Consider the following 104,955-nt stretch of genomic DNA (forward strand, 5'->3'; position numbering starts at 1 on the left):
AGCACACATTAACAACTATGATGGGGTCGGTTCTCACACACAGACTCACTTGCGCACTTATGGCAGTCTTTCCGTATAACGCATCCACCTTGCGTCTGGGCAGAGGCAACACTGACAGTGACCTGTTTCTGGACTGAACGCATCTACACATCTACTGCTACATCTGTTCTCTTTCTTTTCTTTTCCCGTTTACAACCGTTTTTTGTGCAATATATGCCAGGGACCCGCGCAATACATTTATATTTATATCTATATTTTATCTATATTTATATTCATATGTGTGATACGATTTTTCTGCGTACTGTTCTGTTCTAGTTTGTTCTTTGTGTGTCCGGACTGTGAGTAACTCTTTTAGTGCACCCCTCACTGTACTGATTGTATTGTATGTATTGTACTATTATTATTATTATTGTATCATTCGTTACACTGTGGTTGTGTTGTCTGTGTTAATCTGCTGTTGCACTGCAATTTCCCTCACGGGATCAATAAAGTATCTCTCTATCTAAGAAAACCCGCGGTGTTTCTGTAATGTAATCCTACAAAATAGCTCCTCCTTTACAGTGAAGCAGAAGCTATTTCTGCGGCAGACGTCCTAGAAACACGCAAGAGTCGCCAGGAATTGCTCCAGGAAAGAGTCTTGGTTTTCGAATTCCACAGGTTTTTGTATGAAATTGTAAAAAAAAATATGTGCTTTTTTTTAAAGCAGGAATCGCTCTGTGTGTATGAGAGAGGGCCTACTGTAGCACTCAGCTCGCCTGTGGGCATAAACTCGTTTTCGGCCGCCTCTGCCGGGAGGGAGAGGGCAAGGAGCGGGACTTTGGACCGCTGGCTGATGTTTAATAAACCTCCCCTTTCATCCCGTCCACCCCCCGACGTGTTTCTGAGAAACGTGCTGTTCTAGAGGACGGGACGTCCTCTCGTTTCCTCCTCCCCGGTCCGTTCTCTCGTTTTAATCTCGGCAAATGTAGTGTAGTGCGTCCAATGCTGGCGCAGCCCAGGCAGGGAAAGAGTATTTAAAATATATATGTAATTTTCGTTGTTAAAGGATGAACCATCCTAGGACCATAAACACTTCTCAAACCGAAAACAACTACAAGAATCGCATTCACATAGGCGAAAAAGGCAGACTTGAGAGATCCGTTTCAGGGCCCAGGTGAAAACATTGATGATCAGAGAGATTCCGCCCCCTGTCTCAGGTCCCTGTGCTTTTGATCTCCTTTTCTCGCCTCCTGCACTCATACTCGAGCCGTCTTGCACTTGTGCGCTCCTGAAGATGGGCCGCGACCGAAACGCGATGTGACCTGCTTTGTACTTGTACGTGTGAAAATCCCCTCGAGTGAGGCCTTTGAACTTCGTAGGATGAAGAAGCCCCTCTTTCAAATATCAGCGACTGACCTGTGTAAAGGATGTGTTAAAGCTGTTTAGAGAGGACACTGTTCAGCCAGCCTCTGTGATGCTCTAACAAGCAGGTAGTGTTTGAAGTGTATTTTTTCACTGAACCGTCGAGCCTTTGGCTTTTACATACCGCACTAAAGCTAAAGGCTCTGACACTAATTTATTGCTGCTACAATTGAATTTGGTGAAATGTTATAACCGAGAATGGGGCCAGAGAGCTGAGACGTTCTCCTCGTTTCTCCTGCAACCAGTCAGCGTTTGTACTTTCAATTCGAGTTCACAGCATGACCCAGGAATGCCGGGATGGGGTAACACTCGGCTTTGGGTTGTGTGATTTACACGAACGATGAGGGAAAACAGTTTCGGAACCTCACGTAGACTTCTGGAAGCTGATATAGCTGTGTGGTTGTGGTAAATTGGGTATTTCGCGCAGCTCCAGTGGCGCAATCGGTTAGCGCGCGGTACTTATATGGCAGTACTCTGCAGAGCGATGCCGAGGTTGTGAGTTCGAGCCTCACCTGGAGCAGTGTGTTTTGTTTGTGACGTCATTTTAGTGCGCACCAGATCACCTGTGCCCTGGCGCTCAAGAAGAAATTCCTCGCTTTTTGTCAATGCAGCCTCAGCAAAGCAGGTGATCATGGAGGCCTGTTTTTCAAAAGCCTTGACTTAAAAAAAAACGTATTTACCCCTGATTTTTCGTTCTGGTAAGATCATCGTCCGCACGCATGTACAGATGAATGCTTTTCATCTCTGCGTTCATCAAGACGTGCATATAATTGGGCAAGGTATTCAGTAAATACGATCCAAAATACATGAGCGCTTTCAGTCCAGTCCACTCACAAAATATAAGGCGAACAATTTCTGCACACACAATGAACAGTAACATTATTAAATCAATAAACCAGGTTTTACTGTAGTAAGAACCGTTTTTCTTGGGCGCCTTTACACATGGACACGAACAATACTCTTCGTGGAGATAAGTAGCTTTTGCGGGCGGTTTTCTTTTCGTAAGCGTGTTCAGCTGTTAACCAAAAGCACCCCTTCAGCCATACTTCTTTATTTATGCAATGTATTGTCCTGTCTCGATAAAAAACATGTCAAACCACAAGAAAACGTTTCACAGCCGTCATTCAAAGGCACCGCTGGGATTCGAACCCAGGATCTCCTGTTTACTAGACAGGCGCTTTAACCATCTAAGCCACGGCGCCGCTGAGGACTGCTTCGCCATGAAATTCTAATTTTTCGATATTTATCAAATTGATCGCGTAGTATTTTTTTTTTTAGACAAGTTCGCTTTAAAATTACATTTAAAACTTTCTTCTCAGCAACTTCTAGTCATTACCGAAAATCTTAAAAACCCATGGAGTTTGAAGGAGTCGGAAAAGTGTATTCTGACAGAGGTTAAGCGAGTCCACAATATTATGGGTGATTTTCTGCCTCTACCATAAACTAACTCATAAATACAGTGGCGATGCCTCATCTTATCTCTAGTCTCGGATTCTTCCTCAGGGTCTCGCCAGGACCTGCGGCTCAGTCCCACTTCAAAGCGACTAGATGTCTGGATTGGGCTGGATCGGATCGGTTATTGTAGATCCTCCCATTGTCCCTTTAACCTTCCACTGGGAGAATAGCTGTGTTCCCTCAATATCGCCTTGCGCCTAAAATGTATTGTTTTTAATCCTACATTAATTTTTGCATTTATTTATTTATTCTTAATGACAGCTTATATACAGTATGTATCCATTTGGAATCAAATTAAGTTGCACAAAGAGAGCTTTTGTCATTATTAATACATCATCATGATATAGTTTTTGATTAGGAACAAGTAATAGGTTTATTCCATGCTGAAAAAAAGAAGAAAGAGAACACAACGTTTCGGCCGTGGAGCCTTCTTCAGGTGTTTTTGATTATCCTGCTGGATATACACTAATTTCGGGGAAAAGAGAGCTTTGTGGCAGCGGTGGGATTCGAACCCACGCCCCCGAAGAGACTGGAGCCTTAATCCAGCGCCTTAGACCGCTCGGCCACGCTACCATGAAAGGTACTCTTAAGGGCTTCAGAAATCCCACGCGCTAGTTTCTTAAAGGACCCGTTGGAGATCATTTCCAATACTGGGAACTGAACTCGGGTTCGGTTTCAGCCCGTAGAGCATGAAATACTTTATAGTCACATCCGAGGAAGGCTTCACAGCCGATACGTTTCTCTCTTCTCTTTTCAGCATGGAATTAACCTATTACTTGTTCCTTTATAGTCTATGTTTGACATAGATATATTTTCATTAGTATACACAAGAACGCATTTTCTATCTCTTCATGGCCTTTCATGCGTTAGTTTATTTTAATTTGGACTAAATGCTATTTTTGATTCAGTATTGCTCTGTGGTCTAGAATGTAAATTGTATTTATATTATAATCTTACACTGAGCGAACGTAGGAAGATCATCGAGATACTTTATAGACAGGAAGGCGCTGGAGATCCAGTGGCACTTCAAAGGGTATGTTTTTTTTTTAATCTCAAACAAGCTAAAACACACAAGGGTTCGTCTGCTCCATCAAAGAAAACCTGGGTTCGAGTGATCCTGAGTCAAACATCACGGCTGTTAGCAGAATGCGACACCTGCCTTTATGTCATTATTTCAAAGGCATGGCGCACCCCACTTTCGCCTCGCCACTGTGCCCTCTGCATCAAAGCGCCCCCAAAACAATTGATCCCTCTAAACTGTGCCATGGTGTTAATGTGTCTATGCAGGGCACAGGGAAAGACGTGAGATGTCATTTTTTGCCCACGCAGCTTCAAAAACACACCCAGAACAAAAACTCCTAGCATTAATCGCGCGCTGGGCATCAAACGATAAGCAGTAACACCCCGTAAGAATCAAACGAAATAAAACCCGGCCTGTGTCATGCAAATGTTTAGAAGCGAATTTAAGGACAGTACGCTCCATCGAGAGGGGATCATTCGGGTTCTGGAGCTGAAAGAGAGACGAACCGGCAGCATGGCACTAGACCAAGAGACCGAGGAGCTCCTGAGCACCATTCTGTCCCTGGAGCAGGACTACTGCACGGGCCCAGTCCGGTTGCCGTCGTGGGCGCTTGATGACGGGTCTTTCCGCCTTAACGGTAAGTCTTGGCAGTCGTTTCGTTTCACGAAAAGGCCTTTTCTAATTGGAAAACGAAATGCTGTTAATTGAATCGAGCATCGCCTCTGAAACTAATGCATATGAGTAGTGATGTATAGGAGGAGTTAGTAGCATGAGCAGAAACACGTTCAATTTCTGCTCCCCACCAATCGTTGCTCGCTCTCCAAGAGCGCGCGCGTGCTACGACATAGTTCTAACGTTCTGGCAGGTGCAGTAGGTTTTTTTTTTTTATTTCGACTTCGCACCACGGCTCGGTCTGCCTCTGAGTACGCCACAGGGTTGACCATTAAGATTCTCTTCTGTCGCTCACTTGGTTTAGCTCTCCCGGGCCCGGACGGCGCTGCTGCCGAGACACGCCTCCGCCAGCGGGACGAGAAGAAGGAAAACGCGCCCCGGCCGCCGAGCGCAGCCCCGGCGCCGCAGGGTGGGCAGCCGGGAGCCGCCGGGAATTCCCCCGGGGGGCTGGCGAAGGGGAAGAGGAGAAAGACCCTCTTCACCAAAGAGCAGACGGACGTCCTGAAAAGAAGCTTCGAGGCCGATCCCTATCCCGACTACAAGAAGCGCACCCGGCTCTCCGAGCTCACCGGCATCCAGGAGTCCAGGATCCAGGTGAGTTGCGCTGCGGCGGAGAGCCGGTTCTGGTAAGAGCGGGAGGGGGGAGACGGGCACAGCGTTTGTGCGGAGCTGCAGAGAGGCAGCCGAGGAAAGGCGGAGATTTCACGACCGGCTGAAACGCCGCCAATGTTCTCTTTCCAGCCGCTTTGCAGTTTGAAAGCCGTGGTTTGTGCGTTTGCAATTGAAGGTAAAAAGGAGCACAGAAGTAAAATATTGCCAAACCAGCTTATAGGATGTGGGTGGGTTGTGTTGTTGGCGGACGGTAGGGGTCGGTTATCATCATCACCAAGAGTGGGAAATAAGTCAGCAAAGGGATCTGACATCCAGGCCGGTTATTTACTGACTAATGTCATGAAAATTCACGGATCTACTCATAGACCCCTATCTGAGGCAGGCGATAACTTCATTGCTAATGCAACGGCAGCTTAACATTTTTTTGTTGTTGTTCAGAAATGTTTTGTTATTCAGTTTGTGACTTAACAAAATCAAACGCGAAACGTTTCGGGACCATGCTGAGTCTGTTCTACGTTCAATTATACCTTTAATTGTACGAGCTCATCAAAAGGTCAAATTTCATGCAACTAGTTGTCATGGCAGTTGTTCCTGCAGACAGCAGCGGCGACTCCACCAGCACAACAGTTTCGGCGTTTGCTTTGCTCATAGCGCAACTGTAGATACTATGTCGGCTAACTCGGTCCTGTGCAAAAGCACATTTTGTTTTTGCAAATAACTCAATGTCATTGTTTAGGATTAATCCTGAGTGTTTTCTTCTAGGTGTGGTTCCAGAACCGCAGGGCTCGTCATTTACCTCGTATCAGACAGAGAAACTGGCCGTATTGGATCCCGGGCCGAACCATTCCCGTCCCCTTCGCCCACATCCAGAACTTCTATCCCCAGCCTGCTGCAGGATGTTCAGCCGCGACACAGTGCCCCCTACCGGGCGGGGGCGCAGCGTGGCAGCCCTAATCTCCGCCCCAGCTACCTGAAAGACTGACACGCGTCACCCGTGGGGCTTCACAGAGACTTCGGGAGCCTCATAGAGAAAGATGGACGCGGAGTAGACTGATTTTCTCGCTACATTTCTATCCAAATTTCAAACAAAGCAGCAAAATACCTCCAAAAACAAATACGGATTATTTACTTGGAACTGGGCATTCCTCAATTGACACGACGTCATGGTTATTTTAAATGAACAGAGTTGATTGACTTTTAATTTATGAACCTTAATTACTGCCCAGCACAGCCTGCTTGAATTTAAGCTCTGATTTGTACAAGAATACGGATGTGTTTTCAGTTCCTAAAATAACAGACACCACAGCCCGCGCAGACAGACGGACCCTGTGACATTGTATTTGAAATAATGGACTTCTTCCGAAGGAGAATCGAAACACGGAACACAGGACGCGCATGGATACTACAGGGGAGCGTTTTTTTACACAGAGAGTTGTGGGAGTCTGGAACAAGCTACACGACGGCATTGCCCGACACCCTTCTTTCTAGAACTCGTGAAAGAGATTTTCGGAATAATTAGCCGCTCGCAACCCAAAAAAACATAGAAGGGGAAAATAGTCTTAAATAAATGTATTTATTATATATGATTTTATTTATATGATATTTATTTTTTATAGATCTCGGGTGATCTAAGTTCCAGGTTAAATAATACAGGAGAGGACAAGTTATCGGATCTCCAGACGTTACGGGCTTTGAAAGGGTGTGTAAAAATGCGCTGGAATATACAGCCCAGCCAGTCCGTTTGCTAGGACTGTAAAATCTGTAATATGATAGAGTTTCAATCTTTATTTTTTTCCGTTTGAGGCGTCTAGTGGTTAATCGACACTTCTTGGATGTTTATTTCTTTGCTTACATCGACTTTGTGATATAGGCTTCACACACTGTGCGTTTCCTTTTCGATTGATAAACTTGATAAACCACCCTAGTGAAATAATAACGAAACAGCAAGACGAAATATTTTCTGCCGGCGGTTTCCACAGAATAATTTTGAAAAAAGCGATTTTTTTGACACTGGACATTGTAAACATTGTAAAATTTTGTAAAACATTATGTAATCTCTTACACAAATATCAATAAATTACTGTGGTAATTTTTTACTTGCGTGAAACTTTTGTTGTTACTGTTTTCGATGTCACTTTGGGTTGAATGTTTTCATAATGGGTATGTAGCATCCGGGGACAGATGTCTCACCAAGTTTTATTTAAGGATTTCTCCAAGATGCTGCATGTACACACCGACGCTTACATTCAAAGAACACAAACTCAATAGTCAGGATATGTGCACTTAATCATTTTATTGGGCTGCAGGAAACAAAATCAGTTACAGGCTGACCTAAAAGATAAAGAGTACAGATTTATTTAAAAAAAACTCGACTGTTGAATCGGTTGAACGATATGTTTTTTGTCACAGCATAGGCTGAAAGCTCCAGATTTGTGATAAGCAATGAACCTAAAACGGTCGTAAACTCTAAGTCAGCAAGGTCTGTCAAATCACAATGTCCCCATTCACTAAAGGAAAAACAATTACCGGATATTTTCTTTCCTGAGCTTGCGGTATGTACACAAGCTAAAACACACAAGGGTTCGTCTGCTCTATCAAAGAAAACCTGGGTTCGAGTGATCCTGAGTCAAACATCACGGCTGTTAGCAGAATGCGACACCTGCCTTTATGTCATTATTTCAAAGGCATGGCGCACCCCACTTTCGCCTCGCCACTGTGCCCTCTGCATCAAAGCGCCCCCAAAACAATTGATCCCTCTAAACTGTGCCATGGTGTTAATGTGTCTATGCAGGGCACAGGGAAAGACGTGAGATGTCATTTTTTGCCCACGCAGCTTCAAAAACACACCCAGAACAAAAACTCCTAGCATTAATCGCGCGCTGGGCATCAAACGATAAGCAGTAACACCCCGTAAGAATCAAACGAAATAAAACCCGGCCTGTGTCATGCAAATGTTTAGAAGCGAATTTAAGGACAGTACGCTCCATCGAGAGGGGATCATTCGGGTTCTGGAGCTGAAAGAGAGACGAACCGGCAGCATGGCACTAGACCAAGAGACCGAGGAGCTCCTGAGCACCATTCTGTCCCTGGAGCAGGACTACTGCACGGGCCCAGTCCGGTTGCCGTCGTGGGCGCTTGATGACGGGTCTTTCCGCCTTAACGGTAAGTCTTGGCAGTCGTTTCGTTTCACGAAAAGGCCTTTTCTAATTGGAAAACGAAATGCTGTTAATTGAATCGAGCATCGCCTCTGAAACTAATGCATATGAGTAGTGATGTATAGGAGGAGTTAGTAGCATGAGCAGAAACACGTTCAATTTCTGCTCCCCACCAATCGTTGCTCGCTCTCCAAGAGCGCGCGCGTGCTACGACATAGTTCTAACGTTCTGGCAGGTGCAGTAGGTTTTTTTTTTTTATTTCGACTTCGCACCACGGCTCGGTCTGCCTCTGAGTACGCCACAGGGTTGACCATTAAGATTCTCTTCTGTCGCTCACTTGGTTTAGCTCTCCCGGGCCCGGACGGCGCTGCTGCCGAGACACGCCTCCGCCAGCGGGACGAGAAGAAGGAAAACGCGCCCCGGCCGCCGAGCGCAGCCCCGGCGCCGCAGGGTGGGCAGCCGGGAGCCGCCGGGAATTCCCCCGGGGGGCTGGCGAAGGGGAAGAGGAGAAAGACCCTCTTCACCAAAGAGCAGACGGACGTCCTGAAAAGAAGCTTCGAGGCCGATCCCTATCCCGACTACAAGAAGCGCACCCGGCTCTCCGAGCTCACCGGCATCCAGGAGTCCAGGATCCAGGTGAGTTGCGCTGCGGCGGAGAGCCGGTTCTGGTAAGAGCGGGAGGGGGGAGACGGGCACAGCGTTTGTGCGGAGCTGCAGAGAGGCAGCCGAGGAAAGGCGGAGATTTCACGACCGGCTGAAACGCCGCCAATGTTCTCTTTCCAGCCGCTTTGCAGTTTGAAAGTCGTGGTTTGTGCGTTTGCAATTGAAGGTAAAAAGGAGCACAGAAGTAAAATATTGCCAAACCAGCTTATAGGATGTGGGTGGGTTGTGTTGTTGGCGGACGGTAGGGGTCGGTTATCATCATCACCAAGAGTGGGAAATAAGTCAGCAAAGGGATCTGACATCCAGGCCGGTTATTTACTGACTAATGTCATGAAAATTCACGGATCTACTCATAGACCCCTATCTGAGGCAGGCGATAACTTCATTGCTAATGCAACGGCAGCTTAACATTTTTTTGTTGTTGTTCAGAAATGTTTTGTTATTCAGTTTGTGACTTAACAAAATCAAACGCGAAACGTTTCGGGACCATGCTGAGTCTGTTCTACGTTCAATTATACCTTTAATTGTACGAGCTCATCAAAAGGTCAAATTTCATGCAACTAGTTGTCATGGCAGTTGTTCCTGCAGACAGCAGCGGCGACTCCACCAGCACAACAGTTTCGGCGTTTGCTTTGCTCATAGCGCAACTGTAGATACTATGTCGGCTAACTCGGTCCTGTGCAAAAGCACATTTTGTTTTTGCAAATAACTCAATGTCATTGTTTAGGATTAATCCTGAGTGTTTTCTTCTAGGTGTGGTTCCAGAACCGCAGGGCTCGTCATTTACCTCGTATCAGACAGAGAAACTGGCCGTATTGGATCCCGGGCCGAACCATTCCCGTCCCCTTCGCCCACATCCAGAACTTCTATCCCCAGCCTGCTGCAGGATGTTCAGCCGCGACACAGTGCCCCCTACCGGGCGGGGGCGCAGCGTGGCAGCCCTAATCTCCGCCCCAGCTACCTGAAAGACTGACACGCGTCACCCGTGGGGCTTCACAGAGACTTCGGGAGCCTCATAGAGAAAGATGGACGCGGAGTAGACTGATTTTCTCGCTACATTTCTATCCAAATTTCAAACAAAGCAGCAAAATACCTCCAAAAACAAATACGGATTATTTACTTGGAACTGGGCATTCCTCAATTGACACGACGTCATGGTTATTTTAAATGAACAGAGTTGATTGACTTTTAATTTATGAACCTTAATTACTGCCCAGCACAGCCTGCTTGAATTTAAGCTCTGATTTGTACAAGAATACGGATGTGTTTTCAGTTCCTAAAATAACAGACACCACAGCCCGCGCAGACAGACGGACCCTGTGACATTGTATTTGAAATAATGGACTTCTTCCGAAGGAGAATCGAAACACGGAACACAGGACGCGCATGGATACTACAGGGGAGCGTTTTTTTACACAGAGAGTTGTGGGAGTCTGGAACAAGCTACACGACGGCATTGCCCGACACCCTTCTTTCTAGAACTCGTGAAAGAGATTTTCGGAATAATTAGCCGCTCGCAACCCAAAAAAACATAGAAGGGGAAAATAGTCTTAAATAAATGTATTTATTATATATGATTTTATTTATATGATATTTATTTTTTATAGATCTCGGGTGATCTAAGTTCCAGGTTAAATAATACAGGAGAGGACAAGTTATCGGATCTCCAGACGTTACGGGCTTTGAAAGGGTGTGTAAAAATGCGCTGGAATATACAGCCCAGCCAGTCCGTTTGCTAGGACTGTAAAATCTGTAATATGATAGAGTTTCAATCTTTATTTTTTTCCGTTTGAGGCGTCTAGTGGTTAATCGACACTTCTTGGATGTTTATTTCTTTGCTTACATCGACTTTGTGATATAGGCTTCACACACTGTGCGTTTCCTTTTCGATTGATAAACTTGATAAACCACCCTAGTGAAATAATAACGAAACAGCAAGACGAAATATTTTCTGCCGGCGGTTTCCACAGAATAATTTTGAAAAAAGCGATTTTTTTGACACTGGACATTGTAAACATTGTAAAATTTTGTAAAACATTATGTAATCTCTTACACAAATATCAATAAATTACTGTGGTAATTTTTTACTTGCGTGAAACTTTTGTTGTTACTGTTTTCGATGTCACTTTGGGTTGAATGTTTTCATAATGGGTATGTAGCATCCGGGGACAGATGTCTCACCAAGTTTTATTTAAGGATTTCTCCAAGATGCTGCATGTACACACCGACGCTTACATTCAAAGAACACAAACTCAATAGTCAGGATATGTGCACTTAATCATTTTATTGGGCTGCAGGAAACAAAATCAGTTACAGGCTGACCTAAAAGATAAAGAGTACAGATTTATTTAAAAAAAACTCGACTGTTGAATCGGTTGAACGATATGTTTTTTGTCACAGCATAGGCTGAAAGCTCCAGATTTGTGATAAGCAATGAACCTAAAACGGTCGTAAACTCTAAGTCAGCAAGGTCTGTCAAATCACAATGTCCCCATTCACTAAAGGAAAAACAATTACCGGATATTTTCTTTCCTGAGCTTGCGGTATGTACAGCAGGTGACAGCGGGCGTGTGCGTGAGAGAGACTGATCCTTGTGCGGCTCAGGCTGTATGTATCCGCGTGTGGGGGCCTGAGGTTGTCCCACAGGCGACAAGCCCTCGCCAAAACGAAACGCGGTCAAACTGAATTTTCCTCCACGGCCTTTAAGTCCCCAGAGGTCCACCGCTGCCTTTCTTCGTAGCAGGAGCTCAAACTGGGCTCCAGGTTCTGGTCTTCCTTGAGAATCACGAAGCCGAACGAGGCGAAACGCAACGCCCGCCAGTTCAACACGTTTCCCCGGCACGAAGGAGGACCCGTCCTTGACGGCCGCGATCTCGCACGGAAACAGCACGTAGTCTCACATCTGCACGTCCGCGATCTGGCCGACGAAGGATGGAGAAACCGCCCCCCGCAGGCGTCCTGATCCTGACCCAACACGATGCTGGGTCGAGCCTCAGTGGTCAGGCCGCGGTGTACCCCTTTACCCGTTGGCCCACACCTGCGTGACGCCGCTGCTCGTCTCCCAGGTCACACACAGGTGATTCCACTCGGACAGGGGCTTGTCCCCGGCCACCGCCGTGAAATTCACAAGGCCGTGGCCGACAACACGCCCAGCCCGTCTTCTGTGATCATGAAAGAGTTGTGTGAGGTGGCTGTGGCTAAGGAGAATATCGTGCGGCGAGGGAGGTCAGACAAGAACCGCAGGCAGACGGTACAGGCGTACAGACTGCCTTCCTCCTCCGGAAACAGCTTCACATACGCCGTGTTTGAGTGCTCGGGGAAAATGAAAACTTTTCCCGACAGATCTGCAGGAGAGCCGATATACAGATATGGTTACAGATATGCAATATTCCACCTTTTCGCCTCTAAACAGCATCGATTCCCTTTTTGAAAAATAAAAACGATTGTCAGAATCGTTTTCCCTAAACACCTCGAAGAGTTAAAAGCCCTATTAATCCATTTAGATCTTTGTTTTTCTAAACTGATCTTAATAAAAAGGTTCAGGTGGGGAGCTGCGTCAGCATGCGTAGGCTGCAAAGGAACACGTAATAGGTTTATTCCAGGCTGAAAAAGAGAAGAAAGAAAACACAACGTTTCTTCAGCTTCTTCTGCTCACACCTGAAGAAGGCTCCACGGCCGAAACGTTGTGTTCTCTTTCTTCTTTTTTTCAGCAGGGAATAAACCTATTACATGTTCCTTAACAAAAAAGTGCCCGGTCAAATGCTAGGCTCCCTGCCCGAGCGATTTATTTCACTAAGAGTCGACAATTAGCTGGACCGAAACACCAATCCGTTCTAGAGACATCACCCCCGGCGCAGGAGCGAACGGCGTCGTTAAGCACTGGCTCAGTACTGCGCAGAGTGCGAGCAGGTGGCACAGACACGCTTGAACCAGGAACCTTCTCCTGAACAGGCAGTATGAAAGCGCCGTATCATTAACTTCATGTTTCGAGAAAGGCAAAAAATAGCTTTAAAGCAAAGTTTCAATTACGTGTCTTAGTAAAACAACAACAACAACCTTACGGTCCCTTTATTCTCTTTGTCTTAGTGACCGGATACAACTAAAAATGTAGGAAGGTTTTTGGAGACTCCGACAACCCTCTTCCACGTCCGCTGTGGAGATGTGGGACCCCCTCACACGCCAGAGTGTGTCACCCAGCAACCAGCACCAAGAAACAACGAGAACTCTCAACCGGTCAAGAGTCGTCACTGCCTCAGCTGAACAGGAAAGGAAGAGGGAGAGAAAGCTGGGGAGACAGCGAAGCGGGGGGCGAGTAGGGGCAGAAAGGGATGACGGGAAGGGCATCCATTCTCATAAACCTTCTTTCGCGCCCAGAGCGGCGGAGAGGAGCAGTATTAAAGGCAGTCTGTCCATGTCTGTGTTCCGGCAGTGAATCCGTCTGCGGCTGCTGTCCACACGGCTGCACACTGCTGTCCAGACGGGTCAACGAGTGCAGGGAATCCTGTCAGCAACGCAACGCCTCTAGAAAACCAATTGGCTGGCATGTGTCATATTCAGCCTTTTGGGTAATAAACCAAAACAGAGATTCGCCATTGTTCGCCTCTTCGTGTTATCACAGGCGATATCAGCGGTATAACTGGGGTCATTGGCGACCAAAGGTGTTTCCGTCACGGAACCATATTCTCCAAGCTGGTGACTTCGTGGAAAATTCAAAGATTTCTTTCTCTGCGGTTAACAAGAAAGTGCTTTTTTTCCATATTGTAATTATTAACTGATTACTATAGTTAATAATTAACTATACTAAAAACTAATGTTTATCTTCATGTTATCTTATCGTTTTCCGACACGGGTTCCTCGGCTTAGTAAAGCCGACATTTTTTCTGCTTCGCCCAGCTTGTCTCCCGAGCGGTGAGCGGAGGTCGAGACCGAAGTTCCTACAACCACTTACAGAAGAGCCGGGGTTACGCGTGGTTGAGCAGCTCAAGACGCCGAATAAGGGCTGGATTCCCTTGGGGTTGTGGGTTTCAAGCCGGTTGCTTCTACCAAAGTTTAGAAAACGTTGCTTCGAAATCCTTCGACCGTAATTAAGCCGAGCTTGTTATAAACAATACAAGCAAGCTTATCGCAGGCGATAAAGAAAGCTGTAATTCAATTCAATTCAATTCAAGGTGCCTTATTAGCATGACCGATGGGTACAATCAGTGTTGCCAAAGCAAATAAAAGTAATGATATTTACATTAAACAAAACAAAAAATAAAAGTAAAATAACATCTACAGACATATACAACAAATACATATTATAAAATATTGACATATACTGTAGGCGGCTGGAGCATTATTGGGAGACAGGCTCCCTGTTTCTCAGGCTGTGACAGGAGATCACATACTGGGCTGCCAGTTCAACTGAGTTCCCTCCTCCCTCTCCCAGTAAGACTGTATCTCAGTCTGTACAGTTGCTGTCGACCTCGCTCTGCCAAGTTAAACCAGCTCTCTAATTCCCATTTCGGTTTCACTCTATATTACTAGAGATGTGCATTTTCTCTATCAATACCTGCTAAAGGAGAAACTGTGATTTCGCGGTGCACGCTTCACGGCAACTGCATTATTGTGTGATCCGGTTTCATCAAGGTGTTGAGCCGAGGTCTCTCGAGGAAAGCTACAAGACAGCACGGGACCGCACCTGTAATTCAGGAAATGTCGTTATTTTCTCGAGTCTTGCCGCGGCTGTGTCAGAGACAGACGCACCGCACGGTGTGCGTGAATCGCAACTGTTTCGTTCTCGTAACTCTTAACAGGTTGTCGCTTTGTTGTGGTTCTCGGTTTTATCTGATCTTTGTTGTTTTTCGTCCTAGCCCAGGCCTGTTCTGCAGCGGAGCTGTTAAGGTATACCAGGTAAAAAAAAAAGTGTTGTCTTCAAAAACCATACGCTATCGAAAGCTCTGCTTTATATATATATATATCATGAAATGTCATTTGCCAAACCGCTTTACATGACTCTGTGTCGCGGGAAGCCGGAGCCTACCCAACGAGCGCAAGGCAGGGCACACCCTGGACGGGGCGCCAGTCCATCACACGCGAGTGCCAGCCAATCATACATGGGGACAATCCGGAGACCACGGTTAAGGCCGAGGGGGGGAATTTGGCCCGGACACCGGGATACCTCCCTACTCTTATGGAGAAACGCCCAGGGATCTTTAATGACCACTGAGAGTCAGGACCCCGGTTTAACGTCTCATCCGAAAGACGGCGCTTTATATATGTCAACCCGAAATCACAGCGACCGAGAGGCTGAGCAGGTATTCAAGGTCTCTTCTATGCCGCGGAGGCTGAAGAGCCGAAGGGAGGAGTTCAGCTGGCCCAGCTGGTCGAGCTCGTTAAGAGCGGAGTTGGAATGGAAACCCGGAGTCAAGCCTGCCCGCACGGACCAGGCCTGGGGTGAGGCTCTAGAGATGGGGTACGCAACCCTGCACCCCAGATCCTGGGCACCAGAGAGCCTGTGTTTAGCGAGCTGTAGTGGTCAACCTTATCTGCGAGGTCTACGGGTTAAAAAGGGGGTCCGTCTGGTTGTAGGGGGGTCTGGGGGTTTACAGGGGGACCGCTGGGGGAGGGAATCTGTCACACTTTCTGTCACTTGTTATGGTCCTTATGTTGCTTGTTCAATCCCCCCAAAAAATTGGAAACAAAAAATGAGAGAGACGGGATGGCGATGTTCGATTCCTGCGGTGCGTTTGGACAGCCAAACATCTGAATTGTGCCTTTTTAAGGTTGGCCTTATGACGGAGTTAGTCGTGTCTGTTTATGGAGGTGATAATTGATTATATTGATAAATGGTCACCCTTACAGCATAAAAGCCCGAAGATGACACCTTGTAGTAAAAGGCGACCTTGCGTCCCTGGGTGGGCTCGAACCACCAACCTTTCGGTTAACAGCCGAACGCGCTAACCGATTGCGCCACAGAGACCTACAGGTACCTGGACACGATCTTGCGTGGACATGGCGCGTATACAACGATGTTTTCTCATTCTACTTATCGATACTAGAAGTGTTGATGCTATGAGCAGTTCTAATTATAGCAGTGGAGGTTGTTCTTCAAATTACCTTTGAACAGATATCTCCAATGACATCGTAGTGGCCATTTTCTCAAAGCTTCCAGCAGGGGGCGCTGATGGATTTGGTTTTTCTTTTCTCAGTCTGATTGCGCCAACGGGGAGATTCCCCGTGGCCGTGGCGGGGAAAGTAACCGTGACGATGAGGTCAGCAGATTGAAAAGTCTGTGATGGTTTTTGTGGACATGCTGCAGGGGCTTTTTATTTAACTCCGTGTTAGTAAGAATGTCGACATGGTTTGACAAAGGACTCAAGCTGCCCCGAGTCACGTCAGCGTGCGAGGGGAGAGTGGTTTCCTAACGCAGCGCTTGACACGCGCGCTTTAAGCCTGCGTTAAACCCTCCAGTGGCCTATCGTCCGCGCGGAAATGACGGCTTGTCCTCGTGAAAACAGCAACACCTGTGTAGCAAAACAGCGCGCGTCTTCGCTCCGACAGCAGGATGTTTGTACATCTGCTCTGAATATTTTTGCTATAGTTATGCGGACGCAAAGGTTGGGTTTTCTCCTCCTGCTTGTTCAGCTTGTTCTGGTGGACACGCAGCTATTTATACTTGCGTTAAACAAAGCCACAACCAAGACGTTAATATTCTAATGAGCAGTTGACTCGAGGTAAAGAACAAACCACGGCGGTTTAACTAGTGTGTTCACTTTTTATTTGATTAAATATATAAAAAAATGTACATTTGAATATTATTAACGACGGGACGTGGCATTGACAGTAATTATCTGGGTATGAATGCTGTACAAGAAAATATTGAACAACATATTTAAGCAGTTAAGCAATTATACTATCTCGCTTATAATTACTAATCCGTACATTTTGCCTTACAGTAATGCTACATGTGTTAGAGGTACTGACGCTCCACGAGCTGTTTCGGTAATAAAGTGTATTACACGCCTTAAAGTTGCCATTCTGAAGTGTCACTAACAATAAAGAGCACAATGCACCTCTCTCTCTGCATTTACGTCTCTCTTGTTTCATTAAAACCTGCTACAGATCTGTCACTTCAATATGAAGGGCTGGAGTTCAGGTCCCTAGTTGAGGAAAACATTTTTTTTTCTCAAAACAAATTGTATAAAACTCTTCTGAAACACTCGACCAAAACACACGGTTCAGTCTTGTGATCCTTCAAGCAAAACTTTCACAATATACCCTTTTTTAAAAATTGGCTTGTCAGAAGAGAAATGATTTTTTTTCTATTCAGAAATTCCGATTTTTATGCAACACATATTCTACTAACAACAGCAGCTACTACTACTACATCCTATTCGTGGCTCTGGAATGAAAGCTCCACACACTCATTTATAAAAATAAAAAAAGACAGTTGAGATGCAAAGAGTAAAACTGCAAACATCCATAGTTTACAAGTCACTTCATTAGAAGTAAAACAACACAAATATAGTATACCAGGCAATTTCACCACAGGGAACAAGCATCACAAAAACAGCCTGCAATTATTCCCATTTCATTTGCAGCATATCTGTACTGTATCTGTAATGGTCCTGATCAGTGCTCAATCCTTTAATATCATACGCAATGGGTGGTGAATGTTAGCAATAGTCAGACTCTGGTCCTGAACAGTTTCAGTTCTCCAGGTTTCCTGTTTATTTTCCACTGCTCAGAGGTTAAAGCTTTGAAATAGCATAGCCAGCTAATCAGGAAACGAGTTCAAATATGAATGAACGAGCTGTATGCAGAGTTGGAGATGGAAACTCAAGAAAAACACCATCAGGAGTCACTTACAGCTCTTTCTTCCTGTTGATGATCAGTGGAACTCCAAACCTCAGGAGAGAACAGATCAATTTGTCTGTCCCTGAGGTTTAAAAGAGCAGTGTAACACCACAGATCTCCTGTCTTGCTCCAGGTATTAGCCAACAAGGGTTTGTGAAACGTAGGCCACGTCAGTCCAACATTCATCCAGTTAAGCCATTCAGAGTTGTAGTGGAAGACGTTGGTAAAAGAAAAGCCCCTGTAGTTCTCCAGAAGCAGGAAAAGGGAGCCTGCAGCTTCGACTGGTGTAGATCTACAAAAACAGAATTCTGAGACCGAGAGGAAAACAAATCCCACAGTAGCTGTCCTTGGTCCCAGAGTACCACAGTCCAACCAGAATATTAGCTCATTCCTTACTTTTTAAAGACCTAGAGTAGACACTTGTCCTGGAAGGCCATTGGATGAGTATACATGCTTTCCTTAACAAAACTTGCTTAGATTATCCTACCAAAGAGGGTGATGTGGTTAGCAGTGTGGGAATTAATGGTTAAAATTATGACCTATGTGCCTGATGGGCAGGTGCTCTTCTGGACCAGGACGGCCCATCTACCCTCTTCAACACTCCCCCCTGCTGGATTCTGTTTATCGGGTTTTTTGAGAAATGTCAAGCTGGAGAAAAGTCAAGCCTTTTGCAATTGTCTAAAACGGCCCGATGAAGAGGTTAATTGGTTCGGTTAGGTAAGGAAGAGATCGGGTAAAATAAAACCCCTAAAATCTGTCCCCTCCCTTGGAAAACCTCCAGATGTCTGCTCGTGCCTTAGCAATTGTTTGGGGGAATTATTGCCACTGGTTGATCTGTGGAGCTGTGGTTTGTTCTACCATGGTCTCCACATGGAGGGGTCGCTGCCTGGGAGGGGCAGAGCCCTGTGGGGGCTGGGTAGTGGCAAACCGGGGGAGGAGGGCGCCGTCTCCCCACTGCCGCCACTGCCCTCCGGCGCCTCGGGCTGGCACACTGTAGCGGGGGACGGCGGGCGGCTGGGTTTGCGGTGGTGGTGCTGGCGCTGTGCCCCAGGGGCATGCGCCAGGGGGGATGGGGAAGGAAGGTGCGCAGGTCGAGGCTGGTATGCCGGGGAGGATGGTGCCAGGATGGGCGCGTGGTGGGCACCGCCGGGGCTGGCAGCGCCGCCGACGCACGCCGCCAGAGACCCGGCCTCTCCAGTGATGCGTGGCAGCGACTTGAGGAGATGGTTGAGGAGGCGCGCGCCCACGTTCTTGTCCATCCCCGGGCAGCTGAGAAGCAAGTTGTGCACCTCGTGCATGCACTGGATGTAGCCGCTGCTGTAGCGCTGCCGGGACTCGAACCCTGGTTTTCCACCACCTGCAGGCCAGACCAGAAGAGCTGTATGAGCCAACATCCATCATTGTTGGTCTCTGTGTAAAAACCATCACTCTACTGTCCCTGGACTCCTCTTTGTGCTTCAGTCTGGATCATATTCATGGTTAATGATTCAGCCTGTCACTCTGGTGTCTTTCACCACACATGTAGAAAGGCTGCATCCAAAGTAGCAATCGCCTTCAACATGGACTGCCACCTCTCACGGCTCTTTGTGGGGAAAAAAGAGCAGCACCTGATTCTGAGCTCGATTAATCTAGACCCTGGAAGTCTGAATATTTGCAGAATGGCTGAACACGTCAGACACCAGCTCTTCTGTAATGTTAAGGTCTCAGTCACTAGCTCTCAGGACTGCTGAACACGCACACTGCCAAAACTGAAAGATATTCACCCGCAGCTCTCAGTTCTTCTTGGGAGTTTAGGTCTTGTGGATCAGCAGGCAGGAGTGGGAGAAGAATGAGAAGAAACAGCACCTCAGGATTCTGCAAGTCACTGTCCTTTGATTCCGCATGGGCCATGTGGCTGGCCACTGCTCAGCATGCCAGCAGACCCATTCTCTATCGCTGGGTGACACTGTTCAGAGGCATCGTCAGTCACAGTCACTGTGCCCAGTCTGGTATCACTTACCGCTGGCCTGTCTCCTCTGCAGACCCTCCATGTGCTGCACTGTGATCTCCAGGACGTCAGCCTTCTCCAGCTTGGACTGCTGCAAGGCAGTACACAGAGAAACAGGTAGGGGGCGTTAGGGAACAGCTACAAACTTGCCATCTACTCCCTGCCTCCTGTTGCTACAGGGAAGTGGGCGACTTTATTGAGCAACTTTATTGAGTCAATTAACCAGCCTAATGCTGATATTTCCTTCCTGCTGCTGATGTTTGCAGCAATTGCATATGCATAAATCCAGGGGGTAGCCATTCTGTAAAGGAGAGAAATAAATCTCTAGGGGGGTTCACAGCGGCACAGCTGTACTTCTGCACGTAAAATTGATTATGATGACCATAAGGATTGAAATAGTTACCTCGCACTAAAAATCTGTGAATGCACTCAATATGTTGTACAGCAGCTTACATCTTCTAAAAATCAGAAAGTATGGCCTATATTAATAAATACATATAAGGACAGAAATCCACTATTGCAATATCAATATTTTATTTCTAAATGGAATAAAATGCTAAGGAGATCCTGAGATCATTTTTGGTTAATATTATGGGTTTATAGTGTACAGTGTGCACAGTGCTGGTGATTGTACAGTACAGTGTGCACAGTGATATTGATTGTATTGCACAGTGTGCACAGTGCTGGTGATTGTACAGTACAGTGTGCACAGTGATATTGATTGTATTGCACAGTGTGCACAGTGCTGGAGATTGTATTGCACAGCGTGCACAGTGCTGGAGATTGTACATTAGAGTGTGCACAGTGCTGGAGATTGTACAGTACAACGTGCACAGTGCTGGTGATTGTACATTAGAGTGTGAATAGTGCTGGTGATTGTACAGTACAATACAGCTGGCATTTCTACAATACAGTGTGCAAAGTGCTGGCAATTGTATTGCACAGTGTGCACAGTGCTGGCAATTGTACAGTACAGCGTGCACCATGCTGGTGATTGTACAGTATAGTGTGCACAGTGCTATTGATTGTATTGCACAGTGTGCACAGTGCTGGTCATTGTACACAGTGTGCACAGTGAAATTGATTGTATTGCTGGTCATTGTACAGTACAGTGTCCACAGTGTTGGCAATTGTATTACAGTGTCCAGTGTCCTGACTCACATCCAGGTTATAGGCATCCACCATAATGCCCTTGAGCTGCTCCAAACTGCTGTTGATTCTTTCCCGACGTCTTTTCTCAATCAGAGGCTTCCTCAGCTGTGTATAAAGTAAAAAAAAATCACAACATTGTAAGAACTAAAAAGGTCTTGCTTGTTGAAAGACCCTTGTTGTTGTTACTATCGAATTTTATCACTAGAGATTATCTGCTGATTTAGTTCCAAGTATTGTTTCCAGAATCTTACATGGACATCAACTGAAGACAAAACTGTGCTGAAAGCAACACAATCTGGACAGTGGACAGTCTATCTGATGGATAGTACAACTACCGGTGAGCATGGCTGCCATGAAGGAAAAGGAATTATGTTTTGTCTCCTAATTACCAGAAAATTAGGAGCAGTGTGGTGGCTCTGTGGCCAAGGATCTGTGGCTGGAAGGTTACTGGCTCGTATCTCGTGGCTGGCAGAGGAATCCTACTCCGTTGGGCCCCTGATCAAGGCCCTTAACCCCAGCTGCTCCAGGAGTGCCGTATAAATGGCTGACCCTGCGCTCTGACCCCAAGCTTCTCTCTGCCTGTCTGTGTGTCTCACGGAGAGCAAGCTGGGGTCTGCGAAAAGACAAATTCCTAATACAAGAAATTGTATATGGCCAATAAAAAGAACTTATCTTATTATGAGATAGTACTGTAATTGTGTTGTAATTAGGAGAGAGCAGTGATCACTTGACTGTATGAACAACCTGTTACATTGTGCACTGAGGGCATTTAGCAGCTACCCAGAGCTCAGCTAGAACTGCGAGTTTAGTGTTGGTGGCAGTGTCCAGCACTGCCTTTCCGCTGGGGGTTGGTCATCTAATGAAGTGTTAGATTTTCTTCCTCGTGTGAACACGAGTGTAACCACGAGGACACTCACACTTCTCCTTAAACAGGAACGAGTGTGCCCTGCAATCGTTTCCACCGCTTTAACCTGCAGGTCAACTCCTGATAATTGTGCTCCCACGCGATTAGCACGTGAAGTACGCGAGAATGTACCATCTCCTGATTACTGGATAATCTGCTATCTCGTCATTACGACATGTAGTATTTTGCAACAACAAGATAATCGCCTGGTAATTACGAGATAGCACGTTTCCGTGTGCAATTTCACCATGCACTGCTGGAATAACCGCACAGCTCAATGGCAACTTTTGTCTAACTCAATAATGCCTTGTTCAACACTGTCTCTTAATCACTAAAACACATCGTCGCTTTGTCGAATGTTTAACCTAATTCAGTTATCAGATCACTAGATTACTTGGGTTTTAGCTCAGTTTAATTCAGCGGTCTCTGCTGTTCTCGGGGTTAGGGGTGAGGAAGGCGTAATTCTATCACTAGTCACTAATCACAAGTATTCGGGAAAAGGGGCCCAACTGCCCAGTTGCACAAGGAGAACAACTCCCTGTACCACGCCATCGGTACACGCCGTCTATATATTTCATTTGCAACATGTCCTTGTTTTTTAAACGAGCTTCCTCTTCTGACTGCGTGGTCTCCGTTCTCCGACAATATTGAGACTGCCTCATGAACGCCCGCCGAGCGAAGGTTCATTTCAGGAGACGCCTCGCTGGTTATCTGTGAAGAGAAGCGCTCAAACCGCAGCCTTTTCGTAATTCCAGGAACTGGAGTTTCACACCCGTAAGCAAACGGCGACCCGCTTCATGGTGCCGTGCTGACTAATGCCCTGCCAGACGGAATCATTCTGCTGACTCATGTCCAAAACTATGAAAAACACGCGTGTGAGAGGCAGCGAGTGAAGGAGTCGAGGCTTTTTTTCTTAGAACCCGAAGTAATTTTTATGAACAGACTGGTGTTTATGAACGGGAAAAAAAGGTGATATCTCCCTGCACGATGGGGCGCCTTAATGTCTTTCGTTCCGATTACATATTTGAGAAAACCGGCAGGATTCGCTTGAAAGGCGGTATCTTTCGTGTGGAAACAACAGGTGTGCGTGCTTTGCTTAAGTGGCTGTTCCCCCCAAAAAACAGGCCCCTGCGGTCGAAGTCCAGTTTCCCTTGGATTTTGGCCGATACCAAAGCTGGTGTAATTAAAAGGTCTTTCTTTCTTACCTTTCTTTCTTCTTTGGCGCTGTAATTCCTGTCGGAAGACGTCTCCACATTGGAAGCGGTCATGTTGTTTGCGTATTTACGTGTGGCTTCCCACGCGTGCACGACTGTGGAAAATGTACGGGTGAGCAGTAAGGAGTTTCCGTCTCTTCCCGAGTGACCGCAGTGCCCTCGCACAAGCGCTGCCGGGGAGCCCGAGAGTTGCGCGTTTGGTGCGCTTTTCGCAGTGTTGAATGCGGCTCACACACTGGCTACATATAACAGCCCCCCACCCCCACACTGCCCTTCTTCGGGGTCCTGAATTTGCATGACAATGTGTGGGTCCGGGCTTCCACGCACTTTCCCACAGTCTCGACCCGGCCGCTGGAAGAGGGGAGTGAGAGGAGAGAGAGGAGGCAGAGTGGGGAGAACAGGATAGAGGAAGAGAGAAGGAGCGGCGAGGGAAAAAAAGGGAGAGGAAGAGGAGGCAGGAGACGCAGCCGAGTGCCGACGGGCTGGGAGGACGGGAGACACAAGGAGAAAGGATAGGCGCAGAGAGAGGAGCGGAGTGTGGGAGCGGGGGCGCGCGTGTTCCTCGTTTCCAGCTCCTCTGAGCGCGCGGCGGTCAAGGCGCTCTCCCCAGCCGAGACTTCCGGGGCGCGTGAAGGGCCCCATCCGCCTCGACCGCGATACCGTGTAGCCCGTCCTCCCAGTCCAGCCTTCACCCCTGTTTAGCTCCAGCCTTGTTCGTGCCCGCCTCTTGAGGCGCAGGGCCGAGGCTGCGGGCGATGCGGTTCATATCACCTGCCGGCATGTTTTCTCATACTTTCTTCATAACAGTAGCTTTGAAGCTCTAATAGTACCTATTAGATGGCAGATGGAAATTGTCTGTCCTATTAATAATAATAAAAAATATTCCAATGGAACCGCTACTCCGGTAGTTATTTCAGAGCTGAGAAGGAGAAAGAGCGGTGCGTCTGTGAGGCTGGCAGTTGATCATCCTGTGTGGGGGGCTGTATTAAAACGGAGAAAATGACCCGATAAAGATGGTATCTTCTTAAAGAGGATCTTTCCACCTAACATCTTAAAATACCTTTTTTTTCCAAAGCTGGGTGACTTTTTTTTCAAACCTAAAAGTTCCTAAAGTTGTTGTCGTGTCTCCATGCCGACTGTGCAGACTTTCATGTGGTGAATTCGTGTGTCTCTCCGTGCGTGTCGGTGAATATCTAGATGTATGTGTTATCTCCAATTATCATCACTCATATATCACTCACACCACTTAGCCCCAGACCTGGGCGGAAGGAAGAGGCAGAACCGTTATAGAGGCTTTGGCGCAAGACTTTGATACAAGTTCCGAGAAAGATCGAGACTTGTTCGAAAGCTTCCGCAAGTGCCAGACCGACGCGAAAAGCGATTTGATTTGAGGACGAAAGGAAAGAAAAAACAAAAACAAAAACCACGGAATGCGTCCAGTCGATAAGCGCACGTTCACTAGGAATGACAACAGCCGAGAATTGGGCGTTTTAAAAGGCATGTATCGAGTCTTGACGGTTCCGATTGATTTGGCTCAACCCGCCTGGCTGAGGGCTGCCCTCCTGCCCCCAGGACGCGGAGCCTGGGACTGAGGAGTGACCGCAGAGGTGGACACGGGGTGGAGGAGAGACGCGCGAGGGAGAGAAGGGGGTCACGCGCAGTATTTGAATTGCTGTCGGTTGAGGCTGCTGGACCCCGGCCGTTGACGCCCCTTCCCGAACTTTCGCTGTAAAGCTCTGTTCATATAGCGCGTTTCAGCCCAAAGGCTGCCGTGGCGCTTGGCGTGGAAGAGGGGACTCGCTTCTTCCCACCACCGGGCGGACACGCGTGGCAGCCATTGTGCCCCCCCCGGCGGCTCCAATACACAGCCGATCAAGCGGTCAAGTGAGAAGTGATTTCAGCAGAGTTAACACTTTCTCTTGCGAACAGGGCCGAGCAGTCAGATCCTCATCCGAGAGACGCCCACACCAGCCTGTCCTCGGTGACCGTGCTCGGACGTCGGCGTGGAAACTTTACTTCAGTCGTAGGTGTACCGTGTGCCTCCTCTCGGGGGTAATTTCACCGTGTTTTTATATCCCTAGAACTCTGAAAGTAAACGCCACTAATGGGATGCAGACAAGTGTGTAGGAGCCTAAATAATTCCAGTAACGAGCCATTGTCTCTCTATTGTCACATTCCCCATCCCCCCCGACACACACACACGCCTTATTCCTTAAGAAAAAATCTCTACAACAATACTATCCTCTCCTGAAGCGGCGTGGGAGCTCTGCCCCTATTGTCACCGGCGCGGACACACTCCAGCGAAGCGCGGAGATCTCTTTTCCCTCGTCCGGCCTTAATGACACGCCATCCAGGGAACAATGGGTAGGGCGCTAAGGGCTTAATAAGGGGACCTTAAATAACTTAAATCCGAATTAGCCGAGTTTCCCGAAGGAGGGGGAGTGGGGAGTGGGGAGTGGGCGGGTGCTCTTACGAGAACGCGCCCAGACCCTGTCAGGCGTGCCCGCGGCGGCAAGGCGGGTGCGCGCTTCGCAGGTACGAAGAGAGAGGAGCGGTGGGGCTGTGGCCGCGATCGTGTGCACCGGCCTCTCAGATCTGACTTCTGCTATGTTCAGGAGCAGAGCCACAGTACCGGAAAGGGGGTGTTTTTACAGTCGAATAAAACGCGAGACAAGCGAATTATCCAAACCAAAATGTTATCTAAATATCACTTGCGCACGTCGTGACTCCTAGCCCTTCGCTATGGTGGGGATAGGGGCAGTTGGGGGGGGCGAAGGCAACGAGAATAGACCTTGATGCCGAGGTCTGTGACCCCGCTATCAAGCTCTCATTGAGATGTAAATACATGCATTCTCTCTCTCCCTCTCACACAGGCACATGTCACTGCCGCACCTTCACACAATAGATACACAGCACACACACAACAGCGCATTTCCTCCTGGTCTCCGCCAGACATGGGATCCTTACAATGCAGTGATCTCAGTTGCATATCTACACCTGGTACAACTGAAGAAGGCTCCACGGCCGAAATGTTGTGTTTTCTTTCTTCCCTTATATTAACATATGCGGCCTACGCAAACTGATGCAGTTAGCTACATCTTCAATTGATGCATCGTCATGCAATATATGCAATATATGAACATCTTCAATATATGCATATATACATATTGTTATGAAGTGAATGTAGAAATAATCGGGACACCTGGCTAGTGTCAACATTTCCAGCTTCAAAGTTTGCGGAGAGAGCGTCAGTGATCAGAGTGATCATAAAATTGACCTTTAGTTTACTTTAGTCAATTAAGTTCTGGGTAAATGATTAAGTGTAAATTAACAGTCCAGGAACAGGGGATAAAACAGGGAGCCAGAGAAAGAGAGAGGGAGGAGAGAGGGTAAAGGAAGAGGAAAATGAAGATATCGAAGGCAAGAGCTCTTTATTTAGAGCAGTCAGAAACACCAGATTGGAGCGAAGTATTTCAACCTTATTAAGTGAGCTTGCAATTCTGGTGCTGTTAGAAACTTGGATTACCTGTGTAAAGAACCTCACAGTTAAAACAGCCTCTCCTGGGTGCATTTTTAGAATAGAATAGGCTCTCATTCACTTTGTGGCATCCAGGTTTGCAGAGAGAGAGATTTAACCGCAAGTTGTATTCTGTTTAGTTTAGAAGGCAGCTTATCTCTTCTTTTGGCCTTTGTAGGCGTTATTTTGAGTGAAATTTGTAGCAGTCTGAGGTTTTTCTGGGTGGTTAGGATGTAAGGCCTCTGGGAAGCCTAATTTAAAAGTTTCTACACAGTGTAACGTCTTGTATGGTTGTGTTGTGTGTAGTTTACTATGTGTATTGTCTTTGTAAATAAATATTTTCTTAACCAGTGTGCCTGAATTATTACTCTTTTCACCAAGACTGTGCCTGAGAACAAAGAATTCATGTACGTCTATATACATATACTGTATACATATATACATTTTTACATACAGATATACATATACATTATGCATATATACATTTATACATACACATATATATATACAAAGAGGTTTGTAGTTTGTAGAGGTTAGGTAGCTGCGTTAGCATACACAGACTGCAAAGGAACAGGTGAAAGTGTCACGATCGCAAGCCCTTCCTTGTTTGCCTCATTCCCCGCACCTGTTCCTTGTTCCAGCCCCTTTTCAGTTTCTCCTTAAAAGCCAGACGCTGACGCTAATCAGGGCTCTGCATTGGATCCCACATCATGCGAGCCCGGGACCTGGATGCATTATGGTTTTAGTTTTTGTTTCTGTTTCTTGTTCCCGTGTCCCCTGCCGGTCCTGACCTGGTTCTGGTTTTTAATCGTCTATCTCGGATGGATCGCCTGGCCTTGGACTTACAGTATGCTCTGTTTTTGGATTTCTCTTTGGACTCGTGCCTGGATTGTTTGCCTCGCTTACACCTCCCCCGACCACCAGCACTCCTTGGACATGCCCCCCTGTTTTTATTCCTGTATCCTGCACACCTTTTTTCCCAGTGTTTCCTCACTCAACCCCGGATCGTGTCATCTGCATAGGGTCCGGAAAGAACGCTTAGTGACAGAAAGTTTATTCCATGTTGAAAGGAAATGAAAAGAGACACAACATTTTGGGTGTGGACCCTTGTCACCTGCAGAAGAATCCACAGCTGAAACATTATGTCTCTTTTCTTTTTCATTCAGCATGGAATAAACCTTTACCTCTTCCTGTACACATGTACATACAGTATAGAAATATATACATATACGTGTATCCATGAAGGAAATTGTATCCACTCAGCACCCCCAGTTTCTTGAGACTCATGTCACACGAGACCCAGGCTCGGGGCCACTTGGCTCTGAAGGACAGGCTGGATAGGAAGTCTCCTTCCCTGTGTTCTGGCTTGCCCTCGGTCTGGGCGAAGCTGTGACGTTGGAAGCTCTCCCTCCCACTGTATTTGCGGTGCAGCAGCTGGCGTGATGGGAGTGGCGGCACAGGACTCTGTGTTCCCCTCTGTGTGTGTGTCGGGGGTGGGGCGGGGGCTCCGATGGGGTAACCCAGAGTTGTATTCCTTAGCCGTGCTGGAGGCTGGTGGATTCTGATTGATGGGAAGTGGGAGGGGGGTAGGAGATTGGAACACTTCCTCCCCCCCCCGGTTGTGCCTTAAAAAGCCCAGCAGGCCTTGATGATGGCTGCCCGCATGTGTCTGTCTTTGACTGTCAGCATGTGTATCAGAGATAACGTGCTCTAGGCCTTGAGGGGGAGGAGGAGGTGCACACTTGATAGAGTTGTGTGTGAGGTTTGGAAATCCCCCCCAACCCACAAACACAAGCACTGTCTCAGCCCCCTCCCCCCCCCACCCCGTCCACCCACCACCTCAGTCTCCTTGCTCTGAAGATCAGAGCCCTTCCAGCGCCCTGCACACTTCTGCAGAACTGAGACCAGAGCTGCTGATTTCCAGTCTGCTCAGCGACGGTTTCCACTGAAGCCCCACCAGTCACCTCTTCTCTGAAACTGGTGGATGTGATAAACTGTCTGTATGATGGCAGCAGCCATGTTTCCCTGCAGCGCACAGCTGGCAGCCCACTGAAGCTCAGCAGGTATGAGCCTGGTCAGTACCTGGATGGGAGACCTCCTGGGAGAAACGAGGGTTGCTGCTGGAAGAGGTGTTAGTGGGGCCAGCAGGGGGTGCTCACCCTTTGGTCCATGTGGGTCCTAATGCTCCAGTATAGTTATGAGGATACTGTACTGTAAAAGGGCATTGTTCTTTGGATGAGATGTAAAACTGAGGTCCTGAAAACATCCCAGGCCGTTTCTCGAAAAGAGTAGGGCCTGGGATGGCCAGATTTCTCATTGGCCCTTACCAATCATGGCCTCCTAATAATCCCCATCTATAAATTGGGTTCATCACTCTGTTTTCCTCCCCACTAATAGCTTGAGTGTGGTGAGCATCCTGTAAAGCACATCTGGAAAAGCGTGATATAACTGTAAGCAATTGTTATTATTATTATAAATGTCTGTAGATTTTTGTTTGATGTTAATTGTATTTGTTTTGCTTTTGCAACACTGATTGTACTCATTGGTCATGCCAAAAAAGCACCTTGAATTGAATTGAATTAATAGACCAAGAGTGCTTAGGAGAAGAGGAGAAGGAGATCTGCCCTGTCTGTGTTCAGTTGTGATTCATGTTTTAAGATAAAACAAACTTTTATTGTGGCCCTGGGGGAAATTGTTTTATTTTTTTATTTAAATCTTCTATACATCTCAATACATCATAAAACATTACACATCACATCTATCATGTTACAACATAGCCATGACATATTACACATACATAGTTTTATTACACCATAATTGACTGATAGTAAGAGAAGAAAGATGGCCTGGTATAATTGTGGTATAGCTGGTGTGTGGTGAGTGTTCTGGCGCACTATGGCTGCCGTCACATCATCCAGGTGGGGTTACACACTGGTGGTGGTGGAAGGGAGTCCCCATTACCTGTAACACGCTTTGAGTGGAGTGTCCAGAAAAGCGCTATATAAGTGTAAGCAATTATTATTATTATTATAATAATTATTTGTCAAGCCAGATAATAATAACAACAACTATAAAATTATTGGATTCATATAGGGTTGGCTATTTGATCATAACTAGTATTTTCAGTGTTAATAGTAATTAAAATGGTAATCGTATTCATATAGGGTTTTTCCAGCTTAACACTGCCATGTGCTTTACATATAGGAGAGGGCCCCTTCATTCCCCACTGTAGTGCAGCTCCTGTGTGGGCGACACACAACAGCCAGTTCCCCCAGAGTCCCCACAGCACAGCGGCACAGCTGGAGAAGAGAGAAATTGCTTCGTCTCTTGAATTAGTTTGAGGAAAGCTCTAAGCTCAAAGCATCATCAAAGGCCTCACACACCCCACCTACAGACTGCATGACCCTCTACCATCTGGAAAATGGTACCAGAGCATTTGGGCCCGGACTACCAGACTCAGAGACAGTTTTTACCCCTGCACTATCAAACTATTAAACTCCCAACCTCTCAGTGCCTTCTTTCTTACCAAAAACGCAAACACACATTGAAATCTATCTCTTCCTTACATGTCAAAAAGCTCACTCCCCATAATTTTCTATCCTTTTATTTCATTCTGTTGATGCATGTTTTTGCACATCTGATGTTGTTTTGCACATTGCCTGTTGTCTCTGTCTTTCTTTTCTTATACAATTGTATTGTTGTTTTTTTAAGTACTACTTACCGTCTGAGAGCTAGCTAAATAGCATTTCGTTATACCATATACCTGTATATGAGTATAATGGCAATAAACTTGAACTTGAACTTGAATTAAGAGAGAAAACAAGGAAGGCCACATCACACAAGCCTGGAGTGCAGTGTAACCTGGACTCCTGTCCTGACTGGTTTGCTATGGAGACTCTTTCATGCTGTCATAGTGCTTGTCTTTGAAAATGAAAAGTGAGGGTTCCCTTCTCACAGATGACACTTATGCACGATGTGTGGGGCATCTCTGGGTTTCGGCACAGTTAGAAACAGCTGTCACTTCTTTTCGGGCTTTCCTGTTTTGAGTTGGCAACAAACAGGAAGGAGGAATAAGACGGCGCAGCTTGCTAATGTAGCTCTGACATGGGGCGCTCGGTCCCAGAATGACTCGCGCAGAAACCGCACACACAACGGCGGAACAGTCATACGAGTACTCTGTCAGGGGCACAGAAGCGTCCCCGCTGATGGTGCGCTTGCATGCACCCCACAGAGTTTTAAAACACCATCAAAGCAACTTCCTGTGACACTGCAGCAGCACATAAAACAAACATTTTCCAGCAGGTCATCCTTTGACCTTTAAGAGAGATGGCAGCCCATGCTCAATCAAAGCAGCAGATCTGGAAAGAATCACGACAGCCGTTTCCTTTTCCTTCCCGACCTTTCACCTTTGCAAAAACAGCGCGATGGCTGTAGCCCAGTGAGTGCCGAAAACCAGCCCCAGCTTCTGGTGCCCACAGAATTTCTGTATTCCCACTCCCACTCACACACCAACTCCCACACAGACACATTTGGGGTTTCACAATGTCAAACCCGATGCTCATCCAGGCTTGACCGCACAGATGCGATGACAGTAACAGAAACTCTGGTACCTCACCACACGAAGACGCTCCCCAGCCGGTACGCTCCTGACAGTAAGGCCACTGCCTCCTTGCGTGTCTTGGTGTTTTTCTGCTGCAAATCGACGTAGGCAGGACATGCAGAGCAAAGGGAGCTGGGCCTCACTGTAAGGTGGGAAACAGACGCTTAAATCTGCAAACACAGGACTGCTGCTTTCGATCAGATCCAAACACCCCCCCACCCCCCCCAAAACACCTCTGTCTTTTGTGTACAGTTCACATCCCGAGAGAACAGTGCAAATACGAATCCATGAACACTTTGTAGAGTTGATGCAATCCCTCAGTGCATGGGTGAGCCCGCGCAGAATCACTGGAAATATACTTGAACCAAACAAAAAAAAGAAATCTCTGGTGTTTGTGCAGACGCCATCTAGTTTTGTTTTTGGGGAATGAAATGTTGAGGGAGTTTGGCTGTGCAAGGCAGCACAGCCGGCTGGCATACTGCAGAGACCGTGTTAGCAAACCACACTCCCAGCCCACGACGGCGTAGGCACCCATATCTACGCATGGCGGCCTTTTTCTCGGAACCCAGAGGCGAGGACATGGGCGCAGCAGGCGGCCCGGAGCCGGAGAGGCAGCGCGGGCTGGGAGCTCCGAGCGTGATCTTGTCGGGTTTCAGTTCCGAGGGAAGGGGAAGGAAGACTGAGGTGTGAAACGTGACTGTTTCAGTGAAACGGGTTTAGTTTAAACAGATACTAAATTGTTAATCTCAGTCCGCTGTCAATCTTAATATAGCCAAGAACTGAGCACTGACAGTCTCCCAGGCCTCTGTCAAGACAGCAGCCATGTCACCCTGCAACGCACAACTGGCAACCTGCGGAAGCTCAACCACATGGGAACCTGGCCAGTACCTGGGTGGGAGACCTCCTGGGAAAGCTAAGGTTGCTGCTGAAAGAGGTGTCAGTGGGACCAGCAGGGGGCGCTCACCCTGCAGTCTTTGTGGGTCCTAATGCTACAGCATAGTAACGGGGACACTTTACTGTATAACCGGTTAGTGCGGATCGCGGTCACCGAGGGGCACTCCTGTCTCCCCAGATGACACTTTTTATTTTTAAGATAAACGCGAGGTAAACAACGTTTGTTTGAAACCGCTCCACAAATTTTCTCACATGCACGTATTCTCCAATATCACCACAACAAAACCATAAAGTTTGTTTCCACAGACATGACACTATTATGCAATAAACCAATAAATTTATGAACTAGCAGAATCCCAATAAAAACACACGGCAACCCGGTGTTACGGATTCGGTCAGTGAAACCGAAACCAAGTAGTGAACCCACTTGCGGGAGCCGACTGAGACGAGTCGTGATCCTAATACCGTAGCCGAAGGAGAGAGCCGAGAGTCCAAGGGAAGCCAGTGATCCAAACCGAGAGGGAGTAGCCAAAGCCAAACCGTAATCCAAAACCGTAGACGAAGGGGAGAACCGAGAATCCAAGGGAAGCCAGTGAACCAAACTAGAAGAAAGCAACCGAAGCCGAGCCGTAATCCAATAGACGTAGTAAAAGGGAAAAAACCAAAGTCGGAACCAGAACAGTACAAGGAGGTTGAAGGCGTAGCGCAACTAAGAAGCTCGAAAGGGAAACCAATACTGAGCGAGGAGGTAGGGAAAGACTAATGCTTAAATACCAGATGAGACGGAGGTGTGGTGGTGAACGCGTACCGTGATAGGTGGACTGATGAACTAAGGCTACGCCTTCTTCTGCCTCTTTCGTTGCCGAGAGGCAGGGATCGTAACACCCGGCAAGCACAGCATGTCAATATCATACATTTTTACCAACAAAACCGCAAAAGCAAAAACCAGCAAATATATATATATATATCCCATGTTTTTACCTTATTCTGGAGCATGATATATATCCAAAATAACCCAGACTAGTTTATCTCAAGAGCTAGAGACTAGTAAACGTTATTGATTACGTAGTAAATGTGTGAAGAACGGCCGCCAGAAATAAGGCGATTTGATTGGTAAAAACCGCTGTCATTCATTGTATTTTCAGCCATTCAGAGCCCTTAGGGGGTGAGACTTCCTCTAGAAGCTTCATGCTGCATTTTTAGCTGTCAATCATTGACTCAGAAGGGGTAATCAGTTTTTTATCAGTTTCTTATCAGTGCTCCTTTTTTTCCACACCAGAAGGCAACTCTGAGGTTTTTTTTCATTGCATAACAGCAGATAAAGGCTCTCTAGCAGTGTCTAAAGGTTTTTATAGCAATTGCAATGGTTTTTATTCTTATTATTTTCAATATTTTTATGATTTTTTATTATAGGCGTGACATTTAATTCCAGGTCCAGTCTTCACAAAACATGATGTAGAATTTTTTCTAATTGATCAATTTGTCCCAGATTTTTATCCAAGCTAGTAGTCACCTAGAACAAGGTTTTCAAATCATTCCCAGGCCTTTGACATGCATATAGTTGAAAAATCTGACCTCTGAAGGCCACAAAAACATGTTCGCCAGCTGTTTTTTGGGTTTTTTTTTTCATATGTTTGTCTGCTGAGTGGACACATTAAGAAATATAAGAAATTTGACTATTCACACTCAAAGCCAAGGGGGTTAACTTCAATTTAAGACCTGAACCAGGCTCCTGTTATGTTCTGCTGCAGAGATATAACAAATGTTTAAGGGGGAGGAAATTCCAGGCGGACATTGGCTAAATATGTCACTGGTAGTAAACGGATAAAAAGCGAAGCCTTTCGGATGAGACGTAAAACTGAAGTCCTGACTCTCTGTGGTCATTAAAAATCCCAGGGAAAAGAGTAGGGGTGTTACCCTGGTGTCCTGGCCAAAATTCCCATTGGACTTTACCACTCATGGCCTCCTAATAATCCTAATAATCCCCCTCTCTGAACTGGCTTCATCACTCTGTTCTCCTCCCCACCGAGAGCTGGTGTGTGGGGAGTGAATTGGTGCACTACGGCTGCAGTTGCATCATCCAGGTGGGGCTGCACACTGGTGGTGATGGAGGGAGTCCTCATTGAATGTAAAGCATTAGAGTGGAGTGTCCAGAAAAACACTGCATAAGAGTAAATAGTTTCTATTATTATTATTAAGATGGATGATACAGATCTGTCTGTGGATTAAGCAGCGGATTCTTGTGTAGAACCTACTGCTGTAACCCCATCAGCAATGCCATTAGTGCTCGAATCCCTGCATGGTTCATGATGATAAAGGTCAAGCAGGAAAGAGAGGCCATGTTGGCTTCTGTGAGAGTCCTTGCTGGTAAAGCAATGTATCGGGAAAAACCTGGAGTGGATCACCCAGCTGTGAAGTGAGAGCCCTTTTTCTCCTGGTAATGTGGTCCGACGTTAGTCTTAAAGGACCAGTAGTTATTTGGGTTTTGTTGCCAACGCAGCTGCTACCTTAATTAGTTGACTGCTGGTTGAATGCCAGCCTCTTTCAGCTCTCAATATGCTGTGGTTTTACCAAACCTGCAGGTATTAGCATGCTTGTTTGTGGCTTACCAGTTAATCATTATGCATTTTATTATTGCCACTTACTTGTTAGTTCTTTATTAGTAGTATCATGAGTATTTCTACCAGGGGTTGTAGAACTTTATTAGTATTAATCCACCAAACTAGAATAACAGTAAGCAGGTGGCCAAGTCTGATCCTGTCAAAGTAGAATGTTTGAAACTGAGGTTACTCTACATGCAAATGTATATACACCAGAGGCACTGACACACACACACATATACACCAGAGACAGTGACACACACACACACATATACACCAGAGACACTGACACTCACACACACATATACACTAGAGGCACTGACACACACACACATATACACCAGAGACACTGACACACACACATATACACCAGGGCACTGACACACACACACACATATACACCAGAGGCACTGACACACACACACACATATACACCAGAGACACTGACACACACACATATACACCAGAGGCACTGACACTCACACACACATATACACCAGAGACAGTGACACTCACACACACATATACACCAGAGACACTGACACACACACATATACACCAGAGGCACTGACACTCACACACACATATACACCAGAGACACTGACACACACACATATACACCAGAGGCACTGACACTCACACACACATATACACCAGAGACACTGACACACACACATATACACCAGAGACACTGACACACACACATATACACCAGAGACACTGACACTCATACACACATATACACCAGAGACACTGACACACACACATATACACCAGAGGCACTGACACACACACACACACATACACAAGAGACACTGACACACACACACATATATACACAAGAGACACTGACACACACACATATACACCAGAGACACTGACACACACACACATATACACCAGGGACACTGACACACACACACATATATACACAAGAGACACTGACACACACACATATACACCAGAGACACTGACACTCACACACACATATACACGAGAGACACTGACACACACACATATACACCAGAGGCACTGACACACACACATATATACACCAGAGACACTGACACACACACACATATACACCAGAGGCACTGACACACACACATATATACACCAGAGACACTGACACACACACACATATACACCAGGGACACTGACACACACACACACATATACACAAGAGACACTGACACACACACATATACACCAGAGACACTGACACACACACACATATACACCAGGGACACTGACACACACACACATATATACACAAGAGACACTGACACACACACATATACACCAGAGACACTGACACTCACACACACATATACACGAGAGACACTGACACACACACATATACACCAGAGGCACTGACACACACACACACACACACACATATACACCAGAGACACTGACACACACACACATATACACTAGAGACAGTGACACACACACACATAAACACCAGAGACACTGACACACACACATTTACACCAGAGACACTGACACACACACATAAACACCAGAGACACTGACACACACACATATACACCAGAGACAGTGACACACACACATATACACCAGAGGCACTGACACACACACATATACACTAGAGACACTGACACACACACACATATACACCAGAGGCACTGAGACACACACATATATACACCAGAGGCACTGACACACACACATATATACCAGAGACAGTGACACACACACACATATACACCAGAGACACTGACACACACACATATACACCAGAGGCACTGACACACACACACACATATACACCAGAGACACTGACACACACACATATACACCAGAGACACTGACACGCACACATATATACACCAGAGGCACTGACACACACACACACATATACACCAGAGACACTGACACGCACACACATATACACCAGTGACAGTGACACACACACATATACACCAGAGACAGTGACACACACACACACACACATATACACCAGAGGCACTGACACACACACACACATACACCAGAGGCACTGACAGACACACACACACATATACACCAGAGGCACTGACACACACACATATACACTAGAGGCACTGACACACACACACACATATACACAAGAGACACTGACACACACACATAAACACCAGAGACACTGACACACACACATATACACCAGAGGCACTGACACACACACATATACATCAGAGGCACTGACACACACACAACCGAAGAGGCTCCAGAGCCAAAATGTTTATTTTCTTTTCTTTTCAGCCTGGAATAAACCTTCACTTAGTCCTTTAAAGGACCTTGTCAAGGATCTTATTCTCATATGGTATTTTGTTTGACTCTTCCAAACTGCACACAAATGGATTTCCACACGGGTTGAAAACAGAACCCAAACTCATATTATTCTTGGGGCTGTAGCACCCATAGTAGTGGAAAGTTTCATGAACATGGCTGTTTCTCAGTGTTTTCCTGCCCCGTGATGGAAAAACACCAGCACTATGTGGTTGCTCTCAAAGCAGAAGGCAGAAGCGAAGCCATTTCATATACAGTATATTTTGTTGAGCTGTTAGTTTTATAAAAGGTAACTGATTGGTTTTTTTCTTCCTGTGTAACAGCAGCTGAACCTTACCACTTCACTTATGGATAAAGGAAGGTGTGTGAGTGTTGTCTGTTTTTTTAAAATTTTACAGCAGATTACGCCTCAGCTCAAAACACTGCACTCCTGTCAGGGGCAAAATTAGTGAGGGCCTTATGTCCCTGACGGACCTAGGGTTTAAATCACTGTCACTGACAAGTCCCGGGACTCTCGATCAACTCAAGGGACTTTGAAATGTTGCAAGCAGTCACTGTTTTTTCGTGAAAAGTATGCTGAGAATGCTTTTTTGGAGTTTTTCCCTTAGATGTTTCAGGCCAACGCGAATTAAAATGAGCTAGTTTTACGCTGTCTTGTCACACTGCTTGTTGAGAAACATTGTGGCTACCTCAGTAACAGGTACATGTTACCACTGAACCTGGGTTTTCAGACACTCCGCTGAGCGCCAGAACCACAGAACCCGGGTCAGCACCACACCAGTTGTTGACAGCCCAGAAGCGGGTGTTTCAAAGGTTCTTTAAAAATCCCTTGGTGTAATGCTGGTATACGAGATTCATTGCACAGGATGAAGTCCTGTTACACAAAGAAAGTGGATCTGGACAGCTAAGGATAGAAACATAAGGAAACATTGCTCCCAAAATGAAAATAAGGCGGGGAGCAGTCTTCCCAGAGTGATCAAAATTCGGATCAGTTCTAAAATACATCAAATTCACATGCAAAGCTTTTGGTTTCCCAAATATACGTAAGATTACTTTATTAGCCATATACAGTTTCTTGCATTAGGAAATTGTACAGTGCCCCTGGAGCAGTTGGGGTTAAGGGCCTTGCTCAGGGGCCCAACAGCATAGGAGTCCTCTGGTGGCCACAGGATTTGAGCCAGCAACCTTACAGATACAGGCGCAGATCCTTAGCCACAGTGCCACCACTCTGCCGCCAACTAGCACTAGGACTGAACGATACGTTTGACATAGCTGGTGCTATAGTGTATACAGAACACTGACAGTGTAGTACAGCACATTGATAGTATCACAGAACACTGACAGTGTAGTACAGCACATTGACAGTGTAGTACAGCACATTGACAGTGTAGTGCAGCATGTTGACAGTGTCACAGAACACTGACAGTGTAGTACAGCACACTGACAGTGTAGTAGTGTAGTGCAGCATGTTGACAGTGTCACAGCACATTGACAGTGTAGTACAGCACATTGACAGTGTCACAGAACACTGACAGTGTAGTACAGCACATTGACAGTGTAGTACAACACGTTGACAGTGTCACAGAACACTGACAGTGTAGTACAGCACATTGACAGTGTAGTTCAGCACGTTAACAGTGTAGTACAGCACGTTGACAGTGTCACAGAACACTGACAGTGTAGAACAGCACATTGATAGTGTAGTACAGCACATTGACAGTGTAGTACAGCACGTTGACAGTGTCACAGAACACTGACAGTGTAGTACAGCATGTTGACAGTGTCACAGTACACTGACAGTGTAGTACAGCACGTTGACAGTGTCACAGAACACTGACAGTGTAGTACAGCACATTGACAGTGTCACAGAACACTGACAGTGTAGTACAGCACGTTGACAGTGTCACAGAACACTGACAGTGTAGAACAGCACATTGATAGTGTAGTACAGCACATTGACAGTGTAGTACAGCACGTTGACAGTGTCACAGAACACTGACAGTGTAGTACAGCACATTGACAGTGTAGTACAGCACATTGACAGTGTCACAGAACACTGACAGTGTAGTACAGCACGTTGACAGTGTCACAGAACACTGACAGTGTAGTACAGCACATTGATAGTGTAGTACAGCATGTTGACAGTGTAGTACAGCATGTTGACAGTGTCACAGAACACTGACAGTGTAGTACAGAACACTGACAGTGTAGTACAGCACATTGACAGTGTCACAGAACACTGACAGTGTAGTACAGCACGTTGACAGTGTCACAGAACACTGACAGTGTAGTACAGCACGTTGACAGTGTAGTACAGCACATTGACAGTGTCACAGAACACTGACAGTGTAGTACAGCATGTTGACAGTGTCACAGAACACTGACAGTGTAGTACAGCATGTTGACAGTGTCACAGAACACTGACAGTGTAGTACAGAACACTGACAGTGTAGTACAGCACATTGACAGTGTCACAGAACACTGACAGTGTAGTACAGCACGTTGACAGTGTCACAGAACACTGACAGTGTAGTACAGCACGTTGACAGTGTCACAGAACACTGACAGTGTAGTACAGCACGTTGACAGTGTAGTACAGCACATTGACAGTGTCACAGAACACTGACAGTGTAGTACAGCACATTGACAGTGTCACAGAACACTGACAGTGTAGTACAGCACGTTGACAGTGTAGTACAGCGCATTGACAGTGTGCCATGGAACACTGACACAAATGGTACAGAAAAAGGACAGCATGGCAGAACATATCGAGAGTGTGGTACTGAACAGTGACAGTCTGGCACATTGGAGGCAGAGGATGTTGAACAACAGGAAACACCCAAACCTACAAAGCAACATCAAACTGAAATAGAAGAAGATGATTCAACCAATTTACTGGGATTTAAGAGCAGCGTGAAGGTGAGCATGCTAGAACAGCTCCTCCATTACGGCTGTGAAACCATAGTAAACACCTACTGTACAATGCAAAGAACAGTGAAACTCAGGGAAGAGTAAAACCTTGCACTCTGTAAATATCAACAGAGGCAGACCGCTCTTCTGAGGTCAAAGTGTATCTGCATCATCTATTTTTTAAAGAGGTATCTGTTGCAAGCAGTACTCTTATCTTGTTCTGTATTGTCACCCTAATACAGAAACGAATACAGTGACTAATACAGAAAAATAAAAACGAGAAAACAACTTCAACTGGATTCCTGATTTCCGAGGTTGCAGCTGACAGAGAACCACACGGGGACATGGAACCTCTGTCTTTTTTCGTGTGTTTTAAAAGCCTCGTTCCTTCCTTCTGTTGACCCCTTTTTAACTTCTAGACACCCAGCCTTTTTCTCATCGCTTCATCCAGTACTGGCTGGTGGGGAGCCGGGGCCTATCCCAGCAAGCAGCGGGTACAAGTTGTGGTACACCCTGGATGGTATGCCAGTCCATTGCAGGGCACACACAGACACATTCACACACCCTCACACCAGCGCCATTTCCCCCTGAAGCCAATGAGCCCGCCAGCTTCAGTGTCATGGCACAGTGGGAGGAAATCAGAGCACCCAGACACAAACTGACATGGACAGCACCCCAGGATATGAACTCAGGGCCCCAGGGCTGTGAGGCAGCAAGGCTCACTACTGTGCAACCCAATGTATGGTCACTGTGGTGAAAAAGAAACCTGACAAGGGGTGCAGGTGTCCAGGGAGAGTGAATCCGGGGCGAACAATCCATGAGATAATCCAAACGGGTAATCCAAGACAGAAGGTAGAGTCCAAGGCCAGGGGATCCATCCAGGGAATAAAACCATGAACCGGGTCGGGACCGGCAGGGTGGGGAATCAGGAACAGAAGGTTAAAAACATAACGGAGCCAGACGCAGCAGGGCCCCGGGCTCTCACGAAGAAGAATTCAATGAGGAACCAGGAGTGACGTCTGCGTCTGGCTTTTAAGGTGGAACGGAAATAAGAAACAGGTGCAGGTAATGGGGCAGAGCAAAGAAGGGCTGGAGCACCCTTAAGAGGAGGAGTAGTGATCGTGACAGGAACATGACCATTTATGTCTAACGTGAAGTGGCCTGAGACTGCATGACTGCCCTCTTCAAGATTACCCCCGTGGTACTTAGCCTTTGCATAACATGGTTTACTGGAGCATTTAGGGGTGAATCCGTGCTCAGGGCAGGTTGCACAGCAAACTCACAGTCATCAAGATGTGAGCCCAGATACCTAACCTCTGCAAGAGACATGTAGGTTGGTTTTCCATTCATTACAGGCAGGAGTGGTGGCACTGTGGCTATGGATCTGCCCTTGTGGCTGGAAGATTGCTGGTTCAAGTCCTACAGCCACCAGAGGGATCCTGCTCTGCTAAGCTTCTGAGCCTTAACCCCAGCCTCTCCAGGGGTGCTGTATAAATGGCTGACCCCAAGCTTCTCTCTTGGTGTCTGTGTGTCTCATGGAGAGCAAGCTGGGGAATGTGAAAAGACAAATTCCTAATGCAAGAAATTGTAGATGGTCAATAAAGTGATCTTATGTTTCACAAAGAAAAGCTTCTTTTTGTTTACAGCAGCAAATGTTTTGACCCTCACAGGGATCCTTGTGCTCCTCACTGAGAGAAAAACAAACGTGGCATCATTACGACACATATGGACACTTCAGGAGAGGTAAGGGAAAGAAAAGCAAGCAAAATAATTGCACAGGACATGGAAAGGAAACCCATATGACCCTGTTATTTCTATCTGTGACTTCCTGTGGTGTCTCTTCTTTTCATATGATTCTTTTCTGGGGATTTTTGTAGGTTGTTATTTGTAGCTCTTGCTGACTAAGCTTTTATAAATATAGCATTATCAGAATACACTTTCCAATTCATATTGAATTCTGAAAAGGGTTTCTCGTAATTTTCCTGTCTCAGTGTACGTTCCAGGAGAAATCGGTAATCACAATTGAAAGCCCCCTGTGATACAAAGGTGGGCAGTTTCAGATCACTCTGCTGATTGGTTCAGAATAACTTGCACCCATAGTTGTTAGTTGCTCTTGAGAGGTTGAATTTGATACAGGTGCTGCATTTGAAAATGACTTATGATGATTGCAATCAAGGACAACACTAATAAATCTTTTAGGGAAATGGTTTAACCCTTTGCCGATCTGCAGACTCATCTACAGTGAAGTTTTATTGGTTGCCTTACGCCTAAAACATACTTATCAGTTTTAAAACAACAGCACCATCCTTTCTGATGAATCGCGTTCAGATACCTACTAAGAAGGGACAGCATCAGGGTGACACCTGTGACATTTAGTTTTACCATGGCATTCACATTTGTGTGATTGTACCCTGATTTCCATGGAGCTTCAATACACTTTACTGTGATTGTACCATATTTTGCACTGTACTTTACCACACTCTGCTTCCTTTACCAGATTTAGATTCTCTATGTGGGATTACAGTGGTTTGCACTGATGTAAGTAAAACAGAACACAGCCACAGTGCATTTTCACTCAAATTGATTTCTGTTAACAAGATCAGACACCTTTATTGGCAACTTCCAGTCTCTGTTACAACAGAGTGTGCAGCACAATTACAGTATGATAGTAATACAGAAACTACAGTCAAGGCTAATGAGTTTCAAAACATAAATAGCACAAACACAAACTGCAGAGTGTGATGACTCAGAGCTTCTCTACAAGTTTCAGGACTTTGCACAGAGGCTTCAGGTCTGCAAGGCCATTGAGGTCACTACAGCTGCAAGGGTCAGTTCTTTGGGCAGCAGTGCCAGCGCAGGCAACAGGGTGCAGATGTGTGTCTTAACTGGACTATCTAGATGTGGGCAGGGATTGCAGCTCTGGTAATAATATAAAGATCACATTGCTTTGGGGTCATTGATAAGTTTACTAAAGCCTGTTCTTTGTGTTATGTCCAGCATGTATAGTTGGCATTTTTCCTTACAGAGTCCTGCATAACATTCAAAATAACACGCTATGTCACGCTAGACAAACAGTACTTCATAAACATAGAGACACAGCTGTCTCCTTCCATTTTCTGCTTACGCATGTGCTTTTAAAATCCAACTAGGGGTGCTGTCCTTATAATTTAAAAAATAACAACCCCGATCGGACCATTTACATTTTTCACACATTTTGTGCTGAGTGCTGAAATTAACTCCTCATGTGCAATTAAGCAATTGACAAACAGCACAGGTAACAGCATCGGGACGGTCCAGGCATTTTACAGGCTGGAAAATCTTGCACCAGTAATCTCTCTATTGCCTGTGTCATAAGAGAACATCTGCAGACTCTTTGTGTTGTATTTATTCAGTGTTCTGTATGTAGTAGAAGGGCCCCAGTTTCCTGTGGTTTTGCATGCTGAAATGTGGCAAGGCAGACAGGATGCTCAGGCACTCCTGGGTTCTCTTCCTGATCTCGGACATCTCTGACAAAAAAACCCAACACAATGCCGACTAATGCCACTGCCACGCTAACACAAAACAAGAGCAGGAAGAAGGAACAGCCGTGGACGAGGGGAGCTGCCGAACGAGATCTGAAAAAGTCCCCTCGCCTCTCAATTTGTCAGCTGCAGCTGTTACACTCGTTTTAGTGGTCAGGAACTCCCCTGCTCTTCTTAGCTTAGGTGTGGTAAGCTGTGGTGTTACCAGAAAAAGACGTGCTTCTTTAATTGAGTTTGTCATGGTGGGAAGTAAGCAGGTGCCAGGAAAGCTCGGTGCAGCTTGTTGGAGGTTGTAAATTGGGCTGGTGTATAAAAATAATTTGGAAAGTGACAAATGTCCAGTTCATTTTCTTTCAGCCCTTTTGTGCAGGGCACTCCACATGCTTCACTTGACTGTAGTCTGGGCTGGGGGTTTCTGGGGCATTGAGGGTTGTGGGCAATGGCTTTCTGCTGGGATTGGTATCCTGCATGGGCTGGACTGTGCAGCTACTCAGAAGCAGGGAATGTGGATGGCCAGCTGCCAGCTTAGCACTGCAGTTAACGAGATATCAGTGTTAGCAGGTCCTGATCTGTGTTGTTTATCATATTATGCAAATATAAAAAGATAACATAAAATCACAATGCCATATACAATTTCCTGTATTAGGAATTTGTCTTTTTGCATGCCCCAACTTGCTCTCCATGAGACACGGAGACAGGGAGAGAAACTTGAGGATAGAGCGCAGGGTCAGGGCCTTGCTCAGGGGCCCAATGGAGCAGGATTCCTCTGCCAGCCGCAGGTTATGAACCGGCAACCTAGCCACAGGCACGGATCCTCGCCACAGAGCCACTGCACCACCCGGGTGTAATAGGGTGTCCCACACAGATCTTACTGGAATGGGAATTTCCTTTTGTTTCATGCCATTTTGAAATCAGCAGTTATTAATCCACTCAAAAACGTCTGTGACCATCGTGGGATTCGGGGCCGAGGAAGAGGGCGAGGCCTGGGCTGTGCTCCTCCAGTTGTCATTGTCAGGGCCATCTGCCATTTGTCATCACGCTGTCAGCCCCGCAGGGGCCACTGCAGCATCTGTCCTGGCTGGGGACGGAGGGATAGAGTGAGGTGGCACTCCATGACAAGATCGAAGGCGACAACGGTGGCAAGCCCAGGGCATCCTGGGCCAGTGCAGACCCCAAACACCAAGTGGCACTTGGCCAATTGTGCACCTTCTTTTGGAAAATCCAAATCAGAGTCCCTAACCATCACCAGACTCGAGCCTGTGCTACATGAGCCATAAGCTCTCTCCTTGGATGAGACACTCTGACAGCATCACCTTCTGCACCTTCTAGTACTTTCATCACACCTGCAGGGTAGTGGCATCTGAAGACTTAGAGAGAAACGAGGCAAAAAAAGTTTGGTATGTAGAAACCTGTTGTTCCTGTATCTAAGATTGCTATGAAGAGCTGCTCTTCAGTGCAAAATTCTAACACTGCAGTTACAGGCTCTCACAGTGATAATGTATCTGTATCTGATTACCACTTGACTTTTGGCCACATTGCACTGCTGCAGAACTGTACAACCAAAAGCAACCATAAAACAGAGCACAAAGCATTTATCTACATACACACACACACACACATATCAATGGTAGTAATATTTATTGTGAACAGAATACAAATTCAAAAAACTATTCTGTACCTAAAGCCCAAAAACAAAATATAAATAAAAGGACATACACAACCCCACATAAATCCAGATCATATACTGAAGTGTTAGAAACAGGCTAGACTGAAAGTGTTCCAAGAACTAATGTGAAAGTATTGAAAGAGTATGAATCTCTTGGGTTTCACGTCACACAAAAGAAGTAATGATCTTGAATAGGATGAGGCCAGACCATTCCCAGCTATTCAGATGAATGACAGAATTGTAAAGTAAATTCTGTATTTTACAGATAGCCAGTGCAAGTCCAATGAAGCATTAGGTATGGAAGGTATGGGGTAATGGGGTTTAGTCAATAACTCAGCATTCAAGCTCTACGTACCTAAAATAAATGTGAAGTTACACAAGAGCACTTATTTGCATAACATCTGAGAGGCTCACAAACAGGACCTCCCACCCGCTTAACGTTGTGAATTCCGATACATACAAATTCAAACATGACAAATTCACGTGTCATGGATTGATATATAATCATATGACATTTAAAAGAAATCAATCAAAATGCTACACATAATCCTCTCAGCACACTTAATTGCACAGTCAGTTCTGACTGTTCGCACAAACAGTGGATATTCCACAGAGGAAAGAAATTGCACTTTCATTAAACACTGAGCAAATGACGGTAATTCTTCTCAGAGATGAAGTTAGGGTGCCGTGTTTCCACTTTCATTTGCTAGAATCTGCAAATCAGTTCAAAGTGTCTCACGTGTACAATAGCCGAGCACTCTTGGCAGGATGCCCTTGAACCAGCTGTTTTCAAAGCCTCAACTGCACATTTGCTTGGGATTTGTCTTAGTTAAGGAATTTGTCCTGCTGAGATCAGAGATGTCAATGAGGAAGCCCTGGGAGACTGCAGGATGATCATTCCTTCATTCCACACACAAGTGCATTTTCTCACAAAAAGTAGCCTACAGAAGGGGGGGGGGACATGATTCTCATTTTTAGAAAATGACCTTATAAAATGCATTGAGGTGGGGCTCTCCAAAGACATGATTGTCACTGATGTGTAGACCTAAGACTTAGGGCAGCAATGCACAGTGCCATTGATTATGCGGCTTTAACAACATCTCACCCTGCCACTGTGCCACTGAATACATTCTCAGCTTAATTAGACCAGCTTCACAGTTTTTGAAGGTCTTGAACTGTAACCCCTATGAAGCCTGCTGGGCTCTAGCCAGAGCTGCCCACCACTTCCAGTAAAACAGTGTTTTTAACTCAAGCGCCCTGTGGCAGTCACCCTGTGACTGAGACCCATGACGACAGGTTTGCTCAGTTCAACGACACCATTATTTGATGAACTGGGACAAAACCTGTGCTTGAATCCAGGCCAGGAGGAATGCTTTAACTATATATGCTGTACCTTAAACCAGATTTTAGAACTTTGCAAAGACATTCTAGCTGAAAGCATGCTTCACTGAAGCTTGAGTGCTTCTGTTGGAAGAGAACCTAAAGGACCCGATATCTGTGAACTCATCCACCTTAATGGTTTTCCGCTGTCTAACCCTCACTATCAAAGTGTTAAACTAAGCCTGATCCCATCCTGTCAACCTCATTCTGTCAACCTTAACCACAAGTGTGGCTTGACAGCTTGTTTTACAGGCAGCATTACATGAAATCTTTTTTGATGGATTAGTTCCTCTCTAATCACCCAGATGCAGAGAGGAAACAGTAAGAAGACACCATGCCTGAACTGGACTCATGGGAGGCCATGCTCGGTCCTGGCAATGTCTGTACTCCTGGGTAAATCTGGGGAACGTAGACATTTCTAGCTCTGTACTTAACTGTGGTTCTAAAACTCGAAACCAAGGCTACCCAGACAAATGGGGATCCAGAGCTGACAATGAACCTGCCACATTAGGACACTTCCCAGGCCAGAAAGGCTAAATACTGGGGAGTGATGAAATAGATGCCCCTCCTGTAACCCCAGACAGACTAAGGTTAAGTTAGGGCTACATTTTCTTTCTACATTAGTTTCTGCTTTTCTGTGTTGCTGAGGTTATTTGACTGCCACATGTCCGTACACCGTGTTCCTCTGATAGCGTATAAGTCATTTTAGGCAGTATGCAAAAATCAATAAAACTGTAAGAATGTTTTTGTTGTTGTGCTAAACAAAAGCAGTGTATTGTAACGCAACGGGGGCTCAAGCGGGCGCCCTTGCCGCATTAGGTCGGCCCCGCACCGTCCGGGGCTCGAACCCGGGACTTCCGCGTCACTCTGCAGCGACCCAGCCCTGGTCAGCTAAAGAGAGATCTCTCTACAGCCCAGTAGCTGTAGTCCTGCTATCACAGGGAAGGGCGGTGACGTCACCTGCTCTGGTACGCCGGCTCTTACACAGTACCTGTCGGCCGTAAGCGTTACAGTATATTGATGTCTTTCTATGCCATTCTTGCCATTGCTAGATCCATCTCTCAGCACATGTCCAAGGCAACAACAGTTTTTACCTTCTCTATTGAAATCTGGGGCTCATTTTTTAAAAATTATTTCTGCTTCTCGGGAAAGCGAGGTTCTGCTTTGTGCTGCAACATGCTAGTTCTACATACAGCTGTGAAAAGCCCCGGTATCACTGCTGGAGTGTTGCCCGCTACCTGAACTATGAAAACTCATTTCCGAACGACACTGGAATCCCCTGCCATGTGAATATAGCTTGACGTTCTCACGTTCTCTTTGCAGAGCGCAGACACAAAAAGTGAGAAAGAAGACAAGAGTGTTAAGTATGGCTCTATACCGGTCCAGGGAGTGACTCTGCAACTTTAAAAAGCTGAGCTGCAGTGCTAGTCACGTGCAGTTCAGCGCTGAGCTCGGCGCGAAGGCTGTCAGGAGCCTGTTGCGCGGAAAGATTTCTTTATTTACTTCTGCCGCATCAGCTCAACTTTCAGACAGCTTTGAAGAGCCTATCTGCAGATCTGCGGTGGGTCTGTAGGTGACGTCTGGCTGACTGTGTGTTTTCAGCAGCTGTATTTGACAGAACATTCCCTCTTGAAGATGTACCGTGCTACACGTAAGACTGTAGTATCTGGGGATGTTATCACAGTTTTCCCTGGTCATCCGATATTGTTTTCCTGAGAGTTCCTGTCACGAATCTTACTCCCGCGTGCACCTCCCGGTGTGCACACCTGCGCCGCTTTTAGCAATCAGTCCATCACTCCCCGCTCTCTCATATATAGCCCTTCACCCCGTTTACTCCTCGCTCGCTGTTGAGATAGCCTTCCACTTTCTCTTGTGTGCTTTATTTTCGTCTCTGTTTACTGGATACCGACCCTGCTTGCCTTTGACCACGATTCCGTCTCTACTCGCGTTATTTGGATTTGGACACCTCGCTGCCTCGATCTCTGGATACCTGACCTAACTCTGCTTCGACCCCAACAACGTCTCTGCCTCATGTCTTCCGGATTTGGATACCCCGCTGCCTGACCTCTAGTTTATCGACCTCGCCTTCTGGCTACCCCGACCTCCTACCTTGTACCACGACCTTTGGAAGTCTGACATTACTCCTATTAGCTCCGCATAGGGTTCGTTATTTTCCTCCGGTTCATACACTTGATTGTGACAGTTCCACCATGCTATCACGCTGTACTCGATGAGGGTGGTATCATGAAATGAGAGCCACAGCCTCTTTTTAAGGAAGACTGAAGTCCAGTTATTTGCTCTTGTACAATATGCACTGTGTGTACTAAAGCAAAGTGAAACACAGGGACAGTGCACTGCAAGCAAAGCCATTCAGCTCTCAGTGTTAGCAGACCAAAGTAAGAGTGCAGAAACACACAATTTACTGTCACGGATTTTACAGTGGCACACAAAAGATGACAAGGTTTGGCTCTTTGGCTGACCTGTATACCGTACGATATATACTGTATATATGACCTATATATGATAAAAAGCAGTTTACAGCTAATTGTAGCTGTCCTGACATACCCTGATTTCACAGGATTCTCCCTCAGTTTGGAAACGGCTTCCCTGGGTAACATCTTTTCCATGAGCTTTAGAAAACAGCTGTCCAGATTTAGAGCTCTGAGTCCTCCTTGGATCTGTCTGTGGCGACAGCAATGATACTCCCACATTTCTGGAGTTGATAATGTTATTATTAATCTTGTGGTGCATTAAGGAGTTTGGGTGAGAAATAAAAGCAACTTGAGTTTCAGAAGGCTATTAAAAGAAGAAAATTGGCTATCCTGAATACTTTGGACTGTCACGCAGAAAGGATTTGTGAATTGCAGATATTTGATTTTTGGAGCTCGTCGTATAAATAAACCAACGATAGCTTCTTAGACTAACACACAGGAACATCTACGTTTAGCTATATTCTGGAAAGAGAAGCCAATGGACTACTTTGGTAGTGCTATGTTTGGAAATACAAGTTTTATTTTTCCGTTAACAAGCTTAAGAACTTCGGTCTCCAAAGACTGCTTATATTTTTTTACACTGTCTCCTAGCTGTCTGATCTCCCCCCTGTGACGTTAACCACTCCTGAAGAGAGAGTGCTTTCTAATTAAAGTTGGGTTAGGATGAGGTATTACAATGGAGTGTTACAGTTAGGGTTTATGCATGTTTTATACAGTATATGTACTTAGAAGTGCTATTAATGGAGAGGTATGTTATAGGTTATACAGATGAAATGAATGAAATATATCTTCCATCAGTTTTACTCATTATATCTGTACAGTAAAGTGCCGCGCTCTCCCACACTTCCAGTTTTAGCTTTCCCATATGAAATGATCCGAAATAGAATAGTCCTCTTTATCTCAATAAATGACCCGAGTCATACCCAGGCCTCCGCCAGCACACCTTGTCACGATTGTACTTCTTGCTGGGAGATAAAAAAAAACCCCAAATGAAACCCCTCCTGCGGAAAAGCTGGAGTTGAAGCATAAGGGGAAGGATATCAGTGCTGCGCAGGCTTCAGAGGCCTCAGCGCACCTTCAGCTGGTGGAAGACCGTTTTGCGGAGTATCAGTAATCGCCAATAAAGGAACCCCCCCCCTCCCCCTCCTCGCCGCCCGCCTGATGTTTTTGTCCGAATCACGAGAGAAGCAGGAAGAGCCAGGGGAACGCAAATCAGACACGGACCCTGTAACAGGATGTGTAGCAAGCGGGAACTTGTGTCACCCCCCGAAAATGTGACGATACAAAAAAAACCCCCCGATAAAGCATTTATGAAATCCTGTGCGTTGAGAAACAAGCAACGTGATTTTGAACATTTCTTAAAGGACTACGGGCAGCCCGGTTTTGTCGTTTTTTTTCTCCCCCATTGGAAGATGGAGCTGCCATAAGGCTGAAAAAAAAAACAACAAACTTTGCAAAATAAGGGCAGGCAGCACTCTTGTTTGGCTCATGCGGGCATGAAAGCTGGTGCTGCGCACCCATTTCCTGTTTACTGAAATTATTGTTTTTAGGGTAGGATTATTTCATCACATTTAAATATGACAGGAACCATAACAGAGATGCCAATGACGCTCAATTTAGCTATTTTAAGGTGGATGATATCTCCCCTCTGAAGCATGAGGATACCAAGCTGGGCCTCACCAGCTTGAAGAGCGACACGGGTGGTGCTTCCTTTTGCCAGAGCAAGGTGAGAAACCTATTGGCCTTGCCTTCTCAGTTTTAATTTCTGTTATCTGATTTAATTGACTCACGTCTGTGACACGTTTCTTATCTCTGTTAGCAAGCTTCCCTGCCCGGTGTCAACAGATTGAGGGATAATTTGCTCAAATGCATAGATAAACATGACCTCTATCTCTTCCTCAATCTCTCCATCTCCTTATTTCTCCATTTCTCAGAAGCACAATGCTTACGTTCCTTCTTGAAAATTGGTTAATATGATTTCACAGATAGCTGATTATTTACCCACTTTCTAACTGTAAGAAATTGCGTCTACACCACACGCAAACTTCACTGCTAAAAGTGACAGATTATAAAATCGTATACAACAAATCGTATAACAACAGTTTCTTAATCGCATTGCCTGCAAAGCCTCCCTTACTTTGGATCTTTGGTATTAAACAGTAGGGGTGTAACCCCAGCATCTTGGCCAAATTTCCCATGCCTCCCAATAATCCCCCTCTATGAATTGGCTACATTACTTTGTAGCCCCCCCCCCCCCCCCGACGGCAGGCGGAGCGACGAGCCGGTTGGAGTATTCTCGGCCGCATTTAATGGCAACGTCAGCTCAAAGATTTGGTTCAAACCACCAAATGGAGACGGGTGTGCCGACAAGCAGACCCTGCTGATGCGGGATTAACGCTAGGATGAGAGAGATGCTCAGCACCGCACAAGTCCACAAATCTCAGTTCGAAACTCAGAGTCAGACTTTCTACAATTTCTTCCACTTGTTTTTGTCCTGTCCGGCATTCTGACAATTAGAAAAGCACTGTGCCTTTTTTGTACATTTATTTTTGCTACATCTTGTATTTGTCCGACTAACAGTGGTTGACACAGCACTCTGGAGGTGGTAAATAGCTACGAATAAAAAAAAAAACTTATTTTCTCGGGAATTAAGTCCTGGTTAGGCTGTGAAGGAAGCTGGAGGAGATACTGGATGGATTTCAAGGATGGACAGCAACGACTCGCTACTGTATACCCTCTGCACCCTTTCCCTTAGTTTCCATTTACGTGTTGAGGGGGCTGCGGGATCTGTTTTGCCCATCAGAGCTGTTGCTGTTAAAAATCCACACCTTCTTCTTGAGGTTCTGCACGTCCACCCTGGTTCTGAAAGTTTCCGTGGTGAAGTAGTAGGCCAGAGGGTCCAACATGGCGTTCAGACAGGCTATCATCAGGCTGTACTGGTAAACAGTGAGTAAGTTGTCCTCGATCTGCTCTGTGTTCCTCTTGAGGAAGAGGACAAACAGCATGACATGGTAAGGCAGGAAGCAAAGTAGGAAGATGGCCAGGTTTGCAGCAATCATCCTCCTGATCTTCTTCTTGTTGACCAGATCGGTCTGGGCCACCGTACTTTTGTTGATGGCACGGATCAGGCACCAGGAGCACACTAGCATGGAGAAGAGGGGAATGCCAAAACCCACAGTCAAGGTGGTTGTAATCGCTACGGGCTGGGTTGCGTAAATTGGACGGCTGCTGAAGCACTTGTTACTCTGCGTGATGTTTCCATCTGTGGGGGTGCTGTTCTTGCTCAGGTAGATGGGCACACTGGCCCCAGTGGTTAGGATCCACACCCCAAGGCAGATTAGGGGGGCCTTTTTCCGATGTTCTTTGATCCTCGACGACATGGGGAAACAGACAGCAATGCAGCGGTCGAAGCTTATGCAGGTGAGGAGGAAGATGCTCCCATACATGTTGACCAGGAGGATCAGCCCCACAGTCTCGCACATCTTCTGGTTCTGGATGGAGCCTCCACTGTGGTGGTAGATCCGGATGGGCAGAGTAGACACGAGCAGGAGATCAGCCAGGGCCAGATTGGTCATGTAGGTGGTGGTGTGGGAGCGGGTCTTCTTGTGCCGGAAGAAGACGACAAGGGCAATGAGGTTGAGAGTCAGCCCGGCCACGAAGACCAGTGCGTAGGTGCCCACGAAGACCCAGTTGGCACGGTGCAGCGCAGTTGTGTTGTCCATCGTGGCTCCTCCGAGAAATCCAGCTGAACCGCACCCTCTTCGAACGTAGTTGAATTGAGGAGACTTCTTTGGTATAGCTGCAAAAGATGGGACAAAGAAAATAATGAGCATCTGCTGCTCTCACTAGGGCGTATCTAAAAGGGATCCACATGCAGTTTCCTGTTGTTTTACCGCATACTTCAGTTTCTAGTGTTGTGCGTACAGTTATCGTACGCGTGATTTAGCACATTAGTGACCTCAGACCTCTCCTCCAGCTGTGTTCATTCCACCTCTCGCCCACACAGCTTGACTACCTGGTGGAGGACAAGGGGCTTGAACTACAGCCCTAACGAGTGGAACCTCTTCTGGACGTTAAACGCTTCCTCGTGCCGGGAGGACCTCACAGTCTCTTTAAGTTATGACACGCCATTACACCACGTTACAGAAAAGAGACAAAATGACAGAAAGCGTGATTGGAAAATTGGAATTTCAAACAGAAATAATAAGAGACTAATAAACCACTGATTAGTGAGTTTGACATACTGCGATTTTTAAGGTCGAAACCGTTTAAAGGAAAATTTTGAAAAATTGCAAGAATGTATACATTTCTCGGCAAAACAGTAAATACACAAATGCAAGAAAATACTTGCATAAATACACAAGTAAATACCACAGCACATGCACAATATGCAAGAATAACCTAGGGTGGCTTCACTAAGAAGGGACATTCATCCCGATCGGAGCAGATCGCTTCTGTAAGGAAAGCCCTTCCCTGGGAAATGAGAACATACATCTGACTGAAGGATTCAGGCTAAACTCAGCAGACCATGAGAGAATTAGAAAGGCCACTGTCTGACTCTAGAAGATCCCCTGACATTCCAGCTGGGGGGGTTAATTGCTTTGCAGACAGACAGACAGACAGACAGACAGACAGACAACTCCATGATTTTTTTAAAAAGTGCAAACAGACATTGAAACAAATTGGTCTTCAGCAGCTAACCAACCCAAGAGCCTCATCCTGCTGTTATGACAGCATGGTTGGCTAGCTTTTCCCAGACCAGAACTGCCTCCTTTTCTTTTTAACGTCCCTTTGCCTTAGATAGATAGATACTTTACTGATCCAGTGAGGGAAATTGCAGTGCAATTACTTTTACTTTTAATTGCACTGTAATTACTTTTACAGCACAATTACTTACTTTTCATTTGTTTCACTGCGGCATCATCTTCCTTATTATTATTACTAGCAACATCACCACACGATCCTGACTTTCTAACTGACTTGCAATAGACTGATTTGCCTGATTGTCTGTTGACATTGCTGTCAACCAAATACAACCACAAGCCACAACCAAATACAACAGCATGGCATTTAGATGGCCACTTACAGCACACTTGCAAATGTCCACACTTCTATCTCAGCTCTAGTCTCCGAGATGATTCCGTTTCGATCTGAGCAATGAAGCTTTTTGTCCAGTTCTGGTTTTCAATTTTTTAAATAATTGATTCATTCATAACTTTTTTTTGCGCTGCAAAGTAAAGCAGTATTCTCATTTTTTTTCGTGAAAGAGGTACAAATTCGATAGACAGCACGGTTAGACAGATCAGCATTACTGTACGACCAGAAGAGCTGCAAAACCTGGTACCCTGTCCAGAAAATCGTGTGTGACAAGGACTAGTCACCGATACTGATGCAGTGGTGGCATTGGATTCAAACAAGATGCACTTACCCCAAGCAGGTTCTGTTACTTCTAAATGGCTCTGTCAGACATCCCAGCTATAACAACGTGAGCGCAGCTCCAGAAAGGGCGCGGTGAGACAGACGAGATGTGCGTAAAAATGAAAAAGCCCAGAGTTTTCAAATAGCGCGAGCTGCAGGACCCTGGGCGAGGGGTCGGAAGGGACGTGTGTGCGTGTGTGTGTGCGCGCGGCTGGGTGGGGGTGGAAGTTACAGTCTTTGTGTTGTCGGTTTTTGTTTTGGAGCAGGTGTGTAATCACCTGAAGGGCGCCCAACGGGTCCCTCACTGCCGCTCCGCCGGGCGGGCGGGCGAAGCACCGGGCGATCCGAAAACCCCCTCCCCGCTCTCCGCTTGTTCTTGCGAAAACCAGAAAACGGCAAACGTCTCTGCTTGACTTTCTCTGCACACCAGCGCGCCGTCCTGCTTTCACAATTTCCCTAGCTGACAGCTGTAAAAAAGCCGTGGGCGTCTGACCTCGTAAGAAGGAGACTTGCTCACTGTTTCCATTTTAAGGGCGCCTCTCACCTTCTTGCCCAAGCTCCGGGCAGAGCTCGTGGGTGTTCTCTGAGTGTGCGGAGAAGAACAGTCAAAAACAGATCCTCTCTGTTTCATTACATAATATACATATATATAAAAACCGAAGGCTTAATTGATGGCGTAAAGGGCTGGTTGCAGATGCCCGGCTGACAGAGTGGCAGTGGTGGGCACTGTGGACGATGGGTCCAGTTACAGACACACACGAATAGCCGGGTCAGGAGGCAGGAGATACAGGAGATTAATTAAAACTGCCGGGGAAAGGAAGTAGACTCAACGAGTCGGTGTCCAACTCATTTGCTGGGGAGGGTTAGCTTTGATTAACATGTACTTCAGATGTTAGGTAGGTTTTATTTGGATATAAGTTTATCCTTATGTACATAAAACATAATCCATGTTTTTGTATATCTGTGTGTGTGCGGATTAGTATTGGTATCCCCCCCCCCCCCAACGTAACTGATGTGGAGACTTTTGGAACTATCGCTTTCCTCCAGAGATTAAAGTGCAACGTTAGTTTCCAAACCGTGCACCCACACCAGGGCTTGTCAGCAGTATGCAGCTGTTAGCGAGCGCCTCGGATTAACATCCACACTGATCAGAAAAACAAAGCACAGCCCGCAGCACGTCAAAACCAGCAGAACACCGATCTCCTTCCCCGCAGATCTTGAGGCGCAGGAAGCAGCAGATACGGTGCCTGACCGTTGAGTGACATTTTTTGTGGTTTCGCCTCTGTTGTGCAGTTGAGGCTACGTTTCAGGCTTCGAGCCCTGTAACAGTGCAGTTTTGAGTTTTTTTGTTTCTGTTGCACTGTCTGTAAGGTAACTCACACTGGACCGATATAAAAAAGCTTGAAACCCCTCTTTTATATGCAAGAGATGAGATTAGTAAATCAGGGAAGTTCTTTTTTAACCCCTTGTAACAGGCTTTCATAAAATTATTTTTTTTTTGCTATGTTTTGTGTATTTTTTTCAGTTCTCGTTTCTGTCTAATTAAGGTTTACACCATACTTACACATGGCTTTTGATGAGATGAGGACACTATTAATATGTATGTGTATGGGCCAAAGGGCCTTTTCTTGTCTGCAGCCTTCTTTGTGCTCCTGTGTTCTGTGGAGTGGCGTGGGTACATCCAGCTGGCAGTGCTCCGGGGCAGGGGCACAGACTATTGGCACAGCATTACAGAGCTGCAAATCATGAGGCCATCATAGTGGAAACAGCTTAGTGTGCTGCCTGGGGATGTGAAAGTGTTATAAAGCAGTCTGGAAGTCTGGGTGTGCTGGCAGGGGTAACATTTGGTAATGCAGTGGCACAGGAGAGCAGAATCACAGCGCATCAGAGTAAAAGCCCAATCTGACACTCTCAGTGCAAGACACTAGCGCCCGCTGCACAAGGAGCTGCATGGGTAGCATCACACACTGATATTTCCTCCCAGGTCAGCACAAATTTGCCTTTATGCCCACACTCGTTTGTAAAAGGAGTCACGTACAAGGAAAAGTCAAAAGGCGATATGTGGCAGAAAATACGATGCATTTTGTAGGTGCCATGGTTACTTAAAAGATTAAGCTATGCTTCATGAATTTTGATGTCTATGGATTTTGGAAAGAAGAAAAAAACTTTAGAAAATAACTGCTTTCTGTAAGTTGTGAACCTATAACATTAATACTAATTAGGAGGCTAAAATCCGGACATAATGGCTTCAAATTAAGGTACAATCTGATTGAATATCACAAGGATACCCAAGGCAGTACATCTGAGCCATGCAGACTTTCTGGATGTTGATTACATGATAAAGACTCATGAAGTACTGACTGCATTGCCTAGTATTTAAAAGCATGTCAGCACTGCTCCTTGCTAAATGTTCTGAATTAGCGCTTTGCCTGATTGCCTTTTATTTGTATCCCCTTTGCATTGTATGTGTTGTGCGCCGAGGTAATTCCTTCCACATCACTGGCACTGTAACAGATTCGTTGAATCACAAATTTGAATACGGATCACTTTGTGTGAAGGCATTTGCTGAATTAGTTGCTAGACGGATAGATTGTCAGGAGCGGCAACAGTTAGGAACAATATCACCAGCAGTGAAGTCCCGACGATGGAACGTGATGAGAAAAGTAAAAAGGCTGCTGTCAGACTTACTGTAGTAGTCAGTGGAGTTACTCTGGCGGGTGGCTTTTTCAAAACGTCAGGTCGCAGCTCTCTTCAAAACACTTGCCCCCAGTCCCTCCAACTGTGCTGACTTAAGTAGAGGAAACCCACATAATGCAATGACCTTTGCACAGCAGATACAGCAATGAAGACCCTTCGCATTGTGTCCTTTAACTTCTCTGAGGTACTGTTATTGCACAGACAGACTCCTCTTGGAACAGAGAATGCTGGGTCTGCGATGCGGGGGAGGGACTGGTTTCTCTCTCTTCCCTTCTCTCAGGTTCTCACCCTCAGACGAGTTGTTTGCCATAGCGAGCAGATCACCAGATGTCACCCGATAGGATGTACAGTTCATCAGCACCCGGCAGCCACCCCGCAGACTCACCGAAGTTTTTCTACACTCGCTCGTGCGGTACCCACACGTGTGTTAGTGTTCTAAAGATGCCCGTCTCCAGGGCATACACACAAACCAGCCTCCCGTCTCCATACGCCCGAGAAAAGAACGGCAAGATTTATAACGGCAGCAAATTCCCAGACATTTTCGGCTATTACCGGGAAAAAACAACAGTCTTTGACATTGCTGCCTCACTGACTTTTTCTTGTACAGACAAGACAGCCTGTGAGTAAATTCATTTTGTACATACTGTTCCAGAGAGACAGGAAAGTTAGAAGAGGGGGAGGTGTAGGACCGTATATCAAAACGTCCGCTGAGTGTAAAGAATTGCCTGCTCTTCATTGTTTTAAATGCATTTCCAGTTAGTTTCCACTTGCTCGTGTTTTCCTATTGATTCTGATGGGGGCAGGGTTTGCTCATTACCCTTTCTCCCCTTTGCTTCTGCTAATGTCTCTTCTCCTCACCCTTCTTCTTCCACTCCTCCTTTATTTCCTCCTGACCGCTAGCCCTTCTCGTTTGTCAGCTTATTTCTCCCCACTACAACAGGAGCTTTCCTGTAAAATGGGATGTTGTTGTCACACTGATGCAAAACCGGAGGTTGCTGTTCTTTGCAAGTGCTTTGAGGCATTATTGATTACAGTACCCAGCAGAGTTTTTTTTTATATATATATATTTTCGCTGTGGTGTGGAGTTTCAGAACATCATAAAGATGATGACACCAACACATTTACATTGCAATCAGCACTGTGAGAGATAACCTCAAGGATGTACATCCACAAGCATGCTAATCTAACTTATTTGACTACTTGTGTGGTTTGTCGCTGTTTTGTACATGAAATCACAGTAGAACTTTGCTCACACACCACCAGGTTGCACTACATGGCAGCAGGATAAAGGAACTCCATCCCTTTAGTCTCCATGGAAAAGATAGCGAGTGAACATGGTTCAGGGACTCTTCAATCTTCACCAGTGTCAGGTGAGGTTTTTACAGTCCTTGAATCAAGTCCTTGAATCTGCATTGGTTCCCGTACCAGGCGAGTCCGGGACCTGGAAACACCTGATCCCGTCAAGGTTTTAGTTCCTGTTCCTGTTCCCGTTCCCGTGCTGGTCCCGACCCCGACCCAGTTCTTGTTTTAATCTCGTCTGTCTTGGATGGATCGCCTGGCTCTGGACTCTTGCCCCGTCTTGGATACCCCTTTTGGACTCAGCTCTGGATTGTTTGCCTCGGCCACACCTCCCCCGAACACCAGCGCACCGTGGACACGCCCCCTGTTTTCATTCCTGCATGCTTTTTTCCCCGTGTTTTCCATACTTACCCCGGATTGTGTCATCTGCATAGGGTCCGGAAAGAACGCTTCCGTTACAATCCTGTCCACAAGATCCTGAAAGCCAGGTGGTCCCTTCAACAGGTTGGGCTTGACAGCTCATCCCTCCTGACAATTGCAAAACCAGAAGGGGCCTCCTGCCATTTCCCCTGTTTAGCTGCAGTGTTGATCTATGTATTTGCAGGCAGTTTCATTTCACTATCCACAGCCTGTTTCCAGCAGCAGCACAAACGACATTTACAAACCCTGCGTGAAAGTTACAGCAGTGCTGCTGAAATGTATTGTCTTGCAAAATCATGCAGAACATCAGAACGTCCACACGTGACAGGAGGCCACCTGTCCCATCATGATGGCTTGGCTCTGTTTTCCTACAGTCCAGTGGCCAGTAATGGTTGTACTGCAAATCACCTCCAGAGTATGAAATCCCCCTGAAAACTCCCAGAAAGAGACAATTCAGCTGGTCTTTAAGAGGTGGGAGAAAGAAACAAGAATCCCAGACAAATTCCAACATGGAACTAGGGAGAACAATGCAGACTCTGCATAGCAAACACCCCAAGCTGTAACAAAATCCAGGACAGTGAAGATATGAGACTGCAATGGCAAATGCAGTATTCCCTTGCCAGTTCATCCATCTCTTCCTTTTAAACCCTTTTTATAAGCAGTAAAGCATCTAGATTATTTATAGAATCTGAATCAAAATAACAGTAGAAAACACACTGTTAGGGGTTACTGTCTATACGCTTTGCTTATAAGTGTTAATATTTGGACAAAAATAAAGCCCTCTCAGGCATGCTGCTAACAGAAATAACTTTATTGCAATCAGGGATACAAATAGTATGTTGTTTAGATATCTGTTCCTCATTCTTTCACAGTCATAGGTTCTGCAATGTGAAGTTGTACACACCCAGTCCTCCTTATTTACGGAGGATACATTCCTGACCTGTCCGTGGAAAAATAAAAGATGTGTATGCTGGGAAAAATCTTTCATATGTTTCATATCCCGGTGCGGATTCAGAAACAGGAGTGGCAGGATCAGGAATTCAAGGAATAGTCTAGGACTGGAACGGGCAGGACCGGAACAGGTACTGGCTAAAGCAGACAAAGGCTTTGTACATTAAAGTGGGAGTTCTTGGTGCGGAGAGCACCACCGGACAAGTGTAGCTCAACACCAGAGCTCCAGGGCAGTGGTGAGTGGGGATTAAATACCAGGCATACCTTATACTGTACAGTACAGTATATACTATGATGTATAGAATGAGAGCTGCTTTAATGAGACAATTACTGTCATGTTGCATCCATTTGATGAAAACAAGGGGCTTTGTAACAGGCTGTAGCGAAGCTGCGGTTGGAAGCACAGGTGAGTCAGTAAGGGGCGGGATCATTTTATTCAGGAGAGCCACATTCTACAGATTCTCACAAGAAAATCACAGAACTGGCTGCACCTGGTGACTTCGGCTCCCTATAAAAGCGGTTCCTGAAGCAGTGAAGGTTGACTTTTCCCACAGGGCCATCAAGGTTATGAAGCAGTGAGCATGGTGGGATTAGGTTATGATAGCAGCCTCGGGTGTGTTCTGAGTTAGGATGCTGGTAAGTAAGAAGGTGGTTAATGAGCACACCTGGCCAACCAGGGTTGACCGAGAGTTTATTTCTATTGCTATCTGGGTTGAGATGGTTACTGGTTATGGAAAGACAAGGTTACAGTTCATGTGGAGACCCCCTTGTCATGCTACCCAACAAAAAGGGCTCTTCCACACAAGCTTTGGAACTTTGCTTCTTATGCCTCTTAATGAATAAGAAGTGTAGAAAGCCACCATTCCAACGTAAAATGCAGACCTGGTGGTGTGACCCTGAACCAAGATGCCCACCTGTTAATTAGTGGGGAGGGGAACCTATGGAATGAGGCACAGCTGGTCTGATTGAGTAATTGGCACTTGGAGGGAGTGAGATTCCAGGTTCAAATTTTGGATTAAGTCTCTGAGATGTGAGATGGTCTTAGAAGTTTCTGGCCTATGAGAATATCCTGAAAGGTTTGAGAATGCCTCACATGACACTGTGAGTGTGCGAAACCATGAATGTGGAGGAAGGTGTGTAAAGTGTAGCGTATGGTTTGTCTGTGGTGAGCACTGGGGGCTGGAGAAGACTGTATGCAGTGGCTTTAATGTGGAGCTTCTGTACAGCACACTCAGACCAGAGCCCCAGCTGCCCTGCTCAAGAAAACAACAAAGCCAGGCCCAGAGCTTCAGAAATGGTCATCCAAGATGGTAGTCCAGAGGTGATGTGCAGCTGTAAAAACAGTAGCAAACTGTGTGTTGACAGCTTAACAGCTGCCCTTTGCATCTTTTATTTTAGAGGAATGAAAAGGTTATCATGCATTTTTTTTTTTAGACGGGAATAACGCAGTTTCTTTAAATATTGTGATCATGAGTGAGCTTTTTGCTCAGTGAAAGTTTCCTCACGCATGCCCACGTTCAGATGCGCGTGCATCTAAAAAGAGGGCGGATGTTATAAGGAGATGGAAGCCCTGGAAGTGAGAGGCGGCCGTTTGTGGCGAAGCAAGGCTTCGCTTTTAGCTGTTGCAATAAAGGAGAAGCGTTGTGGTGCTCATCGGCTGAAAAAAGGAGGAACTGAAATCTTTTTTTTTTTTGACTGTGGCAGTATGGAAAGCGGCAGCAGTTTATCGAAAAGGAAATGGGGCAGCAGAAACCGCGACATCTGTCTGAACTCCCCCCCCCCCCCCCCCGCGTTGTTGGTCAATCGGTTCATTGATCAATCCCATTTCAATTGCAGGTGCACCACCGCCATGGGGTTGCCCTGGTTTAAAATGGGGCCCCAAGCTGGCTCTTGTTACGGGAAGCCACAGCTCAAATGTGTAATAGTCCAGCCCGCAGAGTCTTCTTGGTTTATAGGACTCTTTAAAACCATGAGTCGGTGAAGACTTGAGAAGTGTAAAACTGGGGCCAAAAGAGACGTTTTTTGCATTCCCTTAAATTCCTGAATTTCCTTGAATTCTCCACACCATGGGAAGGGCTAAACCGATTCACGCAAGGTGGAATTAGGCAGAGGTACTCCTTCTCCAAAGCTTCAAAGAGATTTTAATAAAGATTTAAATCTTAACTGGATTTTAAGTGAACTAGGTAAATTGTTAGAATCAAGACCTCAGAAAGCTGGAAGTCCTTTGTGTGCAAGATAAGAGACTGACTTCGATCCAGCAGAGATTTCTTTCATACTAATGAACGTTCTCGGTTATTTAATTGAAAACGCTCTAATTCTAGTTTAATAGGTAATTCGTTGAGAGTTGAGTGATCCATAATAACCAATTGGAGAATAATGTGTGAAGGGCAGCATTTGGGGCTTGAGACCCCCTGGAGTATGAGAGTGGAAATGAGCGAGTTTTCTTGAGCTGTCACCCAAGGCTGTGTTTGGGTTTTTGCTCTAAATGTTGTCTGAACCTCTTCTTTTCTTGAGCAAATCACCCGCCAAGTGGCCAAAACAAAACATCTAGCAGGTCTTCAGAAATCCCTGGTTTACATATCTTGTAAATGCTGTTGTACCGCACTTTCTCAACTTCAGGAAGTAAGACCATTTTGTTTCCCTTTCATCATTTTTTTTTTTATCATCCCTTTCCCCTCCTCCCCCAGACCTCACTCAGATTGCCACGTCTGTGTTGTCATTCTTATCATGTCCCGATCTAGACCTGTCTGAAAGCAGAGGGGAATACCCATCTCAGCTCTCTACCTCTCTTACCTCCATCTTTAACTATTTCTCCAGCTGTCTCAAAGTCACACTGTCTCTAGACATCCCATTATGGGATCATGGCTCAGTGACGGCGAGCAGAGGCTTTCCACAAACTCTGCACAGAAACGCTGAAGAAGGACTGTCCACACACTTTGCCGAGTAAAGACCCACACACATTGGTGACTACAAGGAGATAGAGAAACAGAGTCAAGAGTTTTCATGGATCTCTGGCTCTGCACCGTGACGCAGCATAAAGACTGTCCAAACACATCACTGACTCGGCTCCTCTTGCTTTACTCCAGTACAGTTATATAGATGTTTACAGTATTTCAGACAGACAAAACGTACACAGAATTGGGACAAATTTGAGGGGAAAGGGTCCAGGCAGGAATCTGGGAACCATGGTGGCAAATTAGCCCAGTAATTAGACACTTTTGCTCCAGTCATACATTCCTTTGTATTCTCATTTACCATACCTTCACAGTGTAGCCCTGCATCAGACTGGGATAGTGCCGTGATTTACCATAAACATTCAGAAGGTTAGTACCTAACTTCCCTAAAAACTATCCAGCATAATATTCTTAAAACCTTTAACCCTGTACTGGCAATAAATAGGTTTTGGCACCTAAGTATGTTTACATGGACTCCTATATACCCTTGCCTGATTTAGGGCACACCAGAAATGTTTAGTTCTTTAGCTTCTTACTCAGTATTTGGGAGTGTGAGGAAACTGGATGACCTAGAGAAAACCCATGCAAACACAGAGAGATCAGACAAACTCCACATGGAAAGGCGCCTAAGCTGGCAAACTAGCTATGGATCCTGGAGCTGTGAGGTGGCTGGACTAGTTAGTGTATCTCCCCACCACAGTGGTGCAAAGCTATAGTAGCAAGCAGGTTCACAGGAAGCTGGCTGACATGTATGGAATAGCCTTGATTCTAGCAAATAACGGGTCTGGCAACATCATTTCTGAGCTCACCTGGAGAACCTGCAACTGTGGTGGCCACTCATCAGACAGAAATCGGTCAATCTTTTCAGCATTGTTTTTTTTTCCCCTGGTGGATACCAAGGAAAACGCCAGAGCTGTCAAGGTCACTGAGGGCAACCAAAAGCCATCCCTATAAATCTGTTCTTTAGCTGCCGGATCTCGGTACATCCAGCTCTGAAACTAGATTAAGGAGCTCTTAGTTAATTCCGTTTTATAATTAAGATGGTGCTGGTACCAAAGGCAAGGGCAAGTAGCAGAGCTGGTAATTCACTACCTCCTGTTGTAGGAAAACTACCAGACCTGTTTTCTGTTCTTTTTTCCCAAGGCAAAACTATCACAGAAATGGTACATAACTACGACAGTGATGATGAAATGTAAAACATATAGAGTGTATGTGTCCGATAACGGTCAACTGATATTTCATTATTTCACAGACTTTGAAGAGAACAAAGTCTGAGTCTCTCACTCGCACAACCTGTGAAATAAATGTTTTTGGGGTTATAGGAGCTGCTTTGTCCCCATATAATCATGAGAATAGTGGCTCATGCTTTGCACAGCCTCTACTCTATAATAGTAGTGTAGCAGCAATAATAGCAAAAACAAAAATAAGTTATTCTTTAAAAAATATTTTCTCTTCTTTAGTGGATAAACATTCATCGGACCAGATCTCTTTTACATCTAGTCAATTGTGCCAAAAAATAAATGATCTTGCCTGCACACCGTCCTACCACCAATGCTGTCCACATGGGGGAGCTCTAAGATCAGAAAACACTGATTCCACAAACAGACCATAAACTCAACTCCAGCAAGTAGAGGGGTTTTAAGTTGCCTAACTAGCAATTGTGTGGCAGTAATTGTTTTATAATCTACAGTTGTCATTGGCAAAGAAAAAGAAAAGGTTAGCAGACTTTTCATTGTAGAAGTTCAAGCAGGTATCTGCGTCAGCAGGCGTGGGCTACAAAGGAACAGGTGAAGGTTGATTCTATGCTGAAAAGAGAGGAAAAGGAACACAACGTTTCGGCTGTAGAGCCTTCTCCACACCTTGATCACTCCTTCATAAAGAAAAGTGACCACGTTTCTCTTCACACAAAGAAAAGAGACGCAGCATTTGGGCTGTGGAGAATTCTTCACGCCTAAAGAAGGCTCCACAGTTGAAATGTTGTTCCTTTTTTATTTTCCTTTCAGCATGGAATAAACCTTAACCTGTTCCTTTGCAGACTTTTCATTGAGGCCTTTTGATCGCCTTCAAATAATAAGAAGCCTGTACACACTGTACAGGCGCTATCGAGGCAAATTAAATGTTACAGACTCTACCAGTAGAAAACATAGCCCAGTGTAACACAACAAGTAGGACTCATCAGGCTAGTCTTTAGAGAGACTATAAATGTATAGTAGAGGCTGTTGGAAATTTGGTGTTGCTTGCAGGCAGTTCATTCTGCGCAGTGTGACTAGCAAGTACTAGTACTAGAATGGTCTCTTATAACCTTTCTTTTGTCCTTATGCTTACTAAACTAGTCAAAACAGGAACATCTAATAAGTGTCTGGCTTCCACAATGCCTCGTCTGCGTTGGTGCCTAATTGCAGCAAGCAGCCGTGCAGAAGGAGGGATTGACACAGCCCGACAACACTGTCAGGGCTTTTGATACAAATATTTTCTCCTCACAAATTCAACACTCCTTGTATTCAATTCATGACAGCCACCTCCAGTGATAACTGCACATACGGGGGACCTGAGGGACATCTTCTTCGCTAAAAACTGGACATGTGCTGTGGAGACCTGTGACGCTCTTGATAGGGCAAGGGGAGAGATGTCACTGGAACAATACTATCTCTTCCTCCACCTCCTACATATTTTAATACTTCACATGCTGACAAGACAACCCAAAACTGTGGTGACAAGTAGCAACGGTGAAAAATACAACCTCTGGTCTTCGTGCTATCAACCAGTCGAGTGAATATATAGTACCAGAAATTAGAAACTGGAACTCTGCCACACACCTCTCCTAAAGGATCCCATCTTCAGTTCATGTTCTGGAGAGCTACACGTTCTTTTGGCTTTTATTCCATTCTGTGCTCCTGAAGAATTGAATCCTAATGGCAGTTTCGTTCCAGAAAGGCCATTACTTCCATAGAAAGATGAATAACCGGACAGGCCATACCCAAATAATTTGAAGGTATTGACTCCTGGCAGTCTTGAGGATTTGAGATTCTGAGGGGCTTTGCCACAGTTGTTTAAAAATCCAGAAAGCTATTGTCAAACAAAGCCCAATGGATTATTTTTCTTTTTTTTCTGAACGGCACAACTAGTAACACATGACAGTACAATTAGAAGCCACAAGGAAGTGCATTTAGGATCGTTGGATCAGATCCAGCTCATAGAAATAAGCTATCGAGCGAGCTGGGGTTAATGGGCTGAATGGCTTCCATCTCACTTGCAGCCATTCTTAGTTGGTGATTATCTTACACCGAGGGAAGGCTGAACACTCCAAATGGGAACAAGAGTTAGACAGATGTTTATTGTATGAGGTCAGGCTGTAGATGCTAAAGACGCCACCTCGTGCCACAGCAGAGCAGCAGGAGATGAGGGCCTTGGGACTCTGGTATTGGCCAGATCAGATCAGACAACCCGCCTGTCACTGCAGGACTGGCCTGCAGCCCCCAGTATTGGAGACTAGAGTGAGAGCTATGCTCTTTACATCTGGACACTGCGTTGAGAGCAGATGTCAGCGCTTGGTGCTTTCATTAATATGCGTGCATGAGTACCAGTCAGTGTGGACAGGGACAGCAGAAGGATAGTGACCACAAGGCAGGTGTCAAAAGCTGATTTTGGTATCTCCAGGATGGGATGGGTTGCTTTGCTAGAGGATATTAGAAAATAACAGCTAAGACAATTCTATGATGCCATAAATGTTCTACAGATTTCTGTTGCCACTGTGACATGATCTTCCGGTGAGCAAATGTGTCCCAGGCATGGATACTCAAATATCGCTAAAGCAACCAGCAGCTGGAGCTGAAGATGAGTGTGCTCCACTCACGGTGCTTCAGTGAGTGGCACTGTAGTGTGAAGATAGCAAACGCTTATCCACATTACTGGGTGGGGGTGTGCCTGTCAGCTTTTCCCCACTACTGTGGGGTCAGCCCACAGCAGTAGAACCAAATCTGCATGCTTTCTCCAGCAGTCAGTGCACTCTGGGTGCCGTGCAGTTGAGGGTGGCCAGTCCCGGTAAGGTGACCCGGCCATATTGATAGATCTCCTTGTCTGTGCCCCGGTTCATCCTCTTCACCAAGTTCTTCTCGTACATCAGAGGGTGGTAGGCCCCCAGAGTGCAGGCGGCGTCAAAAAAGCGCTGGTAATAGTGGCACAGCTCTGTCTTCCTCCGGGAGGGCAGGAACTCATACAGGTGTACCACCTCACACACTGACATCATCAGGACTGTGCCTGTAACAGACACACAGGAAGACATTATCAAGACTTGCCCTACAATTTGTGACAAAATGTGACCAGACCAGGACTGTCTTTAATGTGCATACATGAATAATGACATTAAAACTGTGCCGTAAGGCCATTCAGTAATACATCATCAGTGCAACGTCTGTGGTTGACATAGTTGTGACTGCAACACGCACACACTAACCTCATCACAGACTATTCCAAAGCAGTGTTTTATGGAGACAGGGTGGTGTCTGTAGAAAGATATTGACCAAGTGGGTTTTTCCATCTAGAATAATGGCAGCACAAAGACAGTGGGAGACAGTGGGTGGTGACCGTTAATATTGACAGAGCCCTGAGAGACCATGTGGCAGTTTGACAGACAGAGGGGTCGGGGTCTCTGTGTTGTGGGCTTACCCAGAAGCCCCGAAGAGGGCGGGTTCTTCTGGATGGGTTCGGCCATGTTCTCCTGGATTCGCTCCCATAGCTGCCACTCAACCTTCGGGTGCAGAATGTAGAAGGGCTGCTGAGGGTGCAGGAGGCGGTACTTCTGGTACTGCTTAAAGATGGGGTAATCGGTCTTATTGTACCACTGCGATGGAGAGAGGGAGCACAGGAGGGAGAGGAGAGAAAGAGAAGTTAGTTCATACAAACACAGCAGAGTTCCACCAGCTATGAACATTATGCCAAATATGAGGGAGAAGGGTGGTGAGTTGATTCACACAGCACAGTATGTTAACAGGACAGAGAACAAAGGGCAGAAACTCGGAGAGGTACTACACTGAACTCCACAGAGTCTAGGACCGTAGTGCAGCAACTGATCTATCAATCAGTTTCAGATGTCCTTCATTGGCTGAGAAGCAGTTGTGCTGCTTTTTGTCGAGTATACGTGTGCTGTTAGCCAATTGTGGCTGTTGCCTCCCCACCCCGTGCTTTTTATTAGTAGTGAGAATTTTGAACGTTGTTGCTCTGCCTGCTCAGTAACATTGTGTTGCTGTAAGTTCCTTCGGATGAATAATATAACAACATGACGATTACAGTGATGGTAAAACAGACAAGGGAGTCTGCCAAAGCAGAAACGGCTGCCCTGCTGCTCGCCTGGCACAGTCTCACCTCGGCGAGGTTGGAGGAGAAGGGAGCAGGGTCCCAGGCTACCAGGGTCCCTGCGCTGTAGAGGGAGCTGGACAGGAAGTGGTGGTCCTCTGAAGCCATTACCTAGGAACACACAGTGAAGTCTACCTTATGATACCAGCAGCCTTAGCAAAAGAAATTGCACATAATTACACATACATACGGATTGTTAAATCCACAAACACTGCTTCACCTATACTCATACTCTGATTGATCTTTCATATAGCATTCCCATAACGACTCCTGAGCTGGAATGTTTACTAACATACCAACCGAATGACGCTTTTCTGACTGGCACACTGGTGGATTGATATGTTGACTCATTGGCTCACTGATGCACTGATCAGGAAGGCGATGCACCCAGGCTAAAGACAGGCCCTATTACCTGTGAGTTGATAAGGCGCACAGTGGTTTTGGTGCCCACATCTTTCTCGTACCCCCCTGTTGGAGCAGCATTGAACCGCAATACAGCATCATGGGAATCTGGAGAAAGGAGAAGGAGCAGACAGTTTTAATAGAGACACCCGACACTCCGTAGTGTACCAACAATGCTCAATGTTAGGGTAAGTCCAGACTCCCAGAATCATACAGTCTGACTCTAGACAGGGATGAAATGACCCCACAAGCCCTGTGACCTTTCTGTCTCAAGCAGCACAGCTCACTTCTTGCAACAGGACCACTAGCATCTCGACAAACCCTTCCAAAAAGAAACAGCAGTGCTAGACACAAAAATAAAAAAACTGCTATGCAAGTAATGGTATTTTGTAAGGTGGGTATCAATGAGACTTTAAACATGAGTGATCTGCAGAACGGGTCTGACATGGGGCAGGGCAAAGATGGTTCTCCATATTTCTGTACACGTGGAAGGAATGTTTTCGAATTCCTGGTTTTCCGGTGTTTCCTGTCTCGGTACTGACAATGGTCAGCCCTGATGGCCTTCTGGGATTGAAACTACTTTGTAATAAGACTGCTGAAGACGAAATGAGAACAAAATCTGTGCAGACTGAGTTTTCGAAGAGGAAGTGTGTACAGTACGTCATAGTTTCCTGCAATTTTGCAGCGCTTTTACCACAGTCTGTGACCAGCAGCGATGCTATCTTCATCACACAACAACAACAACAACAAAGCAGCAAGAAGAAAGTCAGAGAACTGAGCTGAAGGGGAGTTTTTTTTTTTAAGCGAGCAATTTAGGAAGAAGCACACCTGCTTCTGTACTGCCTAGATCAAACGAACACCTCAAAACTATTTTAGCTGCTTAGAGAACCGTGATCAAACTGACAGTTCACAGATCACATCTTAATTGGTTGTACTGTAGGTTAGCTTCTCATATCTGCAGATGTTATTAATAGACGCTACTAGTGTTTAGTAACTGAACGTGTAGAACTAAGTCATGGCCACTATGGCCATAGAGAATGACCAATGATCTAGATTCTGGGACACTTTATTTATGTTTGCAGATAATACCATAATACGAGGACTGCTGTAGAAGCAACAAATGAAATAAAAAGTTTTGAGTAAATTCAAGACTGGACAAATGCCTGGTAAACAAGTTTTGCCATTTGCATGGCGGTAGGAAAAACACAAATCCTGTATTAATACAACATGGGAAGCACTGAGCTACAGGAACCTACTTAGGAAAAAGACATATAGCATGCAAACGACATGTAAATGATTTCATTATGGTGACCCATCATTTACATCTTCAAGACCACATGGGGAAGCAATTCAAAGAAAATGCTCGAATATACAGTTAAAAGCGTAGAGTTTCAATCAAGTGCCGCTATGTTTTAATTAATTGTGTAACACACCAGTAAGACCTCATGTAGAAGACTGTGAACAGCTTTGATGGCCACGTTATAGAACACATATTACTTCGAGGCTTATTACTGGGGCTTAAGGCAATGTTGTGTACTGACAAGCTGGAGGAACAGAACCTTTTTAGTCTTGACCTGGGGGGTCAAGCGGACCTGCTGCAAGTCTCAAAATCCCTGATTAAGTCAACCCAGCAGCTTTCTTCAGAATGCACGATGAAACACGAACCACAGGGCCCACGTACAGACTACATGGAAATGTATTTAAAACCACAGCACTCATGTACCTCAAGGGCTGTGGAGTATGCCAGTACGACATACCCAGGAACTGTCTGGATGAGTTCCTTGTATCATTTAAGCACTAATGTGTGCACTCTGAAAGCTGTGTGTGAGCATTGTTAATAGCTAGTCTGCCATCACTCTGCTCACAAGCATGCTTGTTAACACTGGACACTGGACTGCGTATAAACACGTGCACTAGACAGTCAGGAATCTCAAGGGAGCAACCCCACTGAGAAGATGTGATGTCTGTAACTGAGGGAACAGCTCACTCCAGAGTCCATGTAAAATTGTTACAGGACCCTGAGAGAAGTTTTTGTTCACAGGTGACTTACTGAAGCCTGCATGGTTGTGATTTACAGTTCATTGTCATTTTTAGTGCATCTTAAGGTCCTCTAACGTATGTACCGATAGGGTAGATGGTTTAATTTGTAAACTGTGGTCTTTCTGTTCTGGATGAAATTGTTGACTACTCTACTTTAAGTACAGTTTAAACTGCACGGAGACTTTTCGTTTTTTTCCTACGGGCCGATACAGATAGACCTTTCTAAAAATTCATCTGTGTGATTTCTGCATGACATCTCGTTTTTGTACTTTTGGGTTCACGTATGTGTTGCCTGACAGGGTGGAGCAAAGCAGGAAGCTAAGAAGGTACATCCGTATACGTACTGTATGTGACAAACATGAGTAGCCCAGAGCTTGAGAAATTGTGCAGGATATCATTAAAAAGGGTGTGACATGGCCAGTCAGCACGTGTCAGAGTATATACTGTACATGTCCCTTTTTTTTGTTTACAAGGGCAAGAGGTGCATGCTGCAGTGAGATCAGACACCTCAGAATGGGGGAACTAGAATATGTGGTGTTACAGGGTAGTCCAGTCTTACATGCCTTTTCTGTTCTCCTCTTAGCTTTTCTCGTTTTCTCCCGCTCCCCCCCCCGTCTCCTCCACTCTGTCCTTTTCCCCTCCCTCTCCTCCCCCCTTCCGCCCTGCTCACCAATCTCTCTGCCCAGTCCGGAGTTCTTCAGCGATCCTGCGGAGGACACCACAGCGCAGCTCTTGTAGGGCCCCAGGTGAGCTGTTACCAGGTGGGGAGGAAGCTGGGAGCCCCAGGAGAGCTCTGAGAAGGGGGGGAGGTCAGGGGTCAGTGAGGTCACTGCCACCTTGTCCTTCAGCTCGCAGAGCAGCTCCTCTCCGGTGAGGCGCCGGCGCCTGCGACTGGCCAGCCGCTCAAAGTGCACCCCATACTTATTCATGGCCTGGTGTGGATGGTGAGGCAGGGGAGAACACAGAGCACAGCAGAGCAAGCGTTCTCATTAGTAACGAGCAGGGCCACTGATTCAAGTCTTGACAGTTACAACGGTAAAAAGTTTTATATCCCAACATCTCAAAGCACTTTACATTAAATCAAACAAAGAAAACAACTAAAATGCCAAATGTGACTTAATTTCAGCTTGTGCCTCCAGGTCTGTGTTGCTGCTAAGAGTCCTGAGTCGGCTTGGTCAATGGCTTTCAGGGCTTGCAGAAACCCAGCTGAGCAAACCGGGTTCGGGGTTAAAAAGAATCGGCACTGATGAGTGCACTTCAAACCACAATGAAAGTAAAATGTGCACAGTAACACGCAAAACCTCAGATTTACATAACAAAATTTTCTGCGATTCAGAATTCATATTCTGCGATTCAGAATGATTGCACTGTAAACAAACAGGCTTGTCAATACATCTCTTAAGATAGCTCAGATAGCATTGCAGATTTGCACACTGCGCATTTCTGCAGTAAAAGGTCTGCTGCACAACCTGTATGTATTTGCTCATACATCGCATTATGTTATGCAGTGACTAGCGAGCAGGAAGGGGCGCTCCACATCTCAATTTGCACAGTCTCTCGCTCATGCCCGTGGTGAGACCAGGGGTTTGAGACAATATGGCGACTTGCAGTACTTCCACAAAGTTAACAATTCTGTGCTTCATTCGGAATTTGTCCAATTTGGTGATCCCGTCAATTCATTTATTTTGTTAACAAGATGTAATAACCAGTCGGAGAAATTGGGACTGCAGTTCCCCTTGAAGTGGTCAACGCTTTTAGATAAAAATCACTGTATATAAAATGCAATAAATTATTCATAATGAAGTGTCTCGTGCAGCCATATCAATTGCATTCTAAAAAGATTCAGATCCCTTTTTTTTTTCCGGAAGGAACAGTTGATCTCCTTCACACTGATTATGGGGTAACAGTTAATTATAGCACAACATTCCAAGTAAGATGCAACTAGTGCACTGTCGATTTTTTTTAACATGACTGCTCATGTTTTAAACTCTACACATACCCTACACTAGAATACATCTAACCGTTATTTTTTTGTTTTTGCTTCCTCACACTGTCCAGTTGAAGAACGTGATGTTAAACACACATCTGAATTGCTGTTTCTTTCCTTTCTTCCCACTTCTTCCTCACTCTTTCCCCACCTCCGTGTTGTCCTTGCTCACCTGGTAGTTCTGCACCACCTTTTTCAGCCTCTTGCTCAGCATGGAGGTGGACATTTCCTCATTCCACACCTGGCCCAGGCTGGCCTGGCCCCGAAAAAAATCTCCCACTGCCCCTTCTTTCTTCTGTCCCGTGCCTCTCACAATTTCTAACAGGTGCCCCAGAAAGGGGGTCACCACCCGAGACAGAAAGCCGTGTCCATCTCCCTTGACCGCGTGAGGGGGCGCTTTGGCACTGGTGTTGGAGGCAGGAAGGGAAGGAGGTGACCTTCCCTGCTTAACGGAACTCCCTGGATTGCCAGATGCCCCCCTTAGGACCCGCTCCACGCCTGGCCAGTGGTGTCTGAGCTGGGCACGCGTGCGGGCCTTCGTGCCGAAGATGGCGTCGGTGGCGGTGACGCTGTTTTCAGCGCAGAAGGCATACAGGAATCCCATCGCCACGCAGAAGAGCGCCATGCACACAAAGCCCCGCTTCACCCGCCGGCGGAGGCGCCAGAGCACACTCACTCGGTCCATAGCAGCCCCTGGGATCTGGAAAGAGAGGCAGTGAGTGTGTGTGTGTGGGGGGGGGGGGGGGGGTGAGAGAGAGAAGAAGAAGGCTTTGTTTCTCGCTAAACAAGGAGAACGTCTTCAGCATCTCCTCATCACCACCTCCAATTGAGGGTCACCGTGGCCCAGAGCCTATTCCAGGAAGCATTGGGCACAAGGATGCCAGTCCACCTCTGGACACACATGGACACAAACACGCACACACTCACACCAGGGCCAGTTTTTTACAGCAGCCAATTAACCTAACCGTATGTCTTTGGACTATGGGAGGAAGGGCCTTCAGCAGCTCAGTATAATTTGAATTATGGCAAAATGTGGCGATGAATATGAAAAGGTAGTCCTGGCCAAAGGTCAAAGTAAGAACCTCCCTCACGTATAAGGAATGAACCTGGGAGGCAGGTGCAAGGGTACAGCTGCAGGCAGGGGTGTGAGCAGCCAGCAAGTATTTGTGTACGTTGGAGAGTGGAAGTGTGAGATAAGAATTTGACTTCCTTCACAGTGAAGCAACAAGAGACAGTAGGGCCAGAGCCCAAAGAGTGCGAAATGACAGCAGGCGTATATGGAATTATGACATCACTGAATCAAAAGCCAAACCTTTCACACATTTAAAGGTGAGCCAAAGTATTATGAGCTGTATTTCACAAATGGAAAGGCGGGAGCTTTAATCTCTCCTGTTAAAAGGTTAAACTGTTGTATTACCTCAGGTACCACCTTTACTAAAGCTCACAGTGCTGAACAGTTCTCTGAATGCAAACCTAAGCATTTTACCACGTACAGTAGGCGTAAATGCAGAGTCAAGAATTAGGGTAATGGCTGGAGTGCATCTTGAAACCGAAGTACTGATTTCCAGCCAGCCTTAATGGTGGACAAGTCAACCTCTAGGAGGTTGTTCACAAACAACACTGCATAAAATAGAAATAACGTGTTTAAAAAAAAAGAGGATGTGTGTCCCAAAGACTTCTGCTTTTGATTTTACTGGTTTCAGGCACAAAGCCGTCTGTTGCTGAAGAGGTTCATCTTCAAAGAGGCTGAAATTTGTCTATTTGGGTATTTACGGGGAATTCCACAAAAACCTGCAGGGGAATAAGCCACAACAGAGCTGAGAATAAAGGGAAGGGTTTTCAAAACCAAACCAAAGCAACAACAGTAATGACAAAAGCCGGAGCAGTTCGTAGAAGAGGGGAAATCCCTCCATTCCTGATTCTGAAATAGTTCTTGGAATGTTGCCCTGGGCTAGGAGCACGGGAGGGAAAGCATGAATGTGTTTCTTTTCTCAAACCAGGCAGTGTCTTCAATTCTCTTTAAAATACTTTATTTATCCCCAGGGGTCAATTTAAGTTCTCAGATTTTGTCAAAACCCCCTAAAAACTAAGGCTGGAGTAAAACCGGAAAACATGCAGGAATAGATCCAACCCCCCACACATGCCATTTTGCAAGTCAGAACTCATCTCCCGAATTCCACATCTGTCTTGACTTGGAAGAGGGTCAAAAGGCTAAGGGTATTCCAGGACTGCAATTTGGAGGACCCTGGTGTTGACAGGTGGGGGTAAGATTAGGAAAAAAGGGCAATTTTGTAGTGTGCTACCAAAAAAAACATCCTGTTACAGTTCTATCAGTGTCCAGCAATGACGCCACTATATTTTCACAGCTGTGAATTGTGGGAACCTATAGATGAGAGTTCAGTAGCTTCTTCTGGACTAAGTTGTTTGTTCATTTCAGTGTATTGTTTGTTGCCTTGAAGCTGTCTAATGTAAACATTAGCCTTGTCTGCTGTTGCCTTCAGAGGGCACATGCACCAACATTCACATCTTCTGAAGTCGCTTATAGCAGCCGTCTTTCCCATTAACACAGCACACTTAGTAAAACTGCTGGTGCCTTACTATTTTATGATCCTCAAGCCTCGTGGGACATAGCCAGTGCTGAGCCATTTGCACTATTTTGGACAATAAGTCATTCCAATAGTTATTCCAAATATTCCAAATGCACCATTATCTAACAACATGGCAGGACAGGGTGGATTCTTCTCTATTCTCACTTGCTCTTCTAGTCTCTATACAAGCTACTTTTCCTGTCTCCCCAGTGGCCCATGTGGTGTGTTCTGTGGGTAACACTTAGGCCCCACTTCTCTGATTTCACAGCTGAAGCTACTGATGCCCTAGTTCAGTGCCTCTTGAGACACGCTCGTCTGACAAATAGTCTGTCATATCTGAGATCGTTCTGACCCATATTTCGGATTTTCTTAGCTAGTGCTTGATTGTTTGAGAGTATTTGGCAGCAAGGCCACCACTGTTATTGAGGATCAATGAAGCAAGCAAGGTCTTGCAGCAGAGTGGAAGAGCGGCGATAGCTCTGATAGACTCGCACATGCATGCCTTATGTATGCAAAACCCTCATACACAGAACAAGCCTGCCAGACAGAGCCAGAAGGGACTAATTATTCACAGTTGGCTTTATAATCTTAGCAGCTGCCGCCCGCCTTCACTTACAGAAGGCGAGAAATAGAGCACCTGTTCTGTCCTGTCATGTTCCCACTCCGTGCTCCAGAGCAAAGCAGTCAGATGCAGGTCCAGACAGCTCCAAGGAGACCTGATGGCAATCACAATGTTTTCCATGTATAGAATTGCTCTGGATCAAGTTGGTCTATTCTGCTGGGGAATTTGGGGGAAAAACTTTCCAGTCGCGCAATTGTGCACTCCAAGCTCATGATTGTCCATGAGCGTTTTTTACATGGCAGGACAAGAAGCACTGCCAGCCGCATGAAATTAAATGTCATTGCTGTAGGGGGAAAATTGAAAAGGTGGAGGCCCAGGGTCACTGGTTTCAATAGCATCTTAATGCAGCAGGTTGCTGTTTTAACAGCCAGTGTGTCTGCAGGTACTCTAGGTCTCTTCAGCAGCTCCTGGTATGCCTGCCTGGTATTTCTGAATGAAACCCTCTAGTCACGCTGGCCCTCCAGGGCGAGGACGGGACACCCCAGTGGTCTTGCATCTGCGTTTCAGAGATAAGGCGGGGAGCTTTCGTCACAGGCCCCTGAGCACTGCTGCTGCACAGAGCAGAGCTCAGACTAGCATGACTCGCCTCACACCTGCATGTAAAAATACGTCTCTCTCGGGGTCTGTTGATCAGCTGACTAGCTTTTTTTAGGCACTGGGCTAAGAGAACAATTAGGGCAAATTTGTTTTTAAAAAGTGAAAGACAAAGGAAGAGAGACAGAAAAGCAATAGAAAGAGACAGTGGAGCAGAGGAGGGAGAATCAGCAATAGAACAGGGACAGGGAGGGTGGAGAGAAGCAGGGAAAGGAGAGCACTGTTATTTATAGCCAGTTAAAGCAAACCTGATAATTGTGTGCTTTAGACTACCGGGGGAGCAGCGATGGAGAGTGGCAGAAGGGAAAACAATATGGAAGACATCTGCCTGCGGTCTGGCCTGAAGGGGAGCATTCACGTTACTCCTCCATCATGAACTGAAATCTGAGACACCGCATTTATTTTGCTTATTGCGAGACCAGCAGCAGAACAAACACTGCCTTGACTTTCAGCGTCACAGGTTCATTGTGATCCATCGTGTGCAAGGTAACATCTTCATGTTCCCGTCAATAACCCTAATCACCAAGGACACCTTTGAAACCAGCCATGGTTTTATTTTGTTTGGAGCATCACTACAGCCTACAGACACCACAAACGAGTACATGATCCTTTTCGAAGTCAGTTAGCATGATAAACATGCAGCACGGGAAAAAGTCAAAATGACGCCGAGTGCCTCCCAAGCAATATCTCTGCATGAGATGGTCCGCCAAGGCATTTCCTCTAACCTGACGCAAAGGTGCGTGCTCAGACTGTCTTACTACAAACTGGAGACTAAATCAGGACAGTTAGAGCCAGTATCCTTGCACGCACCTCGTATCTTTTATCCCAAACAGCAGAGGAGCAGTAGCTGCTTCTGCACTTTCCTATAAGGGGACTCTTGTTAACTCAAAGGCTGCACACTGCATGTTAATTGAGACGTCTGTGCACTGCATGTGAATGAACCAGCTTACAGGCCTGTCGTTCTTCTTCCCCCACGTTCTGCACTTCGTCTTCCTCTGGCCCAGGTTGAGTACGGCGAGCGGAGGACTCATGTCGACACCTGTGAGACGGGACCCGATTTAGCAATTCCCCTCAAACGGAGCTGCAGGTTTGAATGACATCGTTCCGTCAAGCAACACAGAGCAAACAAAAGGAGGAAAACGGAGCAGTTGCCGGCTTTTACAGGGGGATTGATCTGACCCGACTGACATTGCACGGCAAAGCCAATGGGGTCTTTGAGGACATAGAAGTGTTTTGTGGCTTAATAGTGGTGTACTCTAAGGGCCTTCTCCTGTTATGCCCCCAAGCTCTGGAATTCTTTGCCCAAGGATATCAGTGAGTCACCTTCTCTAAACTCCTTCAAATCCAGACTCAAAACCCCCTTCTTCAGAAAAGCCTTTACTGAACTGGTTCCATTCTTCACCCCTCTGCTCTTCTTAGTACGACCTTCCACGGTCTCCTCTACTGTTATTGTTGTATTGTTGTAATTGTAATTGTAATTGTGTCTTATCTTGTGTATTCTTCTTATTTATTGTTGTATTCTTCTTATTTTATTGTTATTGTCATCCTGTAAAGCGCTTTGAGAAGCCACCTTTAAAGGCGCTATATAAAATAAAGTTTATTATTATATTATATTACTCCACAATCCTGGAATGGTGATGGTAGCAGTTCCATAGATTTTTGTGGGAATTCCACTGGAATCCCTAATTGTACCCCTACGAATGTGACGTTTCCATATTGAAGGACAGAAGCACTGGGCGGTTAAGTTGATGCACGCAAATTTATCTTGCAGGCTTGCCATCTGACACTCGTAAAAGGGCACATAGGACTAGGGCACATAGGACGGCTTGATGATGTGGATGACCTGTGTTCATCATCCAGGGACGAGGTGCTACAGGCGTCCCTGCCCCACCACGGGGCTCTCCCACCCGGTTTCGATATCGAGTGCTACTCTTCCCAAGCGCGGGAAGCCCCAGCTCACTCACGGTTATGCTCCCGGAAAGCTTCAGAAAGTGCCGCCAGCTCAGGATGTGGTGTTGTTGTCTCGTCTGGTGCATCTCCCTGGTGCACCTGCAGTTTCACACCTTTCACACCAGCCTGCGACACGTGACTCCAGTGCTCTCCTGAGTCTGGGTCTTTGGTCATGTACAGGTCTCGGGATTCAGGGTAAACAACGCTCCATTTTACTGTTTTATTTCATTACTTTCATATGATGAATTTTAAATTCCTGTTTCGGAATTGGTGAATTTTAGGGGAGAATCTACACAATGTGTTAGCCATTGCTGATTTTGACACATGCCACTGTGGTAACCTGACCCCCTGTTTCCCACAGACTCGGGGATTTACCACCTCTTTAGGAATGTAATCCCCAAGCATCGGTGAGGGACACCTGAAATTTCTAGCAATTTTCATACAGTGCATTTCCTCTCCGAGGATCTAAAACACTTAATATATTGGAAGGGGTGCACATCATCCACCATGAATTAAAGGGGACGATTTAGGGTGACTAGATTATTCAGGCCCAGAGTGGAATTCAGCCAGAAAGCCACCACTCTTACACTGAGTGCCATGGGAACTTTAATGAGCAAGTCAGGAGCTCCGTTTAATGTACCAAAGAGAGACTTCTCCTACATTGCTCTTCAACATTTACATGTTTCCACTTGGTCATCACATGGCCACAGTTTTTATTTCTATGCTGGCGATACTCAAATATACATCCATACCAAACCTGACACTGATGTGGCTCTCTCTATTTTATCTAATTGCATCTCTGACATAAAAACTCAAAATTTCCTTCATCTTAACTGCGACAAGACTGAAGTCATGCTTATTGGCACCCCCATCAACTTCGTAAAGCCAGTCCTGTAACCCTGTCTGTGGATGGTTCTGTACTTGAGCTTCAATCTAAATTGAAAAACCTTGCGGTTATATTCGATTCTGGCTTAACATTCGACCCACATGTGCAGCATATTGTCAAAACATCTTTTTTTCACCTCAGAAATATCGCTAGACTACACCCTATGCTATCACTAACTGTGGCTGAAAAGCTGATCCACACATTTGTTTTCTCTCGAATTGACTACTGCAGTGGTTCTCAAACTGTGGTACGCGTACAGGCAGTGGTACGTGGAGTGCCGCCAAGTGATACGCCAAATGACCCTGGAACTGTGTCGTGTGCGCTGAAAAATCGGGACGGGTTTTCATATTTTGTATTTTAATACGTGTCGAATACGCAGCCTACGTACTAAGATACAGTGCGCGCTAATACTTCAGTGGACACAAGAGATACTCTAATTCTATACCACTCTATAGGAATGCGTGCTAGGGACGCAAGTGACCAATTGTATTTAAGAAAAGCTACTGTATCTCCAGCAAATAGGGAGGAAGGAGAATGTGCGTGATTTTGGAACAATGCCAACGTTCTAAACACAGGAATGCATAGAAATACGTGCTACGAACGCTGGTAATCTTGTGAGCTCACGAAAGCGTGATAACAGAAAAATATTTAAGAACTGTTCTAATTTGAGAAAAATACACCGAGCGTCTCTGTTTCGCTCCCATGCGCATGAAATAAAAACTTTCAATAAATACGGAAATAAAAACGGAAACGCGGAAAAATGCAAGCTTGCGGATTGCTAAAGCAGGTAAGCTACACTATTTTTGAAGAACCTAATTTACCGTTGGCAAAAGAGCTGACACGTATTATGTGTAGAGAAAAAGCTGCTAAACAGCTCGACCTGCTGCCCCCCTCCCCCTGAAAGACACAGTCACTCAGAGAATTATTGAAATGAAGGATTATATCAAAAGTACGCTGACAGAGCGCGTTAAGATGAGCAGATGTTTTTCACTGCAATTAGATGAGTCTGTAGTCGATTTGGCCAATTTGCTCGTTTACGTTAGATACGAGTTTGAGGGCATGTCCCATGAGGACTTTCTGTTCTGTAAACCGCTACCAACAGGAACTACAGGAGAGCACATATTTCAGCTTCTGAATGAATTTATCGAAGAGAATGGCCTCGACTGGATAAAATGGGTCTGAGTTTGTACAGACGGTGCTAGAGCAATGACAAGCCGACACAGCGGTGTAGGTGCACGAATTAGAGAGGTTGCTCCAGAAATTAATGTACGCATTACAACATCCACCGCGAGACCTTTGCCGTCAAGAAAATGCCTGACGATTTAAAATCTGTTAGACTCTGTTGTGAATTGTATCAAGGCTCGAAAAATTAATTCACATCTGCTTTGCTCGACTAAACAGGCTCACCCCTCTCACTGAAATGGTGCTTTTTTATTAGTTGTTGTTAATGTTTTTTTTTTCTGTAAAACACTTTGAGAAGCCACCTTTAAAGGCGCTATATCAAATAAAGTTTATTATTATAATATTTATTATATGTATGTGTGAGTGTGTGTGCACGCGCACTCATGTTGTTCATTGAGAATTTCTGGGGTTCCTATGAGATCATGACTTGTAGGTGGTACTTGGATGCTTTGGTTGGATTAGGGGTGGTACTTGGTCCAAAAAGTTTGAGAACCACTGGACTACTGTAATGCTCTACTCACTGGGGTATCTAAATCTACTTTGAACAAACTGCAGTATGTCCAAAATTCAGCAACCAAGAATCCTGACCAGGTCTAGTGCAAATGATCACATTACTCCTATCCTGGAGTCCTTGCACTGGCTTCCGGTCAAATTCCGTGTAGACTTTAAAATCCTCATGCTCACCTATAAGGCTCTGCATGGCTTGGCACCTCAGTACCTGTCTGAACTATTATCGCCCTACTCCCCACCTCACAACCTTCATTCGTCTAATTCTGGTCTCCAGACCAGAGGGGACCTGTTAGGTCCAATGTTAGTCCTTTCTTCGCAAACTTCCCTGCACCTTGAACTGGCTCATGCAGCAGACTTCACCACGGGAGCACAGCTGTTCAGTTACAGCTCCGTTTTTTGGGGTGGTTCGCAATGAAGTTTTTCCATTTCTGATTTAGATGAACATGGAAGTGAACTAAAGAATAACCTTTAGCACGATCTAGGCTACAGCTTGTAGTTTCCTCTTTTTTTCCTTGCTTTTAAAAGAGCAGTTTTTCCTCTGCTTGCCTGTTTTGCTGGCTGGAAACACGCGTTGTCGAGGGAACAGTCCTGCTGCAGCCCATGTGAACTATTAATTGGCGGGGACACTGAACGCGGCGACGCGGAGAAAAACCGAGGACCGTAAACAGGAGAGTTTGCTTTAATTACTCCAAAAGCGGCGTCTGCGATAAAAAAAAAAAACAGATCGTCGAAATTGTCGCGTCTTGCAGTACCTTACAATACGGCAACGGTCTGATGAAATGAAGAGTACCGACGGAAACGGTCGAAGAGTTCACATGATGCGAACTGCACAGTACAGTACGTGTCTGCGTCTTTTAATGGGCAACAAGGCAAGTGAACTGACTGTATTTGAAAAACTGGATTTTTTTGTATTGAGAGCTAAGACCGCAATAGGGTTGGTAACAGAATGCAAACGTTTTGCAGCGAAACCAGACGCTGATGAGAGAACAGTCGGCTTACCGTATAGCCCATTCCTCTTTATGTGTGCGCGTCTCCTCAGACGACAGTCTCTTGCAGACCGGACATTTCCTCTGCACCCACTGGGCGCGCTGCGCAACTGTGGATGGCTTACAGGAGAGAGAGAGAGAGAGTTTACCTTCGAGAAGACAAAACATTAAAAAGCCGAACAGAAGTCGGCGGTCGTGTAGAAGCAGGCACGCACATCTCTTTCTCCTCCCACCTTCTGTGATACCCCTCCTCCGCCCAGCCCCGACTGTCTCTTCCTAATACTCGTACCCGGCGTACAGCGCCGATGCGATGTTACATTACTGCGGTCGCCATCCCTGGGGCTGCGGTAGATGGGCGCGATAGCATAGCGCCGTTCTGTGCTGTCGGCCGCTGCTCCTAACGCCTCACTGGCACGGGGCACGTTCGGTGCCGGCCTTCATCTGTCGCGGTGCGGCATGCGGGACACCGAGAGTCCTTGGAGCTCACAGGCGGCGCGGTCTTCCCCGCATTGAATTGGGACTAGCGGGGCAAAAACACTGCAGAGGAAAGGGGGGGGGGGGTGTTTGGGTGAATCACATGGGCTGCGGTTGGGTCCTAGAGGCACCGAGATTGTTTCCTTCCGTCAGCTGTGTGTGTGCGCGCTGCCGGTCAGTGTCCGTGTGTGCTAGATTAGGTTGCGCATGCAGTCACAGTGGGTGCAATCGACAGCGTGCAGTCAGCGGATGCACAGTCGGCTTGTGCATTTGCTTCTTGCCTCGGATGCCCCTGTGTTTGCAGAACTCTGAGATCCTGCTCTAGTTATATTCTGTGCTGCATCTTTTGGTTCTGTAATGCATTAGACTCTGCTACATTCTATTGCAATGTACTCCATTGTGTGAATTAAGATTCATCGTACTTACTCAGTGTCCTGTGCTGACTGTTCTGGGTCGTGCTACAGTAATGCCCTTGTCAGTGCTTAGCTGCATGCTACTGTCTCCACCTATTGCACTCCGTTGTCCTGCCTCAGTGTCCATTGTGTTGTAATGTACTACGCAGCACAGTGCTGTAACCTGTCACTATACTGGAGTGCACAGTACTGCACTCCACTGCAGTGCACTACACATTAATTGATCACTAAATTCATTCAATCTAATTTGGATTAATCAAGGTGGATGCTGCACACTGGTGGTGGTAGAGGGGAGTCCCCACTACCTGTAAAGCGCTTTGAGTGGAGTGTCCAGAAAAGCGCTATAAAAGTGTAAGGAATTATTATTACTTTACAGTATGCATCTCAAGTACATTAGATATACATTAGCAGGAACGCAACACTAAAATGCTACTTTGATCTTGGGCAGTCATTATGTATATCAGGTGGAGAAATTGATCATTTACTTCAAAATTGACACTTTGGGAAAATGTTAGGAAGAACAGTGTGCACTCCCAGAGTGGAATTATGACTAACACCAGGGTTAACACCCCTACCCACTGAAAAAGTGTTAAAGAATTAACTTTAACACATGATTAGTCACAATCTTCAGTTTAACATTGCATCTGCAAGACAGCACTGTTCCCAGTCACCATACTGGGAGCAGCCGGGGGGGGGGGGGACATACAGACTCCACACAGACAGCAACACAGGTCCGGGATTAAACCCAGTGCTCAAGTGCTGTGAGGCAGCATTGCTAAGCACTGTGCCACCATGTCGCCTACTGGGACATTGGCTGGCAATCTGTGGTCCAAAGAGAAGAGCACCACCTACTGGTCCACCAACACCACCTGCAGCTGCAACATAGTTTTCCTCATAGGTCTCCAATTCCAGAGCTGACCAGGCCCAGCTTTGCAGCTGATCATCTGGTGGCGATGTTCCTGTCATGCAGTGATGCAAAAATATGCTTAATAAGGTCAGTACTGGTCCAGTGTAAATAGTGGTCAGAGGCCATTTGGATGTTTTTACATGATTGTAATGTTTGTTAAAACGTATGCCTCACCAAGCTCTTGTAAGAAATCAGGTCTCCTTTGAAAAAGCCTGCTGATGTCTACATCACATGCAGACACTAGGACATAGTCAAACTCCACACATTGCTGGGAGACATTGTTCAACTTTAATTTCACCGTCCTGAATCCAGCAAGAGTGCCTGTAGATCGGCTTCCTCCTCAGGGTGGCTGCTGCCAAGCTACAGTGAAAGAAGGCAGCTTGATTTCCGGCCAATCTTTAAGATTCTGCTCAGTAGGGGGAGGGGGGGGGGGGGTTGAGAGAGGGAGAGGAAGTCTGAATCCCATCGGGAAAACAGGAAGCAGGAAGCAGACAGGCTTGCTTGTGCTGGAGATTGAGGAATCTGACTCACATTTTCAGGTCACGGAGAAGATGGAGAGGCGAGGAGGAGGGGAGAGGCTGTACCAGGGTCAGCCATGCTAGGTGTGTATGTTTACTGTCAGGCAGTGTAGGAGCAGAAAATTAAGACATCCATCCACAATGTCCCAACCCACGTCTCCACCCAGAAAAACTAAACACGTAATAGCCACAGCTGTTAAAACACACAAAACAATTGGGGTTCTATTACTGTACTTAACTAAACTCTGCTGCCTGTTAATGTACGGTACATTACTGCAGCACTGCCCATTACTGTAGTGTACATTACTGCATGTTATTGTACTGTACTGCACGGCTGACCTTGCTATACTGTGCTATACTGAACACCACTGCACTGTACTGCACACTACTGCAGCGTTGCCCATGTCTGTAGTGAGCAGCACATTAATGACCTCTACTGCCTGCACTGCACGTTGCTGCTGTGGGCGGCATTTCTGTCTACCCTGCTGTACTGCCCCGCGCTGTCCACGCGAAGACGCTGCACTGCACTGCGTATTACCTTGCTGCGGTGCAGCTGCACGCACTGCACTGACCGCTGCCAGGTCTGGCGCTGAACGCTGCTCTGGCGCGTTGACATTCCCTGCACTGCTCCTCCTGTGTGGCAGCCGCGCTCGGCCCTGGGCTCTGTCCGATCAGACACGTCAGGGCGGGTCTGGTTTCCGCAGCACCACGGCAGGGCCCAGTAACAGTTCTTCAGGCAGCCCCGCGGAAGCCCACCCTCCACCCCCGAGTCTCTCCCCTGTTCTCTTTGTCCTCCGCTTTAAAAAGCCCGCATTGCAGCGGGGTCGCTATGGAAACCCCGGCAGCCCCAGCCAGCCGCTACCCGAGCGTTCGGCTGTTACGGGGCCGGAGCCCCACCTTCAGCCGCCTCAGACTTCCTTCTGATGGAGCGGCGTGGCTGTCTGCGCGTTTTTCCGAGAGAAAAAATAGCTTTCAGTGTTCAGTCACACATGTGCAATTCATGCCTACCAGCTGTGACGGCTGGGGAGGATTTGTGCTGTACAGAATAACATTGAAGCAGTCAGGAGTCTGCTGTGGCCTATACTGCCTTATAGAAAAGATCTGTGACTCTGGAGTGAGTTCAGAGAATAGCAGTCAGCTTAATGGAATGTCCTAAACTGACAACCAGAAGGCACTGGACCTTTGTAGTCTTGAACAGAGAAGGCTGGGGGGAGACCTGATAAAAGCATTCAGAATCTGCAGAGATGCTGACACAGCTGACTCTGTGGCTTCCCCAGAACGAAGAGGGAAACACGAACCAGAGAACAGGAGAGGCAGCCGTGTGAAAGTGCATTAAAAACTGAGAACAGGAGGCTGGTCTTTACGCAGAGGGTTGTGGGAGTGTGGAACAGGCTGCTCAACGTGATGCTGATATCCAGCTGTTTCCTGACACATTGAAGATGTAGATTTCAATGGGCAGGACATCGTCAGGGCCAGCTATCTAAATAATAATAATAATAATAAATAAATTCCTTACACTTATACGGCGCTTTTATGAGCACAATCATAAACTTTGTGAAAGTACTGTTTGGTCGCCATATTGTCTCAAACACTTGGTCTCGCCACAGCCCTTCCTGCTCACTAGTCACTGTAAGAACTAAACTACAGTGTACAATGTGTAGCAATGTACACAGTGTACAGTAGAGCAATGTAAAAGCAAATAAGAACAGGATCTGCAGGCAGAGATAACAACTAAATAGTATTTAATTAATAATAATAGCACATAAGCTATAACTACAGTATTCTCATTCCAGAAAATATTGTGTTTCTTTTTTCCATTAGCATATTCGCACTGAGATAAGGTGTTGAAATTCCACGTGTTTGGCTCTGTGAGCAAGTGGACAGTACAAGAGGGGTCAGTGTGGGGCGAGAACACAATGCTTTGGAGACAAGGGGATGCCTTTGGGATAATAATAATAATAATAATTGCTTACACTTATATAGCGCTTTTCTGGACACTCCACTCAAAGCGCTTTATAGGTAATGGGGACTCCCCTCCACCACCAGACGATGCGACGACAGAGAAAGTACGACAGTACGCTCCCCACACACCAGCCACTTACTACTGGTAGCCGGCAGGTGTATTTACAACTGTTACATTTTATCCAGGTATGAATGGAAGAACCATATTTTAATCACCGGAGACATTAATTTTCATAAGCCTTGTCTGAAAACGCCGCATCATTTTGCAAATTCACCGATCGACTTTCTGCACCACGTCGATCTCCGCCGAGCGCTGTTTCCTACTGCTCAAAGACGAGCTGCAACAGCAGCGTCTTGATCTCTTTGAGAAACCGCACCAGCAGTTATACGTCAGCCTTCTTCCTCTACATCTACAAGATAAAAAAGCTGTGTTTTTTTTTATCAGTGAAGTAGTGATACGTATGCATTTTGCAAATCGCGCATTAAGAGTCGAGACATTAAAAAGCGATCATTTGTTACATTCTTGAACTATACCGCCCTCTTGTGGGTGGACTCACCCAACAGACCCAGAGTACGAACGCAATACTTTTTTCTGTTCCGCAGTACTGCAAAAATATATTACACGCTTCCGTTGCGTTTGAGAACGACACACGCAAAAAAAAAAAAATCGTGTTTTGTTTCCCTGTCTTTCCAGAAAGGCAAGAGTTCTTGTGGATCATAACATTAAAGCTGAACATCATTCCTGTTCTTCTCCGTTCGTCGATAAAGGTTCACAAAACTTAATTTTCAAAAAAAAAAAACGAAACCACGAAAAAAAACGTTAGTGCAAGTGGAGTTCATGCTCTTTCGAATAAGGCAAAATCTTCTTTTGCCTCTCAACGGTCTTCTCTTTAGAAAAATTATCACTGATGTTTTCGTCACGACAATGTTGTACGGGTTTTAACAGGCTTGGCTTCACAGCCTTGTCAACGCGAGTATTGTATAAAGTGGAAGTGACTTGGAAAATCATATTTTATTGCTTTTATACTCCCCCACTGGGGGAATATTCAGAATAATCAACCAGAGCTTTTTGAGAATAAATGTTTTAAAAAGACTTGTTCCTATACATCCGTATAAAAAGCTACTTCCCTGACCGGGAATCGAACCCGGGCCGCGGCGGTGAGAGCGCCGAATCCTAACCACTAGACCACCAGGGAGCTGCGCTACAGTTTGGCACAGCCTGTTACTGTTTTTAGTGGCGCAAGAAAAGCGTATGTAAAAAAATTAGCACCCGCAATTTTAAGTTAATATTCAGTTAACTGGCTGAGAAAACAGAGGCTGGACAGTCTGTGTTCATCTCTGCGAGTTAGAAAATGAGAAGCCGAGACAGCGCAGTAACGCTGCAGCGGCAGCGCTGTGTAACAGCATTTTCCTCCCCAACTCTAACAGGACCTCGTGGCGCAACGGTAGCGCGTCTGACTCCAGATCAGAAGGTTGCGTGTTCAAATCACGTCGGGGTCAGCCTGTCTTTTTCCCGGCTTGACCTTTCTCTTTTCCTCAATTAGACCTGTTTAAACACGCTTATCGTTTCGAACAAGACGAAGGCACATTTCCAAGAGCAGGACGTGTTTGCATGCTTTGTTGTTCTGTTTTTATCTGTAGTATTTGAACACGTGCAGATTGAATGCAATAGCAAATATGTTTAGGAGGCTGTTCTCGTTTTCTCTTCTCCTCCTGTTTTAATTCAGTAAGTGATCTAATTCTCTTAATAAGGAATCGTTGCATTTGTTGAAATTCAGGTCTCAACACGTGATTAATGTAAAAATGCAGCAGGATCATCAACAGCTGCCCTTCTCTATTGTAAAGGATCAACTTCTAAAGGTGCAGAACAATGTACTACTTTAATAATAAGTATGAGCTTATCACACAAGCTATCAGCAGGGAGGAGAGAAAAGTGATGAAACTAATTCATAAAGAGGGGTTATTAAGAGGCCAGGACACAGGTAAAACCCCAACTCTTTTTGACGACTACAGAGTCAGGACTCAAACCTGTAGCAAGACCAAGGGTTTGAGACAATATGGCGACCAAACAGTACTTTCACAAAGTTTATGATTATGTGCTTAATTCAGAATTTGTGAAATTCTGTGATACTGTCAATTAGTTTATTTTGTTAGCCGAGATTTAATTATCAGTCTGAGCAATTGGGACAGCTGATCCCCTTCAAGGATCTTGTTGAGATACAGTCAGAGGGAGAGGCTGGGGGCTGGGAAGCACAAGGAGCCCATGGGTGTGACTGAAACACATTCCCAGTGCTGTTGATGGGGGGGGGACTGAGGTGTTTTTGAAGCTGGATGGGGTTAGACTGAAGCAGCGCTCTCCTGGAAACAGAGAGGAGACAGATGCCAGGCTCATTGAGGCCTTATCTTTATTGCAATTGAAAAACAAACACTCAACACATAGAGGCAATTCTGTTCATGTAAAACACTGGCAGTGTCCCCCTGCAACCTGTTATCAGGCCCGGAAGCTGCCCGATTGAGCTTGGCGCTCTGCGAGAAAGTCAGAAAAATGTGTTTGCAGAGTGCACAGAGTTGTGCAAGCCTCCAGCACCTCTGAGGTGCACAAAGTGAAAAGGTAAACCGGAATCCGCTTCCTGGTCTGTAGAATTCAGATACCGCAAAGAAAAAGGCATTTTTACTCAGATACGGATATTAGCTCTAGATCTGTCTGCAGTCAGACTTTCCCTCCACCCATCTCATTAATGCTTAATCTCTTTCACATGCCTAGGAAATTTCCAAAACAGATGTTTAATTAACAGTTTGTTGCATTTTCGACAGTGCTTTTCATCCCACAGAATTGCAAAGTGCTTTCCAGTACATGTAGGGATGCACTTTCCTCACCACTGAAGCGCAGCCCCGCCTGGGAGACTCGGGGCAGCCGTTCTGCAGCAGCAGCTCCAGTGCTCAGTGAAGAATTGCTTCGCCAGCAAAAGCAAGAGAGAACTTTTAGACCAGGAAGCACGGGATTAGGCAGAGAGGGAAAACAGAGCTCCTGCTGGATGGAGCCCTATCATTTGTCCCCGGTTACTGCACTGGCTAACACACCTGGCTCAACTAGAGAAAACACAAAAAACACAGGAACCTCCCGGAGAACACAACAGAGTCATAGCCCCTCCACTACAGCCTTGACCACTACTTCATGCTTTACATTACAATCCCAGGCCTGGCTTGCACAGGAATTACAGGGTGTGTGGAGGATCTACAGAGTCCCTCTCCTTTGAGTCCTGGCACAAGAGCTGAAAGAGCACCCTGGGGTGAAAAGCAATCCACAGTTCCCACAAAGCCACAGAAGGAAAACGCACAGCAGTGTCTTTCCAGCACAGCACTCCCCAGGGACGGAGCGAGAACGGAGGCACTTCAACAGCTGGTGCTTGGAGCTCATCCCGTGTCCCCTGGCCAAGACCCCTGATCAGATCAGGTTCAGGATGCGTCATTTGGCACTAGGATACAGGGACACCCATCCGTTTTCAGATGGCAGCATTCTTCTGCCGCTGCGGCGGCTTCTGACCCAGCTTGAAACACCGGGCGCACCCCCTCCAGTTCCAGCGGAAGCTCTCGGAGGCCAGGCAGTAGACCAGCGGGTCCAGGCAGGAGTTGAGGCTGCAGAGCGCCATGGCGACGCGCCGGGCGCGGTAGGTGAAGTGGATGAGCGGGCAGCCCGACAGCACGCCCATCCGGCGCAGCGTGTGGACCAGCTGGTTGAGGTGGTAGGGAGCGAAGCAGAGCAGGAAGACCACCAGCACCAGCAGCACCATGCGGAGGGCCTTCTTCCGGATCCGACCTGAGCCCGAGGCCGAGGCACCCGGCGCCGCCCCCTCCACCGAGCGGGGAGCGCCCCCCAACAACTTGCAGGCGATGAGGGGGTAGCAGGTGGCGATGACCAGCAGGGGCAGGAAGAAGCCGATGACGGCAGCCAGGATGCTGACGGTGGAGATGCGGCCCCGCCACGCCTCCGAGGAGAAGTTCTCCATGCAGGCAATCTTCCCCGTGGATTGAAAGGGTCTGGTCAGGGGGCCCTTCAGCGTCAGGTACAGGATCACTGCGGCCAGGACCACCCATACCTGGAGCGGGGTTGGGAGAGAAGACCAGTCACTCTCGTGGCAATGGGATAAAGATCAGATAAGAGAGACCACTTTATTGGCCATATACAATTTCTTGCATTAGGAAGTTGTCTTTTCACATACCCCAGCTTGCCCTCCATGAGACACACAGGCGCACAGATGGGGAGAGAGATGCTTGGGGTCAGAGCGCAGGGTCAGCCCCTGGAGCAGTTGGGGTTAAGGGCCTTACTCAGGTGCCCAATGGAGTAGGATTCCTCTGCCGGCCACAGAATTTGAACCAGTGACCTTCCAGCCATAGGCGCAGATCCTTAGCCACAGTACCACCACTCTGCCCCAATGCCACCTAATCCCACAAGATGCCCAAATAACTCCCTAATGGATCTCGAATGGACCTCCCACCACACAGCAGGAATCAAGTCTAAAACTATATTGGACCAGGTACTGGTTTGTTAAACTCCTGTGGGGAATAAGCTGCTACCTTCACCTGACCGGCTGAGGAGAGATGGTTGGTCAGGAGGCAATTCAAAATCCAGAAAGCAGACGATCCCACCAGAGAGATTTGAGCTGGCATCTGGCCACATGGAGCAGAACCTATGTGTGCATCATTCACAAGGGAAGGAGTAGGAAGCAATTTACTGAGGTTTCAAGGATCATGAGAGTGGAGAGTTCTGAAAGCTTGGAAAGGTTTTTTAAAGGGTCTCGGAGAGAATGAGTTTTGGAAAAGCCTGGGGTTTGGAAGACTGAGAGTGAGATCTAATGTTTCTGGAGCTTAGCAGCAAAGCTGCCCCATTACTTCGAGTCAGGCGCTTGAGAAGAGTCTACTCGAAAAGGAACTTTGTGTTTCATATTGGTTTATAGTTTATATCTGCAGTTACAAAGGTCGGTGTAGGACAGTGTGGAGCCTACTGCTGAAAACGTAGACTTGGATTATAAACTGAGCGTCCAGCACAGCTAAATGAGTAACTGGCCACATCTGGGGTTTCAGATAAAGTGGAGGTTTCAAATAATTTTGGCTAAGCTGTGACCTCTTTCTAACATATCACTAGGTGCCATTTTGACTGGCACTCAGCTGGGTTTTAGGTTAGATGTCAAGAGAAAGGATTGGTCAGTTCTGTGTAGCTCTGGAAGCCCTGTGGCACTACACGAAGAGGATGAGCAGGGCACACCCCTGGAAGGAGAGGATCGTACACTGGTAGTCCAGGAGGGGGTTGTATCCCAGTGTGAGGCCATTTTTCTTCTTTTTATTTTCTTTTCCTTTTAGCCTGTCCCGTCCTTACCTTTTCCCACAAGTTTAGTTTTTATTTGGGCCTTGCGCTCTCTGCCTGCTCTCCCAGACTGGACCCCGTTAGATAGGGCAAGTCCAGCCTGGGCGCCGCTCTACAAGACGGCGCAGCGCCGCTGTACTTAACAGCGTATTTTTTATTTTTCCTTTTTGTTTTGTTTTCTTTCGGTTCTCGCTAATCCCACACCGGTGCCCCCGCCCCCTCAGATGGGGCGTCACTCATACCGGTGCTCGCCGCGACTCCTCCCACTGCCGCATTGTTACAGCCCGTAGCCCTGCCACTGGCCTGGGTCAGAGGTCAGGGGTCAGAGGTCAGAGGTCAGAGGTCAGAGTGAAGGGTCAAGGGCAACAGAGATGCACTGGGATAAGGGGCTGCCGCCAGGTCGGGGAGAATCTTACCGCACAGGACAGCAGGATCCGGTGCTTGGGGCTGCGGAGCTTGAGAGACTGCAGCGGGTGGACCACGGCGATGTATCGGTCCACGGAAATGAGCATCAGGAAGAGGGACGTGCCGTACAGGTTCCCGAAAAACAGCGAGCCGTTGACTTTGCACAGGGCCTCCCCGAACGGCCAGTCGTTGCCGCGGGCGTGGTAGGCGATGTTGAGCGGCAGGGTGAGCGCGAAAAGCAGGTCGATGGCGCACAGGTTGACCAGGAAGATGTTGGAGGGCTGCGTGGCGCTCCGGGTGCGGATGAAGTGCAGCAGGGCCATGGCGTTGCCCGCCATGCCCAGCACGAAGACCAGGCTGTACGCCACTGGGAGGAGCACGTACTGGAAGTCGGCCGTCACGGCTCCGCACTCCCCCGTGCCGTTCTCCTGCGCCGCGAAGGCAGGTGAGGCCGTGGGGAGGGCCTCTGAGGGGGCGCCGGTGCCCGAGGCCGACATGACGTCTCTCAGAAGGCTGCTCTCGGGGGTGCTGCCCATGGCGCCGGGGTCTTCCTTGAAGCCCTAGGGAAACAGACAAAGTCCGACATGGGCTACATCTCAGTCGGGGGCTGAAGTGAGCTGTCCTCAGACTGGGAGGCGGTTTGGGATTCTTTCTGATACAACGCGCAGCCCAGAGGCAGGGTGCGGTTACTGCAAGTCAAGCCATTGGAGTATGGAGCCCATTAGTCCATCCACGCATCCGGTTCCTAGCCACGTCTTCCGATTCAGGTCGCCAGGGAGCCAGAGCCTATCCTGGCAAGCAACAGGCACAAGGCAGGGTACACCTCTGACGGGACGCCAGTCCATCACAGGGCACACACAGACACCCATCCTCTCGCACTCGCACCAGGGCCAGTTTTCCCAGGAGCCAATTAACCTACCAGCATGTCTCTAGACTGTGGGAGGAACCCCACGCAAACACAGGGAGAACATACAAACTCCCCACAGACAGCACCCCAGGTCCAGAATCGACCCCAGGGCCCTGGGCGCTGCGAGGCAGCAAAGCTCACCGCTGTGCCGACTAGCGCCGGGGATAACGTGACTCCAACCTCTTGCTGTCCCTCTCTGTAGCTGTGGTCACATGAGACGCGTTGCGCCTACTGGGGCAGTACCTCATTTGCAAAACAGCTGTGAAGCAATTTCTGATTAACGTCAATTGTCGTAACAACTGTCGTAACAAGTCTGAGTCAAAAAAGGGACAACTCTTGAGGGTGGAGTGCCCCGTGAACTTCCTTCTGCCCTGAAATCTCCAATGGTGTTTATCCCTTAAACCGCTGCCTGCCTGGGTGTATGCTGTCTTAGATGCTGACTTAGGCTAAACTCTGTTAAAGGAGACTTTCATACTGGAAGTGAAAGCAGAAGAAAGTGCATCTCATGTGACTGCTTGATGGGCTGCAAAAAAAAATCTCTCTTTTATGAACCCAGGCCTCTTTCACAAATGCGGGATTGATTGATTGATCTATCGGTATAACACGTGTGATCTTATAGCGATGGGATCATTTCTCTTTAGTGTTTCCAATTGTTCGTCTTTTTCACAGTGGGGGAAAACAAAGGTGTGTTTAATCTGGCCGTGCTTCCAGCTTATTGGCATAGAAATCGAATTTTTCAAACAAATCAATGTGTTGGAACGATAGCGCTCCGCCCGGCCTCCTCCCGTCATCCGTGCCAAGACAGACCTCCGTATCTGCCGGCTCGGACAAATATTTATCCAGGGCTTATACGGTAAAAAAGAAATATAATCAAACGAACAATTCGAACAACTTAGGTGGTGTTCTCGATCAGTGGTTAAAGATCTCTTAAACCCAGGTTAATTGAAAAGATTATTATGATTATTATTATTATTAATAATAATAATAATTTCATATGGAAGCTGACAGAGAGATACGCAGTTCCCTCATCTCGGGAACACAAGAGAGCTACGGAATAGGTGATTTCATACGTAATAATCTAAATGAAAACTCATGTAATTTACCGTTAAAACTTAATATTTAGTTATTTGACGACGAAATATTAATTTGGAACAGCATTTCTAGAGAACGTTAATTTTGCCATTAAAATCGTATGATACCTGTTTAGAAAATACCTGTATATGAAAAAAGGTTTGCCCAGTGGCTCCTAAGGTGGCGAGGCAAACGATAAAGCAGAAAAGGGACAGGTCAGACGCGTTTACAGTGTGGTGTCTTGCGGTAATAGTACGAGTAACACCGTGGATAACAGCGGTGACAGGTATTACCTGTAGCCTTGTGGACGGGCCAGGTGTGTCTTGTCGCGGTCAGGTGAACGGGTGCTGCAGGCTCCGGCGACGGTCGGTGCGCTCTCTCTGTCGCGCGAGGCGCGTTTCTGTCCCTCCGCGGTGTCCCTGCTGACCCCCTGCTCTGCGCGCTTCTGCCCCTCGCTCCCTGGCGCCTCCCTGGACTCCGCGGCTGACTGGCTGCGAGCCGTCTCAATGGACAGGACTGCAGCGGGCGCCCGCGGGCCACACTTGAAGGCTTCCCGATCAGGTGACGTTTGACGAATGTTATTTTTTTTTTTTAGAAATCACCCTTGCCGTGATTTCGCGATTAGCCCTGTCCGAGACCGTGCTCCGGATTCATCTCGTGCTTGCACAAATAGAGTAATCCGGAAACGAGGTTGTGAATCTGTTATCGTGCGGTTTTTGGTACAATAACGACACGAATGAATACGAAAGCCGTGTGATACAGGCGAATTCGTTGTTTGCTCTGGTCGTTTCTACTAAGCGCAATATTATTGGTGGGTTGTTATTAACAGGACAAAGTCCGCGAGCTGGGGCACTTATTGGGGGCGGGGGCATCAGGAAATTCCTTGAACCAATATAAAAAAATCAGCTCAAGATCGTCTAGGAGAACAGCTCAAGGATTTCACTGCCTCGCGCTGGATGTACTTCCTTAAGGGGAAACTGGAAGTGCTCATTTCTGGCAGGGAGGCTGGTCTGTACCGGGAATAAGCCGGAGTGAGAGACACACCCGAGCTCCGCTCGCTCCTTGCAGCTCCGAGCTCGGCGAATAGGGCGCCGCTAACCCAGACCTGTAGCTATGTGTGCGCTAAGTTTCGCTTTAGTCAAACTCTTGAGAAATGTCGAGCTATTTTTATTCAACTCACAGCTTTACTGTTCCACAAATCATTAAAATCCCCAGTTTGGGCGATATATAGCAGTACAGTGTGTCTCTAAGATTTGCTTCAAAGCTGGAACCTACAGTGTCATTGCAGTACATCTCAAAGCTCTTGACGAAACGTATTACAACTGAGAGTCCTAAAGGCGTGATACTGTACATCCCGTGGGAGCAAGTGCTCAAGATGTCAATATTAGCGCCACCAGTACCTCTGCTCTGCTCACACTAATGCTGGGCTGATTTCTGTTAGTGCTATTGTCTCTTCTCGGAATAATAATAATAATAATAATTGCTTACACTTACACAGCGCTTTTCTGGACACTCCACTCAAAGCGCTTTACATGTAATGGGGACTCCCCTCCACCACCACCAATGTGCAGCCCCAGCTGGATGATGATGAATAGATCCAGCTAGCGGGAGTATCCGCACTAGAGCTCTTAAAAGGGTTGTGGGAAACGGGGCAAGTCACCCACCCATGGGGCTGAAGTCGATACCCTGGCTTCTGTCAGAAACGGAGGAGAATCCCGCATCAATTATAACTACTAATTAGATCGGCCAAGTGGCCCGCTCTCGGGTGTAAGCTTTCTAATACTCTGCATCTGGACTCTCAACACCGGTTTCAGCCACCAGGGGGCGGTTTCTTCAAAGAGTGCGTTTCCATATTCGCACGAGGTTATGAGAGGAATCGACCCTCCCGGCTTGCAGTCTGATTCCTCTATATAAAAGTTCAACACTCAGCAAGGGTGGTCTATTCTGGCTTGGGACAGAACCGGTTAAAGGCCTGTGGCAGTACACTGTCAATGACTGGAAGGTTTAGTTTTCTGGGGAGTCCGTCTTGCCGGATAAAGGTTCAGTATAACGCTGAGATCATCATAAACGTGAAAACCCGATCGCTGCTTTCTGAGGGCGCTAGGGTGGCATGTTAAGAGAAGCGTCCCTGACGAAATAGGTCAGCAGGTAGGTGAGATTTGAAATGCCATTACTAAGGGGGCGCGGAAAGCCGAGTAGTAAACGGACCACGCTGTTTACTGGACAGTTAACATCGGTCTCGGCCTCAGCCCCGGGTTCGCCATTCCCCGTATTAACCAACGGGTTTGTACTCCAGGGTCCCGGTCAGTGCGACAGTATGGATAGAAAGACTGGCCCCGAGGTGTAAAGCCCCCTGTCTATACAAATAATAAGACTGTATTATACAGCCGGCTTCATGTCGTGTTTTTGCCGGCCTCCTAGTAAAGAGGCGGCGAGTGGGTTAGTGAGTTCTTCTGTTACAGCGGGAATTGTGGAATTACCCAGTTTGCGCAATCGCGCCACAACCGAGCCCGTGACTGCAGAAGCGGCCGGAGTTCCTGTCGGCAGAACAGAAACTCATTCCGCGAGCGGAGCCTCAGAAGCTCCAGAATGTTCCAGAATGTCTGCGCTTGTCAGCAGACGGATGTTACTTAACGCGGTGTGGGATATTTTGCAAATCCATGAGCGTGTTTCGCATTAAGGAAACATGAGCTGTAAAAAGGCGTCTCATTTTTCTTTTCGTTTTACATATTGCGCCTATAAGCACCGTCGTGTAAAAGGTTCCTCATCATTGTCTCGGCATTAGATACACTGCCCCCCTAGTTGTCACGTTCGCGTTTCACTACTCCTGGAGGCCAGTAACTTTTTACGAACCAGGTGAAACACTAACTGCCATTTTGACTTTTAATCCTCTAGAAAACCGTTGTGTGTGAATCAAGAGCAAACCATGACCTGGAATCAAACTCAATACAATACGGAACGCTAGCTCAGAATCTGCTTTGCGTGTCTATATGCTGTGAATATCTTCTTATGTACGGGTTCAGTATGGTTTACCCTGTTTGTGATCTTTATATTATTAAGCTTGTGTTTCCACGTTTATTTTTCGTCGTAAAGTTGTCTTGATTTTCAAGCTAATGCGATAGATGATATGATCATGGTCACTTATCTATACCAGAAGCAATGTGGCACCTGGAATTGTCAGGACACCGTACCTGTGTCTCTTCGGGAGTGGAAAAACGAGAATTTGCGCAATATGAATACGGTAGAAAAGGCAAAGCCATTGAACTAACACAGAAACCCTGCACGGTTTAAGGATGTTGCTCAGTTGTTTTATTCCGGACGTCCGACAAAGTCTTTAGTCAGCTTCTAATTTAAATTAGTCTTTAAACTCACACCCTCTGACTGAAAGACGACAGTCCTAACCGCTTCTCCGCGCCCTTTTCGTGTTAGGGAGTGAGGCTGACTGGCGTGTATCTTCCGGCCGTGAGTAAGATTGTAGCATCTATTGTAGATTAATCAATCGCGTCTGTCGAAGACTGTGGTATGAGGTCCTGCCACACGGTGGCAGTATAGTCCAGGTTTGCTGCAGCTGTCTCTGCTACACGCCAGACTGTGAGTTCAATGAGTTCACGTACAGAGTGTTAGATAATTTTACAGCTGATCTGCAAGTTTCGTTTACTTTCGTACTAGCAGTTGTAGCAGAATATCCTCAGTATATCACAGTTTACCGTGGTGTGTTACAGTTTGTTCTATCTTACCCCAGTTTCCAATCTGTGTTGTGTTACAGATTATCATGTAAAAACTCAAGCAGCAACAAATTTACAATACAGTAACACGAACACACACATTTTCACCTGCAAACTCACATGGTCACATAACCCCGGCCTCTGTTCTCTGTTGACCTCAGTGCTGAGTAATTCCCTTATCCCAGAAGTGCTTAACATCCCCTTGTCTCCAAAGCATTGTGTCCTCACCCCAGACTGACCCCTCTCGTACTGTCCACCTGCTCACAGAGCCAAACACGTGGAATTTCAACACCTTATCTCAGTGCGAATATGCTAATGGAAAAAAGAAACACAGCATTTTCTGGAATGAGAATACTATAGCTATAGTTTATGTACTTTCACAAAAAGGTGTCAATTTGTTTTAAGCCCTCTGACCAGCAATACAGCTTGTGCAGTGAGGCATTGCAACTTGCCAATCGCACGAAAGCTCGTTAGGTGCACTTTTACCCAACGAGGTCCAGGTGGAATAATGCCTGATCAGGTCAACTTTAAAAAGGCCTTAATTCAAAGCTTAGGTCACTGCAAGAAAAAGGCCACACTTAGTCGGTTTTCTGTGCATTCCGTATTGGCTCGAATGTCACCAGAAGCAAGGGAGAGGGCCATTGGCATGCTGCAGGCAGGCATGTCATGTGCCAGCATTGCCAGACACTATGGAGTAAGCCGCTGTCCCGACTGCAGAGAAGGTTTCAGCAGACCTGCAGTACAGATGACTGTCCGAGATCTGGTCTCCCTTGAGTGACCACACCAGAGCAGGACTGGTCCATCTGAGAGATCGTTTCAGATCTGCCACCCGTACTGCTGCTGAAACTGCCGGCAGACACAATGCCCACACCAGTGACAGGACAGCGAGGCTCCATGCTGCTGGCCTCAGAGCAGGGCGACCTGTCAGAGGCCCTCTGCTCACACCTCCTAGACGTCACACCCAACTGGCTTGGGCCAGACAGGGGCTGCGATGGACTCGTCAGCAGTGGCATCAGGTCCTCTTCAGGGATGAGTCACTCTTCAGCCTGTTCCACGCAGACGGGTGGTCCAGAGTGTGGACTCTGGTGTGTTTCTTTTTTCCATCAGTATATATTCCTGATATATGGATTACTGAAGGAAGACAAGTCTGAGAAACCCTTCAGTAATTAACATCTGGGAAGGTGGCTTTATACTTAAACTGGCTCTTGGTAAACAGGAGCTTATTCCAGGGTTCCAAACAGAAGCAGCTTCCTGATGAGGGATGAAGATATTCAGTTATGACTGTGTCTTTTTTTAAGGGACATTCAGTTAGGTGCAATGGTTTTGCAATGACCTGTCCCCTTCTTTTTATGCTACTGGTCTTCTTGCTTTACACACTTTGAAAGTAAATTCAAGCAAAAAGTGCTTCCAGATGGACCTGACTGTGAAAAGACTCCATATAAAATGCTCACAACTTATTTGGCGTAGCACTTGCTCTCACAGGTTGAGGCATATACATAAATACCATCTGTATTTAATCAGTGACTTTATTGCTGGTGTGGAAGGAAGACATGGCCTCCAGAGATGTTATAAGACAGAGACTTTTCCTCTCTAATACAGGAAGTCCACTGTGACATCATTTCCTCCCTGCTGGCTGCTGGGCCCCCAGTGGCTTGCTTGGGGCTATCTTTAGCAGCTGTGAGTCAGTGTGTGCTGGACTCCTCTGTCCCCCCTGGCAGCATTCCTCAGCCAAATTTAGACATGGGGTTCTCATTGCTTGAAGCATTGAGTCACCCCAAATCCTCCTTCCCCCTCCACGCTCAGCCTGTCTCTCCACCCATCTCTCTGTTTCTCTCCCTGTTCCAGCTGGGCTGAGAGTGCAGGGATGCTTGCTGTGTGATGCTAGGCCACAGCAATGCCATGTGGTTCCGTTTAAGATAGTCTGACGAATGCTGCATTGTGATAGCCTGATGCATTGTGTGTGTATGTGCCTGTCTGTCACTGTGACTGTGTAATTCTGGCCAAAAAGAAATTATGCATGCACACCTACAGTATTTGATTTGTTCCAAAAATGTTTGTTGGAACACTGTACACATAGTCAACATATTGAAGCGCGAGAGATCTCTGTTGAGACAAAGACTGAAACCATGACACACTTTGCACTAATTCTGTACCTCCTACCATGGGAATCTTCTCTGTGCTGTAGAGAATCACTTGGATTTCCTGCTCAGGCTCCAGGGTTCGTACTGTGTTTTGTCGTTTTAGGTTTCTGAGCTCCTCATCTGTGTTTTTTTTGTTAGGCCTCCTGCGTCAAAATGTGCCTTTATAAACACAGGGACTTGACCCGTTTCAGCGTGACTGTTCTACAGTTCGTCTGCATCAGCCTAATCCAGGATATGGGCTTCAGCAGTATGACTGCCCTTCCTGCGACCCTCAGGACGCCCTGTGTAACGTCCTGCAGTGTCTCCTTTCCTCAGTCCTGCAGGCGTTTCAATGTCAGACTTGCTCTCTTACAGTTCTGTCTTGTCCAGATTGTGAAAATGTGAATGAAGTCCCTCATTCACATGGGCTTAAGGGCTTAACAGGGCTTAAGCTGTTGGTGTGTGACATGCCTTTGTTATTCTATCTGCTCCCATTTATAATATTTGCTTACACTTATATAGCGCTTTTCTGGACACTCCACTCAAAGTGCTTTACAGGTAATGGGGACTCCCCTCCACCACCACCAATGTGCTGCCCCACCTAGATGATGCGACGGCAGCCATAGTGCACCAGTACCCTCACCACACACCAGCTCTCAGTGAGGAGGAGTGATGAAGCCAGTTCAGAGATGGGGATTATTAGGAGGCCATGATTGGTAAAGGCCAATGGGAAATTTGGCCAGGACGCCGGGGTTACACCCCTACTTTTTTCGAGAAATGCCCTGGGATTTTTAATGACCACAGAGAGTCAGGACCTTAGTTTTACATCTCATCCGAAGGACAGTGCCTGTTATATAGTATAGTGTCCCTGTCATTATACTGGGGCATTAGGACCCACATGGACCACAGGGTGAGCACCCCCTGCTGGCCCCTCTAACACCTCTTCCAGCAGCAACCTTAGTTTTTCCCAGGAGGTCTCCCATCCAGGTGCTGACCAGGCTCACACCCGCTTAGCTTCAATGGGCTGCCAGCTGTGAGTTGCAGGGTGACATGGCTGCTGGATTTATCACACTTCCGGTTTAAATACAGATGGAAGTAAGGGGCTGGTACTGTACATGTAGGGTTGAGGGTGGAGGTAGCCGTGGTGGAGTGTGTGTAAGTGTGTGTTAGCCTCTTTAGCCAAGGAGCAAGCGGCCCTGTCGTTGAAGCAGGGATCCTCCGGGATCCTTCCAGACACAGCCAGAAGAGATCCTTGGCTCAGCACAGCAAGCAAAATTGAGGTTGAATGGTCCTGTTCTTAAATGGACGTGTAGGCGGTTTTCTATGACAGAAAGAATGAGGCACTCTATTAAATAAAGTACTGTGGGATCTTGGAGAAAGGCTGCTAACCACATTGTGGAAAACGATTCACTGAGCTCCTTCACAGTGGACTGAGACCAGGTACTTGAGTCAGTGAGTTTCTGGGAACCACACTAAAGAGCACCGTTGTCCTCTGGTTCCTACTACATCTTGTCACCTTCATGATAACTGAAATGTGTGGGACGATCATCCCTTGACAGACGTCCAGCAGCATGAAAAAGGCCTCACTGACGCACTGCTGTGAGACATGTCCTAAAGCACACTTCCTACTGCAGGGCTACGTTTTCACAGGAGGGCAGCAGATCATGGACACACACTCGAATGCCACAAGGAGATGTGAGCCTTAAAACCAGCTCAGCTACCTAAGAGCAGCCTTCATACTGGAACTGCAATTCGTTAAGAAGCAAATCAAAGGGCTTGTTCGCCCAGGGACTTAATTACAGGGATTAATTGTGCGTGGTAGTTGAGGGCCCTGCTCTGAGATGTGAAAGTCATTCTGGGCAGTGAGTCATTGCTGCTCGGAGTGTCTGACTGGTGCCCTTCTGTTCGATGAGATGAACCTGCGTCTTCAAACACTTAATTACAGAAATCTTCCATTATGACAGCACAGAGACGAGGCTTTTTTTTAATTTTCAGGTTTTTCAGAGCTTCTTCCCATTTGAAAAATCCACAAGAGGTTAGCAGGATCAGCCTGGAGCGGTTTTCTGTTTTTCACCGGACATCGCTGGTTATATTTTCCTGTTTATTTCCCAGCCAATTTGAAATCACAGGCTGCTAATGAGCTTGGCGTACTGCTGTGACTCTCAGGTCAGGCAGGGGAGGTGTGAGGAATCGGAGCTCCTTGTTCTGAAACGCACGCCTGTAGCAGTCGGTACCCGTTATTCCTTCCCCCCAGCAGGGGGAGCACTGATTGGCGGAACAGTGCTTTTCTCGTTGACAGCGCTGCAGTCTGCCAGGTGCCTAACAAGCTGGGGGGGGCGCTGTTGCACAGCGAGCAGAGGATGTCCAGTCCAGCTCCAGCCCCAGCGCTGCTCGACCAGTCGCGCGTCACAGTTTGGGGACTCCGATCAGCTAACCCACTGACGGTGCTCTGTCCCTACTGCTGCAGCTTGTGTCCTGTGTTGGACATGACTAATCAGTACAGACCGCTCATTCACAGCTTAGACAGCTCTCTTTGTTTTTTTCATCCCCCAGATTCCAGAGAAATTCTTCACAATTACTCCTCTCTGGCTGAAGTCCAGTATAAGAGTTCGGGTCTGGGGCAGAGGTGCTCCTATTGTATTTGTCACAAGGGCTTCCCCTACACAATCCGGCGTCAAACCCCAAACAGATTCCCGGACAGTCAATGTGGAAAAAATTGAGGTACAACCCTTCCAAAAGTTAGGGTGCCTGGAGATGAAGACGTATCAGTTCTACTCTGATCTGCTGGAGAGAGAACAGGAAGTGACATCACCATTGAATGGGGCGCCATAATTACGATTTTGCTGTCCAGTATTTAAATGCGTTTCGTAGACGATTCTACATCAGTTCCATGAAAAACAATAGCATAATTAACAGGAGTTTAGATTTTTGTTACAGAAACACCCAAGGAAGCTGGGATTTATTGTCTACTTAAAACTCAGAAACCTCTATGCAGTTTACCAGGCCAGACCTACTCTGAGTCCAGTCTGACTCTGTCTTGTCCCCAGAGCAATCTGTTCACCCCAGACTGTCCCATCTCATACTGTCCATTTGTCTGTCTGCAGAGACAGATATCGGGAGGTTCCAGTCCTCCAGAACCCCTTTACAATCCAAAGGTCCCGGATCAGATTCCTTTACAGAACCTCCTTTCATCTTGTGGATTGTATCTCGGTTCCATTGGCCTAATCTTCCTTATGGTGTCCAGCACACAACTGACATAGGTAACATTGTCGCATTCTGAAAGTGCACTTGGTGATGGTAGAAGTGCCGTTACTGTGGGAGATATAGCATTCTACCGGCAAGATTTCCCTGTCTTCTGTCACAGCTGAATTTGAGACTCATGTCAAATTCTCTGCTGTTTCCAGAATGGATTTTTCTATTTCAGGTATGGTGACGGGTTTACATGTGGCTCCAAATTTTGCATATTTGTACATAGGGAAAATTTGAAAAGGTTTGCTAGAAAATATTTTAAAATACAGCCTATCGAGGCAAGGAGTTGATGGCTTTTTCTGTGTGGAATGGAGACTGATCTATTTCTGTCTTTTCATACGTGCATTAATAGTCTGTATCCTTGGCTGGAAGTTGATATTTCCAGCAGTCCTAAAAATGGGTCTCCTCTCTCAACTGCTTCACCACAAGTATGTGAAGCTCTTACGGATCCACCTCTGGGATCGGTGATAACATATAACATAACATGGAAAACTGTAATTGGAAAATTTGGGGGGGCCGTGGGAAAGCCACACGATCAGCAGCGGGCTCCGTCATCAAACCGAAGCAAAATAAATGAGCACAGCGAAAAAAATAATACATACTGCCTCATATATGACACTATGCCCCTGCATCACCCCTGAGCACTGCCCAGCCTGGAATAAAGTCATGATGGTGATGAGCCTGATTATATAACAGAGAAGCTTTGCAAGCCTGCAGTGGGATGGCTGCCATGTGGAAAAGCCCTCTGTTAGGCAGAACTGAGACCTGCGTGTTCAGCAGCTGAAGTCAGCACCAGCCCGCTGGCTGTGGTCAAGGGCGTGTCCCAGCAGGGGTGGGTAGAGCCTCCCGCGCCAGATTAGGCGCTGGCAGCACTGGGATTCGAGAGCTGGGTGAAGGAGGGGGATAGCTTTGGCGTGTACCTGAAAAATCAGGAGCCGTCTTTACTCTAAGAGTGGCGGGGGGCAGGAACAAGCTGCCGGGCGGCGTTGGTGCAGTGGATTCCCGTGAGTCTGCAAAATCTTCAGATCGATCAGCTACTGCTGGCCCAAGCAGGCTCATGGGCTAGATGGCCCTCTCTTGTTTGGAAGCTCTCCTATGTTCTTACCTGCTGCTCTGCAGAAGCTTCCAGGCAGACACTGTGTTTTGTTTGTATTATTCGATCTGTTTTGACCGGCTGCTGCTAAGATCTTCAATCTAAGACCGATCAGGGAATTTCTACTGTCCACTGTGAACAGAAATCTCACCCTCTGTTTTCCCTGCGCTCTTATCGGCTGGACGCAGCAAGAGAGGAGAAGGGGGGGGGTGGGGGTCCTTCAGTGAGAGGGGTGGGCGGGCACTTGTCCTATTCTGTGGTCAGTGTTCTAATAATTGCAGCATTAGAAGCAAACTCGCCCCCAAGTTCACATGCTCTCAGCCCTGTGATTCACTGAGCCACAGGGCTGTCGCCCAGAGAGAGGACAAGAGGAAAAACTGACGCAGCGTTTCACAGTGTAGCGGTAAATCCTGAGGAGACTCACAGTGATGCCAGGTTTTTCCGAAGAATTAGAGTGGAGTGGCAGGCGGCTGTCTGCTGTGGGCACTTATCACACTGTTGGGAACAGCATGTCTTCAGGCACACTGGACTGTAGCCAAAGGTTAATTTACAGAAAGCAATTTGCAACTGTAAAGGTACAAATACAGCAAGAGCAGTCATACATATATTTTTTGGAACAAAACATTGTTTCTAGGTCACGTCTACTGCAGCCCCTATTGTATTGTGTTTGCCTGTGCAAAGACACCTCATAAAATATCAATTAATTTAAAGTCTTTGTCTTCACAATTCTGTTTTTTTGCCAGAGACAGTTGTCGATTTCTGCTCCGGCCGTGAAACTGGTCCTCTCTGGTGGTCAGGCGGTACAGTCCCTTACTCGTGTCCTTGCGGTTCAGATGGCTTCTCCTGAACCTGGGGGCAGGGTAGTGAACAATAAGTGCAGTAATTGTGTGTGCAGCAGTGAAATGCTTCCCCTTGGTATCAGAGGTCTTGATTAAGTAAGAAACTAACTTGACTATTAT

General features: G+C 46.6%; 4 protein-coding genes, 6 non-coding genes and 1 pseudogene across 12 annotated transcripts; 2 read left to right on the top strand and 9 right to left on the bottom strand.

Moving 5' to 3' along the window:
• The first annotated feature begins 1,827 nt into the window (after nt 1-1,827).
• trnai-uau (transfer RNA isoleucine (anticodon UAU)) lies at nt 1,828-1,921 on the top strand. Its single transcript has 2 exons — nt 1,828-1,865; nt 1,886-1,921. It is a non-coding gene; the product is annotated as a tRNA-Ile (tRNA).
• Nucleotides 1,922-2,529: 608 nt separating this feature from the next.
• trnat-agu (transfer RNA threonine (anticodon AGU)) lies at nt 2,530-2,603 on the bottom strand. Its single transcript has one exon. It is a non-coding gene; the product is annotated as a tRNA-Thr (tRNA).
• Nucleotides 2,604-3,347: 744 nt separating this feature from the next.
• trnal-aag (transfer RNA leucine (anticodon AAG)) lies at nt 3,348-3,429 on the bottom strand. The gene has a single exon. It is a non-coding gene; the product is annotated as a tRNA-Leu (tRNA).
• Nucleotides 3,430-11,655: 8,226 nt separating this feature from the next.
• Nucleotides 11,656-15,974, bottom strand: LOC148838560 (C-reactive protein-like; annotated as a pseudogene).
• Nucleotides 15,867-15,940, bottom strand: trnan-guu (transfer RNA asparagine (anticodon GUU)). The gene has a single exon. It is a non-coding gene; the product is annotated as a tRNA-Asn (tRNA).
• Nucleotides 15,975-16,721: 747 nt separating the features above from the next.
• Nucleotides 16,722-23,295, bottom strand: her8a (hairy-related 8a). The gene is made up of 4 exons (XM_088911429.1): nt 23,066-23,295; nt 20,966-21,061; nt 19,817-19,895; nt 16,722-19,174 (listed from the first exon to the last, which is right to left on the bottom strand). Exons 1-4 carry the CDS (start codon nt 23,126-23,128, stop codon nt 18,672-18,674), a joined length of 741 nt encoding a protein of 246 aa, XP_088767555.1. The 5' UTR covers nt 23,129-23,295; the 3' UTR covers nt 16,722-18,671.
• Nucleotides 23,296-49,439: 26,144 nt separating this feature from the next.
• Nucleotides 49,440-57,236, bottom strand: LOC148838563 (lysophosphatidic acid receptor 6). The gene is made up of 2 exons (XM_088912412.1): nt 57,059-57,236; nt 49,440-52,751 (listed from the first exon to the last, which is right to left on the bottom strand). The coding sequence occupies exon 2, from the start codon at nt 52,672-52,674 to the stop codon at nt 51,715-51,717; it is 960 nt and encodes a 319-aa protein (XP_088768538.1). The 5' UTR covers nt 52,675-52,751; nt 57,059-57,236; the 3' UTR covers nt 49,440-51,714.
• Nucleotides 57,237-62,800: 5,564 nt separating this feature from the next.
• On the bottom strand, nt 62,801-82,335 carry st6gal1 (ST6 beta-galactosamide alpha-2,6-sialyltranferase 1). Of its 3 annotated transcripts, none has more exons than XM_088910044.1 (9): nt 82,080-82,335; nt 81,804-81,910; nt 77,227-77,315; nt 72,645-73,172; nt 71,156-71,417; nt 68,456-68,553; nt 68,053-68,154; nt 67,357-67,531; nt 62,801-66,948 (listed from the first exon to the last, which is right to left on the bottom strand). In XM_088910044.1, exons 3-9 carry the CDS (start codon nt 77,305-77,307, stop codon nt 66,689-66,691), a joined length of 1,506 nt encoding a protein of 501 aa, XP_088766170.1. In that variant the 5' UTR covers nt 77,308-77,315; nt 81,804-81,910; nt 82,080-82,335; the 3' UTR covers nt 62,801-66,688. The 3 variants fall into 3 exon arrangements, with proteins under 3 accessions (XP_088766170.1, XP_088766171.1, XP_088766173.1); XM_088910045.1 differs by having other exon boundaries at nt 82,024-82,301; XM_088910047.1 differs by lacking the exon at nt 82,080-82,335 and having other exon boundaries at nt 81,804-81,945.
• A 4,853-nt stretch (nt 82,336-87,188) lies between these two features.
• trnae-cuc (transfer RNA glutamic acid (anticodon CUC)) lies at nt 87,189-87,260 on the bottom strand. The gene has a single exon. It is a non-coding gene; the product is annotated as a tRNA-Glu (tRNA).
• A 232-nt stretch (nt 87,261-87,492) lies between these two features.
• On the top strand, nt 87,493-87,564 carry trnaw-cca (transfer RNA tryptophan (anticodon CCA)). The gene has a single exon. It is a non-coding gene; the product is annotated as a tRNA-Trp (tRNA).
• Nucleotides 87,565-88,451: 887 nt separating this feature from the next.
• Nucleotides 88,452-94,326, bottom strand: LOC148838567 (lysophosphatidic acid receptor 6-like). The gene is made up of 3 exons (XM_088910048.1): nt 94,103-94,326; nt 91,843-92,391; nt 88,452-90,161 (listed from the first exon to the last, which is right to left on the bottom strand). The coding sequence occupies exons 2-3, from the start codon at nt 92,365-92,367 to the stop codon at nt 89,568-89,570; spliced, it is 1,119 nt and encodes a 372-aa protein (XP_088766174.1). The 5' UTR covers nt 92,368-92,391; nt 94,103-94,326; the 3' UTR covers nt 88,452-89,567.
• Nucleotides 94,327-104,955: the final 10,629 nt, after the last annotated feature.

The sequence above is a fragment of the Atractosteus spatula genome, chromosome 3 (genome assembly GCF_055471065.1).
Source record: "Atractosteus spatula isolate fAtrSpa1 chromosome 3, fAtrSpa1.hap1, whole genome shotgun sequence".
NCBI lineage: Eukaryota > Metazoa > Chordata > Actinopteri > Semionotiformes > Lepisosteidae > Atractosteus > Atractosteus spatula.

Bases quoted from the DNA above. Each gene is read 5' to 3' on its own strand.
- her8a (XM_088911429.1), bottom strand. From the start codon at position 23,128: ATGACCGCTTCCAATGTGGAGACGTCTTCCGACAGGAATTACAGCGCC. The intron at 21,062-23,065 runs GTAAGAAAGAAA...CTTTATACACAG, and splicing joins GCGCCAAAGAAGAAAGAAAG to CTGAGGAAGCCTCTGATTGA. The intron at 19,175-19,816 runs GTAAGTGATACC...TCTGGCCTGCAG, and splicing joins GCAGAGGAGACAGGCCAGCG to GTGGTGGAAAACCAGGGTTC.
- LOC148838563 (XM_088912412.1), bottom strand. From the start codon at position 52,674: ATGGACAACACAACTGCGCTGCACCGTGCCAACTGGGTCTTCGTGGGC.
- st6gal1 (XM_088910044.1), bottom strand. From the start codon at position 77,307: ATGAGTCCTCCGCTCGCCGTACTCAACCTGGGCCAGAGGAAGACGAAG. The intron at 73,173-77,226 runs GTAAGCTGGTTC...CTCTCTTTCCAG, and splicing joins GGAAGAAGAACGACAGGCCT to ATCCCAGGGGCTGCTATGGA. The intron at 67,532-68,052 runs GTGAGACTGTGC...TCTCCATCGCAG, and splicing joins TCTCCTCCAACCTCGCCGAG to TGGTACAATAAGACCGATTA.
- LOC148838567 (XM_088910048.1), bottom strand. From the start codon at position 92,367: ATGGGCAGCACCCCCGAGAGCAGCCTTCTGAGAGACGTCATGTCGGCC. The intron at 90,162-91,842 runs GTAAGATTCTCC...ACCCCGCTCCAG, and splicing joins GGATCCTGCTGTCCTGTGCG to GTATGGGTGGTCCTGGCCGC.